The 144,179-nt window shown below is 41.3% G+C and overlaps 3 protein-coding genes and 1 pseudogene across 4 annotated transcripts; 2 read left to right on the top strand and 2 right to left on the bottom strand.

Moving 5' to 3' along the window:
- Positions 1-5,232: 5,232 nt before the first annotated feature.
- LOC147882537 (phenylcoumaran benzylic ether reductase IRL1-like) lies at positions 5,233-8,543 on the bottom strand. 2 transcript variants are annotated; one of them, XM_087400806.1, is made up of 6 exons: positions 7,922-8,543; positions 7,578-7,772; positions 7,368-7,502; positions 7,008-7,251; positions 6,320-6,523; positions 5,233-5,755 (listed from the first exon to the last, which is right to left on the bottom strand). In XM_087400806.1, exons 2-6 carry the CDS (start codon positions 7,755-7,757, stop codon positions 5,592-5,594), a joined length of 927 nt encoding a protein of 308 aa, XP_087256932.1. In that variant the 5' UTR covers positions 7,758-7,772; positions 7,922-8,543; the 3' UTR covers positions 5,233-5,591. The 2 variants fall into 2 exon arrangements, with proteins under 2 accessions (XP_087256932.1, XP_087256933.1); XM_087400807.1 differs by having other exon boundaries at positions 7,959-8,543.
- A 5,853-nt stretch (positions 8,544-14,396) lies between these two features.
- LOC147882536 (phenylcoumaran benzylic ether reductase IRL1-like) lies at positions 14,397-16,749 on the top strand. The gene is made up of 5 exons (XM_087400755.1): positions 14,397-14,747; positions 14,836-14,970; positions 15,199-15,439; positions 15,821-16,024; positions 16,357-16,749. Exons 1-5 carry the CDS (start codon positions 14,568-14,570, stop codon positions 16,518-16,520), a joined length of 924 nt encoding a protein of 307 aa, XP_087256881.1. The 5' UTR covers positions 14,397-14,567; the 3' UTR covers positions 16,521-16,749.
- A 77,657-nt stretch (positions 16,750-94,406) lies between these two features.
- LOC147882535 (BTB/POZ domain-containing protein At1g50280-like) lies at positions 94,407-128,830 on the bottom strand (annotated as a pseudogene).
- Positions 128,831-137,372: 8,542 nt separating this feature from the next.
- On the top strand, positions 137,373-143,355 carry LOC147882534 (Thioredoxin superfamily protein). Its single transcript, XM_087400865.1, has 7 exons — positions 137,373-137,706; positions 138,055-138,101; positions 138,199-138,313; positions 138,853-138,897; positions 139,111-139,170; positions 139,366-139,461; positions 143,037-143,355. Exons 1-7 carry the CDS (start codon positions 137,419-137,421, stop codon positions 143,154-143,156), a joined length of 771 nt encoding a protein of 256 aa, XP_087256991.1. The 5' UTR covers positions 137,373-137,418; the 3' UTR covers positions 143,157-143,355.
- The last annotated feature ends 824 nt before the right edge of the window (positions 143,356-144,179 follow it).

The following is a 144,179-nucleotide window of genomic DNA, read 5'->3' as shown; positions in this document are numbered from 1 at the left end:
CTTCAATGAAAACCATATCCAATGGAAGCGATTCTTTGGACGTGCCTTAATGTATGTGGGATTGATGCGCGTACAAAGTATCATGACTATTGGATATGTGCATGTCCAAATAATAGAACCTGGAGCATCTTTTTTGACCATTGTGCATGAGGCTTGGTGAAAAACATGGTGTAATGTGATTTACACAATGCAAACCATCTGCGATGGCAATAATAATTTGCACTTGCATCAAGATAGGATAGATTAACATGTGTGCAAAGTATCATGGCCATCAGAGATACTCGCGTTTGAATAACACAACTCGGAGGGTGTTTTTTGATCGTTGTGTGATGAGACTTTGTGAAAAACACGGTGTAATGCAAGTTCAACTATGCAAAGCATACCCAATGGCAATGATACTTATCAAATGCCTCAAGATAGGCGGGATTGATGTCAGGGTAAAAAATAAGGAGGGAAAAAGATTATGATAGTGTAGGTCAATGGGTAAATCTTTTTCCATATAGAGTTATAAATATTAGCCCTACTACTACTTCTAGGGCGAATTTATCAAATTTCAAGCTCTAAAATTAGGCCATCTTTATTTTTGGGCTGATTTATCAATTTTAAACCTCTAAATATTAGCCCAGCAACTTGGGAAAGCCTCTAAATTAGCCCTTGGGCTAAAATTTGCCCCTAAATTTTTCCCTAATTGATGTCAATGGAAAGTATCTTGGCCATCATAAGAAAAGAGTGACTATAATCCAAGTCCGTGAATAGATTTATTTAGTGTTTTTTTTGAAAACTATATATTAAAAAAGATGCCCACGGTTGCGGGAAGGTAGGGGGAAAAGGGAATGGATGGAAGGGGAGGGGAAGAAGAGGGGAGGAAAAGAAGGAAAAGAGCGGAAAGGAGGGAAGGGGAAAGGTAAGGGGAGGGGAGGAAGGGAGGGAAGGGGAAAGGTAAGTGGAGGGGAGGAGGAGAGGGGGGGGGGGTTGGCTCGGGGGGGTTACTCATCATATGTAACCCTATCATGTGAGTTCAACAGAAGGATATTATCTATTTCTAAAATTTACAGAAATAAATATACATAAGGGACTATTTAAAATAGTTTTGGAAAAATTTTACAAATTTGTATAGAAAAGGGCTACATTTTATTAATGAAAAAATTTACAGATAACGGATTTTAAATATAGGCCTTCAACGCACGTGATATAGAGGGTTTATATATAGTGACCCCCCCGAGGGGGTTAGAAGGGAAGGGAAGGGAAGTTTGAATTCTAGGAAAGGAAAGGGAGAGGAGGGCGAGGGAAAAGGTTGAATTCTAGGGAGGGAGATGGAGAAAGAGAGGGAAAAGACATGGAAATTTGAATTTTTAAGGGTTTGGTGGCTTATATATCGACTTGCCATGATCCAAAGGAGGCTATTCTCCTTCCCCTCCTTTTGCCCTCCCTTTGCTTTCCCCTTCCTCTCCCCTCTCCCCTCCCTTTCCCTCTCTCTTCCCTGTTCTTTGTCTCCCCTCTCCTTCTCTCTTTCCTCTTCTCCCTCTCCCCTCCCTCTCCTCTCTCTTATGTGCAGATCGATATTGCATTATCTTTCTTGATTTTATAGGATATGTTTGCATTTTATTGCCATACCTTTCAAGCTTGTTGTTTGTGACTCATCTTTACTAATCATTAATTATGGTTTTGAAACAATGTTTGGGGGCTTTTATTACTACAACATTCCTTCTTACTTAGAGTAGAAGATACTTGAGATAGTGGGATGAAGTACATATGATTGTTCAAGGGAGATTATGATCATAGATTATTTTATTATTCAATGGAGCTTATGGTAGATCATTTTATTGTTGTGGTATAATGTCTGTGGGTTGTAAATTTTGATTATTTTTTTATTGTAGCATTCCTTCTTACTTAGAAGATAAAATGGTTAAGAAGTGGGATGAAGAGTATATGCTTGAGCTAGTGGGCTAAAGGAGATATATTCTTGTTCAAGAGAGCTTGATGTATTATTGTATTATTTTGGAATGATGTTGGGGGCTATAAATTTTGTTTCTTTTATTAATGCAGCATTCCACTTACATACATGAGATGTCTCGAAGTGGCTTTGTTTCGCAGAGCCAACAATGTCTACTTTTTTAGAGCCCTTCTTCTTCCATTCTTTGAGCAATCACTTGTCCATCGTCTTGGATTTAATGAACAATGTGTCCTCATGGATACTGACAATCAGATCCCATTCCTTGCTAACTCACTGATAGAATGTACATTCTTGCACAAGTCAGAACATGGAAAACATTAGTCACAATATCTTATGACATACCAAGTTTATCATGGAAAACATCAATGACGGACTATGCCCGCTTACCTAACTGCGCTAGCCTAAATTGATAAAAGCTCCCTAAAAATTGTGATCGCTCACCTAAAATGGTGACCACTCACCTAGGTCTGCTTGCCTAAATTTGTGTTTGCTCACCTAAAATGGTGACTGCTCACCTAGTTTCACTTGCCAAAACAATTTTCCTCCCTTTGGAGCATCATACTTTGCCATGATTTTCTGCAAAAAAAATAAATTTATATTAAATTTCAAAACCTCAAACTAACTACATGGAGATTTGCTTTTACATAATTTTATGTTTTAAAAGATTAAATGTAAACTAAAATTTAATTATAAACTCGACTTTAAATTCCGTACCTAAATAAAAATTTTAGTTCTAAATGTAAGTTTCCAACTTTAAATCTCCCAACCTGTTGCATGTGCAATAGGATGGGGGCTCGAGGGGATCCCCTTCCCCTCCTCCCTTAGCCTCCCCTCCCTCCCTCCCCACCCACTAGGAGAGGAGGAAGGGAGGAGAGGATTGAGAGAAGAGAAGAGAGGGATGGGGAAAGGAGAGGAGGAAGGGAGGGGAGGAGAGGAGAGAGGAAGTAGTTGAAAGGAGGAGGAGGAGGAATAGCCCACATGAGAGAGAATTTAAAAATTAGGGAATTGATAATGAGATAATTTGGAGGGAGTAGGGATTTTATGGGAGGCAAGGATATAATTAGTTTAGTATAATAATTTTTCAAAATTTTTAAAAAAACTTTCCCAGCCTATGGCGTATCAAACAACTTCAAAAAATTTATTCTTTAAATTTGCGTTTTTTGAAATTTTCAATATTTTTCAAACCTATTAAGTGGGTATCAACTTCAAATTGAAATTTTTGAAACTTTTCAAGATTTCTCAAACCTATAGCACTTGAAACAAGTTTGGGGGCTCCCCTAACCTTGCGTACACAATAGGTTGGGACAAATTTCTCTCAAACTCAAGTCTTTTGTAACATTACCAATTACCTCTGCGTGTACATAGTATAACCTGTAAAATCATTTAAATATGATTTAAAAATTTAAGAAAACATTACTCTCATTTATATATTTTAAAGAAATTCAATAATATATAACAATACAATCAATATATTCTCATTAAAAATATTTATTGATAGAATTATTGATATAAAATAAGAACCAAAGTCCATGAGCCTTTATAATATATCCGCAAGTTTTAAAAAAAAACCATAACCTATTAAAGTAGTAAATTATATAAATCATCATAATCATATTTGAATAATATGAAGTAAAAATTTATTAATAAGAATAACTAATATAAATATTTAATAAAATATAAATATACTTTATTTATTTACTTATAAATATAAACATATTATTTTAAAATAAATTTTATTTTTTTAAAGAGAATCGAAAAACATTCTTCAACCAATGAAAAATATGAGAGAATCATAAAATAAGGAAATTTATGTACAAAATAATAAACTAGATTTGTAAGCTCGGTGTTTAAAAATATGCATCGGTGTGCTGTTAGCCTATGTGTTTATTTTTTATGAGTATGATATTTGCAAAAGCCTTAAAATTTCTTATTTTAAGGCTTGTGCAAAGCATGATATCCATCGAACATCATTGTACTTTAGAATGCATATTTTATTATTTCTTACAATGTATCATGCATGCGTGTTGAAAAATATGCATGATCGGTGTAGTTCTATCCTAGATGCTTGACTCAAATGGGTATGATACTTTGTTTAGGCCTTAAACCAGGTAGGTTTTTGGCCTCTGCAAACTATCATACCCATTGGGTATCATTTTCATGGTTTGAAATGAATATGATTGAATCCTTGTATTTGCCATGCATCATCCTTGGGTGTTGAAAAATTTGTTTCGTTTTGTTCTAGCATATATGCTTAAGCTTGTCTCCAATGGGTATGATACTTTGTACAAGATTTAAATTCACTTTGTGTATGGCCTTTGTGAGTATCATCCCCATCAGATATCATTTACATGGTTTGAAACGCACACATGCTTCTTTCTTATCATGCATCACACATGAGTATTAAAAAAATTCATCGGTGTGATTTTCATCCACCTGCTTTTTCATGACTTTACACATCAAAAAGTGTAGGCTTTTAGTGTCTCTCTCTCTAATTTCACTCTTTCTCTCTCTAGATCCTGATTAATTTGCTAGTATGATTGGATCTTTTCTAGAGAGGAACTTGGCTATCTTCATCCTTTTAGATTCATCATACCACCTTTCAAGCTCAAGATATTACAAGCGGAGCTTTGCCGCTACTCTACACACACCATGATCTAAATTGTTACCACAAGGTTAACAATTTCATTCTTCGAAGGGACTCCTATCTCACATCAATTAGCACATGACAATCACCCTTCACCTCCTTTCCCTGAATTTTCATTGGAAATTAACTTGAAAATTATATTCCTTGGTGACAATGACAAAAAAAAAAGTGTAATTGTGTAAGAAAAATGGCAATATGAATGGGCGTTGGAGCTTCAAAAAATTGTAATTCATTTCTATAGTGTCAACCTGAGGAATTCTCTCTCAAATCAAGTATTAGAAGTGAAAGATATTTGAATGGAAAAGAAATAGCAATTACGAGAGAGAGAGAGAGAGAGAGAGAGAGAGAGAGAGAGAGAGAGAGAGAGAGAGTCCTCTTTGCATGTATCCAAGAGGTATGAGTGTGTATCAAAAGTCTCAAGCCACATGGTATTAGTGTGTATGAGGAGTCTCAAACCAAGGAAAAGTCTTAAGCCACATGGTATACACACTCATCATATGTAACCCTATCATGTGAGTTCAACAAAAGGATATTTTTTATTTCTAAAATTTACATAAATAAATACACATAAGGGACTATTTAAAATAGTTTTGGACAAAATTTATAGATTTTTATGTAAAAGGGGCATATTTTATTAATGAAAAATTTACAGATAAGGGATTTTAAAAATAGGCCTTGAACGCAGGTGATATAGAGGGTTTAAACATAGCGACCCCCCCGAGTATGATATATGGTGCACAATGTTTATTCTAAATGCAAGTCTATGCATTATGAGAGTAACACTATGAAACCCTCATATATGCCACATGTGGGGCAAATTTATTCTACATGCAAGTGTATGCATTATTAATGACATACTATGAAGTCCTCATTGGAATAGTCCATAGAACAACCTTTATCCCCCATTCTCTCTAGTAAGGAGTTTCTTTGAATTATTCTTCAAACTTCACCCTTGTCACGAAAAGCTAGATAGCTAAATTTCATAAAACATTTTTATAAAAATTGATGGAGAAACTTCTCCACTGTAATATAAGGCATTTCTCCACCATAGAGATCAATTGCTTCTATGCCTTGAGGTCCTATCTCAAAGTCCTCGATACCCTGTATGTATAATGCATGTCCCATTGCCGGAACCAAATTCTTTGGATATGGAAGCTCTGCAACCATCCCATAAACATGCTTAAAATCAACTTCTGATAAAAAATCGAGGTTTAATGTGTATGAATGTCAAATTTTAAAAATTAACCTTAAATTTGATTAAACCCTCCAAAATTTTAATGAAAACCTTAAAAATTTTATTTGAAAGGCCTTTATATCTCTTAAGCAAAAAGCTTTTTGTGAACATTGGTTTTATGTGAACATTGCTTAAAATCAGTATCACTATCGATTGATGATTCCACCACACGATAAACTTCACAAACGGGTGATAAGAAATTAGGAAAAACTCAGGTTTAATGTCAAGTGAATGGCAAATTTTACAAACCAACCTTTAAGTATGAAGATAGAAGGTTTTAAAACCTTCAAATTAAGGCATTTTAGTTATATTTTTGCTTAATAATGCCTACAAAATTCAATATAAAAATCCTTTAAGACTTTCATCTTTGAAAGAGTATGTTTCTTGTGAACATTGATAAAATGATTATCACTAAAGTCGTTAAACTTCACAAATGGGTGATAATACTAGATAGTATGGGCCTAATGGGGCTATTCTCTCTTGTTACCTTGCATTTCCTTGAGTAAATCCTCCTCGGTTATCACCTTCTTCTCCAGCGTTACCCCTATCATCCTCTCCCACAGCTCAAACAGGTCCTTCTGAGACAACATATTTCCTGGTGGCCTGATGTACATGATCTTGTTCCCAGTCCTGGGATCGTCCACTGCTTTGATGATGTACTTTGCCACATCCTCCTCGGCTACGAAGAAAGCTGCCCATCGCACGACAAAACAGTAGCTCGTAATTAGTTTCGGTAGATTTTCAGATCCCAAAATAATTTGCTCCTCCACGAACGAACTAGTAGCTACTCAAACGCTGAGCAAAAGGGTTTTAATATGAAAATATGGCTCAAATTGATCAAGTAGAACGGCCGCAAAAGTGAACTTAGAATCAGCAGAAGGCTTGATCAGCAATTTGAGATTAGCAATTTCAGAACGAAAATTTCTGCAATTTGGGTAGCGGATTGCTAGTCCGGTTCGTAACAAAAGGATCCGTAAAATAAAATAGAATCAGCAGAAGGTTTGCAACTCTGGCGTTTTGCAATTGCAGAAGGTTTGCAACTCTGGCGTTTTTGCAATTGCAGAAGGTTTGCAACTCCATTTGCAATTTGAGATGGAAAATTCCTGTTTAGGTAGCGGATAATTGCAGGCCAGTCCGACGGAGATGAGAATAAATTCCAACTTCAATGAACTCACATTTTGCAGTACCATCTCCATACATGACGACCTTGTCTCGTGGCGGTGATGTGTAGTGGCCGCGTCCCAATTGAGTAAGATCGACGATGAAATAGTGAAATAAGCTGTTGCAGGAAACGAAAGTGTATGGGATTCCTGATAGCTCCACTGCTCGTCGTATTTCCACTTTGACGCCCAGCTTCAGTCTTACGAGCTCGTTAAGGTTTCTATCGACATCGATGCCGTATTCTGAGGGAATAAATCTCTGTCGCTCATAACTTTTCGTTAGCACTTGTCGGAAATTACGACAAGCTGAGAGATCCATGAATTCGATGACCACTAATTTGGACCGTCAGAGAGATCTGAGACAGAGACCTTTACCTTCACGTTTCCAGCTTCCTGAATCGCCGAAATAAGGTTGTGTTGATCCGCCAGTGCTGATTCGGGTACCGCCGATATGACCACGTCTACCTTCTTGATCGACACCACTAGGGTCTCAAAGTCGTCCAGACTACCCTGCGAGTAGAAAATAATTCTGTCACACAGTCCGTCCACGACGTGCGCCGTAACATTTGGAAAGAGAAAAATTACCTTGAGAATGGTGGCGCCTGCGGTTCTGTATTGTTCAATGAGTTCGCGTCTTTCAGGGGTGGGATCTGTTTGGTCTCTCAGGAGCAAATATGTGGGATGGCCGGCTAAGATGCTAGCATTCGCGATGTGTCTGCCAATGTGGCCGGTTGCTCCGATGATCAATATTTTACTTAAAGCCATTTCCAAGCCTAATTCCTGGAGAGATGGCCGAAAGATTTAGACCTGGAGCCGGACTACAGGCATGCACTCAACTGCGAGCCATGCGTACATTTCATGATGCATCCTCCTGCACAGATCAATTCATTCTTTCCTAGTATTCACAGGCTTAGACGCTTCCAACTTACGCTTTGACATCCTTATCGAGCAGGCGCTAGAAATGACCTTGCCATCTGATTGATTTGTGTGTTCGATCTTCGCTGCTCGAGTAGGTAGGTTGATGGTCGAGGCCGATACACGTTCACTCGATCACTATCCTGCCAGCTCAAAGGTGAGTTTGCTCGATTTGTCAAAAGTGGCTCGCTCAAAAGTCGCCTGCGCTCCTTCTTCCCGTGGTGTCTCTCTCTCTCGCCCTCTTTTTGCCTTCAGGCGCTTCTTCTTCCTCCTCTTCTTCAGTCTATCTCCATCTTCCTCTTCTTCTCTCCTTTTCTCCTTCCTCTGCTGTCGGTTGTACTACATGTTGACTAAAGATATGTGATGCTAGAACATTTAGATACTTTCAATGGCTTTCCACTCCCTAGCCTATTGCTATACTGATTCAAGATCATGTCTAGATAGCATCCCTGTAAACCCTAGCAATGTACTATTCTTATCCTCATAGGAAAGGCGGCCTGAGAGATGAGAGTGAGGTGCTAGATAGCTAACCAATCCTTTGTGACTCTTGACCTACACAAACTACACAACGATGCCCACATGGACTGATCTAGGTCTCTAATAATAAGATGGACATATGGGACATCATTAGCCATAGTGTAGATAGTGGATAGCTCCCTCCAGGGGTCACTCTTCGTATGTAAATATAGCATGTGGGTTCAAGAGAAGGCAAATAGCAAAAAATCATGAATGTGTCTAGGTGGAGGATGAAAAAATGATAGAAGGGACGGGAATCATGAATGTTTCTAGGTGGAGGATAAAAAAATGATAGAAGGGATGGGAATTGGAGAAAAAAAAGAGAGCAAATGGGAGGCAAGGGAGGGAGAAAATTCATGGGAAAAAAGCACGAAACAGAGGAACGGAGGAGGAGAGGGCATAAGGTGGAGAAAGGGTGGGGAAGGGCTATAAAAACGAATGCTAAGTGGAATTAGTGTGACAGGCTAAAAGAAAATGCTAAGAGGGAAGGCCCGGGGGATGGGGAGCGAGAATCAAATGCTAAAAGAAATAAGGAGAGCCTAAAATAAAGTGATGGGATACATGTCTTCACATAGAAAACGTGGAGGCAAAATATAAGAAAATACTTGTACCTTCTTCATGTAACAAAGACAACAATAAGAGAGAGACACACAATATGGAGAATTAAAGTGCATTATTGAGATCTTGCAACCGATGCCCACCCATGTGCTTTAGTGAGGTAGCTTCGATGGCTAAAAATATGAGAGAGATGAGAGAGAGAGAAAGAGAGAGAGAGAGAGAGAGAGAGAGAATATGTTGCACAACAACACAAAGCACCCACAGACATGTTTCCTTAACTAAAAAAAAACTTATGGGTGCATCTGTGTGGTTGAACAAAATGTTGTGTATGTTGTGTATATTGTGTAGTTACAAGAATCCCATTTCCATATTGTGCAATTCAATTCTTACAGCCAATCACATTTTAATTAGCACGATTATAGCCGACGATTACAATTCCGAATAAAACATTACAACTCCAAATTGTTTAGTTCACAAGGCATTCATTGATAGAACGTTGCACAAGGAAATTGAAAGCCAAAAAAAAAAAGGAGTGTATATTAATTCATAGCTCAAAAAGTGCTTGTATGTACATATAGCACGAAGCCAAGCCACGTCCTGTGGCTTCAAGTATAAAAAATAAGAGTGTATGTACAAGAGAGGCATGAAGCCAAGCCAGTGACTTCAAGTACAAAAAAGAGTAGCTAGCACTACTTCTACGACTAATCTAAGTTCTCCGCGTCCTCGCTCCCTTCTTCGCTCCCTTCTTCCTCATCTTCTTCCTCTTGATTAGCCATAAGGCCCTGTAAACAAGGGACAACATGTATCAATGTATGAAAAATCAAATGTTTATTTACAATATTGACATTATTTAAGTACTTTTAAATACCTGGGGGGGCGCTCCAGTAGCTCGGATATACTGCTCCTCAGTAATCAACCCGTCATCATAGAAGTGCCTCCATGTATCTCCTCTGCAATGGTGGCAGTGGTAGGCTGTCTCGACAGGAGTAGGGTACCTACCCACGATATCAAGCTGCAAGATGACACAGTTTACGGAGGGGTTAGTACAAAGAAACAACCTCCTAATAAACTACATAAACAATATTATTTGAGATCGATACTTACAAATTGAGCCTCCCATGATTCAACACCCCCTACTCCAAAATGCACGCTTCCATATTGCTCCATTTGGATCATTCGTGCCTCCACGTGCTATAGACTGGGGTCCGCCTTCATTGCTTTCATTGCTTTCTTCCACTCATGCTTGTGAGCGGTGTGGAGCTGGACCCTTAGTGGTTGACCTCCCTCTCTCCTGGCAATCTCGGCTAGTGCCTACCTCTTAAGCGAAGATCTTTTATTGCCAAGTATCGTAACAATCTTTGACTTGGCCCATTTATCTATGAACTGAACATTGGGGGGATTGGGATACCTAGAGCGAATAGTAGCGAGGGTCTCATTAGCCAACTTTTTTGATGGTCTTTATAGTGAATAAAGCAATCTCTGTAGTTGTTAGCAATTACAGAGTGCATGAAGGCCATGATGTCCTTCCCCCGTGCATCCATCAAGATGCCTCCTATCTGAGTGATGTCATAGAAGATCGTACCATCACCCTCTGGCATGTCTGCATCATCTGAATCATCCCCGTCTACACCACTACCCCCTCCAAAGCACTATGCCATGCATCCCCCACTGCTCACCCTACTACTACACCTGCTGCCCTATTGTGTCGAGCTAGTACACTGGCCACTCATAGCTAGAGAAGCGACTCTCAACTGCACGGGAGTACGCTCGCTAGTTGTAGCTAGAGAAGTGACTCTCGATGGCACAGGAGTATGTCGGTAGTTCTATGAGGCAGAAGGACCTCCTGACCATAGGGGGGGAGATATAACTTCTTATTGGATGTAAATGTACATTGTAATATCTTTTGCTCAATTTTCACTTGATAAATTGTACTTTTGCCATCATTTACATTTACTGCAACAAGGACTAAAATACCACGAAAGGACTATAATTTCCTTGGTTTATGACCAAAATAATGCTAAGATAACTCCAACGACCCCACCGTTGTGGTTGCATGGAGATACATCTAGAAAAATACAATTAAACTTTCAGAAAATGCAATTAACTATAAGGACCTTGAGAGGTCCCCTTAAAGGACAAGGACCATATCGACATGCCATTTCTGTCCAGTGGCATCCTGGATATTGTATAATGCATGTAGATATGGCCCTTGCCCCTAAAGGGGACCCCTAAAGGGCCATATCGTCAATTGCATTTTGCTTAGTTGCACAACGAAATACATTTTCCTTGATACACAACTATATAACTCTAAGAACCAGTGTAGTGGCTTTCATAGATCTCCTCCTGTAATACGTAAAAATAGGTAACGGAGCTATAACTCCAAGAACCAACGTAGTGGTCTCTCCAAGACAACCTTGAATTTTGGGCGTGGTCAGAGACTGCGCTGAGGCAATGCTCAGAATGATAGATTGCGTCTCATTATTATGCCAAAAACCAGCGCGGTGGTCTCTCTAAGCCAACCTATGATTTGCATGGGCTACAGGCAAAGAAGCGGCAAAAGGCTGCATGATGATAGGTGGTCAGGCCACTATGCTGCGGCAATGTTCAAAATGATAGCTTGCATCTAATTATTACGGCAAGAACCAGTGCAGTGGTCTCTCCAAGCCAACCTTCAATTTTAATGATCTGCATGGGTGCATGCCTAGTGACAGGTGGCAAAGCTGCATCAAAAGGTTGCATGATGATAAGTGATCACGCGGCATAGGCTAGAGATTACGTTGTGCGAGGCAGTGCAGAGATGCCATGTGTCGAGCTATGCAGTGTTCTGAACAAATATATTGCGTCTCATTATTACGCCAGTTCGCCTTCATGACGTCGGAAAAATTTTTGACGAGAGTTCGGGTCTGCGCAAAATTCAAATATTCACCTAAAAGCGCATCGTGTCGCGGCTCCAGAATGGCCCCGAAAATAGTTTCGCAATTGGCTACACCCAAGCTAACGTTGACCCATAACCATAAACTCCTTCCAATTACCCTTCATGCATGGGAGAGAGCATCATCATGCCCTTTTATGTATTTGTCAAGGGTGGGGGTTTACTAGTGATAAATATTGACCGTTCAAATAGAGGCCCTGGATTTGTAAAAGGTATATCTTCTACAATGACACATGGATCACATAAAAGTTGTCTATGTTTGACACATCACCTCTTAGAATAATGACCTGTCACCTTTTGATTCGTCCTACTACCTATCCCCAATGTACGTGAATGGCCCTAAGTTGGCCTTTAACACAAATCAAAGTGGAGGTTTGTCACTCGTCACCTTGATGTGTGTCACCTATATAGTTTTTCATTGTCATTATGTATTTGTGTGGTTGTGTGTGCACCTCTCTCTCTCTCTCTCTCTCTCTCTCTCTCTCTCTCTCCCCCTCTCTCTCTCTTTATACATACATACATACATACATATATATGTATATATACATATACATATACGTATACATATATGTATACATATACATATACATATACATATACATATACCTATACATATACATATACATACACACACACACACACACACACACACACACACACACACACACACACACACACACACATCTCAAGGACGGCTATAGAGGGAGAAGGAGGACAAACAAACACATAATAGACTAGTGTAATGTAAGAGTAGGGTAGTCTGTCTCACTCAGATATCTTTAAAGGTGGCTTATTAGAAGGTTTGGTGAATGGCAAGGTTTGGAGGCTTGTACTTTTTTTACTTAAAATGAAAAAAGTAAAAAATCTTTAAATGTGGAATTGGAAGGACCTTAAGGTATTTATATTGTTATTCAAATATTGAAGATTTTATAATAATAGTCCATATGTGTCATTCTAGGGCCTAAGTTATAAGGTGTGAGCGTGTGGCTTTTTATAGGACCAAGTAGAACATAGATAGAGAGTGGGTAGTATGGATTGGGGGTGTAAAAAAATAATTGTTTGAACTTTAAGCTCGAAGTAATAGTGTAAGGAGACAACTCCATTCTCTTACCAATCTTAAGGATTAACAATATTAAGGTAGTGGAGATATTAATGAAATGCATTGGATTCCAAGGGTAGATTGTAGAAGGTAAAATTTATATCATTTTGATTTTGAAGGTTTTTAAAATGAAACCTTTTACAATTTAAGGTTTTTCAAGTAGAAATTAGGTGGACTTTTGTGGATAAATTGCAAATCTAGCATATTAAATATTTTTTTAAAAAAAATTTGTCTTTTAGTATGAAACTTTAAATCAAGTGACTTAGTAGCACTGCCTCCTTGGAGGGAGTGCTATAATGGAGGATTGAAACTCTTTTGTGTATTTCTATGTGCAATTATAAAAACATCAATTAAGTTGTGTTTTGAATCGCCGTTTATGGAAATCATCCTGTAAGAATTACCTTTTAGTAGCCTAGCTCCCTTGTAAAAACAATTTAGACTCTTTTACATCCAAAAGCGCTTGCGTTACTCCTATACTAGGAGAGAGTGCCCATGCGCACTTGTGTACTCTTTTTATTATGACTTCTTGGTAGTACCAAGTAATTTATTAGCATTGCGTCTTTTGAGGTAGTGCTATAGTGGAACGTTGAAACTCTTTTGTGAATTTCCATGTGTAATTTTTATGAAAATGATCTAAGTTATGTGTTTCAAATTGCTATTTATGGAGATCATCCTACAAAATTTTCTTTTTAATAGGCTCCTAACTCTCTTAAAAAAAGTTTTGAGTTCTCTTTTGCATCCAAAAGCCTTTGCTTTGTCACTATACTGGGAGGTAATGTCCACAGCTTGCACTTCTTCACTCTTGCTATTTTAACTTCTATCAAGACTGTAGAAGGAAACTCTTGTTACTTTAACTTCCACCACGTTGGCCTAATGGTCATAGGTTCAAACCTTGGAGGTTGGGGTCCTAGTGTCCTAACTTATGGTCGTGTGTGTGTGTGTGGTGTGCGTGAGCCAGAATAGGATCATGGGTGGGGTACCTTTAAAAAAAAGCTTCCAACAAGATTGTACATTGGTACGAATCTCTCCCTCTACTTTATTTCATCATCAAAATTATGAGTAAGCGTGAGTGCACATTGGACACCCACCCTATTTGACCGTCAAATCTCACTAAACGTAAGTGGATGCCAACCCCTCTCCCATTCATACACATGGGAATAACCTCCTCACCATCCAATCGATGAAAATAATACGTCTCTCAAGAAGCGGTTGATGTTGGTAGCTTGTTCTATTCCGTGGCTAACATCATCGCTCGTATGCACTCCGTTGATTAAAAGGTCTACTTTTGACAACAGGAGATGTAGACAGAGATATCGAAATTGGGGTCCCAGAGTTAAAGCCACTAACAGCTCATCCGAAGTCTATCTACGATCGCACATACTAAAAATAAGGATAAGAGTCGCACGATACCATCCGAAGTCTATCCGACGATCGAACAGCCAGCCTCAAACTTCTTTGAGGATTCAGGAATCATAGGTGTCAGTTACCTGCTTAAAGGAGTTGTCGCACATTAAAACTTGCGGAAGATATCTATAACTGCTGCATCAGTTTGGACATGGGTCTCAGCAAAATATTAATCATCGGAGCAACTGGTCATATTGGGAGACATATAGCAAATGCTAGCATCACTGCCGGTCATCCCACATATTTGCTTCTCAGGAACACAACAGATCCTGATCCTGAGAAGCGTGGACTCGTGGAGAAGTATGCAGCGGCGGGTGCAACGCTTCTTAAGGTACTTTTTCTCTTTCCAGACAATCAAGCACTTATGCATTACTTTCATGAAAAGAGAAAAGGAATTGAGTCGTGCATCACGGACACAGGGTAGCCTGGACGACTTTGATACCTTGGTGGAATCGATCAAGAAGGTGGACGTAGTCATCTCTGCAGTCGGTCATTCGGCACTGGCGGATCAACAGAAGCTTATCTTAGCGATTCAGAAGGCTGGGAATGTGAAGGTTATCCCGTTCAACTTTAAGAACCGTAGAATTGAGCTTTCTTACCATGTATTTGTTGTGGGCAGTCAGTCGACCGGCGATGAACATAAAAAAGTCGATTCTGGCGCTTGTTCTCTCTCCAAATTACCTGTGTAGTCCTGTGGGATGCTCTTTAGCTTCCTCAGTTTGTTGTGGCCCATACATTTACTTAGATTTGTAACACTATAACCCTGACACGAAGCCTTGCAGAGATTTTTCCCTTCAGAATTCGGTGTCGACGTCGATAGGAGCCTCAACAAGCCCCTTAAATCGATGCTGGAAGACAAAGTCCAGGTGAGACGAGCAGTCGAGCGGGCGGGAATCCCATACACTTTTGTTTCGTGCAACAACACATTTCGCCATTTTCTGCTCAATCTTACACAAACAGGATTGGGCTATACTTCGCCTCCACGAGACAAGGTCACGATGTATGGCGATGGCAAAGTAAAAGGTGAGGACTTAATACGATCAAACAATCACGCGAGACTAACGTGTTCAATGTTGAAATTCCGTGTCAAATGTGGTTCGAAGTGTATCGCTTATGAAGTACCATGCTACCAATCCCTTAGGTTTGGCTTAGATCGCAGCGGCTTGCTCAGTTAATCGATTGTCACGGTTGATGAGACGATTGTGATTTGGCTTCAGAGTAGCTCGGGTGGGACCCCTCTCTCCGCTCTCCGAAAAAATGGAGTGCAAAAGGGGGCAAAACTTTATGCACGTGGGGATCGAACCCACAACCTCTTTATAAACCTTTATACGCTCTAACCACTGCACGTCAACAATCCCAACCCAAAAGAGCTCATCAAGTACTGATTCCTTCTGGACTGCGCAGCTGTGTTTGTAGCCGAGGAAGACGTGGGCACCTACACAATCAAAGCCGTGGATGATCCCAGGACTCTAAATAAGATAATGTACATTAGGCCACCCAAGAATATATGCTCTCAGAATGACATTTTTGGAATGTGGGAGCACATGGCAGGCGTCACTCTGGAGAAAACAATCCAGTCCGAAGAGGAGCTCTTCAAGGAGATGGAAGGTGGGTGGAGAGAGAGAGAGAGAGAGAGCTTTTTTTAAAAAAAAAGTGTGTGTGTGAGTCTTGAGAGAGAGAGGGAGGCAGAGAGAGAGAGAAAGTGCACGCATGCACATGTATGACTGGGTGCTTCTAAGGGTGCACGTGAGTGCATATGAAAGGGTGCTTGTGTGTATGTGCATGCATGCACATGTGTCTAGATATGAGTGTGTGTGACATTGTGTGTGTGAAAGCGAGAGAGAGAGAGAGAGAGAGAGAGAGAGAGAGAGAGAGAGTTTCCTCAATAAGTGAGATAATTGTGATGAGAAAGGATCATGATTTTAAATTTGTGCTTACAGAGCTACCCTATCCAAAAAACTTGTACCCTGCATTTAGACAAGCAATGTATGTGCAAGGTGTTGAGATGTCCAAAATAGGACCTAAAGGAGTGGATGCAGCTCAACTCTACCATGGGGAAGTGCCTTATCTTAGTGTGGAGGAATTCCTCCACAATTTTGTTTGAGAGACAAGTCCCTTATTCTATAGTCGACGAGTTCCTCTATAGCTTTGTTGAAAAGACTAAGGTGTTCTCGGATTTTGTGTGATTCAAATAAGCCCTTAAGATTGCAAGGGAACTCATCACATGCCAATCAATAGGGCATCTAAATATTGGCTGATTTATGACATAATTTCTCACAGAATTTGTAAAGAACTGATTTTTTCCTAAATTGTTGGTATACATGTATTAGTATAGAAGTGTCGGCATAAACATTGGTTCTCTAAATTTCCTTAATAGAAAATCTTATTATTACTATGGCTGTTATTAAAGTCAATGATCAATGGTAATACCAATGCTAAGTGATAGGTAATATTGACCACCAAAGCCATGTACACAGAAAAACTATTGTGGGGTAGATTTCAGCCCCATCTGTCCCGCTGTAGAATGGAAAGCAAGATGCATTACAAACACCTTCGGTGGTAGATAAAGATAAATTAGTCATAGACTCTCAATAAAGGAAAAGGCAACAGGTGTTACAAAATTGCAAAAACCTTTGACTAGGGATCCAAAGTGATTGTCTCAACCTAAAAGAGGATATAAAATTGTACAATGTACTACATCATAAGGGGAAACACTAATATAGAGGAGTCCCCATCTACCCTCCTCACTATAAGGCACAGGCCATTTTTCGACAAAAATATCTACGCTTTTAATACTATATTTTTTTTTAAACGAGTGCAAATGTTGGTATTTACATCGCTATTAGCATAAAAAATGAACGGTCGCTTTATAAACATCGCTATATAGCGACTCTGATAAATGTATCTATATAGCGATACTGGTAAGCGTCGCTATATAATGATGCTTAACAGAAACTTAAAAAAAACATTAGTGGGGCTAAATAGGGCCACAGCAAGCCCTATTTTGCCTTACTAATGTTTTTTTTAAGTAATTACAAAAGAATATTATTTGTATAAAATTTTTCTTGTGAAAGAGGTGATACAAAATCGCTCAAAGGAGCCGAGTGACAAAATTAGCATATACATGCAGAAGATATACAACATTGTTTGTTACAAAATTACCCTTTCAAAAAGGGTGATACAAAATCGCTCAAATGAGCCGACATACAAAAGCATATACATGTCGAAGTATATACAAACTACCACTAATACTACTACTACTACTACTACTGCTCAGCTGAATGGTCATCCTCATCCTTGTCGTCGTCATGGTCACGTTGGCCTGATCCCTGGCCCTCGTGAGCATGGATGATTTTTTCAACTTAGTTTCATTAAGAAGCTAAACTTTTATATTGGTCTTGAAAGTTTCTATGCCCTAATAAACATAAACATTTGAAAGATTTGCCAGGATTTGAAACTTTTATGCAAAAAAATTTAAAGTTTCGCTAGGATTTACATTTTTAACTTCAAAATTCAAAAGAAAATATATAAAAGTGTATTGTATCCTATTAATATTGTGAAACTAAAACACTAGACTTGATAAACTTTCGCCAAGATTTTATATTAATATATAAGCATAGCTTCAATAAAAACATCCATGCTTGTGAGCTACGTTGATCCTTGGCCCTTGTCGAAAGCCGTGTAAGCCAAATCCCTCGTCATCACTGCTTACCTCCGCTGATGGGATGTTCGAGCTTGTACCCTAAGAGTGAAACCATATTAATTGGAAATTAGATTGGAACTTAAAGAACAAGAGTGCATGTATGCACAAAAGCACTGGCTTCGGCTCATGAGGCTCTATTAAAATGAAATTTAAGGGCAATTGTTGCATCCATGTAGTTGAAAAATGCAACGTTACTTCAAAGTGGATAGACTCTACTTAACCTTGAGAGACCCGCTTATTGTCACTGATAACTCTCTATATTACAAAGTTCCTCTTTTTTGTCATGGAGGACACAACTACAATCTTAAACTAAAACTTGGATCCTACAGTTTAATGAAAATATCATAAAGAGAGAAAAAAAGAATGAAAAAAAATGTAAACATGAGACAACGACATAGGGTCCATCAAGATCCAATCCTCCCTGCAAATTTGTGCGACGTGGGGAGTTGAGTTGGGGTTTAGGGAGGAAACCTGTGGGTGAGGGCGTGGATGTTCCATTTAGAATCTATTTGAAAAAAAAAAGAACCAAATATGGCTAAGGAGCAAAAGAAAAAAGAACCGAATACGACTAAGGAGAATGAAATAAGCGATTGAAAGAGAATGAAGAAAGAGAGGAAGATTGAAGAGAGGATGAAAGAGTAGAAGAAAAAGAGGGGAAGAGAGAAAGCATGGGCATATGAGCATATGCTCATGCATGGAAAGAGAAGAAAAAAGAGAGGGGAAAAGAAGAAAAGAGAAGGAAAGAGGATGAAAGAGGGGAAAATAAGAAAAGAGAAGGAAAGAGGATGAAAGAGGGGAAAAGAGAGGAAAAAAGAAGAGGGAAAAATAAGAAAAGAGAGGAAAAAAGAGAAAAATCTAGGAAAAAAGAGATGAAGCGAGAAAGCATATGCTTATGCTTATGCATGAGCATATGAGCATATGCTCAAGCATAAGCATAAGCATATGTGCATATGCTCATGCATGAGCATAAGCATAGGCAAATGCATATGCTTATGAAAAGAGGTAAAAGAGGATGAAAGAGAGGAAATAAGAGAGGGGAAAAGAAGAGAAAGAAAGAGGGGAAAAGCTAAGGAAAAAAGAGAGGGGAAAGAAAAGAGAGGAAAAAAGAGATGAAGCAAGAAAGCATATGCTTATGCTTATGCATGAGCATATGAGCATATGCTCATGCATAAGCATAAGCATATGACCATAAGCATAGGCAAATGCATATGCTTATAAAAAGAAGAGAAAAGAGGGTGAAAGACAAGAAATAAGAGAGGGGAAAAGAAGAGAAAGAAGAGAAAGAAAGAGGGAAAAAGAGAAGGAAAAAGGAAAGGGGAAAAGAAGAAAAGAGAGGAAAAAAGAGATGAAGCGAGAAAGCATATGCTTATGCTTATACATGAGCATATGAGCATATGGTCAAGCATAAGCATAAGCATAATCAAATGCATATTCTTATGAAAAGAAGAGAAAAGAGGACGAAAGAGAGGAAATAAGAGAGGGGAAAAGAAGAGAAGAAAGAGGAAGGAAGAGGGGAAAAGAAAAGGGGAAATGAGCATAAGCATAAGAGAAGGAAAAAGAAGAGGGAAAAATAAGAAAAGAGAGGAGAAAAGAAAAAAAGACAGGAAAAAAGAGAAAAAGAGACAAAGCATATGCTTATGCTTATGCATGAGCATATGAGATTGGCTTATGCTCATATGCTTTTCCCCTCTCTTATTTCCTCTCTTTCATCGTCTTTTCTCCTCTTTACCTATGCTTATGCTTATGCTCATATGCTCTCTTTCATCGTCTTTACCTATGCTTATGCTCATATGCTTATAAAAAGAGAGGAAATAAAAGAGGGGAAAAGCATATGAGCATAAGCCAATGCTCATGCATAAGCATATGAGCATAAGCATAGGCAAATGCATATGCTTATGAAAAGAAGAGAAAAGAGGATGAAACAGAGGAAATAAGAGAGGGGAAAAGAAGAGAAAGAAGAGAAAGAAAGCTCAGGGGAAAAGAGATGGAAAAAAGAGAGGGGAAAAGAAAAAAAGAGAGGAAGAAGAGGAAATAAGAGAGGGAGGGAAAGAGGGGGGAGAGAGGGAGGAAAAGAGGAGGAAAAGAGAAAAAGAGGGGAATAAGAGAAGAGAGGGTTGCTACGCCCATCACTACAGCTAGCGCTTAAGGTGCTAGCTACAAGCCAATGCAAATAACGGAAATTAAAAAATGAAAAAAGAGGAAGCACTTTCTTACTTGGAAAATTTACCCACTCGATGTTTCGTGGACTGGCCCTATAAAAGAGAGGAAACAAACAATTTTTCAAATAACTAATTAGAGGAAGGAGGAGGTTGGAGAAGCAACTTTCCAAAGAGATTGGATTGAGGGGACAACCTTAAGCCTACAAACAAGGAGAAAGCATGAAAGGAAGGGAAATAAAAGGAAGAGAAATACCAAAAAGAGAAGAGGTGAGTCTTTCTTCTTTCACCAAATCTCGTTTTTTGTTCTTAATCTCAGAAAATCAAGCATGAAAATTAGCACATAGGCTTAGCAATGCAAGGAGAAACATGCTTCAACACTCACAAAACAAAATTTCACAAAAAATGAACCTACATTGGTTAAAGAGACACACCTTCTTGAAAAACTTCCTTTCACACAAGCAGAGAGGGAGAAGGGAGGAGAGGGAGCACAAGTGTTGGGAGAGGGGCTGGGTAGGGGTGAGGAGTATGGGGAATAGAGAGGAGGAAAGTGAGGTCACTGAATATAAGATGGGAGGAGAGAGTTTTGCTTTTTCTACAATAGAGTTGTGTAAGACGACATCCCGTGGGATTTCGGGTTTTAGCCCCTGGCATCGCTATATAGTGACATTGGTCAGTCGCTATATAGTGACACTTAATATCCTAAAAGCATCGATATATAGTGACAGAACAGGGCAAAGCATCGCTATATAGCGATGGTTCAGGGCACTTATTCTAAGGAGAGAGAAAAGGAGCTCATGGGTGGCTAGTTTTTAGATCTTAATGATTTCCTTGCAGGTCATGTTGTGCTTTTGGAGGTGTGTAGATGGAAGGGACGAGTGAAAGCTCATCAGATGATGAGCCAATGGTCGAGAGTGCAGAGTGGCTAATGGAGAGGTTTATTGTCATTACACTCATTACAAGCGAGAAGTACGGCATCAATGCCGTATTGTCATGCACCACTTGTAGATGTATGGGGGGGAGCCCAAATCAGTACCCACCATTGGTAGTGCACGTGGTGATGGATCATCGGTAAGTTAATGCTATTTGAGTTCGTGATTAATATTGCAAGCATACACGACATGAAACCTTGAGACAAGATCTTATATTTACGTGAAACCTTGAGAGAGGATGAGGAGGTGGCGAGGATGCACGTATACCTTCATACTTTGAGCAGGACTATAGTCTCTCGGATGTGCCAAATGATGACGAGGGTAGGTAGACATAATGAATTCTAATTTTAGGGGCACTACATCACATGTACACGTGATGTCTGAGTCCGAGGTCAATATGCAAGAGTTGCAATCAACAAAGTTGTATAAGGGTGCTAGGATGTCTAAACTACGGGCTTGTCTCTCAATCTTGAATCTGTAAGCAAAGTATGGGTGGTTGGATACAAGTGTCTCGGCCTTAATGAGGTTAGCTCCCGCATTAATTTGTCTCATTATTTGGATATTGTTTGTTATGAGAATCATGTATGTTTGAGAAACATCATTATTCGAAGCCTATGTATGTTGCCTGCACCAAATACCATGCCTGCATCAAGAGATGAAGCGAAGAAGATGCTAACAATGGTGGGTATGGATTATGATACCATGCATGCTTGCCGTAATGATTGTATTCTCTTACGTCGTGAGTATGGAGATTTGGCTAGTTGTCCGAAGTGTGGGGAACAATGATATAGAGATGACTTGTAGGGTGAGAAGATCCCGACAAAGGTCTTGAGACACTTTCCCATCATTGCAAGAATACAACACATGTTCCGATGCAAATCCATAGTGGAGTTGATGACTTGGCATGCATCTCATCAATCCACTGATGACACATTGAGGATTATCGCAAATTGTGTAGCTTGGAAGCACATAGACAATTAGTGGTCGGACTTTGCGAGGGAGCCATGCAACTTACATCTTGGGCTCGCCATGGATGGCGTGAACCCTTTCGGGTTATGCTCGACGTCTTGGTTGACATGGCCCATAGTCTTGGTGAATTACAATATCCCACCATGGCTAACAATAAATAAGGGACACCTCATGCTTGCACTGCTTGTGCCAGGGAAGTACAAGGCCAAAATTATGGACATGTACATGGCATCTTTTATAGAGGAGTTACAGATCTTATGGAGAGGAGTGCGGCTCTCTTTGATATTTCTAGAGCTCCTAGACATACCAATGACATTTTGGTTAGGGGAATCTTGATGTGGGCCATGCATGACTACCCAGGATATGGAGAGTGCATAGGTAAATGGTTGTCTCTTTACATGTATAATATAGGATTATGCTTTTATGACTCTCTTTCGTGCGCATGTCTTATACTAACACATTCATGCACACATGCATGACTTGTTACAAGTGGGTACCATGCTTGTCCTGTTTGTGGACCGAGTTTGAGACCGCTTGCATGATACTCTAAACATATGAGAAAAAGTATTTATGAAGGTCATGCTCGATACCTTCCACTGGACCATCCCACGTGTGGAGGTCAGTTGATCCACCACCACTAGATTTGAAGGCAAGTGACTAGATTCAAGCTTTGAGGGTGAATGTAGAGGAGCCTCCTCGTGGTATGAAGAGGCTATCCATCTTTCACGAGCTTCCAAGTATTCACAACAAGACAAAGCACCCACAGATGAGCACACAGATGCGTTTATTAGAACTAAAAAAAAAACTTACGGGCGCATCTATTTCTGCGTCTAGAGACCCGCATCTAATAGCACGTCTATATAGCAGACAGACGCACGTATAGACGCGCATCTAGATGCGTAAATAGATGCTCTGCTAAAAAATTTAAAAGACAGACAGATGCATCGTTAAACGCGTGTATAGACGCATTTATTAATGGTCTTATAGACGTGTTTATAGACGCGCAAATAGACGTCTCTCGAATAGACAGACGCGTATATAGACGCATGATAGACGCGCTGCATAATTTTTTTAATAAAATTTACAGAATGCTGTGTATGTTATGTATGCTATATAGTTACAAGAATCCCATTTCCACATTGTGTAATTCAATTCTTACAGCCAACCGCATTTTAATTACAATTCCAAATAAAACATTACAACTCCAAAATGTAATAAAATTGAAAGCTCAAAAAGTGCTTGTATGTACATATAGCATGAAGCTAAGCCACGTCATGTGGCTTCAAGTACAAAAAATAAGAGGAGTGTATATACAAGAGGCACGAAGCCAAGCCAGTGGCTTTAAGTACAAAAAAGAGTAGCTAGCACTACTTCTATGACTAAGCTATGTTCTCCACGTCCTCGCTCCCTTCCACGCTCCCTTCTGCGCTCCCTTCTCCGCCTCCTTCCTCATCTTCTTGTGCAGGGACCTGTAAACAAGGGACAACATATATCAATGTATGAAAAATCAAATCTTTACTTATAATATTGACATTATTTAATTACTTTCAAATACCTCAGGGGTTGCTCCAGTACCCCAGATATACTACTCCTCAGTGATCAACCCGTCATGATAGAAGTGCTTCCATGTATCTCCTCTGCGATGGTGGTGGTGGTAAGCTATCTCGACAGGAGTAGGGTATCTGCCCACGATGTCAAGCTGTAAGACGACACAATTTGCGGAGGGGTTAGTACAAAGAAACAACCTCCTAATAAACTACATAAGCAATATAATTTGAGATCGATACTTACAAATTGGGCCTCCCATGATTCAACATCCCTTGCTCCAAAATGCACACTTCCATATTGCTCCATCTGGATCCTTCGTGCCTCCACGTGCTGCAGACTGGGGTCCTCCCTTGCTGACTTCATTGCTTTCTTCCACTCACGCTTGTGAGCGGTGTGGGGTCGAGCCTGGCAAGCTTTGCTAGTGCCTGCCTCTTAAGCGAAGGTCTTTTATTGCCAAGTATTGTAACAATTTTTGACTTGGCCCATTAATTTGTGAACTGACGATTGGGGGGGTTAGGATACCTGGAGCGAACAGCAGCGAGGGTCTCATCAGCTAACCTCTTTGGTTGGTCTTTGTAGTGGATAAAGCAATCTCTATAATTGTTAGAAATTACAGAGGGCATGAAGGCCATGATGTCCTTCCCTCGTGCATCCATCAAGATGCCTCCTGTTTGAGTGATGTCATAGAAGATCGTAGCATCACCCGGAGGCATGTCTAAATCATCTGAATCATCATCGTCCCCACCACCACCCCTCCCAAAGCACTGTGCCATGCATCCCCCACTACTCTCCCTGCTACTACGCCTGCTACCGTGTCGTGTCGAGCTAGTATGCTGGCCACTCTGGGACTATGTGGACCACTCGTAGCTGGAGAACCGAGTCTCAACTGCACAGGAGTACACCGATGGCTCTGCGAGATAGAAGGACCTCCTGACGGCATGGGGGAAGGGGCATAAGATGGCATGGGGGAAGGGGCATAAGACGGCATGGGAGAAGGGCCTCGGCTATGTAGCTAGCTGGGCTCTATTGACTCTGCTGGGGTAATCTCAGCTGGTGTGGGGTGGTTTGGAGTCTGTAGTGCCGACTCCTGGGGGGTGTTTAGAGTACCCGTCATATACTCGTATAACTCCGCAGGACTAGGAGGGTGCCGTAAAAGGTTATATAAGTCCCTAAAAATGTATGGAAGCTTCTTCTCCTTTTTCAAAGTTGCTTCTCTTCCTTGTTCACCCTCTTCTTCTTTAAGCTTGGAAGTAAGTGTGGGTGCCTTCCTCTTAAGCATCGAAACTGTGGATCTACTAATAGCAAAGCAAGCAAGCCGTGCGAAGTATAAGTAATGTGAAGAAAAGCAAAGCGAGCGCGCTAAAAGCAGATTTAAAAACTACGTCTATAAGCGCATCTAATAGCGCATCTATACAGGCATCTAAATATGCATATAATTGCGCATCTAAATACACAGAGCAGACAGTTTTAGAGGCGCTTGTAGATGCACACCACAGAACAAACAGACGCAGTTTTAGATGCACCTTTAGATGTGCCACAGAGTTTAAAATTAAATATTTGAAGAAAAGCAAATTTTTTTGGGTTGTTTGTTTGTAGGATGTCTTCATCTTCAACAAGTAGCTCCAGTGAGGATGAATCCCTCCATATCCACCATCGTGAAATGTGGTTGGAGCAAAAAATCAAATGTATGTGTGATCTATGTCGAGGAAACATGTATCGTGCATGCAGGATTACACTCAATCACATCTCAAAGTATGGAGAATGGGATGCAACCGTAAACATGGTAAGTGTTAAAGAGTTAAGGTTGATTGAGATACCTATGGGTGTTCATATGTTTGAGTTATGATCCCGTTTTAATTTGATACAGGATGCAGTGCCACACCCGCATATGTTGCCCTATGCTCGCCGTGAGGAGGCAAAGCGTCAGCGATATGAGGTGGAATCTTCAGGAGGGACCGTTACGGATGCATGGAGTAATGGTAATAGTAGCCCTCTGCCATTACCTCATGAAGCCATGGAGGAGGAGATGTTTGATGATATGGTGCGGGATTTATATGTCCATCAAGGGAGGGATGATAGCATGGAGTAGGATGATCTTTTTACCACAGCATCGACTCCACTGTTTAAGGGGTGCACATTCTCTATTCTACGTGCCTCCCTTGAATTACTAAACTTGCAAACCATCTATGGATGGAGCAATGCAAGTTTGAATGCATTACTCAAGTAAGCTTTAAAGTCTATTTTGCAAACATGCTGAATTATGCTAGTGGGTCGATTACTCGAATGCTTTTTCTCATTTATGGTCTTCACGTGCAGGCTGTTGTGTAAAATGCTTCCAAGGGAGAATAAATTACCGACCTCAAGAGATATGGCAAGGCAACATGTGACCTCTCTTGGAGGATTAGATTACAAGCGCATCCATGCATGTGTCAATGATTGTGTTTTGTTTTGTGGACTACATAAGGATGCAAGAGAGTGCCCTACTTGTGGAAAGGCAAGATATAGAGCAGATCTCAAAACTTTGGACGTTCCTCGTAAGGTTCTGCGACATTTTTCCATAATCCCTCGCATCCAACATATGTTCAAGTGCAAATCCATTGCAGAGCTCATGTCATGGCATTCCTCCCATCGATCAACCGATGGCAAGTGGAGAACTCCGGCAGACTCTCCTGCATGGAAGCATATTGAAGACACATGGCCAAGCTTGAAGGAAGAACCTAGGAGCTTGAGACTTGGATTGGGTATGGACGGTGTGAACCCATTTGGTCTCAAAAGCACCTCTTATAGTGTATGGCCAGTGATATTGGTGAATTATAATCTTCCACCCTCTATGGCTATTAAGAAAGGACATGTTATGCTGTCCCTTCTAATTCTAGGGAAACATAAAGTCAAAAATCCTGATGTTTATTTGGAGCCTTTGATCGATGAGCTAGAGATACTTTGGAGAGGTATCGAGGTGCATGATGTGAACAGGCCTCCCTCATCACGAGACTTCAACTGCAAAGCAATCTTGATGTGGACGATGCATGAAGTCTTCCCAAGTTATGGCGAGTGTCCAGGTAAGTCCAGGTAAGCATTGCACTTCTAATTATGAATAGGCAAAGGATGTGGCACCCTAAAGCCACTTTCAACTCTTAATTGTGTCTATTGTTCAGGTCTCACTACATCGGGTTACCATGCATGTCCTGTTTGTGGTCCTTCGCTAGTTGCCTCATGGGTAGACCCATTGAATAAGGTCATCTATGAGAATCACCATCGATTTCTCCCACCTGATCATCCTAGATATGTTGCCCCTTGGAATGAAGTCCTCCCACAATCACTCACCATGGGAGATTGGATGAGAATTTGGGACGGTTCCACGACTCCTCCACCACTTGGCATGAGCTGGTAAGGGTTTATAACTATTGTGTGCTATATTGGTTGGAAATAAAGATTGCCCGCTAACACTTTATTTTGTTTAGATACTCCATCTTTTATCGTTTACCATATTGGTCCCACCTCAAGATCAATCACCTGCTTGATCCCATGCATATCTTCAAGAATGTGGCATCTACCATTTGGGAGCATTTGAATGGGACACGAGATTTCGTAGGCATAAGGAAGGATCTACGTACCATAGGGAGGATGTGTGAAGCTTGGCCACAAGAGAGACCAAATGGGCATGTTTTTTTACCTCGTGCACCGTGGAGGTTATCGAGAGGTTATCAAAGCTAGAGATGGCGGCGGTGAAGCGCGCTATTACTACAATTCGTACTCCCACTGGATGCATGAGGTATTTGAAGGGAGCCTTTACAAAGAGCAAGAAAAGAGGTGTAGAGCAATTATATGGCTTGAAATCTCATGATTGGCACAAGATGCTCCAAGTAAGTATTTTATGTACTTAATATCTTTTTCCTTTCAAATTTGTGAGTGAATAATTATAAGCAACTAATCAACCACCTCCTCGTGGGTTCAGTTCATACTACCTACTAGCATTTCACGTAGTGCATCGAAAGACGTGAAAGATTGTATTTACAAGATGGGCGAGCTTGTGAGGTACTTTACATGATATAAAATATGATGCATATCAATGCTCCATGCAAGGTGTTCATATTGCTAATATGGTGTACTTTTTCATTTCTAGGTATGTGAGCTCAAAGGAAATAGATCCCACCACGCTTGAGAATGCTCGAGTTATGTCAGTGGAGGTGGTTTGTTTAGTGGAGGAGACATTTCCACGTTCTATTCTCACAAGCCAACTACATCTTATAGTGCATTTGGTGGATGAGATTGCTATATGCGATACTATACATGCACGATGGTTGTTCTTCCTCGAGCGCTTCATGAAGACCTTAAAGGGCTTCTTGAGACAAAATGCAAGACCCGAAGGTAGCATGGCCGAGGGTTGGTTGGTACAAGAGTCACTTGTATATATTTCTGAGTTTCTTGTTGATGTGGATAGCTCTCTCCCACGACTATGGAGAGATGATGAAGACCTAAGGATGACCTCTATTCTGCCTCAAGGGAAAGGATGCAACAAAGTAATAGACACAAAGTTGCATAATAGTATCAACCTCTATTGCATGCTTAATAGTGATGTGATGAAAAGATGGGTGACAAGATACGAGGATGCAAAGGTAAGAAGACAAGAAGATAGGGCCCTCTTTCGTACACACCATGGATCTCATGTGCCATACCCTCAGTATCTAAGAGCACTTCTAAAGGATATTCATGTGGATTGGCTACTTGATGAAATGGAGAAAGCAGAGAAAGATGATGGGATGCATATCACAATGGAAGAATGGGAGTATGCTAGGGGATGCATGAGCAAGGTCGGTATATAGAATGTTATGCATAAGTTAGGAGCTTTCAATAATTTAGATTGCTTATTTAATTGGTTTTTTCTTGGTGTAGTGCACTATGTTCAATGCTATATGGTGTGAGGGCAAGCATTTTCGAACACAACGGATTGATGATAAGAGAAACACACAAGATTGCAGCATCATTGCTAGCTTTGAGGGAGCCAATGGAGCCATGGATGATTACTGTGGCATAATCCAAGATATTATTAAGCTTGACTTTCGATGCTTCTTTGTGTATCTTTTGGATGTAAAGTGGTTTAAGGACGTGGTGGAAAGAGGCCCTAATGCAACAATCAAATGCCATGCAAGTGGCTTTGTAACTATTGACTCCACAAAGTTTTGGCAAAGTAGGAAGGACACACTAGTACTACCACAACAATGTGAACAGGTACTGTGCACACATATAAAAATACTCGATTTTAAATATTTGATGCAAGGAAAATAACATGATTGTATTTGTGTTTGAATTAGGTTGTCTATCAACCAATGGTGGATAATAATAGATGGTGGCATGTCATACCTATTATGCCACGTTCCAAAGTGATGTATAGTACATTTACTAATATGGAGCGTATGGAGGATGATCATGGCCATGGATGTGATGATGACCATGATACGAGAGAGGAGGATGATCATGAGATAGGAGATACAGACATTGAGGCCATTACCTATGAGGACGAGCTTACCATTGGTGATGCTGATTTCGATGAGCACATGAGTAGCACAAGTAGTAGTGGGTTGAATGTATTTGTAGATCTAAACACTTGTTTGGATTTTGAAGTAGATAGTTTGGCAAGGGTTGATCTCATTGAGGATGAGATTGAACCATAGCCCATCATTGATATTGGCAAAACTATTTTACATATTGCATAAATTCTCTATTCAAGCAATGCCTATAGACACGCCCGCTATTTTGTGCATCTATCAAGCGCATCTATAGTTGCTTTGTGTTGTAAAGATTGAGGTCAGTTACAAATCAATCATCTCTTGGATATCTTCAAGAATGTGGGGGCTACTATTTGGGCACACTTGGTTGGTTCCAGAGACTCGAGAGGACTACAAGAAGACTTACCCGCTATGAATAGGATGCGTCATTTGTGGCCCCAAGGCAGACATTTCCTCTTTTTGAACATCCACAGGGTACATGCATTGCTTGAAAGGAGCATTTTCAATGGACAATAAGCTTAATGAGCTCAAGTCGCATGATTGGCACAAGGTCTTATAGGTATTCAAACCTCTAGGATTAGTGTAATTATGATTATGTTATATTGTTGACATGACTTCTTTGTTGAGTTCATCCTTCCAATTACAGTGAAAGGGTGCTTACAAGAAGATGTTAGAAATGCTATATTCAAGATCAGTGGTATTGTGAGGTATGCTTACTATCAAATAGCATTGATTGCATTTTCTTCAATTTCAATTGAATAATCTGTAGACTGATTATATGAAAATATCTTACATGGGCATGTGAAATAGGTGGATATCTCAAAAAGAGATCTCCATATCGAGCATCGAGAAGGCTAGGGTGGACTCCATCAAAGCCATATGCTTGCTTGACAAGCACTTTCCCTCGAGCATTATGACAACTCAAGTGCACTTGCTTGTGCACATAGTTGATGAGGTGGCCATTGCAGGTACCACTCATAGCCGGTGGATGTTTTTTCTTGAGTAGTTTATGAAAAGTTTAAAGGGATTTGTAGAACAGAGAGCAACACTGCAAGCAAGCATGGCAGAGGGATGGCTTGTGCAAGAGTCATTAGTATACATCATACAGTTTCTTGCATCCATGATCCCAATATGCCGCAAGCTTGGCATAACAAGGATGATGATCGCATCATTGGCGAGGTTCCCCAAGGAAAAGGGATTGAAAGAAAGATGAGTGAAGAGCAAATAGAGAAATTCAATAAGTTCTATATCCTCAATAGCAAGGAGATGCAGAAGTGCATTGAGAGATATGAAATGGCCAAAGCAGAAAGAATAAATGCAAGGACAAGATTCAGAGTAATGTATAAGTGATGGCAACCATATCCACAGGATCTTGCCCTTCTCCCCACTCACATGTCACTTGATTGGCTACAATTGGCTCTACGTAAAGCCGAACACAATGGAGAGACAATAAATGAGCGCGAGCAAGAGTTATCATCTGGATGTATGATGCATGTAAGTTTCTTACCTCTTGACATGATTTAGTAATTATTTGTGGCAATATACGCTATAAAATAGATGCATCCTCATTGTTTTAATGATGCTCTTTTGCAGTACAAAAAGTACAGTGCATTATGGTCATATGGATGACATTTTTGTGTGGAACACATCGATTCAAAGAGAGTCACATATGATTGTGGAGTCATGGCTAACTTCACACAAGATAGCCGAGCAAGTGCTTCGGATACCAATCTTCTCTCCTCGCACTTGGATTATTGTGGCAGCATACGTCAAGTTTATGAAACTGATTTCAGATGATTTAGTATTTTCATTCTTGATGAAAAATGGTTTAGAACTATTTACAATGGTCCCCATGCAATAGTGAGGAAAGATAGTAGTGGTTTCTTTGCAATAGACTCCACCAAACTTTGAACTGATGAAAGTGATACTTTTGTTCTTCCCGAGCATTGTGAGTAGGTGCATACTAATGATTTAATTAATCGAAGCTTTCATTTTTAAAGATCCATTGGTACATGTACTTAAGCATATTTTCATAAATATAATTGATGGCATTTGGCACCCATCTTCAATATAGGTGGTTTTTCATCCGGATCATTATGATCCAAGATGGTGGTATGTGATCCAAGTTGCACCACGAAGTAAGCAAATTTTTGAAGATAGAGATGTGGATATGGAGATGCCACTACCAATGTTAGATCCAATTGATCCAGAAGGATCTAGCAAAGAAGATGAAGATCACAATATGAGCCAAGGGGAAGGTGTACATAATGACATCATACGGGAGGAAGATGGAGATCATGATATTGAGGAAGAAGACGACGATCATCAAGAATCACCAGACTGTATTGAAGAAGATGATCAAGTCTTAGGTGAATGTATGATGCCAGAGTATGATGATGATATAGGAGATCAACTTGGTATAGAGTTGGAGATAGACTTGTTTGGCGCGCTAGACTTGGCTCAAGATGAAGCCATTGATGTAAATGCTCTTCGTTGATTTTTTTCATCTCAAACTTGGAGATGAATATATGAGCTTCAAACTTGATGTACATGCTCTTGTACTTTTATTCTTTCAAAGGATAAAACATGTATGAAAAGGAAAAAAAAATTGTCATTGGAAAAAACAATCTTTAAAGGTCGATATGGGGAGAAACACTCTCTGTAAAATGTCGCTATAGGAAATTGTCTCAGAGTCGCTATATAATGACCTTCGACAAGTCTGGCAAGTGCCGCTATATAGCGACTCTATATAAATGTCACTATATAGTGACACTTGCCTACAATCGCTATATAGTGACACTTTTCTAAACTCGCTTTGCTTCTCGATGATTAGCACCCCACGTGCGTTAAACATCGGTGCTTAAGCATTGGAATAAGGCCTGTGTATAGTCGTGCCTCTATGGTCCTCCTTATAGAGCGCTCATCCTAGTGCATCACTACACATTGATACAGGTATTGTTGTAGGCACCATTATCGGTACTAGTTTGGGTTGAATGCAATTGAGAGAGGATGTTTCTAAAGTAAAGTAAAATCAGTATAATTAAAAGAAACTAGTAACAGATTCAATATAATTACAAGAAACTAGTATAAGATTATGAAGGACTGAGCAATAGATTTCAATTGAATTGCTTCCAAGCCAATCAAGCTATTCTACAACCTTTGATTTGAACTTATCAAATAGCTTATGTTGTTATACTACACTCCATTATGTTGAACTTTTCATTGGTTTTCTTTCAACCAACCAATGCATATGTGAGATAACATAAGAATCATCGAAGGTCATCCCTGATGATCTGTTGCATAATGTGAGATAACATAAGAATCATCTAAGGTCATCCCTGATGATATCTCATGTCATCGATAGAATATGACAAATCCTCAGGCCTAGGTGCCCAAAATGGTGTTTGAGGAGTCATTTTGGGTTACCCTATCCCAGGGTATCCAATGGGGTAGCTATCCCCATATGGAGGGAGGCATTATTTGTGGATCCACAAGCAAGGAGGGGCATGTGTTATCCTTTATGTGAGAGGGGAATGTCTCTTCGCTTAGGAGGCCGTGGGTTATCTATTAGGTTGCTACTTAGATGGACATCCTCTGTGATATCCTTCTCTTCACAATAATAATGGCAATAGTTCGTCTTGTGGGAGTAGATCTCCTAACTAGGAGACCAATCAAGATGGGTTGACTATGGGACAATGGATAAACGTATTGACAAAGCGCAAGATGATGCAGAACAATGCAGCCGAGGCCAATCCATCAACTACACAGATGCCTACTAGTAGGGAAAAAGGTTCTATTAAAACACCAAGTAATGCTAAGAAGGTTCCTGAGAAGGATGCAAGTCTTGTAGCTAACCTGAAAGCAAGTATGCACTGCCCACAGGCCTGCAAGAGATTGTATTTTTAGATTTGGAATATGGGTTTACCCCATGTGATGAAATGCCATCTTCATCAAGTCATTGGTATTGTGATATCTCTTATTGTAGTCTAAATGTCTTCCAATTATTATGCATGGTCTTCATCTGAATAGAGATCATAAACCTTAAAATAATTTGATTATCATACATTAATCTTATAATGTCTTGCATTTGAGGTTTGTGACCATGGATCCTTTTATTGAAGGTATATTTATATATTAATATAAAATTTTAGCGAAACTTTATTGAGCTATTCTTTTAAGTTTCACAATATTGCAGATAGGATCTAGCACAATTTTGTATATTTTCATTTGAATTTTAGAGTAAAATATGCAAATCCTGGTGAAACTTCAAAATTTCTCACATAAAAGTTTCAAATCCTGGCGAATGTTTCAAACACTTATCTTTGTGTGAAAATACAGACTTTCGACACCAATATAAAATTTTTGCTTCTTAATGAAACTAACATGAAAAAATCATCCTTGTTTGTGACTGCTTACCTCATCACTCCCCTCGAAGAACTTAAAAGCTGGGCAGGGAATTGTATCTTATTAAAATTATAGTTCAAAAATTGGGAGTTGTAGATATTTGCACCTGTGCATAAACATGTGTTAACTTAATGAGAGAGTGAGAGATGGAGAGAGGTGCCTTGATGAAGCTTGATCATGTTGTGGTTTATATGAGTGATAAAAAATTAGCCTTTTGTATGGTCATGTATACAAAAGGTCCTTTCAAATTCTAGCCTAAGATGAGTGCAAAGATAGCATGTGGTTCGCATCTAGGTTAGCATAGGAGAGCACTAAAAAGATATGCTACAAATCTAGGGATCATTCACAGTACTAAGCAAGATTGCAATACCCCTCATGAACTCAGAGAGTACGATTTTGTTGTCTCCCCCAAGATCTGACTATTACGTGATCCCAGAGAGCAAGAATGCAGAATGGCGTGCACTTGTGATAGACATGAATGGTGTGCTAATTTATCATCACAACCATGAAAAGCAGCTATTTTGGCCGCGATGGCATCATCACACATGGCAAGTATGAGACTTCTACAAAGGGCCCGATCGCAACTTGACATTTCTAGTACCAGCGAACATAGAGATTTTTCTCTGTTGGGCTACTCAATGGTTTGACATATATATATGGAGCTCCCAATGGAGACACAACTTGTTGTGGTGCTTTAAGTTGTGTTTTCTTGGCCTAGAGAATGTTATCTCAGGATTTTTGGATCAAGAATATTGCGACAGGGCACATTTCACCATTTTTTATGGGAAACCAATATTTTTCAAGCACTTGTGGTATTTTTGGGAGAACACCCTTTCTTTGACGTGTCGAGCACCGTGCTTCTAGATGACAACTTCTACAAGTGTACTAGAAATCTAGAAGGAGGTTTTATAGCTCGGGGGGGTCACTCATCATATGTAACCCTATCACATGTGTTCAACAGAAGGACATTTTTAATATCTAAAATTTACAAAAGTTAATTTACATATGGGAGTATTTAAAACAATTTTGGGAAAAATTTACGGATTTGTATAGAAAAAGGGTACATTTTATTAATGAAAATTTTATAGATAAGGGATGTTAGAAATAGGTCTTGAACACACGTGATATAGAAGGTTTGTACATAGTGACCCCCTCGATTAGAGAAAGAGGTTTCAAAAAGAGAATCAGGACTAGCAATTACAGTGTCTTTGTTAGTTATGCATCATGGATAGGGGACATGGTTTTTATTTTTAATTTTACACTCTTGACCAGTCTCACAATCAGTTTGAAAGATGCTTTTAAGCACTGAAAAAGCGGTGTCCATGGACACTCATTTTTAGTCCACTCAATCGTGTTATTACACATTCCTGCAATCCTTAATCTCTTTGCATGATTTCCTACAATCCATGAGCTCTCTCGAATCTTTCCTATTCAAGCTTGAAAGCAAGATTCTCAACCTTACAATCTTTCTCCACCCTTCAAACCTTTCTTTACTCTTCAACACTTTCAAACCACCATGCCCAAGGCACCTCATGGATCTAAAGAAGACCTTTTGGCACCACTTGAAGGCATACTTTGTAGGCTTGCAACAAATTTTCATTATGTTCATGGGTTGAGTGTTAAAGGAGGGAATCCTTGTCAATTTTGAGGTACTAGTAGGTAAATTTCAAATGAGGATTCAAAGCATGATTTTCCCGAGGGGTGTATATAGGTTATCCATATGTGGAGTATTAAAAAGGCCCCCTACCTATGGATAACCTATATACACCCCATCTATAGAATTTGATAAGATTAAAGTATCCCTAACAGATTATTTCTCTTCTGTGAGAAAATCAAAATTCTTATTAATTCTTGAAAAATGATGTTTTCTTTATTTATATAATCTTTGGGTTTTGATGTGATATGTTGGTTGTAGGATATCTTATGGGTTAATGAATATGCAGGATGCAAGGGTGGAAGTAGAGGGTCTTGTGCTAGGGGGATGGCTTCGATCAGCCACTACATCAACAGAGTGTCTCAACACATTTTGGTCTTCCATCAACAACTATCACCACATGGAAAGATGAATATCATGAAGTTCAGGGTCCTCAATCGGATGGTGGAGATGAAGCCCATCCATCCTAATATAGATCATGTTGTTTTGGTTAGGTGTAGTGTAGCTTTATTTTTGTTCTCGAACACACAATCCAGTCCTCTGCATAGTATCATAGCTATTGTAGGGCCAGTTGGCGTTACAGATCCCTAGGCTATTGAGAATGAAATTTTGCAACTCTCTGCTATAGCAAGCACAAAAGGGATCTGAGCCAAGCAAGAAGAAGTGTAGACTAGAGTAGCTTGTGTGTTAAAGTGGGTGCTCTTTGTAATACTACTCTATGTCAATAAAGAATACCATTTTCAAATTATTTTCTCTTCTCGCTACGGAACAATAAAGTGGGTACTCTTTGTAATCCTACTCTATGTCAATAAAGAATACCATTTTCAAATTATTTCTCTTCCCACTACGAAACATTGTTTCCTTTTCCATGTTAAGTAAAATTGAGTATTATATCCTTTTGCATGTTCTATTGAGATTTGATGTCTGTTTCATTTTGCATGTAAGTAAATTGAGATTGAATGTAAGTAAATTAATAGATTGCAAATACAATGAAAATAAATTTGAGATTGCACATACAAATACAATTTAAAAAAAGACACTTTATTATATTGAAAAGAGGCTGATACAAGACTAATGCCCATAGGCAGAGCACATGAACTCTAACTATCCCCCAAGGTGGAGCATACAACATCCCTAATTGCCCTTGGGCTTCTTAATATGGTAAATAAATTGAATGTCTTTGCCAATCACCGTGACCCTTTTCTTATGGATGGTAGCCAGCTGGATGTCATCCATGAGGTCTACTAGGTAGCCTCAGCTGCATGCTACATGGAAAGCGACGCATCTCTAAAAATACGCCATGGAGCGTCCACAACTCCACACCTATAATACTGACATTGGGCTATTATTGAGGTCCTGCATGACCTCGCATACCACCCTTGTGAATCTCACCATCAGGATGAACAAATCGATGGATTTTTAAAACTTTCTAATATCCCAAAGTGCCACTGTCCTCGGCTTGAATCGTTCCTCTTTGCCCTTGATCTAGAGGGCCTCTTTTTGGATGTAGAGGACCTCTTTGTCCTAGACCTAGAGCTCAGTGTCGTCTCCCCAATGGGCATAGACCTTGATTCTTTGCTCTTGACTTAGTCCTCTATTCTATCCTTTGATGTTTCTCTTCCTCGCACTACTCCTCTATGCTATGTAAGTCATTAGCCTCTGCATGATGATCCTCTTGTGCCATCCTTTGTCCCTCTATCTGTGGGCCTACACCTTGCTCCCTGTTTGGCCTCCAAAATGGTAGTTTCTCCCTTTGATGAGGATCATTGGGGGGAGAGGGGGGGGCTATCATGCTCTACTGTCTTTGAGTATGGAGGTGGTTCTTGCTGTGCCATTCTTTGTGGTGTCTTGATCTTGGGCCTACTAGCTATGGGGGATGGAGAGTGTGTGTGAGAGAAAGGGTGAGGGTGTAAGAGAAAGGGTGGAAATGTTAGGGGCAAGTGGGAGGTGATGTGGGAGGAGTGGAGAGCTCTTTAAACAATGAAATGAAAATGAGGGCCCATTCTTTTATATAGGGCCCAAAACCCTAATTTTTAAAAATACGTATTTTTAATAGAAACTTTAAAAAAAGTAAAATTGCTGCAACCTTGAGCTAAATACTTATAATTAACATCCAATAACTCAAAATTTCTCATTTGTACTGTGACTCATGGCCATTATACGCTAGCTTTACTGCAAATCACATAATTAAAATTACAAAGAAATTCTGAAACTTATGCATGGGCATCCACATTAGAAGAGTCTACACCATTATTTTCATATGTCTTCACCCATATGTGCCCTTGTCTATGATGAGTTGCATGCCACCTTGCATGATTTTTTCTTGCATTTGATGAGTTGTATATTCTTCTTCTACATTCCACATTAACATCTTGCACTGCATGGGACACTAAGGACTCTTTGAATGCTATTGTTGCAACTGCTCTTATTTTGATAAGCTTGTACGACCATTGAACCATTGGGCTTGACTTATTTCTACCAATCCCATCTTGGGTCACTCTATTATATGCACAACATGCTTGCTAATGTGATCTTTCCATGCCCTGAGTGGACCACACTTCGATGCTTCCATAATTCCATGCCATGTATAGTGCATGAGCATATAAAATGTGATGCCAAATAGAAAAACAAATTAGTAAATATAGGACCATTCAGTATGAACATCTCAAGGTCCAAGTTAGAGATTACCATGTATTGTGTGAAATGATTCTTTCCCAAAGCTATCTCCATATTCTGGCTAAAGTCATTCACAACATTGATGAAACACTGTGCATCATCATCTTTGAATCTTTTCTTTTGTGGTAGTAAAGGATTTATCAACATAGAAACATATGCATTTGACATTAATTTGATACATCTTATATACCAAATAAAAATTAACAGTTGTTGCAAGTTTAATTTTGTTTTTGAAGACCACAGTTATATGATGGATGTCAAAGATCTATAACAATCCTATTGCATATATCAATACTGCAATTTAATTTACTCCAATGAATCTTCCTAACGCAACAGCTTGTGTGAAAAGAAGTTTTTCAAGAAGGTGAGTCTCTTTAAGCAATGTAGGTTCGTTTTTTGTGAGATTTCGTTTTGTGAGTGTTGAAGCATGTTTCTCCTTGTATTGCTAAGGCTATGTGCTAGTTTTCATGGTTGATTTTCAAGGGTTAAAGACCAAAAACGAGATTCTTTGAAAGAAATAAGACTCACCTCTTCTCTTTTTGGTATTTCTCTTCCTCAACTTTCTCCTTATTTGTAGGCTTATGCTTGTCTCCTCAATCCAATCGCTTTGAGAAGTTGTTTCTCTAAACTCCTCCTTCCTCTAACTAGTTATTTGAAAAATGGTATGTTTGCTTTCTTTTGTAGGGCCAGTACACAAAACACCGAGCTAGACTATTCCAGGTAAGAATGTCCTTTCTCTTTTTTCCTTTTGTTATTTTTGTTATTTGCATTGGCCTGCAGCTAGCGCCTTAAGCGCTAGCTATAGTGATGGGCATAGGAACCCTCTCTTCCCCTCTCTTCCCCTATTCCCTCTTCTTTCCCTCTCTTCCTCTCTTCCTTCTCTTCTTTTTCCCTCTTGTTTATCCCCTGTTTCAATCTCTTTTTCCCCTCTTCCTCCTTTCCTTCTCTTCTTTTTCCCCTCTCCTTCTCTTATGTTTATGCTCTTTTTCCCTCTTCCTTTTTTCCTCTTTCATCCCCTCTTTCAATCTCTTTTCCTCTCTCTTTCCCCCTCTCTTTCCCCTCTCTCAATCTCTTTTCATAAGCATATATATTTGCCTATGCTTAAGCTTTCTCTCTTTTTCTTTTATGCTCATATCCTCATGCATAAGAATAAGCATATCCTTTCTTTCCTTTTCTCTTACGCTTATGCTCTTTTTCCCTCTTCCTTCTCTTATGCTTATGCTTATGCATGAGCATATGTCTCCTTCTCTTTCTCCTTCTTCTCATTTCCTCTTTTCCTCTCTCTTTCTCCCCCTCTTTGCCCTCTTTTTATCTCTTTTCATAAGCATATGTATTTGCCTATTCTTAAGCTTTCTCTCTTTTTCTTTTATGCTCATATGCTCATGCATAAGAATAAGCATATCCTTTCTTTCCTTTTCTCTTATGCTTATGCTCTTTTTCCCTCTTCCTTCTCTTATGCTTATGCTTATGCATGAGCATATGTCTCCTTCTCCTTTTTTCCTCTCTCTTTCGCCCCCTCTTACCCCTCTTTCAATCTCTTTTCATAAGCATATGTATTTGCCTATGCTTAAGCTTTCTCTCTTTTTCTTTTATGCTCATATGCTCATGCATAAGCATAAGCATATGCTTTTCTTCCTTCTCTTATGCTTATGCTTATGCATGAGCATATGTCTCCTTCTCTTATGCCTATGCATGTCCTTCTCCTTCTCCTTCTCCTTCTCCTTTCCTTCTCTTTTTTTTTCCTCACTTTTTCTCTTCTTTTCATAAGCATATGCCTATGCATATCTTTCTTCTTTCTTTCTCTTCTTTTGTCCTCTCTTTTTCTCTTCTTTTCATAAGCATATGCCTATGTCTATGCCTATGCATATCCTTCTCCTTTCTTTCTCTTCTTTTTTCCTCTCTTTTTCTCTTCTTTTCATAAGAATATGCCTATGCATATGCTTATGCTTATGCATGAGCATATGCTCATAAGCATATGCTTTGTCAATGTATTCTCTTATGCTTTGTCAATGTATTCTCATATGCTTTCTCAATGTATTCTCTTGTTTTTTGTTTTTTGTTTTCATGTTTGGGTCTACGTTAGACATGGGACTTTGAATCCCCTCAAGTGACACCTCAAGAGCCTACCCCTGCAACTACCCCAGACCTACCAACTCCTCTCGAGCATAGCACTACGACTACCCCTCCGGGAACTCCTTTGCTAGTAGTCCATGGCTTTGTCGCGAGTTCCGACAAGTTTGTGGCACAGATGACCGATGAGGAGGCAACAAGATTCTTCTCTCTACTATCTTAGAGGACCTCAGCAATTCCCTCTCCTACACCCACGGCTGGACCTACTGCCCAGCCGTCCCCTTGTTGCCCTTCGACTGAGGGGTCATCACCCAGGCATGCCCATCATAAGGGAAGGAAGAGTAGCAGGGGTTGCTTATGTTGTGCTGACTTGGGAGATGTAGACAAGTTAGCACATACATCCGTACAGGTCTACACTTGGTCCCGAGACCCAGTACCAGTTAGGTCCCTTGCCCTCTCCTACTCTCACTACTACTCCTCGCTCCGAAAGCACTCGCACAAACACCACTCACTCTGAGTTTGCCACTACCATGAGTCTTCCTTACCCAGTCGAGGACCTATCCTATCAAATCATAGCTACTGGAGAGATAATACAAGATAAAAAGGGCAAAGCAGTGATGGCGACCATGAGGCAGTTGATGAGCCACCACTTCAAGAGTAGCATTGCTACTGATTGGCGGTATCAAGATGACCAAAAGAAGTAGGCAATCATCGATGAATTGAAAGAAAAATACCTTAACCCCCCAAGTTGGGAGTTCAATGAGAATTACATGTGAGAGCGTATGGGTTTGGTCTTGAAGCATCATAGATCAACCTTGCATACTTCCATCACAAAAAGGAGGGCTACAACTTGGCAGAGAAAGCTGATTGGAAGTTTTTCAAGAAGCAGAACAGCGACCATCCCAAAATGTTCAAGGCTCAGAGAAGGGCTGCGAGGAGTTGCCGAGTGAAGCACCTCCATTAGAGCTTAAAAACTCAAATTCTACACCGCTGAATAGCAGCCTGAAGAGCTAACCACACCCACTCCTTTTCCAATCTTTTTTGTCCCTTCCCCCTTCATTCACAACATGCATTCTGTAACTTTGTCCATACTAGCATATTTGAGCTTGTCATTCTTCTTCTTTGCGGAAAGGAATTTTAAAGCCTTGACAACCAAATCTTGGCTTACAAGGAACATTGCCAATTTTTTCATATCTTTTCTCATCTTTTGTAATCTTTACTTGCCCAGAGTGTAGTCCCATATCTGAAAGAACCTTTTCAATTGTTGCATATGCTCCCAAACATCTCAAATTCTATTTCAAGCAATATTCTATAGAAAACTATTGAATCTAGTAATCTAGTGTAAAAGACTCATTTTTCATGAAATTTCTTACAAAACAAACAAATCTTTCAACGTTTTCAAACCATGTAATAAAACAAAACAACACAACTACACAAAATGAGCACAAAATGAACTACAAACTAATGGTTTCTTCAAAGTTACATCATTAACAAATAAATCTTATCATAATCACTATGTTGCATTGTTCCAAAGATTATCTCATGTGAACCTCCATACAAGCTATCTGGATGTGGATCCCAAACCTTCACAAATGGTTTGAAATCCTACACCCTTAGAGATTGCAATAGGGAAAGTGACTAGTATTGAGAGATGGGGAAAAAAATTATTGATTCTCATGCATCAGCAACTGAAATGCCTAAAAGTCAATCTTCTTTGTCCCTTTCTCAAAGAATCTCATCCAGTAGCTCCTTGTAAGCTCCAAACGCCCTACATCATTCATGGTTCACTCGGAACATTGATTGCCTTTTCTTCCTGAATGAAATGATTTTAGATCATGGGAGAATCTAAGATGAGAGAGGAAGTGGCAGGATTTTCAAGAGAAGCACCCAAAATAGAGAAATGAGAAGGTAGGTTGAATCTCATTCAAAAAATTTGAAAGTTTTGAAAGAATGAGAGTGAAATGGGAGGAAAATACAGGTAGAGAAGAGAAGTGACGAGATTTTGGTGTGAGATTCCATCCCATGAGAGGGAGAACAAAGAAAGAAGCTTCCTGCTCAGGAGCTAGTAAGAAATTTGAAAGAGGGCTAGAGCAAAGAAAAATTCGAAATGGTGCTAAATGAGGGGGAAGGAAGAAGAATGAGAGAGAATGAAAGGAGTGTGGTAGTTGAGTTGGAGGATTTGGTTTCAGGTCAAATGGTACAAGTTTGGTTAAGAAACTAGGTTTCTCTATTTGCTTACAGTTTAAAAACATGATGGGAGAGTTGAGATAGCAAGTGGGTGCTCCACATCATTGTTTCGGCCATTGAATAAAGAAATAGAGAAGTCAGGCTACTTCCAATATTCAATTTCCCTCCACGAGCCAGTATTCTATTGGGTTTTATTCACCTTATTCTTCCATGTAACCATGACAAGGGCTCCCTTACAGGGCCCTTTTTTAGTCCAATTTTTTGGTAATATATCTATTCTTGAACCAAAGGTGCATATGTTGTCTGACCTTGAACCAAAGGTGCATGTGCTTCCTCTTATGCATGTTTTGCCTCATGTAAATGTTCATGAGCTTGAGTTGATATCATGCATCCTCAAAGATTTCAAGACAACCTTGAATTTTGGACGATGACAAGTCGTGAGGCCAGAGACTACATTGAGGCGATGTTTAGCATGATAGATTGTGTCTCATTATTATGCCAAAAGCCAGTGCGGTGGTCTCTCCAAGCCAACCTATGATCTGCATGGGCGCACTACCAATGATAGCTAGCAAAGCTGTGGTATAAGGCTCCATAATGACATGTGGTTAGGCCAAAGAATTCACTCAGCGATGTTCAGAATGATAGATTGCATCTCATTATTATGCCAAGAACCAGCTCAATGGTCTCTCCAAGACAACCTTGAATTTTAATGATCTGCATGGGTGCACTGCCCAATGACAAGTGTCAAAGTTGTGGCAAAAGTTTGTGCAATGATAGGTGGCCAGGCTAGAGACTACGCTATGGCAAAAGGTTGTGCCATGATAGGTGGTTAGGCCAGAGACTGCACTGCATGAAGTAGTGCAGAGATACATGATATAGTGCAAAGCTACCGTGCATCAAGATCTGCGGTGGTCAGAATAAAAAGATTGTGTCTCACTATTATGCCAGTGCAACATCATGTCGTTGAAAAAATTTTCGGCAAAAGTGCAGCTGGAGCGTAGGTCCACGCAAATTTTAAAATTTTCACCCAAGAGCACGTCACTTTGTGGCCTCAAAATGGCCCAAAAAATAATTTCATGATTGGCTACACCCATTAGCATTAACATAGTGGCCCATAGTATTAACATACTAAACCATAGTACTGGGGATGGGTTCACTGTAAACATTATGTTCATGTCCATAAATCCATCAAACCTTGGTTGGTATAAAGGTTCTCATCATACAAACGCATGATTCGAGTCAATCTCCTTGTAACCATGGCTCTCTGACCTTTTCTTCACACACACACACATATATATATATATATCATGTCTACAGATTTACCGATCATATCTATTAAATAAATGAATCACCAAATGCCAAGAGCCCCCAAGGGAAGTCTAAGATTGGGTGTCAATTTATAGATAGATCCCAAGACTGCAAGGGCCCTTGAGGGGAGGGGGGTGTGTGTGTGTGTGTAGATTTAATAATCCCATCAATAAATGAACCATACAATTAATTCAATCATATGGATAATTATAACAAGCTACATATGAATAATTTTCTATCATATGGATAAATTTGGCATTATAGCATTCCAAATGGATAAATTTATCCATATTAATTCAATCATATGGATAAATTTGGCATTATAGCATTCCAAAATTTTGTAAGGAAAGCAAGAGGATTGGTGATAGAATTTTTCTTTATATTGAGTTTGCAAACTTAAGCAAAGAATTAATACAAAAGTGTTGAATCGGTCAAGTTGTCCAGGTACCGAGGTCAGGGTCCACTTACCACTTACCTGCCACCATCCAAACCAACCATTTGTTCGAACAATAAAATTGAGCTTGGGTAGATAGTCTAGGTAATGCCTGTATTCCTTGGCTTGTTATCGCTTTACCTAAGAACTTGACCTAACCTTTTCAAATCCTATAAGAAAGATGAATCAACTAGATTGATTTAAGAATGATAAAAAAGTTTTTTGTCCATAAAGAGAGGAGAAATGGTTGGAAATAGGTTAGAGTAATAAAATGTACATAAATTGCTTGAATGGGAAATTCTAACTTAGAGCAAAAAATCCAAGAGGGGTAGTCCACACCGTTAACAAAATGCAATAACAAAACGAAATGGAGGGTATTTCAGGCACAAATATTATCAAGATGAAAATAAGACAATAGTAAAAGGGCCAAGCGGGTTAAAAAAAATAAAAAAGAATACGGCCCTTAAGGGTGGAAGAGAATAAAATGAATAAAGTACCTAAAAAATAAGACCAAAATGAGAATAAAATAAAAAGAGGAATTGAATGAATACAATGAATAAAACACTTGGGGGTATGAGTGAAAAGGTTACAAGGGGACAAACGCAAAATAGAAAAGAAGAAATGATTAAGAGATATAAGGGGTTACACACAAGAATTAGAAAAAATGAAAAAAGAAACAATAAGAAACAAGGCCTCTCCCTTGAAGATAAAACTAAAAGAAATAATTAACTAAAAAAAGATAAATAACTAAAAAAATTACTTAACTAAGAGAGAAAAACTGAGAAGATAATTAATAAATTTTTAATAAATAAAAGAATAAATTCCTTTGCATAAAGCGATTAATAACAAAACTTTTTTTAAATTTTTATTAAATAAATGGAAAATTTTGTCTATTTATTAAAATTAACAAGGGAGAAATGAAACACTATTAATAAAAATGTAAATACGTTAAAATAAATCCCTTAGAAACTACAAAGGGTAAGTAAATGCTAGTTGACTAAAGAAAAAAATGCATATTAAGAGAGGCCATTTAAGTAAGGGGGCCAATTATAACAAGGGAGATCACTCTAAATTTTACAACAAATTATTAAAAAACTTTAAAGGTAAGCACCTAAAAATAAGTCATAAAGTAAATGGAAATGTAAACATATATATATATATATATAAGGCTTTAAAAATGAAGTAATCAAGGTTGATTAAGACCAAGTGAGAAAGTGACAAAGATTGGGTAAGCCACCTAAGCGACCTTTATATACGTATATATGTATATATATGGCAATAAATCTATAAACGTAGAGCAACGATCAAGAAAAATAAGCAGTGTGTGGGAGGCAACCAAGACTGGTTTAATCTCTACAAAGGCCAATCAAAGTGGTTATCAAAGTAGAGGAGGTGCTCAAAAATTTTAGCACCGATACAAGTAGCTCATAGCTCTTCGAGAGTTGAGAACAAGGTGGAGATGGTACACGATACTGTGGCAAGTAATAAAGTCGATCGATGAGAAAAAGTAGTTAGTGCTTCTACAAAGGCAGCGGAGATGTGAGTGAGAGCCCAAACTACAACACCAAAGAGAAGAAAGGGATCAAGAAAGCACACACACATCACCTTCATTAGGGAGAAATGGGGTGTCAAAAGGGCCTCCAATTAGTGTTTCCTAATTTCAAGGGATTAGAGATGGATTTGAGGTGTACCAATGAGAGTGCTTCTTTGTGTGGGACACTGGTATGTTGTGTTGTACAAAAGGACATATTGAGCATTTATGGTTGGGGAGACCTCTCACCCATGGTTTGGACCCATGGTCGTCACTCCTAGCCATTGATCTGATCTCCAATCCAAGGGTCACATTCAAATTTATGGTAGAGCACTCCTAGCCATTATATCAATGGGTAGATCCAAGGGAGGGGAAAGTGTGCTTCAATATGGTCCATGGATCCAGGGGTGGATCCAATGGATGAGGTGAGAGTAAAATGCGCTTTAATTTGGGCCATAGATCAAGGTGTGGATCCAAGGGAGGGGATGAGTGCAAAATGATCTCCAATTTGGGCCATAGATCTAGGTTAGATCCAAGGGAGGAGGTGAGAGCAAATAGTGCTTCAATCTGGGCCATCCAAACAGGTGCTTCAATCTAGGCCCTTGATCTCAGATTGGCATCTCCACCATCCAAAATGCACCTTCATCCTAGCCCTCCAAATAGGTGCGTCAATATTGGCCATTGATCTTGGATCTAGATCAAGGGTGCACATCAAAAGCCGCCTTTTCCCTCTTAATGAGGCCTCCAAAATGTCAAACCTTGCCCTCCCCTTGTCAGATCTTGCCAGTTGGAGCCCACTTAAGCCATCTTAGGCCTTTGATCCATCCACCACCCATCTCCATCCAAAGGCCAAGGTTGATCAATTTCAAACCATGTCAGTTGAGTAAATGCTAAGGGGTCCTTAGCCCATGGGTTACCATAGTAGTTCAATTGTAATTAACTTAATCCATTTCTTAACCAATTCCTTATGAGGCCCTTTTGAGACCCCAATTCTCCGCTAATGATAACACACATTTCCTTAGAAGAAGACCACGAGCAAATAGCAAACCCATGATGAAAAGAGACATGCAATGGAGGACACACAGTGTCAATACAGTCCCCACACAAGCATGCAAGGAAAACACAGCACATAAGTCACAGGCATGCAATCAAAGCAAGCGAGGGATCAAGCAAACAAACAAACCGATGCACAATAACATAATAGCAATGTAAGGGAGGAAAACAATCATGCAAAGTGAATAGTAGACTATCACAAGGACAAGCCATTCAAGCTGTGATAACGCGAGAGCAATAAGGCTAGCAAGAAGACCCCCACAAGTAGACGATAGTTGGGTGAACTGCCAGAAAGAGACCCAAGGGGGGGATGGTAAGTAAACGGCAAGAGAAGTACCTTAAGCTAATTTGGAGGAAGAAAATAGACAACCCTATGTAATTTGAAGAGAAGGAAATGAGTTTGAAGAGAAGTTAGAGGAGCTACGGATAACGAGGTGGAGGAAGTACATGAGAGGAGCAAGCTAACGATCACCAAGAGAGCAACCCTCTCGGGGCAAATAAATACAAAGTACGTAATGGAATACCAAGAAAAGAATGAGCAGTGGGATAACGGTTGGTAGTGGTGGAAAAAAACAAACGAGGGGTTAGAAGAGGGTTAAGTATGAGGGAGACTTAGGTAAGAAGGAGACTAATGGGTTGGAACTTGGTAGGTTTGGAAGTTGGCTAAAGTCGGGGTAAGAAGCGGCTAAGGGTTTGGAGAAAGTGTGTGTAAGTGTGAGCGTGTGTGTGTGTGTGTCTGTGTGTCTGTGTGTGACCAAAGGGTTGGGGACAGTAAATTTTTTATGGGGGGTTAAGGGTAGGTGTGTTGAGTAAGCAAGGCAAGGGGGAGCATGTAGCAATAAGAACAAGTGTGTAGGCTAGGCTCATTACTAGAATCAAAGGGAAAAGGGGAAATTTTACTAATACATAAGGGGAAATTAAAGTAACTTAGCTGATTACTAGGATCAAAGGGAAAAGGGGAAATTTTACTAATACATAATAAAAAAGGGGAAATTAAAGTAACTTTAAGGGGGGTTTTAAGTACCTCAAAAGTGTAAAAAAGTGGTTAGTTTAGGTAGCAGGAAAAAAAAGGGGGAGTAGAGGGGAGAAAAGGACTTTCATGAAAACTTATTATACTAGAAAATTAAGGGAAAATAAGGGGCAAAATCTTTTCAAAAAAGAAAAAATATTCAAAAAAAAAAAGAGGTTTTAGGGAGTAAGGTAGGGGGCTACAGATGTTCATATAATTAATAAGAGTATATCGGGGGGAAGGGGAGTTAGTAGCATAATATTTAAACAATAAAGATTAGGGGGAAAGGAGGGGACAATATCTAAAAGAATAAAAAGTATTTAGAAACATGAAGGGGTATAGGGAGTAAGGTAGGGGCCTAGGGAGGGGTTAGGGGTAAGTGCGAGCATGCATGCATGTGTGTGTGTGTGTGTGTGTGTGTGTGTGTGTGTGTGTGTGTGTGTGTGTGTGTGTGTGTGTGTGTGTGTGTGTGTGTGTGTGCGTGTGTGTGTGTAGATTTAATAATCCCATCAATAAATGAACCATATAATTAATTCAATCATTTGGATAATTATAAAAAGTTGCATATGATACATGGATTGAAATTTTTAAAGAAAGCTAAATTGAAGTAACTTATGACAATATTGCAATCCAAACATTCTTTGGTAAGGACTTGAGCCACCGAATTGGCACTTGAATTTATTGAATTTGCAAATTTAAGCAAAGAATTAGTACAAAAGTGTCAAATCCATTAGGTATTTTAGGCTCCGAGGTTAGGGTCCAGCTACCTGCCACCATCCAAACCAACCAATTGTTAGAACAATGAAGTTGAATTTGGGTAGATAGGTAATGCCTGTATCCCTTAGCTTGTTATCGCTTTACCAAAGAATTGAAGGTCAAATTGATGTAATGGGGTGTACCAACTAGGGGTACAAGGGTTGTGTGTTGGTTAGTGTGACCAAGTTTGGTTGTTGAAAGTTCTAGGTGTGATTGAGAGATTGATGGAGATGGTGGCATGATTATAGGATCTTGGTGGCTTCTACTATGACATCATCTATGATGTTCACTGGATGTATCTTGGTGCCTAATAATATTAGGCTCTCCACTCTTCAATAAACACTCTCCATTTGCTTCATTCCATTGTCTCCTTGCTATTGTTCCATCATGTGGTATCAACGTGAGGTTGACTGAGCCTTGACTTTTTGCCATGTGGTCATCCCTACCAAGCTTCTTTCTCTCTTCCATGCAGTTTTCCCCTTTGCCCACGTTTTTGTAAATGTGATTTTTCTTCATCCAACTGATGGATTCAAAAATCCTTTCAGCTGGAGACTCACCATGCTAGGGTAACCCTTTGGACTGGGGATCCTTTGGACTGGAGGGATCCCCCAGATTCGTCGCCACATTGCCGTGCTACGCCTATTTCTTCCCCACAAAGTTTCTGCAATGCTGAACATTGTGGTGCACCATTCCAAAATTTCTTCTAGCATACCTTGGGCAATGCTATGGGCTACTTGCTGATCGATTTTAGTAGCCATATGATCAATATTTGGGCCACATTTGACATTTTTACAATCATATTTTGCCTCATAATGATGCAGATTCTTGAGAACTTGGCGCAATTCCTCTTCCTGGCCACTTGCCCTGGGTATGAGCTTCAATTCAGTACCAAATCCCTTCTTTGATTCGCTCCTAATGGATTGAATTTTGGCCTACAAGTTCACTATTTCATGGTTGACTAATTTTGGGATGTTTGTCTGTGTTTGACTGAGCTGACCAAGTCAAACTGTGAAATTTGTTGAGGGCTTTTGTTCCCAGCATGCTCTTTGCCATTGGAGAGCATTGGTTTGACTTCTTTGACTTAGTTTGTCTTGAATGATTAAGACATTTACATTTGTTGGTCTACAAGGAAAGATAGTCAAAGTTTGACTATGGCATTATACTTTGAAATTGTTTTGGAGAAGTATTCTATACTCATGTTTATAGTGACAAAGGCTTATATGATAAATGAGTATATCATAATATGCATGATGGTTTCCAATGGATATGATGGGAACAAAGGTTTCAACTATAACCATTATTTTACTTATTTGATTGAAGATGCCTTAGTTATGGTTTTAGCATCTTTCATGATGTATGAAATGAACTTGTATTTGATTGACTATAATTTGCCATATAATAATGAGCTCCTATTGAGTACAAGAGTAGACACTACCCTTAAAATACCAAGTGGTAAGACCCTCTTTACCATGAGTGCCTTATGTAAGGATACCTATAAAATTGATCAAGAAATGCATGCATATGTGTCTAAGGCCAACTGACTAGAAGCTACTATTGCTATTGTTTTGGAAGTTTATTTTACAAAGAAAGGAGCAGTGAAGATCAAGGAACAAAGAAGCTACATCAATTATATGACTGTGATCTCAGAAACCATGAAGACAAGGATGACTTCGCCAACATTGAAGAAAGTCAAAGCTGTTGGAAAGACCTCTATCAATGACGAGACTTTCATCCAGGAGGGCATTGGCCCTACCTTCTAGATTTTTAGTTTGTGTGATGTGGTCAATAATGGTTATCTTCCATGGATAGCCCATCCTTAAATGATTGTTAGTCCTTTGTTTGAGGTTTTACCTTGTTGGACCCATGGGGATCTCCATACATAGCCATTGTCCAATCCTCAAGTTGTAAACCAAGAGTTCTAGGAGTGAGTCATAGGTTGGGGCCATGTGTGTTGCCACATGATGGGTCAAGCCATGAAGCATCCCATGTACTACTGAGGGATGAGGTCGTCAATTTGTGGGGGGGAATGAAGGACAAATTGATACATAATGGGGTGTACCTAGGGGTACAAGGGTTGTGTGTTGGTTAGTGTGACCAGGTTTGGTTGTAGAAAGTTCTTGTGATTGAGAGATTCATGGAGATGGTAGCATGATTATAGGATCTTGGTGGCTTCTACTATGACATCATCTATGATGTTCACTGGATCTATCTTGGTGCCTATATATTGGGCTCTCCACTCTTCAATATACACTCTCCATTTGCTTCATTCCATTGTCTCCTTGTTGTTGTTCCATCAAGAATAAGAATAAACCTTTTGGAATTCTAAGATAAAAAGGAGCCCTAAAGGAATCTTTGAACATAGCAGGGGTTTACATTTTAAAGAATTATGATAAAGTGAACAAATCCTAAGGGGGGTAATCTGCACCCTTTAAATGACTAATCATTACCAAAAAAGCTAACCATCAATAATCACAAGCCATAATGACAAGTAAATTTTTTTAAAAAAGGAGATGACCTTGGAAGTTTAAAAGAGCTATGAGCCAATCGAACAAGGAGACTTCAGTAGAGAACCACCGAAACAAGTCAATCCAAAAAGGCAATTAGTCAAGAGTAGCTGCAAACCGAAGGAAGAAAGAGAAGTAGAGGTAGGTGCAAGACGAGTAAACGACTACGTGATCATGCACAACGTGAGCAAATAGAGACAACTTAGGATAAAAGGTATCCCAAGCCGAAGGGAGACGTGCCATGCAAGTCGTCGCAGCAGGAGCGCCAAAAGAAGTAACCAAAGCTAAGGAACCGACTAAGGCACATAGTAGCTCGTGGCATGGAAAAAAGGAGAGAGCAAGTAAAGCCACACCTCAACCAAGAAGGATAGCTTATCGAAACGAAGGTAGTGTTACTAAAGCTAGAAGGGTGGCAGCGTGACGGAAAGGAAGAAACCATAAGTCATGAACAGAGAGTTGCCACCGTGCTGCAGCCATGTACGTACTGAGAGTGGCTATCGTGCATAGCCACAAACTATCAGCAGGGAGGCAGAAAGGTAAGAAGAAAAGGTTGGCGACGCACACAAAAGGGTCTTGGGGTAAGGAGCATGCTGGCGACGAAAGGGAGAGGCGCCACTAACCCAGATGAAGAAGGTGGAAAACCCGATCCGTCGGCGGCTAGCATATGCAATTGTGCACAACAACTCGCACTCAAGGTGAACAATAAGAGGCTGAGAAGAGGCAGCCAAGAACAGTAATATTAGTCGGAGAAATTCTCAATCACCAAATATCATGAAGAGCAGACGTAGAGGTGGCTGAGAGAAGGGACAGAGCCATGAGGTGAGCAAGAAAGAGTGGCAGAGGAGAGATTGCCAAAGGAAAGAGAGCGAGGAGCTTACGGGAAGAGTGCTGAGCTGCTGAAAAGAGCAAGCCATCATAAGTCGAGAGCACGCAAGAAATGCTTAGCCAAGAAACGAGTTCGTAAAAGGCAATGGGCAGCAAGACTCTTGTGGTAGCGCGGTCGTGAAAAGGAGAGGGGGTTTTTTCTAGGATGTGATTAATAACACTTATCTAAGGGGTCGTGAGGCAGTACATGATGTCAATCGTAAGAGTAATAATAGGGGGTTTTCCATCCAAAAATAAAGCTCTTAGGTAATTTTAAAACTTGCCAATGCTCCTCTAAAAAATAAAGTAAAGGTATATGTGACAATGATGTGTAAAAAAATAAAAAAAATTTAAATGAAAGTAGGGTGACCATGGCAAAAAGGGGGGTTAGGGGTAGGGGTACTTTGTTAGTTTTGGTTTAGTTAGGATTGGGAAAAGTAAGGTGGATTTATAGGGGTTTAGTTGACTAAGGGGTAGGAAAGAATGGTTTACATATATATATCACCCAAAGGAGGGGGGGCAGGTACCTGAAGTTAGGGGCAGTATGCTGAGAGGCTAGTGGGAAAAATAATAGAAAACAAAGAAGATTGTGTCATAAGCTTCACGACTTACACCGGTAGTATCACAAGCTGCAAGCATCTCCTTTGCATCCACAATATCCTTGAAGTCCTTGTTGAGAGTTCACGCTCAACATCATGTGATCATGTGTGCATAGCACCATCACGTGATCATATGTGCATAGCACTAACCTTATAGAGTGCTATAAAGGAAAGGGTTAGATCCCCTAACCCTAACCCTAAAACGGTTTGTATATATTCTACTTTTTCAACTAAATCTAGTGTACAGTTAGTCATTTGTGGTGTGCTCTCTAGCTGTGCCCTCTCTCCTCATCTCCACTCTTCTCCTCTCCCCTCTTCATATTTTGTCATGGTATCAGAGTACCCTTGCCTTCCGCTGAGGCATTGCGATTCTTGAGAGTGTGAGAGAGATGGTGAGATTGAGAGTTCTCTTGAGTGTTCTCTATGAGAGTCCACTTCCGGTGAGAGATCTTCATCCGTCCATTTGAGAGAAAATTCTGTCATTGCTTAAGAGATTTCCGTTCATTTCTTGAGATTTCCTTGTAAGGATTTCAATTCATTTCGTGAGACATTCTTATTGTGAGAGGTTTGATTGAGAGAGATTCACTCTGAGAGATTGTGTGAAAGAGAGAGAGGTTTTGAGATATATGTGAGAAAAAGATATCTGTAGAGGTCCTATAGAAAGAGAAGGAGCCTCTTCGACTACAATTCTATTACTCCATTTCTGCAACTCAGTTTAGCATCAAGGCTCAATGACCTCTTGGCTACAATGATGGCTCTTCAAAGCTCCAAAATTGCTCCAATTGCCTTGCATTATCTTCTAAGGCCAACGTTTCCTTAGCTAGTCGCTCTCCAATGCAGGCCATAGCTTCTTCTACGACCAAAAGCTCAAGAAAGCATTCAGCAGACTCTTCTTCATTATGGATCTTCCTAGACAACACAGCGCTACCCAACAAATGTGATGCCAGCTCACAAGGCCTCCTACACCTCCAGATGACCAAGATAACAGTAGCTCAGATGCTGCACCTCCAGTGCTCTGCCCCCATGACCTCTAGTAGAGCTACATAACCAACGACTACTCACCAGCCAGCCCCAACAGGGCCAACGGGCTGCCTCCATTGACAAGCCTCACCACCCAAAGCAATCCTACGAGCTTTGATGCCCCCATCCTTCATGCAACAAAGGTCAGCAGCCATCTGCAGCGCCAACTCGGGTCCTCAAATCCAAGGCTGCTCCAAGGTTCTGTAGTGATAGTAGCTGTACGGGTGATGCAAACAACTCCTGCATCACTACAAGGCATAGGCCCTTTTCCGATGAAAATACCGATGCGTTTTACATTAAAAAAAAAATTTTTCACGGGCACAAACGTCGTTATTAAAGTCATTAAAAGCATCGAAAAAGAACCGTCACTATATAGCGACGTTGTTAAATGTCGCTATATAGCGACACTCATAATCGTCGCTATATAGCAACACCGGTAAACGTCGCTATATAGTGACAATTAACAGAACTTTAAAAAAAGGATTAGTGGGGCTAAACAGGCCGGCTTGCTATGGCCCTGTTTAGCCCCACTAATCCTTTTTTTTTTGTAATTACAAAAAAAAAGTTTTTTATAACAAAATTTCCCTTGCGAAAAGAGTGATACAAAATCGCTCAAATGAAATGATTGAGCAACAAAAGCATATACATGTCGAACATATACAACAGTGTTTGTTACAAAATTACCCTTTCGAAAGGGTGATACAAAATTGCTCAAACGAGCAGATATACAAAATGACATACATGGCGAAGAAAATGCAAACTGCTACTACTACCACTACTACTACTACTACTACTCATCCGAATCATCCTCGTCCTCGTCCTCGTCTTGTTGGCCTGATCCTTGGTCCTCATGAGCTGTGTCTTCTTCCTGATCCTCGTCACGTGCATCTGATCCCTGGCCCTGGTGATCGCTCGCCTCCGATGATGGGACGCTTGAGCTTTGAACCTAAGAGAATCATATAAATTGAAAATTAGATTGGAACTTAAGAGAATAAAACAATTTAAAAAGTGAGATTACAAGTAGGAGTAGACTTATACCCTGCGAGCAGCCACCTCAGTCCAATCGACCATTGCTCCCATTGCCTCTTGCTCAATAAACCACGGCTTTGTTCCTATGCAAAATGCGCATCACGTCTCTGCATCTGTAGGAAGACGACCCATCGCAGCTTGCTGTGGATCCAATTTACGAGAGTTAGAGTTAGCTAAAGTGCATGTAATATGTAGTAAAACAAATAGAACAATACATTAAATGAGAAGAAGTAGACATACCACGGTTGCCTCGAATGCCAAATGTCCGCCTGCACCAAAGTGCGAAGTACCTACGATGTCCAGCTGTCTCTTCGCAGCCCTCCTATGACCCTCAAACATTTTGGGATTGTCCCTATTCTGCTTCTTGAAGAACTTCCAATTAGCTTTGTCTGCCCAGCTGGGTTTAGCCAACCCCTTTGTGATGGAAGTACGCAAGGTTGATCTACGATGCTTCAAGACCAAACCCATGCGCTCTCGCATATAATCCTCATTAATCTCCAAATTTGGCGGGTTAGGATATTTTTGTTTTAATTCATTGATGACCGCCTGCTTCTTTTGGTCATCTTGATACCGCCAATCGGTAGCAATGCCGCTCTTGAAGTGATGGCTCATCAATCGCCTCATGGTGGCCATCACTGCTTTGTTCTTTCTATCTTCTATTATCTCTCCGGTAGCCGTGATTTGATAGGAGAGATCCCCTGATGAGTAAGGAGGACTAATGATAGCAGAGTCAGAAGGAGTGGAAGCTGTGCGAGTGCTTTCGGAGTGAGGAGTAGCAGTGGGAGTAGGAGAGGGCAAGGGACCTGACTAATACTATGTCTCCAAACCAAGTGGAGACCTATAGGAATGTGAGTGTGTTGACTCGTCTACATCTCCCGAGTTAGCACAACATAAGCTGCCCTTCCTACTCTTCCTTCCCTTACAAGAGGCACGCGTAGGTGATGACCCCTCGGTCGAAGGGGCATGAGGGGACGGCTGGGCAGTACGTCCAGCTGTCAGTGTAGGGGAGGGAATTGCTGAGGTCCTCTAAGATAGCAGAGAGAAGAATCTCGCTGCCTCCTCATCGCTCATCTGTGCTACAAACTCGTCAGGACTCCCAACAAAGCCATGCGCAGCTAGCAAAGGAGTTCCCCGAGGGGTAGTCGCAGTGCTACGTCCGAGAGGAGTCAGACCAGGGGTAGTCGCAGTGCTACGTCCGAGAGGAGTCGGACCAGGGGTAGTCCTCGGGGTAGTCGCCTGAGAGCAATCAAAGTCCTCTCGAGCATATAGATTGTGAGCTCTCCTCCTGCGAGGCTACCTGTACTCGTTGGATGTGTGACGTGATCCCATGTCTAACATAGACACAAACACGAAAACAAAAAACAAAAAACAAACATAAGAATAGGCATAGGCATAGGCATAGGCATAGACAAAGGAAAAGAGGAAGAAGAGGGAAACGAAAAGAGGAGACATATGCATGATAAGAATAAGCATAAGAGATGAAGACATATGCTCATGCTTATGCTTATGCATGAGCATAAGAGAAGGGGGAAAGGAAAGAGAGATTGGAAAAGGGGAAAGAGGGAAAGAAAGAGAGAAGAAGAGGGAAAGGAAAGAGGAAAAAAGAGACATATGCTCATGCTTATGCATGAGCATATGTCTACTTCTCTTATGCTCATGCATAATCATGCTTTCCTTTCCCTCTTCTTCTCTCTTTCCCTCTTTCCTTTCCATCTTCTTCTCTCTTTCTTTCCCTCTTGTTCCCTCTTTCCTTTCCCTCTTCTTCTCTCTTTCTTTCCCTCTTTTGAAGATGCAAAGGCAAGAGGGAAAGAGAATAAGAGGGAAAGAAAGAGAGAAGAAGATGTAAAGGAAAGAGGGAAAGAGAGAAGAAGAGGGAAAGGAAAGAGGGAAAAAGAGGAAAAGAGAGAAGAAGAGGGAAAGGAAAGAGAGAAAAAGATTGAAAGAAAGAGAGAAGAAGAGGGAAAGAGAGAAGGTAAAGAGGGAAAAAGAGGCTCATGCTCATGCTTATGCATGAGCATATGTCTACTTCTCTTATGCTCATGCATAAGCATAAGCATCAGCATATGCTCATGCTTATGCTTATGCATGGGCATAAGAGAAGGGGGAAAGAGAGAAGAAGAGGGAAATGAAAGAGGGAAAAAGAGGGAAAGAAAGAGAGAAGAAGAGGGAAAGGAAAGAGGGAAAAAGAGGGAAAGAAAAGAGGGAAGAAGAAGGATTGAAAGAGGGAAAAACAGGGAAAGAAAAGAGAGATTCAAAATGAGAAAGAGGGAAAGAAAGAGAGAAGAAGAGGGAAAGGAAAGAGGAAAAACGAGACATATGCTCATGAGGGAAAGAAAGAGAGAAGAAGAGGGAAAGGAAAGAGGAAAAAAGAGACATATGCTCATGCTTATGCATGAGCATATGGCTACTTCTCTTATGCTCATGCATAAGCATAAGCATGAGCATATGCTCATGCTTATGCTTATGCATGAGCATAAGAGAAGGGAGAAATAGAGAACAAGAGGGAAAGGAAAGAGAGAAAAAGAGACATATGCTCATGCTTATGCATGAGCATATGTCTAATTCTCTTATGCTCATGCATAAGCATAAGCATGAGCATATGCTCATGCTTATGCTTATGCATGAGCATAAGAGAAGGGAGAAAGAGAGAAGAAGAGGGAAAGGAAAGAGGGAAAAAGAGGGAAAGAAAGAGAGAAGAAGAGGTCTTATGCTTATGCATAAGCATAAGCATGAGCATATGCTCATGCTTATGCATATGCATGAGCATAAGAGAAGGGAGAAAGAGAGAAGAAGAGGGAAAGGAAAGACGGAAAAAGAGGGAAAGAAAGAAGAAGAGGGAAAGGAAAGAGGGAAAAAGAGAGAAGAAGAGGGATTAAAAGAGGGAAGAAGAAGGATTGAAAGAGGGAAAAAGAGAGAAAGAAAAGAGAGATTAAAAATGAGAAAGAGGGAAAGAAAAAGAGAAGAAGAGGGAAAGGAAAGAGGGAAAAATATAGAAGAAGAGGGATTGAAAGAGAGAAGAAGAGGGATTGAAAGAGGGAAGAAGAAGGATTGAAAGAGGGAAAAAGAGGGTAAGAAAAGAGAGATTAAAAATGAGAAAGAGGGAAAGAAAGAGAGAAGAAGAGGGAAAGGAAAAGAGGCAAAAAGAGAGGGAAAGAGCGACTGAAAGAGGGAAGAAGAGGGATTGAAAGAGGGGAGAAGAAGGATTGAAAGAGGGAAAAAGAGGGAAATAAAAGAGAGATTGAAAATGAGAAAGAGGGAAAGAAAGAGAGAAGAAGAGGGAAAGGAAAGAGGGAAAAAGAGACATATGCTCATGCTTAAGCATGAGCATATGTCTACTTCTCATATGCTTATGCATGAGCATAAGAGAAGGGAGAAAGAGAGAAGAAGAGGGAAAGGAAAGAGGGAAAAAGAGACATATGCTCATGCTTATGCATGAGCATATGTCTACTTCTCTTATGCTCATGCATAAGCATAAGCATGAGCATATGCTCATGCTTATGCTTATGCATGAGCATAAGAGAAGGGAGAACGAGAGAAGAAGAGGGAAAGGAAAGAGGGAAAAAGAGGGAAAGAAACAGAGAAGAAGAGGTCTTATGCTCATGCATAAGCATAAGCATGAGCATACGCTCATGCTTATTCATACGCATGATCATAAGAGAAGGGAGAAAGAGAGAAGAAGAGGGAAAGGAAAGAGGGAAAAAGAGGGAAAGAAAGAGAGAAGAAGAGAGAAAGGAAAGAGGGAAAAAGAGAGAAGAAGAGGGATTGAAAGAGAGAAGAAGAGGGATTGAAAGAGGGAAGAAGAAGGATTGAAAGAGAGAAAAAGAGGGAAAGAAAAGAGAGATTGAAAATGAGAAAGAGCGAAAGAAAGAGAGAAGAAGAGGGAAAGGCAAGAGGGAAAAAGAGAGGGAAAGAGGGATTGAAAGAGAGAAGAAGAGGGATTGAAAGAGGGAAGAAGAAGGGTTGAAAGAGGGAAAAGAGGGAAAGAAAAGAGAGATTCAAAATGAGAAAGAGGGAAAGAAAGAGAGAAGAAGAGGGAAAGGAAAGAGGAAAAAAGAGACATATGCTCATGCTTAAGCATGAGCATATGTCTACTTCTCTTATGCTCATGCATAAGCATAAGCATGAGCATATGCTCATGCTTATGCTTATGCATGAGCATAAGAGAAGGGAGAAAGAGAGAAGAAGAGAAGGAAAGAGGGAAAAACAGGGAAAGAAAGAGAGAAGAAGAGGGTAAGGAAAGAGGGAAAAAGAGACATATGCTCATGCTTATGCATGAGCATATGTCTACTTCTCTTACGATCATGCATAAGCATAAGCATGAGCATATGCTCATGCTTATGCTTATGCATGAGCATAAGAGAAGGGAGAAAGAGAGAAGAAGAGGGAAAGGAAAGAGGGAAAAAGAGGGAAAGAAAGAGAGAAGAAGAGGTCTTATGCTCATGCGTAAGCATAAGCATGCGCATATGCTCATGCTTATGCATATGCATGAGCATAAGAGAAGGGAGAAAGAGAGAAGAAGAGGGAAAGGAAAGAGGGAAAAAGAGGGAAAGAAAGAGAGAAGAAGAGGGAAAGGAAAGAGGGAAAAAGAGAGAAGAAGAGGGACTGAAAGAGAGAAGAAGAGGGATTAAAAGAGGGAAGAAGAAGGATTGAAAGAGGGAAAGAAAAGAGAGATTGAAAATGAGAAAGAGGGAAAGAAAGAGAGAAGAAGAGGAAAAGGAAAGAGGGAAAAAGAGAGGGAAAGAGGGATTGAAAGAGAGAAGAAGAGGGATTGAAAGAGGGAAGAAGAAGGATTGAAAGAGGGAAAAAGAGGGAAAGAAAAGAGAGATTGAAAATGAGAAAGAGGGAAAGAAAGAGAGAAGAAGAGGGAAAGGAAAGAGGGAAAAAGAGACATATGCTCATGCTTAAGCATGAGCATATGTCTACTTCTCTTATGCATGAGCATAAGAGAAGGGAGAAAGAGAGAAGAAGAGGGAAAAGAAAGAGGGAAAAAGAGGGAAAGAAGAGAGAAGAAGAGGGAAAGGAAAGAGGGAAAAAGAGACACATATGTCTACTTCTCTTATGCTTATGCTTATGCATGAGCATAAGAGAAGGGAGAAAGAGAGAAGAAGAGGGAAAGGAAAGAGGGAAAAGAGGGAAAGAAAGAGAGAAGAAGAGGTCTTATGCTCATGCATAAGCATAAGCATAAGCATATGCTCATGCTTATGCTTATGCATGAGCATAAGAGAAGGGAGAAAGAGAGAAGAAGAGGGAAAGGAAAGAGGGAAAAAGAGGGAAAGAAAGAGAGAAGAAGAGGGAAATGAAAGAGGGAAAGAGAGAAGAAGAGGGAAAGGAAAGAGGGAAAAAGAGGAAAAGAGAGAAGAAGAGGGAAAGAAAGAGAGAAGAGGAAAGGAAAGAGGGGAATAGAGGAGGAAAGAGATTGAAAGATTGAAGGAGAGAGGGTTCCTACGCCCATCACTGCAGCTAGTGCTAGCTGCAGGCCAATGCAAATAACAAAAATAACAAATAGAAAAAAGAGGAAGCACTTACCTGAAATAGTACGTCCCGCTCAGTGTTGTGGATTGGCCCTACAAAAGAGAGAAAACATACCATTTTTCAAATAAGATATTAGAGGAAGGAGGAGATTACAAAAGTAACTTCTTGAAATGAGGAGATTGAGGAGACAAGGAGAAAGAGAAGGAAGAGAAATACAAAAAAGGGAAAGAAGAGGTGAGTCTTCTTTCTTTCTTGAAATCTTGTTTTTTGTTTCAATCCTTTGAAAACAAGCATGAAAACTAGTTTACAGGTTTAGCAATACAAGGAGTTCAGCACTCACAAAACTAAAGCTAACAAACAAATAACCTACATTGTTGAAATAGACTTACCTCTTGAAAAACTTCCTTTCAAGAAACTAAAGAGGGAGAAGGGTGGAGAGGGAGCACAAGAGCTAGGAGAAGGGTGAGGAGTGGAGAATAGAGTGGGAGGTTGTCGAAAATAGGTGGGAGGTCATCAAAAATAGGTGGGAGGAGAGATTGCCTTGCTTACTTGAAAGATTAGAGAGTGCTAAAGAAAGCATTGCGCGTAGCATCGGGTTTCAATTTTAACCCACAGTGTCACTATATAGCGATGCTTTTCTGTTGCTATATAGCGACGTTTTTAATTAAAAGCATTGCTATATAGCGACGCTTTAAGACACTTTTTGTTCTAAGTTGAAGGGAAGCTCATAGATGCTATTTTATAACTGTAAATATATTTTCTTGCAACTTATGTTGTGATTTTATAAGTGTAGATGGAAGGGATGAGTGGAAGCTCATCTGATGATGCACCAATGCCCGGGAGCATAAAGTGGCTTATGGAGAGGTTATACTATCATTGCACTCATTGCAAGTGAGAAATACGACATCAACATCGTATTATCATGCGCCACTTGCGGATGTATGGAAAGGAGCCTGAGCCAGTACCCATCATTGGTGTTGCACGTGTTGATGGACTATCGGTAAGTCAAAGCTATTTAAGTTCGCAGTCTTATTGGATAGCAGGAAATTCAAGATCTTATATTTACATGAAATCTTAAAACAGGATGAGGAGGCTGACGAGGGTACACATATACCTTCACATTTAAAGCAAGACTATAGTCTCCCGGATGATGACGAGGGTATGGTCGACATGATGGATTCTACTTTTAGGGGCACTACATCCCATGTACACGTGATGTCAGAGTCTGAGGTCAAAATGCAAGAGTTGCAATCAACACAATTGTACGAGGGTGCTAGGATGTCTAAACTACGTGCTTGTCTCTCAACCTTGAATCTGCAAGTAAAGTATGGGTGGTCGGATACATTCTAGTCACAGTCATTTTGCAAATGAACGTGGGAATATGTTTCTTGCAAGCGAGGAATTGCATCAGACTGATACAATGCACCTAGACACTTATTTCAATCCCAAAGAGGATTACAGCTATCAAGTCGACCAAGTGGAACAAGATCCTTGGTACATCCATAGCGGTGCATCATCTCATATGACAAATCATCAAGAATGGTTCACAGAGATGAAACCATTAGAAGGATAGAAAAATGTCATCTACACAGCAGACAATACACCGAATCCAGTTCAAGGGATAGGTGTTATCCCTATGAACAATTTCACTGGTACAAAAGGATTAGTTAAAGATGTGCTCTATGTTTCGAAGCTTAGCAAGAACCTTTTGTCAGTAGGTCAAATGACAGAACACAATTACAAAGTCATCTTTGACGGTGATGAATGCACTATCAGAGACAAATCCAAAAGATGTCAGCTAGTAGCAAAAGGTGTCAAGGAAAGATGCTTATATAAAATGCTAGCTATAGTACCAAATAAGCATGCCATGTCAGCTCAACCACAATAGATGCCACTATCTACAAAATGGCACAAAAGATATGGTCATGTCAACTTCAAGTACTTGTTAGATCTCAAGAATCAGAATATAACAATTGGGATTCCGAAGCTATAGTTTCTTGGAAAGGTTTGCGAAGCATGGTACTTCGGCAAACAAAAGCGAACCAACTTTGTCAGAAGTACCTCTCATGCACGAGGTATTCTTGATTTGATACATACAGATGTATGGGGTTATGCCCAAACCCGCAGCATCAATGGTATTACTTGACTTTCATCGACGACTACAGCAGATATTGTTGGGTCTACTTTCTGAAAGAGAAATCTGAAGTGTTTTCCAGATTTCAAGAATTCAAAGCCATGGTAGAAAACCAAACAGGCAGAAAGATCAAAGTCATGATATCAAACAGAGGAGGTGAATACATGTCTTCAGCATTCATGAACTTTTGCAGAAATCACAGCATTTGAAGACAATTCACATGTGTAGATACTCCTCAGCAGAATGCAAGAGCTAAAAGGAAGAATGGGACTTTAGCAGACAGTGCTAGAGCAAAGCTTAGTGAAAAGCATCTTCCGAATTAGTATTGGGAAGAACCAATAGCTATAGCAAACTACTTGCTTAATCAGCTTCCTACCGAACGGATACAAGGTATGACTCCTTATGAAGCATTCACTGGACAAAAGCCACACATTGGGCATCTCCGCATATTTGGTTGCATAGCATATGCTGACATACATGATGATCATCACAGGAAATTCGATGCAAAGTCACGCAAATGCATCATGGTTGGCTATAGTGAAGAAAGCAAAGCATACAAATTGTATGATCCCATCAACCACAAGGTCATTATCTCCAGAGATGTAATCTTTGATGAGGAATCGGAATGGAAAACCTCACCTACACAGGAGATAGAAGCATCGACTTCACAATCATCTACAGAACAAGTTGATGACGAAGAGCAAGAATTGCCAGCAATACCCCAAGCAGAGCCATGGCAGCTCAGATGGTCTACTAGGGAAAGTATACCTCCAGCCAGATTGACATATGCTCAAAAAGGCAAAGCAATTCAGGTGGAAACCACCAACTATGCTCTTATGACTACCATCATGGCTACAGAAGAGCTAGTGTACTTCGAAGATGTAGTAGACAAGCCAGAATGGCAAACTGCTATGAATGAAGAAATGTATGCTTTGTATAAGAATAATACTTGGGAATTATGCGACCTTTCACCAGGAAAGAAGGCCATTGCCAACAAATGGATATACAAAGTGAAGTACAATCCAGATGGAAGTATTTAGAGATACAAAGCCAGATTAGTTGCAAAAGGATTTGCACAACAATATGGTCAAGACTATGATGAGACTTATGCTCCAGTAGCAAAGATGGATTCCATATGGTTCTTGATATCACTAGCGACACTCAGCAAATGGAATGTGTACCAGCTTGATGTCAAGAATGCATTTCTAAATGGTTATCTAGACGAGGAAGTCTACATGCAACAACCAGTAGGTTATGTTGAACCAGGAAAGGAGAATAAGGTTTGCCATCTCAAGAAAAGTCTCTACGGCTGAAAGCAAGCACCCAGAAGTTGGTACAGTAGAATTGACAAGTATTTTGCTGATCTGGGATACATGAAGTCCAATGTAGATCATACTCTCTACTACAAAGTTAAAGAGGAAGACATTACTATTGCACTTTTGTACGTAGATGATCTGATTGTGATAGGAAGCAAGGATAGCTTCATCAGAAAATTGAAACAAGACTTATCTACAAAGTTCGACATGAAAGATCTTGAACTTATGCACTATTGTCTTGGAATTGAGTTCTGGAGAGATTCAGATAGCACATTCATGAGTCAGCTCAAGTATGTTGACAGTCTCTTGAAGAAGTTTCATATGGCAGATTGCAAGATTGCAGCCATTCCCATGGAACAGAGTTTGAAACTTACTAAAGATTCAGAAAAGCCTACAGTCAATGACAGATACTACAGGCAGCTCATTGGATCTCTTATATATCTGACAATCACACGGCCAGATATTTGTTATGCAGTAAGCTCACTGGCACAGTTTATGGCAAATCCAAAACAATCTCACTGGAATGCAGCCAAAAGAGTCTTGAGATACATAAGAGGTAAAAGACAGTTTGGGATAGAATACAGAGGAAGTCATCCACGGTTGCATGGGATACTGTGATATTTATTATGCTGGAGATCAAGAGTGTTACTTGGTGACATCACACTGCAGCATTGTGATAGCAAAGAAAATGTTGCAGACATCTTTACCAAACCACTCGGTAAAGAGCTATTCGAGAAACACTGACTAGCTCTTGGTTTAACGCAGAGGAAGGACATTCCCATTAAAGGGGTGTGATGGAATGTAATGCTCAGTCCTTCTTCGATTCCCTAAAATCATCATCTTGAGGAAAGGCCTACTTCATGATGTTGATCTTGAGGGAAGGTGTTGAGAGTTCACGCTCAACATCATGTGATCATGTGTGCATAGCACCATCACATGATCATATGTGCATAGCACTAACCTTATAGAGTGCTATAAAGGAAAGGGTTAGATCCCCTAACCCTAACCCTAAAAGGGTTTGTATGTATTCTATTTTTTCAACTAAATCTAGTGTATAGTTTGTCATTTGTGGTGTGCTCTCTAGCTATGCCCTCTCTCCTCATCTCCACTCTTCTCCTCTCCCCTCTTCATATTTTGTCAGCCCTTCATCACCTCTTCAGCAACTTGCATATGTAGGCACTTGTGTCTTGGGTCCCTTAGCATCCCAAAGGCATCGCTTGACTTCAATAAACTAGCTAGAGCATATGAACAGTCAATATCATCCCCGTTCGTTCTTCCCATCACATCTTCCATGGAGTTCCTAAAGAAGAACACAAGAAAAACTCAGTCACAAACAGTGTAGCACAAAAGAGTGTAATTTCATTGGAACATTTGATAACCAACCTTTTAGCCTGGACTCTCCTCTTCCTAGCACCACCAATTGGTGCCAATGCATCCATGTTATGTAAGTACTTTCTTTTCCTCTCCTTCAATCCCAAAGGTGTTTCTTTCATCTTTTGCACTCGTTCTTCTACCTTCTCTCGTTCCTTCTCTACGGCTTGTCAAACTTGATTGTATATAGATCTTTCCAAGCCTTTTTTGGACTCAACTAGCTTACGGAGTGACTCTTCTAATTTATGTCACTCCAAGTCCAATGCATTTCTCTCCAAGTCCAATGCTTTGGCTTTATCATGAAGTAACTAGTTCTTCCTTTGAAGATCCTGAATAGAGTTATGCATTGTAACAATGGTGCTATTTCCTAAATGTGCTAGCATCTTTGCTTCGGCTCTACGCATCTCGCTTGCTTGCATAGCCATTGACTGAGCATTGTTTAACCAATTGCAATAACCAAGCAACCCCGCATGTCCATTTCCAACAAACTGAACTAGCTCATGCATTGTATAGAAAGGAGGGCTCTTTTGGTTGGCAGGATCTAAAGGGTACAAGGATCCTTCTACCCAAAGGTCAAGATTCTTCTTTCCTTGCAAATGAAGATTGTGGATTTTGGAAGCTCCCCACAATCCCAGACTACATGAGCTTGCATATTTACCCTCTGACTCTAAGTGAACCTGGTACTTGTAGGAGACATCCTCAATTGGTGCCATGAGTAAAGGAGTGTAGAGAAGGACAAGGTGTGGAGAAGCAAGCTTGAAGGAGCAACATGCAGGAAGAGGGAGGGTGAGGAGGAGGAGGGATGGGGGAGGGAGGACCAGTAATTGAAGAGGAGGGAAGGGGAGCGAACCAGCAGACCTGTGTGGAGGGTGAGGACGAGTAGGCATGGAGGAGAAGGGAGGGAGGAGCAAGAGGGAGGGGGGAGAAGGAGCAGCGGTGGAGGAGGGAGGGGGAGGGGAGGAGGAGCAGGCGTGGAGGGAGGGAGGCAGGCGTGTACGAGGGAGGGAGGGGGAGGGCAAGAGGAGTAGGCGTGGAGGAGAGAGGGAGGGATGGAGGGGGAGGAGGAGAAAGGGGGACGAGGGAGTGAGGAGGGGGAGGGGGAGGGGGAGGGGGAGGAGGGGGGAGGGGGAGGAGGAGGGAGGGGGAGGAGGGAGTGAGGAGGGGGAGGAGGAGGGAGGGGGAGGGAGGAGGGCGAGGGAGGGAGGGAGGAGAGAGAAGGAGGAAGGGAATTCAAATTTTGAATTTTGAATTTTGAATTTGTTGGTTCCCAACTAGGAGTAAGAGTTGTGTAAGAGCTGTAAGAGGTGTAAGAGATGGGATCACTTTTGGGCTTAACCCACCTAGGTGAGGGGGGGTTAGGATTTTTTGGGACCTACCTTGGCCCTTTCATTAAGACTAATCCATTTCTTAATTCATTCCTTATGAGGCTCTTTTGAGACCCCAATTCTCCCCTAATGCCCAAAGAAAAGATCTAAATAAGCTGTTTATTTGTCTAAGGAACTTCTTAGTAGGGAACCTGCAAGAAATGAAGTAGATAATGGAGGGGTAGATGTAATGGTTGAGGAAAAACTTTCTTCTTGTTAGAGTCGGTTCCAACCCTTGTCATCTGTTCACCTTGCTTTTGACCATCCAGTCCCATCTGCTCTACATAGTGTAACCAAAGCCCATATGGATTCCCAGTAGTCTGAAAACCTCCCCTTTTTTAATCTCTTTACAACCCTTATTATAAAGAAAAAGGAGGGAAGGTCTCAAGGTGCCATATATCCTCATTTTATCATGATTGATTTTGGATCTTGAGGCCATACAAAAAGTATTTAAGTAGTCCATCATGACTCGTACTAACTCTTCATCATTGTGTGGTGTTAGATTTGTGTCATCTGCAAATTGTTAGCACATAATCTGCCTGCCTCCTTCCACCTGAATTCCTTTTACTTTACCTTTGTCCAGTTCATCCTTAACGAGCCATCCTAGTGCATCGGCAGCTATAGCAAAGAGTAGAGGAGCTAGTGGGCATCCTTGCCTTATTTATCTTTTAAGCTCAAAAGGTTGTGTCGTTCTACCATTTACTTCGACCTTGCTTCTAGATTGACACAGTCAAATTTCTACATAAGATCTAAAGGGCTAGCCAGGACCAGCTCCCATGTCTTTGAGAAAGGACAAGATAAAACCCCATTCCATTCTATCATAGGCTTTGTCAAAGTCTATTTTGAGGAAGCATATGTCCTGCTCAGTCTCCTCAATGAGTTCAAGTCCTTCCCACAAGGTAAGAATTGCTTCAAGGATATGTCTTCCTTGAATGAGCCCATTTTGATCCTCTCTTATCCAGCATTGCATCTTGGTTTTAAGTCTAATAGCAAGTGTCTTTGCAAAGATCTTATAACTATAGTTCAGCATGGTCAACAGTCTCCAGTTCTTCAGTTCCTCTTTTGGTCCACCCTTAGGGATAAGTTTTATCATACCTGTGTTTATTCTTGGTTCTAAAAACCCTTTCTCTTTGGAATCTTGCTAGAGCAACATGAGATAGGGGACCGTTTCCCAAAAGACTTGATAAAACTCAATAGGGATGCCATCTTCTCCTGGTTTCTTACCCTTCCCCATTTGATCTACTGCACCTTTTAGTTCCTCTAAGATGAGGTCTTTGTCTAGATATATGCTATCGAAAGGGGAAACTTTTTTTTCTCTAACTTTATAGCATTTCCCTCGAGCTATAGCCTTTTCTTTTGTGATGATCTCCTCCTCTCCTAGCAGCTAGTTAAGGTGTTCCGAAATTACCTCAAGAATTTCAATAGGTCTTGAATGCATTTGTCTTCAGCTTGAAGAGCCTCTAGGGATTCTTTAGCGTGTTTTTTCCTCGGGCTTTTGAACATATCCTCACTAGCCTTATTTGCTCTTCTCGCCCACCAATCCCTAGTGTAAATCCTTGCCTGGTTGGCTACTATTTTTGCTTCTATTCTGAGTTTAGCTCTGACTGTCCTCATTTTCCTCTATCCCTGATTAGTGTTGTCACGCTCAAGGAGAGCCAGTTGACCTTCAAGCATTTGTGTTCTAAGAAACCTAGCTTTGTCATCTCTACGCTTGATTGCTTGTAGGAAAATTTTGGTCTGAGCCATGGCTTTGATCCATTTATCCGTTGCATTAGCTGACCAAAGGCATTGTGCCAGATTTTATCAATCTTACTCCTGACGTATGGGAGATGAAAAAAGAAAGGATTGGCCTTGAACCAAGAGCATCCAATGATCCTTTCTTCCTTTTCTAGGACTATGGAAATGGGTTTGTGATTCGAGAAGGGGAGGGTACCCAGCGCTCTGCTCTTAACACAAAGCATCTCCTCAACTATTCTCTTAGAGCAATATGCTCTATCCAAATTACCTTTTCTGTGGAGGTGCCCCACTTGGTTATTTGTCCAAGTAAAGTCAGATTCTTTTGATATGTCCACCAGCTCTGCCCTTTCTTTGAGTTGCAACCACATGGGTTGCATATAGGGATGGTAAGGTGATCATTCGAGAGAGAAGAGACAAGGAGGAGAAGGAAGAGGGGGAATTATGGTGTCGAGCCCATGGGATGAGTGCACACATTGGATTGAAAATATCAGTGTGGAATTGTAATGGCACACTATGGTCTACTCCAAGAGGGTTCTTGGAGACAAACAAGGAATTATGATAGAGATATGATCTTGTACACCGACATGCATGAGAGCCTAGAGAGAGGGCTGCCCACAATGATAGGATACACATGGGAGTCAGCTCATAGGAGGGAGTGGAGGAGAGATAATGGAGTACAAGGTTTTGGAGGGGTAGCTGCCCTTTTAAAATCACACTTGAGGCCACTCATATCTATGGTATGGAGAGAGAAGCATGCACGACACATGTGGATATGAGTTTAGTTTCCGGATGCCCAATTGATCTTTATTGCAATGTGCCACTTCCCTCTAGACACATCATCCTATGCATGAGAGGTCACTATAGAGGGACATAACCCATATGATACAATCCATGATGACATCACGGAGTTCTCGAGATAGGGAGACACCCTCCTTTTGGGGGACTTCAATGCATGGATAGGAGATAGAAAGGTGGGCTTGCTAGACTTTGCATATGATAAAGATCCCCATATAGTCTTGGAGCTAGATGCCAGTGACCTCAGGATGCTGAGGTAGTCTTCAGATGCCCCACATGTGATAGTACATGGGCGACATCTACTTGAGCTAGGGGGCAATCCATGCCTTGATAATCTATAATGGTGATCAGAGAGATGACTCACTTGTTTCCCACATGGCAGTGCAACAAGTACAGTGGAATACCCACAAGGCCCACTAGCCTTTGTCTCGTAGATACACGACTTCATTGTAAACCCCCACAACTCGGAGCTGACCACTCATACATGGCCTTCCATATCTCTACTACTATGCCAGCCCATAGGGAGAGCCCTCCCCATGCCTACACGTGTCTAGATTCACTTTGACCATGCCCTTGACCTAGTGTATGTGAATCACTATGGCAAGGAGATTCTGGTCCTACTTGCGGATGATATAGAGCTTACCCGTGCCTGGGACACCCTTGTCTTAGTGGTGCAGGACACTACCACCAAATCATTTCCCACGACCTGATCCACGTAGGTCTGAGATGGGAATATGCCTCAAAACCCTTGGTTCAATAATGAGTGCAGAGAGGCAAGATCCCACTTCACATGAGAGTGGGCCTTGGGTCATCTGACATCATTAGAGGAATAGAGGATATTTTGATGATTGACACATCATAAGAGGGAGGCCTTTCTCACACACAAGGAGCACACAAGATGAATGAGATTATCATATTTTTTTGAGAAGGAAACTTGACCATTGGGTGGGGTTTCCTATTCGAGGGAAAGCCACCTGTTTCCATCATTGATCCAAGTGTGTGGCACACATATTCATGTTTCCTCTATGATGCCTAGATGCAGACACACTAAACATGTTCTCTATGCCTAGGCTTGCCATCTATCACTTGTTCACCACATAGAATGTATGGGTTGCACTCCATCGATTACACAATTGGAGAGCACATGATCATGAGGGCCTATGGACTAAGCACTTTGCACATGGGCAAAAGGTCCTAGCTCTGGTCCTAACACAGATGTTCAACCAGTTTGTATGCCACGGCTTCCTACTTGCATGGAGCACCACCACTATTGTGTGGCCCACACAAAGCCGGGGACCCTATGGATATTGGGAATTACTGCACCCTCATGATTGGCCATACTCTAGACAAGATTTATGGGTTGGTATTAGAGAGGAAGATCAGTAGTCATATAGAGGCTCATGGGCATCGGGCACTAGCACAAGTAGGATTCTAGAGGTCACACTCTACTCTAGGTCACATCTTCACTCTGGGGTCTATCGTTGAGGAGGCGAGGTCTAGACACTAGAAAGTTTGCACCTTCTTTGTAGACTTTTGGAAGGCCTTTGACAAAGTCCCACAATCCCACATGACCAAGAGGCTACAAAAGAGATGCAGATTCTAGAGATGTTAATATGAGGTGTGATGAGCCTATATGATTCAATCAGAGGCAGAGTTTGTGTCCCAAGTGGTTTATCGGATTGGGTTGAGAGCATGATTGGGGTGAAACAAGGCTTCCCACTCTCACCGAACCTCTTTAAAATTTACATCAATGAGATCACATCCTTCATAGAGGGCAATAGCACACGACTTGGGGCTAAGGGATAGAGGCAAATTACCCCATCTAGAGCCTGAACGGTTGTCTTGGTTGGCCCACAAAATCCTATCAATGGATCTCAAAGTAAGAGGCTATAAGGGTGCATCTTTTTCTAAAAGCACATGAAATAGAAAGAAAGAAACTTGGGAAGAAGTTTTGAAGTGTGAAGGAGTGTAGGTTAATTCAAAAGATGAGGACGGTGTGAAGATGCTTCACTTGGCTATAAGCAAGGGTCACTAGAATGTTACCTTTAGTCTTATCGCACGAAGAAGGCGTGAACAAGGTGAAGAAAATGTCGAACAACTTCCTAAATTATTTCAATCTTTTGAGAAGAAATTCGGTAGAAAGTAAGTCCAGAACAGGCATCAAGTGTGGCAAAGGTGTTCAACAGTGATAAAGAAATTATAATGTGTTGATTGCATGGAAAAAGAGCACAGTTAGGCAGGTGAGTAAGGGATCTTAGCAGGCAGAGCAAGGACAAGGGGAAAGCTACAGAAAGAGAGGGGTGAGCTCTTATTGAAATTCACTTGCAAACAGCCCATGTGTTCAAACAAGTAAAGAAAAAGGTGGAACAAAGATCAACAAACCAAGTACAAGGTCGTTTAGAGGCTAACACATGAAGGTGGGATGAGGTATTTCCAAACACGGAACACCATGTTTTGAATATATCTCAAAATCTATTATCTATTAATCAGGAAATGCATATGACCCTTGCGCAAGCATATATTAGCCAATTGAAAGATTCTCTACTTCTTGCCATATAAGCTGACAATTGTAGGCACCATTTGATTTTTTTGATGTATGAAATAGCAGGTTCGCTCAAGCACTGGAGAGCATGAACCCCTTATTGCAAGGAATACATGAACTCCTGGACGAAGTTGTAATCCCAACTCTTCCTATGTCTATTAGGAGAAAAAGTCCATCTATGCTCCTATGATGTTAGAATATCTTGAGTGTTCTATTCTTAAAAGTTTGCATTATTTCTCACATCACAACAACACAAAGCACCCACAGACGGGCACACAGACATGTTTCCTTAACTAAAAAAGAACTTATGGGCCACGTACATAGACGCTCTACAATTTCTTTTTTTTTATAAAACCAAAATTTTGTGTGGTTGAACAGAATGCTGTGTAAGTTGTGTATGCTATGTGGTTACAAGAATCCCATTTCCACATTGTGCAATTCAATTCTTACAACCAACCACATTTTAATTAGCACGATTCCAAGCACGTCTATAGCCAACAATTACAATTATTCCGAATAAAACATTACAACTCCAAAAAGTTTAGTTCACAAAGCATTCATTGATAGAACGTTGCACAAGGAAATTGAAAGCCAAAAAAATAAAAGGAGTGTATATTAATTCATAGCCCAAAAAGTGCTTGTATGTACATATAGCACAAGCCATGCCCTATGGCTTCAAGTACAAAAAATAAGAGGAGTGTATATACCAGAGAGGCACGGAGCCAAGCCAATGGCTTCAAGTACAAAAAAGAGTAGCTAGCACTAATTCTACGACTAATCTAAGTTCTCCGCATCCTCGCTCCCTTCTTTGCTCCCTTCTTCGCTCCCTTCTCCCTCATCTTCTTCCTCCTGATCAGCCCTAGGGCTCTGTAAACGAGGGACAACATGTATCAATGTATGAAAAATCAAATCTTATTTATAAGATTGACATTATTTAATTACTTTTAAATACCTAGGGGGCGCTCCAGTAGCCCGGATATACTACTCCTCAGTAATCAACCCGTCATCATAGAAGTGCCTCCATGTATCTCCTCTGCGATGGTAGGCTGTCTCGATAGGAGTAGGGTACCTGCCCACGATATCAAGCTGCAAGATGACACGATTTGTGGAGGGGTTAGTACAAAGAAACAACCTCCTAATAAACCACATAAACACAATATAATTTGAGACCGATACTTACAAATTGGGCCTCCCATAATTCAACACCCCTTACTCCAAAATGCATGTTTCCATATTGCTCCATTTGGATCCTTCGTGCCTCCATGTGTTGCAGATTGGGGTCTGCCTTCGCTGCCTTCATTGCTTTCTTCCACTCACGCTTGTGAGTAGTGTGGGGTTGGCCCCTTGGTGGTTGATCTCCCTCTCTCCTAGCAATCTCGGCTAGTGCCTGCCTCTTAAGCAAAGATCTTTTATTGGCAAGTATCTTAACAATCTTTGACTTGGTCCATTTATTTGTGAACTGAACATTGGGGGGATTGGGATACCTAGAGTGAACAGTAGCAAGGGTCTCATCAGCCAACTTTTATGGCTAGTATTTGTAGTGAATAAAGCAACCTCTGTAGTTGTTAGCAATTACAGAGTGCATGAAGGCCATGATGTCCTTCCCCCATGCATCCATCAAAGATGCGTCCTATCTGAGTGATGTCATAGAAGACCGTACCATCACCCTCTGGCAGGTCTGCATCATCTTAATCATCCTCGCCCCACCATTACCCCCCCAAAAGAATATGCCATGCATCCCCCATGCTCTCCCTACTACTACACCTGCTATCCTTTCATGTCGAGCTAGTACTCTGGCCACTCATAGCTGGAGAAGCAACTCTTAACTGCACGAGAGTACGCTGGCCACTCGTAGCTAGAGAAGTGACTCTCAACTGCACGGGAGTACGCTGGCGGCTCTGCGAGGCAGAAGGGCCTCCTGACTGTAGGGGGGAGAAGTGGCTCGACTTTGTAGCCCGCTGGGTTGTCTCGACTCCACTGGGGTAATCTCAACTGGTGTGGGGTTGGGGTGGTTTGGACTCTGTACTGCTGACTCTTGGGGGGTGTTTAGAGTACCCGTCATGTATGTGTATAACTCCCCAAGAGTGGGAGGGTGCCCCAAAATGTTATATAACTCCCGAAAGATGGCATCTCGAAGATCAGGTAAGGCTGAAGAGCTTTTTGGTCACATGATGAACTGAAGAAAATAAAAGAAGAAGATTACCATCGAGCATGCCCTCTTTCCATCATGCATGCCCTCTTTTCATCATGCGAAGGAAAAAATAGAGTGACATCCTGACATTGAGCAAGCATTTACAGACTCCTGCATTCTTTGAATTAGAGTGACAGAAGTCTGTATTTGCTTGCTCAATGTTAGGCTATTGAAGCTTCACGTGGGGAAAAAGAGAGAAGGAAAGAGAGGAGAAAAGAGAGGAAAAGAGAGGAGAAAAAAGACAGAAAAAGAGAGGAGAAAAAGAAGAAAAGAGGGGAGAAAAAAGAGAGAAAAAGAGAGGAGATAAGAGAGAAAAAGAGAGAAAGTGAAAAGAGAAAAAGTGAGGATAAAAGAGAGAAAAAGAGAGAAGGAAAGAGAGGAGAAAAGAGAGGAAAATAGAGGAAAAGAGAGGAGAAAAGAGAGGAAAAGAGACGAAAAGAGAGGAAAAGAGACGAAAAGAGAGGATAAAAGAAAGAAGGAAAAAGACTAGAGAAAAAGTGAGGATAAAAGAGAGAAAAAGAGAGAAGGAAAGAGAGGATAAAAGAGAGAAGGAAAGAGAGAGAAAAAGTGAGGATAAAAGAGAGAAAAAGAGAGAAGGAAAGAGATGAGAAAAGAGAGGAAAAGAGAGGAGAAAAAAGAGAGGAGATAAGAGAGAAAAAGAGAGGAGAAAAGAGAAGGAAAGAGAGGAGAAAAGAGAAGGAAAGAGAGGAGAAAAGAGAGAAAAAGAGAGGAGAAAAGAGAAGGAAAGAGAGGAGAAAAGAGAGAAAAAGAGAGGAGAAAAGAGGAAAGAAATATGCTCCATCATGCATGCCCTCTTTATTTATTCCGCCCTCATGCTTCAGTCCAATTTTCCTCTTTCTTGGACCCGCCCTCATGCAATCACTTATTTCCATCATTCATGCAATCCCTTATTTCCTCACGAATGCAATCCCTTTCTTCATTCATGCAATCCCTTTCCATCATTCATGCAATCCCTTTCCATCATTCATGAAATAACTTATTTCCATCATTCATGCAATCCCTTTCTTGGAAGGGGAAGGGGAAGGGGAAGGGGAAGGAAAAGAGAAGGAAAAGTAAGGGGAAGGGGAAAAGGAAGGGGAAGGGGAAGGGGAAAGGGAAGAACACACAAGAAAAACTATCATAGTAGCGCATCTATAGACATGTCTAGCAGCGCATCTATAGGCACGACTATCTGTTTTTCCCAAAAATTAGGCACACTGTTAGACGTGCTATGACGCATCTATAGACGTGCTCCAACCCCAAACAGAACAACACTAGTACTAAAAACATGCGCCCGACTCCAAAAAGAATAGACACTAGTACCAAAAACATCCCTTCCTTGCATATGACAAACGACGAATCCAAAGAGAGCAACTTCCAAAGAAGACCAACCACTAAGAGACTTACCTTGGATAGAGGTATGGAAGCTTCTTGTCCTTCTTCAAAGCTACTTCCCTCTCTTCTCTTCCTTGTTCACCCTCTTCTCTTGTATGCTTGTGGATGAGTGTGTAAGCCTGGCAATGAGTGTAGGTGCTTGGAGATAAGTGTGGATGCCTGGAGCTATGTCTATTAATAGGAAGGCAAGCCGCGTGACGCTAAAAGTATGTGAAGGAAAGCAAGCGCGCTAAAAGTAGGTTCAAAAATCAGCTCGTAGTCTGCCTGTCTAAAAGCACGTCTAAACACACGTCTAAAAGTGCGTCTAAATGTGCGTCTATCAGTGCATCTACAATGTGTTTTAGATGTGCCTATAGACGCGTTCCACAGTACAGATGCAATGTTAGATGCACTTTTAGACGCTACACAAAGTTTTGACATTTACAACTCATGCAAGAACACATTTTTTGGGTGGTTTATCTATAGGATGTCTTCATCTTCAATAAGTAGCTCCAGTGAGGATGAATCCCCTTATATCCACCATCGCGAAATATGGTTGGAGCAAAGAATCAAATGTATGTGTGATTGATGTCAAGGAAACATGTATCGTGCACACAAAATTACGCTCAATCACGTCTCAAAGTATGGAGAATGGGATGCGACCGTAAACATGGTAAGTTTTAAAGAGTTAAGGTTGATTGAGATACCTATGGGTGTTCATGTGTCATTTATGGTCTTCACATGCAGGCTATTGTGTAAAATGCTTCCAAGGGAGGATAAATTACTGACCTCAAGAGATATGGCAAGGCAACATGTGACCTCTCTTGGAGTATTAGATTACAAGCGCATCCATGCATGCGTCAACGATTGCATTCTGTTTCGTGGACCACATAAGGATGCAAGAGAGTATCCTACTTGTGGAGAGGTAAGATATAGAGCAAATCTCAAAACTTTGGATGTGCCTCGTAAGGTTCTACGACATTTTCCCATAATCCCTCGCATCCAACATATGTTCAAGTGTAAATCCATTGGAGAGCTCATGTCATGGCGTTCCTCCCATCGATCAACCAATGGCAAGTGGAGAACTCCCACAGACACTTCTGCGTGGAAGCATATTGAAGACACATGGCCAAGCTTCAAGGATTAAGAACCTAGGAACTTGAGACTTGGATTGGGTATGGATGGTGTGAACTCATTTGGTCTCAAAAGCACCTCTTACATTGTATGGCTAGTGATATTGGTGAATCATAATCTTCCACCCTCTATGGCGATTAAGAAAGGACATGCAATGTTATCCCTTCTAATTCTAGGGAAACATAAAGTAAAAAATCCTGATGTTTATTTGGAGCCTTTGATTGATGAGCTATAGAGATACTTTGGAGAGGTATCGAGGTGCATGATGTGAGCAGGCCTCCCTCGTCATGAGACTTCAACTGCAAAAAGTAGTCTTAATGTGGATGATGCATGACTTCCCAGGCTATGGCGAGTGTTCAGGTAAGCATTGAACTTTTAATTGTGAGTAGGCAATTGATGTGGTACCCTGAACCCACCTTGAACTCTTAATTATGTCTACTGTTCAGGTTTCACTACATCAGGTTACCATGCATGTCCTGTTTGTGGTCCTTCGCTAGTTGCCTCATGGGCAGACGCATTGAATAAGGACGTCATCTATGAGAATCACCATCGATTTCTTCCACCTAATCATCCTAGATATGTCGCCCCTTGGAATGAAGTCCATAAAGATTGCACGCTAGCACCAGCTTTTGTTTAGATACTCCATCTTTTATGGACTAGCATATTGGTCCCACCTCAAGATCAATCACCTGTGTGATCCCATGCATATCTTCAAGAATGTGGCATCTACCATTTGGGAACATTTGAATGGGACATGCGATTTCCACAGGCATAAGGGAGGATCTACACACCACAGGGACAATGCGTGAAGCTTGGCCACAAGAGAGGCCAAATGGGCGTGTCTTTTTACCTCATGCACCATGGAGGTTATCAAAGCTAGAGATGGTGGCAGTGAAACGAGCTATCACTACAATTCATACTCCCACTGGATGCATGAGGGGCTTGAAGGGGGCCTTCACAAAGAGCAAGAAAAGAGGTGTAGAGCAATTAGATGGCTTAAAATCTCATGATTGGCACAAGATGCTCGAAGTAAGTATTCTATGTGTATAATATCTTTTTCCTTCCAAATTTGTGAGTGAATTAGAAGCAACTAATCAACCATTCCTCATGTGTTCAGTTCATACTACCTACTAGCATTTCTCGTAGTGTGTCGAAGGACGTGAAGGATTGTATTTACAAGATGGGTGAGCTTATGAGGTACTTTACAGGATACAAAATATGAACGTATCAATGCTCCATGCAAGGTTTTCATATTCCTAATATGGTGTACTTTTTCCTTTCTAGGTATGTGAGCTCAAAGGAAATAGATTCCACCACGCTTGAGAATGCTCGAGTTATGTCAGTGGAGGTGGTTTCTTTAGTGGAGGAGCCATTTCCACGTTCTATTCTCACAAGCCAACTACATCTCATAGTGCATTTGGTGGATGAGATTACTATATGCGGTATTGTACATGCACGATGGTTGTTCTTCCTCGAGCGCTTCATGAAGACCTTGAAGGGTTTTGTGAGACAAAATGCAAGGCCCGAAGGTAGCATGGCAGAGGGTTGGTTGGTACAAAAGTCACTTGTATATATTTTTGAGTTTCTTGTTGATGTGGATAGCTCTCTCCCACGACTAAGGAGAGATGATGAAGACCTAAGGATGACCTCTATTGTGCCTCAAGGCAAAGGATGGAGCAAAGTAATAGACACAGAATTTCTTAATAATATCAACCTTTATTGCATGCTTAATAGTGATGTGATGAAAAGATGGGTGACAAGATACGAGGATGCAAAGGCAAGAAGACAAGGAGAAAGGGCCCTCTTTTGTACACACCATGGATCTCATGTGCCATCCCCTCAGCATCTAAGAGCACTTCCAAAGGATATTCATGTGGATTGGCTACTTGACGAAATGGAGAGAGCAGAGAGAGATGAGGGGATGCATATCACAATGGAAGAATGGAAGTATGCTAGGGGATGCATGAGCAAGGTCGGTATATAAAATATTATGCATAACTTAGGAGCTTTCAACAATTTAGATTGCTTATTTAATTGATTTTGTCTTGGTGTAGTTTACTACGTTCAAAGCTATATGGTGTGAGGGCAAGCATTTTCGAACACAACGGATTGATAATAAGAGAAACACACAAAATTGCAGCATCATTGCTAGCTTTGAGGGAGCCAATGGAGCCATGGATGATTATTGTGACATAATTAAAGATATTATTAAGCTTGACTTTCGATGCTTCTTTGTGTATGTTTTGGATGTAAAGTGGTTTAAGGATGTGGTGGAAGGAGGCCCTAATGCAACAATCAAACGCCATGCAAGTGGCTTTGTAACTATTGACTCCACAAAGTTTTGGCAAAGTAAGAAGCACACACTAGTACTACCGCAACAATGTGAATAGGTACTATACACACATATAAAAATACTCACTTTTAAATATTTGATACCTTTGATGCAAGGAAAATAACATGATTGTATTTGTGTTTGAATTAGGTTGTCTATCAACCAATGGTGGTGGCATGTCATACCTATTACACCACGTTCCAAAGTGATGTATAGTACATTTACTAATATGGAGTGTATGGAGGATGATCATGGCCATGGAGGTGATGATGACCGTGATATGAGAGAGGAGGATGATCATGAGATAGGAGATACAGATATTGAGGCCATTACCTATGAGGACGAGCCTACCATTGGTGATGCTGATTTCGATGAGCACATGAGTAGCACAAGTAGTAGTGGGCTAAATGTATTTGTAGATCTCAACACTGGTTTGGATTTTGAAGTAGATAGTTTGGCAAGGGTTGATCTCATTGAGGATGAGATTGAGCCATAGCCCATCATTGATATTGGCAAAAGTATTTTACATATTGTCTCATTCTCCTCGCCTTACTTAATTTTCGTATATGTGGGTTTGCCAGCACTGTGCCATGCGTCCGCCATGGCTCTCCCTGCTACTACGCCTGCTACCCTGTCGTGTCGAGCTCGTACGCTAGCCACTCGTAGCTGGGGACTGCACAGGACTACGCTGACCACTCATAGCTGGAGAACCGAGTCTCGATGGCTGGGGAGTACGTCGACGGCTCGCCGAGACAGAAGGACCTCCTGACGACATGGGGGAAGGGGCATAAGACGGGATGGCAGAAGGGACATAAGACGGCATGGGGGAAGGGGCATAAGACGGTACGTGGGAAGGGGCATAAGACGGTACGGGGGAAGGGGCATAAGACGGCTGTGCAGACTCCGCTGGCGTGATCTCAGGTGGTGTGGGGTGGCTCGGAGTCTGTAGTGCTGACTCCTGGGGAGTGTTAAGGGTACCCGTCATATACCCATATAACTCCGCAGTATAACTCCGCAAGACTAGGAGGGTGCCCTAAAAGATTATATAAGTCCTTCCAAATCGATTCCCGCGGATCAGGTGAGCTAGAAGCACTTCCTCCCCACATGTTGAACTGGAAAAAAGAAAACAAATCTATTACTTTGGGAGCTGAGAAGAAAGGGGAAGAAAAAAGAGGCTCTGTCAGAGCGCATCTATAGACCCGTCTGATTTGCGCATCTATAGACGCATCTAACAGAACGTTTTCCAAGTCGTTTAAAAGCGCGTCTAACAGTCCGTCTAACAGGGCATTTAAAAGTCCGTTTAATAGAGCGTCTGTGTGCGCGTCTATAAACGCGTCTGTGTGTGTTTGCAACAAGCCAGACACGCGGATAGACACGCCTATAGACGCGCTTTTAGACGCGCCCTGAGACGTGCCTATACACGCGCTCCGACAGACGAGAGTACTAAAAAGTCGAAAAGGACGTTGCGTCCGACAAAAGAACGTGTCGCTCATACCTAGATCCTGCATTTCGTGGATGCGAGAAAGTACAAAACTGGAAAGAGCAAGCAAGAACAACTTCAAAAGGACTTACTTGGAAAAAGGTATAGAAGGATCTTTCTTTTCCAAACTTGTTTCTTCTTCTTATTCGTACTCCTCCTCTCCTTTAGGCTTGGAAGCAAGTGTAGGTACGGTCCCTTTCTCTTGAGTGAAAGCTTGGAACTTGTATGGGAGGCTCTCTCTTAAGCTTCGAATCTATGGAACTGCTAATAAAGAAGGAAGGAAGCCGCTCGCGAAGTTTAAGTAAGGTAAAGAAAAGCAAAGCGAGCGGCGCGCCGAAAAGCAGGTTTAAAAGCCGCGTCTATTAGCGCGTCTATAGGCGCATCTAAATACACAGAGTAGATGCGCGTTTAGACGCGCCGATAGACGCGATGTTAGACGCGGCTATAGACGCGGCGATAGACGCAACACAGAGTTTAAATTAAGCATTTGAAGAAGAGCAAATTTGGTGGGTTGTTTGTTTGTAGGATGTCTCCATCTTCAACAAGTAGCTCCAGTGAGGATGAATCCCTCCGTATCCACCATCGCGAAATGTGGTTGGAGTAAAAAATCAAATGTCTGTGTGATCGATGTTGAGGAAACATGTATCGTGCATGCAGGATTACGCTCAATCATATCTCAAAGTATGGAGAATGGGATGTGACCGTAAACAGGGTAAGGGTTTGTAAGTTAAGGTTGATTGAGATACCTATGGGTGTTCATATGTTTGAGTTATGATCCCGTTTTAATTTGATACAGGATGCAATGCCACACCCAAACATGTTACCCTATGCCCGTCGTGAGGAGACGAAGCGTCGGCGATATGAGGTGGGATCTTCAGGAGGGACCGTCACGGATGCATGGAGTGATGGTAATAGAAGCCCTCCGCCATTACCTCATGAAGCCGTGGAGGAGGAGGTGTTTGATGATATGGTGCGGGATTTATATGTCCATCAAGGGAGGGATAATAGCATGGAGCAGGATGATCTTTTTACCGCAGCATCGACTCCACTGTTTGAGGGGTGCACATTCGCTGTTCTACGTGCCTCCCTTGAGTTACTAAACTTGCAAACCATCTATGGATGGAGCAATGCAAGTTTGAATGCATTACTCAAGTAAGCTTTAAAGTCGATTTTGCAAACATGGTGAATTATGCACGTGGGTCAATTACTCGAATGCTTCTCCTCATTTATGGTCTTCACGTGCAGGCTATTGTGTAAAATGCTTCCAAGGGAGAATAAATTACCGACCTCAAGAGATATGGCAAGGCAACATGTGACCTCTCTTGGAGGATTAGATTACAAGCGCATCCATGCATGTGTCAACGATTGCGTTTTGTTTCGTGGACTACATAAGGATGCAAGAGAGTGTCCTACTTCTGGAGAGGCAAGATATAGAGCAGATCTCAAAACCTTGGACGTGCCTCGTAAGGTATTGCGACATTTTCCCATAATCCCTCACATCCAACATATGTTCAAGTGCAAATCTATTGCAGAGCTCATGTCATGGCATTCCTCCCATCGATCAACCGATGGCAAGTGGAGAACTCCCGCGGACTCTCCTGCATGGAAGCATATTGAAGACACATGGCCAAGCTTCAAGGAAGAACCTAGGAGCTTGAGACTTGGATTGGGTATGGACGGTGTGAACCCATTTGGTCTCAAAAGCACGTCTTACAGTGTATGGCCAGTGGTATTGGTGAATTACAATCTTCCACCCTCTGTGGCTATTAAGAAAGGACATGTCATGCTGTCCCTTCTAATTCCAGGGAAACATAAAGTCAAAAACCCTGATGTTTATTTGGAGCCTTTGATTGATGAGCTAGAGATACTTTGGAGAGGTATCGAGGTGCATGATGTGAGCAGGCCTCCCTCGTCATGAGACTTCAACTGCAAAGCAGTCTTGATGTGGACGATGCATGACTTCCCAGGCTATGGCGAGTGTTCAGGTAAGCATTGCATTTTTTAATTATGAATAGGCAAAGGACGTGGCACCCTAAACCCACCTTCCACTCTTAATTGCATCTATTGTTCAGGTCTCACTACATCGGGTTACCATGCATGTCCTGTTTGTGGTCCTTCGCTAGTTGCCTCACGGGCAAATGCATTGAATAAGGTCATCTATGAGAATCACCATCGATTTCTCCCACCTGATCATCCTAGATATGTTGCCCCTTGGAATGAATTCCTCCCACAATCACTCACCGCGGCAGATTGGATGAGAATTTGGGACGGTTCCACGACTCCTCCACCACTTGGCATGAGCCGGTAAGGATTTGTAACTATTGGCTGGAAGTAAAGATTGGCTATATTGGTTGAAAGTAAAGATTGCACGCTAACACTTTATTTTGTTTAGATACTCCATCTTTTATCGTTTACCATATTGGTCCCACCTCAAGATCAATCACCTGCTCGATCCCATGCATATCTTCAAGAATGTGGCATCTACCATTTGGGAGCATTTGAATGGGACACGAGATTCAGCAGGCATAAGGGAGGATCTACGTACCACAGGGAGGATGCATGAAGCTTGGCCTCAAGAGAGACCAAATGGGCATGTTTTTTTACCTCGTGCACCGTGGATGTTATCAAAGCTAGAGATGGCGACGGTGAAGCGCGCTATTACTACAATTCGTACCCCCACTGGATGCATGAGGTGTTTGAAGGGAGCCTTTACAAAGAGCAAGAAAAGAGGTGTAGAGCAATTATATGGCTTGAAATCTCATGATTGGCACAAGATGCTCCAAGTAAGTATTTTATATGCATAATATCTTTTTCCTTTCAAATTTGTGAGTGAATAGCTATAAGCAACTAATCAACCACCTCCTCGCGGGTTCAGTTCATACTACCTACTAGCATTTCACGTAGTGCATCAAAGGACGTGAAAGATTGTATTTACAAGATGGGAGAGCTTGTGAGGTATGTGAGCTCAAAGGAAATAGATCCCACCACGCTTGAGAATGCTCGAGTTATGTTAGCGGAGGCGGTTTGTTTAGTGGAGGAGACATTTCCACGTTCTATTCTCAGAAGCCAACTACATCTCATAGTACATTTGGTGGATGAGATTGCTATATGCGGTACTATACATGCACGATGGTTGTTCTTCCTCGAGCGCTTCATGAAGACGTTGAAGGGCTTCGTGAGACAAAATGCAAGACCCGAAGGTAGCATGGCCGAGGGTTGGTTGGTACAAGAGTCACTTGTATATATTTCTGAGTTTCTTGTTGATGTGGATAGCTCTCTCCCACAACTATGGAGAGATGATGAAGACCTAAGGATGACCTCTATTGTGCCTCAAGGAAAAGGACGCAACAAAGTAATAGACACGGAGTTGCATAATAGTATCAACCTCTTTTGCGTGCTTAATAGTGATGTGATGAAAAGATGGGTGACAAGATACGAGGATGCAAAGGCAAGAAGACAAGAAGAAAGGGCCCTCTTTCGTACACACCACGGATCTCGTGTGCCATACCCTTAGCATCTAAGAGCACTTCCAAAGGATATTCATGTGGATTGGCTACTTGATGAAATGGAGAAAGCAGAGAAAGACGAGGGGATGCATATCACAATGGAAGAATGGGAGTATGCTAGGGGATGCATGAGCAAGGTCGGTATATAGAATGTTATGCATAAGTTAGGAGCTTTTCAATGCTATATGGTGTGAGGGCAAGCATTTTCGAACACAACGGATTGATGATAAGAGAAACACACAAGATTGTGGCGTCATTGCTAGCTTTGAGGGAGCCAATGGAGCCATGGATGATTATTGTGGCATAATCCAAGATATCATTATGCTTGACTTTCGACGCTTCTTTGTGTATGTTTTGGATGTAAAGTGGTTTAAGGACGTGGTGGAAAGAGGCCCTAATGCAACAATCAAATGCCATGCAAGTGGCTTTGTAACTATTGACTCCACAAAGTTTTGGCAAAGTAGGAAGGACACACTAATACTACCGCAACAATGTGAACAGGTACTGTGCACACACATAAAAATACTCGCTTTTAAATATTTGATGCAAGAAAAGTAACATGATTGTATTTGTGTTTGAATTAGGTTGTCTATCAACCAATGGTGGATAATAATAGATGGTGGCATGTCATACCTATTATGCCACGTTCCAAAGGGATGTATAGTACATTTACTAATATGGAGCGTATGGAGGATGATCATGGCCATGGACGTGATGATGACTGTGATACAAGAGAGGAGGATGATCATGAGATAGGAGATATAGATATTGAGGCCGGCATTACCCGTGAGGACGAGCCTACCATTGGAGATGTTGATTTCGATGAGCACATGAGTGGCACAAGTAGTAGTGGGTTGAATGTATTTGTAGATCTAAACACTTGTTTGGATTTTGAAGTAGATAGTTTGGCAAGGGTTGATCTCATTGAGGATGAGATTGAACCGTAGCCCCACAATTGATATTGGCAAAACTATTTTACATATTGTCTCATTCTCCTCATTTCACTTAATTCTTGTATATGTGGGCTTGCAAAAAATTATGTGCTTTGGTAATCATGGGCAATGTTTGGAAAGCAATGATGTACACCAAAATCTCACTTTCTGTATTCTCTGGAGCGCGTTTATTTACGCGTCTAATGTTGAGAGTTCACGCTCAACATCATGTGATCATGTGTGCATAGCACCATCACGTGATCATATGTGCATAGCACTAACCTTATAGAGTGCTATAAAGGAAAGGGTTAGATCCCCTAACCCTAACCCTAAAAGGGTTTGTATATATTCTATTTTTTCAACTAATTCTAGTGTACAGTTAGTCATTTGTGGTGTGCTCTCTAGCTGTGCCCTCTCTCCTCGTCTCCACTCTTCTCCTCTCCCCTCTTCATATTTTGTCATGGTATCAGAGCTCCCTTGTCTTCCGCTGAGACATTGAGATTCTTGAGAGTGTGAGAGAGATTGTGAGATTGAGAGTTCTCTTGAGTGATTGTGAGATTTTTTTTTTTCCCTTCACTTCCGTTGAGAGAATTTCCGTCCATTGAAAGAGATTTCCGTCATTTGTTCTTGAGAGATTTCCGTCATTTGAGAGAGTTTATTGAGTGTTTCTTGAGTTGAGAGAGAGAGAGAGAGAGAGATTCTTCATAGTGTGAGAGATCTCCTTTAGAGTTCACTCCAAGAGATTTGAGAGAGAGAGAGATTTTTTTGTTGCTTGAGAGGCTATCTATAGCTTATCTGCAAGCTCATGGCTTGGGCTTATGGCAGTTGTTCGTGGCTACCCTTCAAATCCAACAACTAAGGCATAGTCTTTCACTGCTGTGCTCTCCAACGAACTCCTCGCCAACCGACACAAAGCTTCTACGCTTGCTGCTAGCCTCTCCAAAGCCCTCCAATAGAAGGCTCCGGCATGCAAGAGCAGAGGCAACTCTCCACCGCCGACTTGCAACAATGAATAGCTCTTTCAACAGCTGCCCTCAATAGCTCTATAGCCTCGACTGTGATGTCTGTTAGTTTCATGGCTCCTTAGTCTCAGCCTATGGAATGCCTGCAGGTCTTCCGCTCTAAGCTCTACGCGTGCCAGTTGAAGTTGGTGTAGAGGGAATACGTCCTGCAACACAGTTCCATCTCCTCGAATGATTGGCCGATTCCCACAGACAGCGACGGACCTCCAAGCTTCTGCCATTTTTTGTAGCAAGGAATGTGAAAGCCGGCCTTACTCATAAACCCGAGGTGCCTTCGCTGTACAGTGCAAATGCCGCCCTGCCCTGGGCGGCTTGTCATCGGGAACTTCACCCTCTGCAAGTTGCAAGTTGCCACTGTTTCCATGGGAGGATCATGGATGGGTTAACGTCTCAGACTCATGTGGGGCAAGGAAGACACGAACACGCTCACGACGAAAGTTACAAAGGAGCCCTCGGGCAGTAATACGACTTGGAAATGAGGATTTTCTGCCAAGATCATCGCTTTGGCTTCCTCACCTGACAATCCTACCAACTTAGGCCAGGTCTTCATCGGAACTGTGTTGACTTGAAAGATCTTTTCAGTATTTCCGCTCGCCTTTAGCTTCTGCAACTAAACGGGAGAGACGACGGACGGAATCCTGAGATTCCATCGGCATCTTGAGAAGATTCCGTCGATCCTAGAAACCAAACACGTGGCAACCTTATCTCCAATCGCCACATCATTAGGCACCCGGATGTGCCACATGTACCTGTCTTATCCTCTACCATGTCACCATTGCCACGTCATCAGCCATGTCACCTGTGCCACATCATCAGCCACATCACTTGTGCCACGTCATCAGTGCCACGTCACCTGTGCCACATCACTTGTGCCATGTCATCAGTGCCACATCACCTGTGCCACGTCATCAGTGCCACATCAGCATTGCCACGTCACCCTACTGACATCATCTGTGCCACCTCAGCACTGCCACCTCAGTAGTCCAGTCAGCACTGACCCTCTGCAGGCACAGTCTCTTGCCAGGCACACTGTGCACACACTGCATGTGCACACTCCTGCCACCTCAGCACAGAGCTTCACTGGCACACCTCTTGCTAAGCACAGTGCCACATCATCACTACATGTGACTCACAGTGACACATCATCATTGAGCACCATTTGCACTCCTTTTGCCCCTCCACCTAGATCAAGTCGTATCTCTTGATCCAGGAAGAATTTGAGGTGCTCCAAAAAGGAAAGTCGCTCGGTTTTTCGTGCTCTACGCGCTCGTTACATCACGCGCACATTTCGGTGCAAGTTACACTCACATTTGAGCCTCGCTGACAAAACCACTTCCTTCACACACATTTGCCTCTACATCGTCGCATCTGACCCAGCACTTAAAAAGAACAAAAGAAAAGGAATTATTTGCTGCTCTTTCATCGATCGACGGTTGGTTTAGATCTAGATCAGAGTAGACTAGATCGCCATAGAGGGGACGCTTTGAATTCCCCAAGTTGCCAATCTAAGCCATGCCCGAAATTCTCGACTAGTACCTACTCGGAGTCAGTCCATATGCTCACATCCGATTTCACATCATTACATTACCTGAAACCTTACGTTCATCAGTTCAGTGAGTAGACTTCAGAGTTCAGAGGCATTGCAGATTGATTCAGTGGGCAGATAGCACTTGATTTCACACACACATGCCACCATTGTAAAGCCTATTTGGCTATCTCACGGCATCGTTCACATCATTTTTCAGCCTTGTAAAGCCTCTTGGCTATTCCCGGCATCATTGCCACAAGCCTTGTAATACAGATCAGATCTTATATACTGCAGTTCTATCTTCACCGACGGTACAGAGATTTCACTTCGCATCTTCAGTGTATTTGCACAGTTGATTCATACAGAGTTTTTTCAGGACACTTTTGAGTACATTGTTTGCACCATGTCGACTAGCAACCTCAATCTGGAGGCATCTGCTAAGTTAGACAACTCCAATTACGCTACATGGAAATACCGAATGGAGACCATTCTTGTGCTTCAGGACAAATGGGAGTATGTCGATGGATCCATACCTAGACCATTGGCCGATCCAGCCACCAGTAGCTCTACTCCATCTATTGTCACAGCACCAGCAACGGGATCTACATCGGGATCTACATCTACACAAACAGTTTCCACACCAGTAGCAGATCCTGCTATTGCCCGAGCTCAAGCAGAATGGGATAAGAAAGACAAGTATGCCTATCACCTGATCAAGCAGAATGTGCAAGATGTCATGCTAGGACAGCTCAACACAGTCAAGACATCAAAAGAAGCATGGGATATGTTCGCAGCTCTCTACGAGTCCAAGAACACATCCAGGATTCTCACCCTGAGAAACCAGATCAACCAGAGTTTCCGCAACAGCAGTGAAACCGGTCATGCTTATGTACTCCGCATTAAAGACTACAACAATCAACTTGCAGCAGCAGGAGAAACTATGAATCCCGCAGAAATGGTTCAAGTAATCCTGAATGGACTAGGAGAAGGATATGAGAATCTAGTTCAGAGTATTGCCATCCAACGGCAAATTCCAACACTGGAAGAACTTCAGTCAGTTCTACTTGGTGAAGAACTCAGGACTCAGGCCATTCAAGCACGTAAAGGTCATTCTAATGATCAGGCATTCACAGCTTCAGACAGAAGCAGAGGCAAAGGCAGAAACAGAGGTAGATCATACCAGAAAAGTGGTCATCATCAACAAAATCAAAGTCAAAATCAGCATCAGCATCAGCATCATCCTCAGCAACATCAGAATCAGCAAAGAGGAAATCATTCCAACCGAGGAAGATTCCAAGGACGAGGGAATGCATCCACCAATGTGTCAAACATTCAATGCAACTACTGTCACAAGTTTGGACACTATGAAAGAGATTGCCGCAAGAAGCAATATGACCAAGGCGGTCAATCCAGCAGTAATCGAGGGAATTCCCGAGGAAGAGGAAATCATCGTGGTGGACATTCTAGTCACAGTCATTTTGCAAATGAACATGGCAATATGTTTCTTGCAAGTGAGGAATTGCATCCGACTGATACAATGAACCTAGACACTGATTTCAATCCCAAAGAGGATTTCAGCTATCAAGTCGACCAAGTTGAATAGGATCCTTGGTACATCGACAGCGGTGCATCATCTCATATGACAAATCATCAGGAATGGTTCACAGAAATGAAGCCATTAGAAGGACAAAAGAATGTCATCTACACAGCAGACAATACACCGAATCCGGTTCAAGGGACAGGTGTTATCCCTATGAACAATTTCACTGGTACAAAAGGATTAGTCAAAGATGTGCTCTATGTTCTGAAGCTCAGCAAGAACCTTTTGTCAGTAGGTCAAATGACGGAACACAACTACAAAGTCATCTTCGACGGTGATGAATGCACTATCAGAGACAAATCCAAAAGAGGTCAACTAGTAGCAAAAGGTGTCAAGGAAGGACGCTTATACAGGATGCTAGCTACAGTACCAGATAAGCATGCCATGTCAGCTCAAATGCAACAGATGCCACTATCTGCAAAATGGCACAAGAGATATGGTCATGTCAACTTCAAGTACTTGTTAGATCTTCGGAATCAGAATATGGCAATTGGGATTCCGAAGCTACAGTTTCTTGGAAAAGTTTGTGAAGCATGCTTGCTTCGGCAAACACAAGTGAACCAACTTTGTCAGAAGTACCTCTCGTGCACGAGGTATTCTTAATTTGATTCATACAGATGTATGGGGTTATGCCCAGACCCGCAGCATCAATGGTTCACTTTATTACTTGACCTTCATCGACAACTACAGCAAATATTGTTGGGTCTACTTTCTGCAAGAGAAATCTGAAGTGTTTGCCAGATTTCAAGAATTCAAAGCCATGGTAGAAAACTAGACAGGCAGAAAGATCAAGGTCATGAGATCCGACAGAGGAGGTGAATACATGTCTTCAGCATTCATGAACTTTTGCAAAAATCACGGCATTCGAAGACAATTCACATGTGCAGATACTCCTCAGCAAAATGCAAGAGCTGAAAGGAAGCATGGGACTTTAGCAGACAGTGCTAGAGCAATGCTTAGTGAAAAGCATCTTCTAAATCAGTATTGGGCAAAAGCAATAGCTACAGCTAACTACTTGCTTAATCGGCTTCCTACCGAACCGATACAGGGTATGACTCCTTGTGAAGCATTCACTGGACACAAGCCACGCATTGGGCATCTCCGCATATTTGGTTGCATAGCATATGCCCACATACATGATGATCATCGCAGGAAATTGGATGCGAAGTCACGCAAATGCATCATGGTTGGCTACAGTGAAGAAAGCAAAGCATACAAATTGTATGATCCCATCAACCGCAAAGTCATTATCTCCAGAGATGTAATCTTCGATGAGGAATCAGAATGGAAAACCTCACCTACACAGGAGATAGAAGCATCGACTTCACAGTCATCTACAGAATACCCAAGCAGTGCCACAGCAGCCCAGACGGTCTACTAGGGAAAGCAGACCACCAGCCAGATTGACATATGCTCAGAAAGGCAAAGCAATTCTTTGCTATCACAATGCTGCTTGGGGTGTTGCTGGCAATTCTTGCTCTTCTTCATCAACCTGTTCTGTAGATGACTGTGAAGTCGATGCTTCTATCTCCTGTGTAGGTGAGGTTTTCCATTCTGATTCCTCATCGAAGATTACATCTCTGGAGATAATGACTTTGTGGTTGACGGGATCATACAATTTGTATGCTTTGCTTTCTTCACTGTAGCCAACCATGATGCATTTGCGTGACTTCGCATCCAATTTCCTGCGATGATCATCATGTATGTGGGCATATGCTATGCAACCAAATATGCGGAGATGCCCAATGCGTGGCTTGTGTCCAGTGAATGCTTCATAAGGAGTCATACCTTGTATCGGTTCGGTAGGAAGCCGATTAAGCAAGTAGTTAGCTGTAGCTATTGCTTCTGCCCAATACTGATTCGGAAGATGCTTTTCACTAAGCATTGCTCTAGAACTGTCTGCTAAAGTCCCATGCTTCCTTTCAGCTCTTGCATTTTGCTGAGGAGTATCTGCACATGTGAATTGTCTTCGAATGCCGTGATTTTTGCAAAAGTTCATGAATGCTAAAGACATGTATTCACCTCCTCTATCGGATCTCATGACCTTGATCTTTCTGCCTGTCTGGTTTTCTACCATGGCTTTGAATTCTTGAAATCTGGCAAACACTTCAGATTTCTCTTGCAGCATTGTGATAGCAAAGAAAATGTTGCAGACATCTTTACCAAACCACTCGGTATCGAGAAACACCGACTAGCTCTTGGTTTGATGCAGAGGAAGGGCATTCCCATTAAAGGGGTGTGATGGAATGTAATGCTCAGTCCTTCTTCTATTCCCCAGAATCATCATCTTGAGGGAAGGCCTACTTCATGATGTTGATCTTGAGGGAAGGTGTTGAGAGTTCACGCTCAACATCATGTGATCATGTGTGCATAGCACCATCACGTGATCATATGTGCATAGCACTAACCTTATAGAGTGCTATAAAGGAAAGGGTTAGATCCCCTAACCCTAACCCTAAAAGGGTTTGTATATATTTTATTTTTTCAACTAATTCTAGTGTACAGTTAGTCATTTGTGGTGTGCTCTCTAGCTGTGCCCTCTCTCCTCATCTCCACTCTTCTCCTCTCCCCTCTTCATATTTTGTCATCTAAATGCGCATCTGATTCTCAGTGTAAACGCGCAAATAAACGCGCGAATACACGCGCAAATAGATGCGCTAATAAACGGGATGTTAAACGGGCCAGTATTTTCTCAGGTCAAATGTGTAAATAGACGTGGTGATTTACGCGCAAATAAACGAGCGTTTAGCCGTGCCTATAGACGCGCCCGTAATTTCGCTACTAAAGCAACGCCTATAGACGCGCCCGCTATTTTACGCATCTACCAAGCGCGTCTATAGTTGCTTTGTGTTGTTGTGCTCTCCGCCCACACTATGTGTGGTTATAATAATTATATTATATATTATCATATAAATATTTTTAATTACTTGTTCATTCAAAATTGCTTGTTTTCAATCTGAATTCTTACAAAATTCCTCTCTTTTGATGCATGTTCTCGATGTGAGGGAGCAAAGAAATCCGAAGCTAGATGCAACATCAAAGGATGACGACAGCTTTATTCATATGGTTTTAGTCCATGTGATAATATTGTAAAGACTACAACAAGGATCGGTTATGAGCTCTTGTGAGCATTGTCTTATTCATGTATTTGTTGGGCTTCTTCTTTCAAAAAATGGACATCACCAACTCTTTCCCACATTTGTAAGGAGGATCAGGTTCTAACATACCATTACATTTGCAAGGAGGATCGGGTCCTAACGGGCCCTGTGTCCTGTCTCGTGTCCATATTTTTACTCATTCATTTTTCTCTTTTAAAACTAGATAAAATGCGAAGATTCAAGTTCAATTTTGAGTTAGTACTTACGTGCTCGATGATGCATCTCATGTGCATATTTTTCTCAATTCATTTTTTTCTTTATATTTTTTATAAAATACTAGGTTTCAAGTTCAATTTCGAGTTAGTTGCTATATGCTCAATGACATAAAGACTGCCTGCCGCCGCAACTCTAGTTTTAAAATATTTTTGGCCAGCCCTTTGAGGTAGGCTTTAGTAGAGTTATCGTTTCCTTCCCAAAGGCAAATTTTTTTAATTTTGAGGTTTATTTTATCTTTTTTATGATTAGTCCAAGTTTGACTTACTATTTTCATCCCTTAAATTTTTACATCTTTTTCTCTGCTTTCTCTCTATCTCTCTCCCCCCCTCACTCTCTCTCTCTCTCATACACACACACTTTTTTGGTGGAAATTGTCTCGCTCTCTCACACACATAGTTTTCCACCCTCTTTTCCATGCTGCACATTCAATTCATCTTCTTTTTCCCTATTTTGGATCTTGGCCAGGCCTTATGAATAGTTTTCATCATTTATATTATTTTTATAAAAAGCATGATCTCTATGCACGTGAGGGCAGCTATTAGAACACTGACACAAGGCTAGTGTAAGAGTCAGCATGGATGAAGGAAGAGATTGTCCACTTGTTTTATTTAGAAGGCTACTGTAAGAGCCAGCATCAATGCAGGAAGAAATTGTCCCCTTGTTTAATTTTGAACCGTTCAAAGTAAAGCAAGGGCGCGGGCCGAGGTAGAATAACGCGAGCTTGTCTTGTGTTTCAGTCATTCGAGCACAAAGCAACGCTGAAGGCTCTACGGAATTCGAAGGATATACTCCGAATGAAACGTTTTATGGAAGAACGAATCATTGATCCGCGTCATCGGCAAACAACCGACTCAGCAACAGAACCCGCTTTCTTATGACTGAGCAAAAACTGATTCCCGTTGTCATGCTGCAAGGTAATATTAAACACGCACCTTCTGTTACAGTACTGGAGAATCTTAGACATTTTTGGGCACAGAATTCTCATAGAAAGAACTTTATTTTGTAGCATCTCATCTCAAGCCTTTCACAAAAGGGAATAGATTCGACAAATAAGTTCTCATTACAATTCTCCCCTTTATGTAAATCATTCATGAATGCCCTGACCACTCCTCAATGCTCATGTTCCGTTGAGAGAGAGAAGACAAGTCCTTTGTAATGGGATAGGAGTGTAAGAGAGAGGATTCTAAACCTCACTAAAGTCCTTTTCGTTGTTTTTGTGCTTCGTACATTTATTATTTAAGACATCATGGTTGCTCGAGCATCTCTACTTCAGACGTCTTGCGATCGAACATAACAGAGTGGCGGTTAAGTTGCAATAATTTATTGTTCTACAAATTAGTAGCTTCTTTGCTCACACACTTTACGTATCTTTCCCATAGTCTCTTTTGCTTACTTAAGTCTTCCACTCAACCCTCGTAAATTGCATTTGGCAATTTTGCATTCTAACGATCATTGCAACCTCTAGTTTCTTAAGTTTTGGTAAATGTGAATATTCTTTGAAATTTTAGCTTTTCCATAAAATAAATTTCAATTTCATCTCACAACCTAGTGAAAATTTTGAACATTTGAAAATTCTGAGATAAAAAATTTTGATGTGCAATGTTTAATTTTTTAATTAGCTATACTCAGCCAATCTACCCAATCATGAGGAGGGGAATAGCCAGAATAAAATTCTTCCTTAGTTGACATGTCACGTTCCTCTAAGATGATTTGAGTGATTAACAAGATTCAATTTACTCTCGAGCCAATATATGAGAGAGAGAGAGAGAGAGAGAGAGGATGAAATATGCATTCCTTACATTTTTATCTCTACACCATTGTTTTAGCTCTCTAAAAGAGAATTTCAAGATTTATTCTCCTTAATTCTCAAGTGAGAACTTAAGAATTAAACATGTCTGAACATATAACTTCTCTCAGTAGGTCTTGTCCATTGTATTACAACGTAGTGAACAATGATTCCTTAAATGATTTGGCTATTTACCATTACTATTGAATGTGCATGAGGATTCTAAAAGTTCATGAAGTTGGAATCCAAGGTCCACAAGAAGAGGTGGACACTTCATGTTACTTCTCAGATGTAGATCCTCATAAGAGCGGCTATAATGTTAGTTTGGCTAATTTGTAAAGAGATTGTCTACTCACCAAAAAAGTACTGAGGCAAAGCAACGAAGTGAGTTTCAAATACATTAATGAAGGTATTCGTTCTTGTTCCCTCTTGGTGGGGGGGAAATTTTGTAAGCACTATGCTTCTTGATCTTACCATGTGCATGAAGACTTAAGTTAAGCTTTAGGTACATGGGTAATGCTTAGTGAAGAGTAATATACTATAATGTATGTATTAAAATGCATATGCTTTGCAAGTACCTCATACCTCAAAATACTTTTACCAAACTTTGGAAGGGAAGACTTGCTACAAAAGTGCCAAAAAGAAGCTATCATAGAATTCTTTATGTAAGTATATGAAAAGAAAATTCTTCGTTTTCAATTTTAAAATCTGAACATATTTGGCTACTAGATAGTATTTTTAGTAACCATGATAGTAAACTCAATTCTCATTTTTGGAAGCCAATTGTAAGAGGTTGGATAGCAACTACTTTAAATATAAGTACTGCATACCATTCAATAGAGTGTTTGTAGTTCAATGAAACCATAGAAAATGGGGGAAGAGTATCTACGTCGCATATTAGAATTTTCAAACAATAGTGGCAATCGTTTTGCAGGGAATGATAGACTCGTGTATACTTTGTATGACTCCTTGTACACCTCTTTAGGACAAAAGACTATTGTGGAGGGCAATGCATTTTCAACATAGAAGATGTTCTCTTGACTGCATCTTGTTTCATACCGACTGAAGAAACAAGCGACTAGAAGTTTTTAGCACATAACATCTTTGGTCTTCATGTATTTCGAGACTCTTGCTCTCATTTGACCGCAGGCCTTCTCGAGCTCCAACACTCTGGATTGCATCTTCTGCAGGTCTGATTTCAGTTCTTCATTCTGGCGCAACACCAAATCATATTCTAGCTCTTCTGGATATAACTCCCCCATTGTTTGATCTGTTGTGGTGGTGGCATGGCTGCTGCAGCTGGTGTTTATAGCTGGAAACCTTGAAGAGCCAAAACGCATGCTCAAGCCTGACCTTGGCGCCGGGCTTTCTTGCACATGAGCAGCTTTCTGATTTTCGTGCTCTGATAGCGGGCCTGCTCTCAGGACCAGGCTTTCGTCCATGGCAGCCTTTATATTTGCCTGCTCTAATCGCAAAACTTGAAGCGTCAGCATTGCCGGAAACCTGAGGCTCTGAGCTGCATGCTTGCTTGCTTCATATGATAGCTTCGAGAAGCTGATCACCTTGCAGAGCTCGATTGCTTCGCTTTCAGAAATTCTGGGGTGTGCCTAAACCCAGTATTCCGTAAATCAGTTAGTCTCAGATAGAATCACGACAAGCTGATAGGCACACAACTGCGTGAATAAAAAGCTTCTTCTCTAGCGGTATAATTCTGCAGAAACGTTTCACTAGGCCTAATCAATGAATGCAAACAACCACACCTCAAGATAAATGTCAAGCGCGCTGTAGAGCTCGTCGTGTGAGTCTCTGGCATCATCGGGTAGAGATTCCGCAACAGCTTTGAACTTGCCTGCGCTTAAGTTGGGGTCTGGAGCTATTTCGGCAAGATACATGTCTAACAGTTTCGCCACTGTTTGCAGAGGGCTAATCTTCGAGCTGCTGCTATTCGGAGGACTAGGAATCTTATCCCGTGCAGCATGAGAGCCGACTTGCTTCTCAAGAAATTTCTTGACCAAACGCAGTATCAAATTCACGTCATAGAGGCACCCACTGCGATGAGGACGAGAGGTGATTAGAATATTGTCCAGCGTAGCCTTATGAAGCTGTGAGCCAGCCATCTCTTCGATTTTTTTCCTGCAACCTTTGCTAGCATGCAAACTTGTTGCCAATCTCTGGAGGCCAAACAATGATCTGCATGACACTGATGACCACTCAAGGCTGTGAAGCAAACTCACCACCGTTTCAACTACATCTGATTGCACAATTTTCTTATTGGTCTCCCTACAAACATTTTGGTTCTCTCGGACTGCAGATTCCAGATAATGCAATAAGCATCTTGCGAGAATCTTATCATCAACACCATTTGCAATCAGCGTCCTCACAACCTTTTCCATCATGCAAGGAGATAGGACAGTCATATCTTCGTACAGGGAAGCGAAGGAGTAACGTTCCGAGCTCCGATTCGCACAAGCATTTGGAGATTCTGGAGAAAGGCAGATTGGAGTGGACTCACTCGACCATGCCAAAATTTTGGCAGATAACAAGTCCACGCAACGCTGCACGATTTTTGTATGCCATACGTCAGGCAACGCCTCACAGCTTCGGAGAAAAGTCACGCACTCCCTCAAGCTCATGGTAGAAAGAAAGGCCTCCGTTTTCTGAATGAGATTACCTTCACAGTACTGCTCCTCCGTCATTTCTAGAAATTCCGCAAAACACCGTAAGAGAGCGCAACCTTGGTCGCTGTGATTCTGAAATCCCCTTCCTTGCAGCAATACCGGGCAACCAACTCGAACGCTTTAGTTTCTCCCGGTATCTCTTCCAAGACCGCAAAGGAAGGACAAGGTGCTTGATCTTCAAGGGGTACTGTGGCAGCGTTAAGAAACCTCACAAGAGGGCCTCAGCGGAGATTCTGAGAAGCACTGTTTGCTGGTCAATGAATACAAATTACAGAACACATGTCAGGTGTAATCTCGAAAAATCACAGGCTATCAATTGCAGTTGTGCTTCGACTTATGGCAAGTGTTATCGTATCAACTACTTTGGCAACGACTCGGGACGGAGATTTGGACAATGGACAGTAGACACACCTTATGTAAATAAATGGTCTCGTTCCCCTGGACCGCGAAGTAACCTGAAGGCAATTTCATGATCTAGATGTGCGTCAGTAGGATAAAGCAGACCTGCAAGGGCCAGATTACCAAAACCATCGAGACAACCATGTCTCTGCCTCTCTAAAAGTGACACGTCCCTTTTGACTCTCGACGTTCTGATCAGTCTCAGACCTTTATTTCAAGCGTCAGGACGTTCTGGCTCTTTCGTGAGCCTCCAGCCTCCGTCTTTTGATGTCACATGTGTGTTCCTCTCTGAGCTCTCTCTCTTTTAAGTGCGACGGATACTGAGCTTTCTGTAGGCTCCAGAGACCAGAGATTTCCGAGATTCACAGCTATGACCTGTTTCAATCCCGTAGCATTGAAATGTTCCACCCCGCATTTGCACAGCTTACCAAACTACGGATAGAGCTCACAAATGAGCAGAAGAGGACGCGATTCGTGATATCGTACTCTCACTGTTAACCTACGATTTAACATTCCAACCTACCGTATACAGTGATGAGAGTGAAAACTCAGTTGTGAGAAGAAAAAGTAGACGAACAGAGATAGAAGGATAGTTAATTTTCTATGGATCGTTCGCTTCGGATTGAAGCGTTCCAAAAGTTCGATAGACAGCTCAAAGAAAGATGTACAGGTTATAACTGCACTAGGAAGAGATATTAAAGAGGTATGAGCTCAGTGCTCACGCCACTGATCTTTACGGAAGAGGCGGTTGACCAGATAGAGGGAGGGATGAGCATGACATATGGCTTACCTTTGAAGCACAAGGACGTGGGAAGGGGTATGAAACTACAAGGAGTCTGGGAGATGGAGAAAGAACGTGAGCTAAGGAAGCTTTGCGAGGGAGAGGATGTGAAAGAGCGGGAGGCAGTTGAGGAGGCGAAGGTTAAAGATGAAGATTAAGATAAGTGAGGACGGAAGGTGTTTGTTGAGGGGAGGTGATGAATGAGAGATAACATGCATTTGCACGTGAAGAGCTCTCAAAATTAGGGTTGTTACGTGAAGCAGTCTCAAAATTAGGGTTATTACGTGAATGCCGCAGTCGCCGCCGCCGCCTCGTCTCCACTTCCGTTTTCATTTAATTCCATCTCCCACTTTCTTTCGCAATTTCTTGCGCTTCATCAATTATATTCAGTGTCCCGCCTACCCTTTTACCATTTGGCAACTTTCTTGGCGCTCCCTCTTTGTGAGACTTTCACAAGCCTTTACGTTTCAAAAGTTCTAACACTATTTCTAGGGTCTCTCTCTCTCTCTCTCTCTCTCTCTCTCTCTCTCGCCTCCTTTGACAAGTTTTCTTTTTTCACACCAAAAAAGGGGGGGACACTGGGGAAATTTAATTAATAAAAGAAAGGAGGTAAATACATCAGATGATTATCCATATTGAAGCAGAATGCTGGATTTCCTTAAATAAGTCAATATATCTAATATTTGCATGTGAGAGCTATCAATTAAATTCGAGGGGAGCTTTCTATGTCAAAATACAATGTCATTTCTCTCTCGCAAAAAAATCTGAATAGTTGTGGCTCAAACAAACTATCAAATGACATATTGGGATTCAGTCAACCTAATGGTCTCCCAACAAAGCATTTTCCACCTTGGTGGGATAAGGATTTGCACCTGTGCAAACCAGCCAATGAGGCTATGCCAAAGCGACCAGGTGACCGAGGAGCTCCAAAAACAAATGGAAATGGTTCTCCAAAGCCGCATAGCAAAACAACAAAACTGGAGATATGTGTTTCCATTTGTTGAGGCGATCCTTGGTAGGAAATTTACACACCAAAGTCCTCCATAGGATAAAGTGTGACTTGTGAGATGAAGTAGCCATCCAAACTTTGTAGAGTCTGCATCTCCACACCACCAACCAATCAAGGGGAGCGAAAGGCTTCTAGGCATGTTGGGTGTAATGAGCAGTGAAGCCCACATCGTGTGGCCTGAGATTTTAGTCATCTTGAGGTGAGTAATTGCCTTTTCTGCAATCTGTTACCCAACCCTTGAAATCCACAGTGTAGAACTTGTAGGCCACTACTCTTTTAGGAGAGACAAAATAGCGCATATAAACTGAGCTTCATGGTGCGAAAGATGATAACAAGCCATCAAAGTGGGAATGGATTCCCAAGTCAATGTGACAAGGTTCCAAAGGTCAATCCATCGAGAGATACCCCTAACATTCAGCTTACATGATAGCTTTGGACTAATCTGCACTGGCTCGACATGTCTAACAAAGGGATCTTGATTGATCCAAATGCATAGCCCCAATGAAGCATCCCCATCAATTCACCTCATGCCTCGCGAAGTAGAGCCCAAGAGGGATTTTTTTCATATGCCAATTAGCTTTGTGGCAAAGCCAAAGCCACACACTTTAATCACGAAGGGACAAAGTAATCATGGCCCACACTTGGTGAGTGTGCAATTTCAATACCCATTTACTACAGAGGTGGTCACATTTGGACTTTAAACACTACACACCCAGCCCGCCAGCAAATTTTGGAGTGGATACATACTCCCATAGGAAGGCATAATATTGCCAGCACCATACAAAGTCTTTCGCTAGCTTATCGATCAAAGACAATCCAGACCGTGTAAAAGGGAGAGCCCTGGAAACATAAACCAATGAAGGTTTCATATTTTGGATTCATAAATACCTATTTTAACAAGATGAAATTTAATGGAGTTGAGTTTGGATAATAAGGAGACTATTTCTTTTGGTGATGATGATGAATCCTCGAGGGGTGCAATACTAAGAAACCCTACATATCACGTGCGTTCAAGGAGTATTTTAAAAACCCCTCAACTAAAAGTTTTTACCCAATAAAACCCTCCCTCTTTACTTATGAACTGAATGGATTTTTCAACAAATTTGAATTGGAAAACCCCCCTTGTTATTGCAATCTTGTTAAAATTTCTCAAAAAGTTGAACTAAGATACCCCTCCTTGTGAATGCACGTGGTACACTAAAATTTTGTCAGGTGAACCCCCTGAGGATGATCACGATTTGGCTAAGGATGATTTAAATGAGGTAGAATCAAAAGAAGAAGAGAAATTAGTCAAGGAGAGGAAAGAAAAGCAAAAGGAAAAAAGTGAGGATGATTCCATTGCTCAAATTCTAGCTCATTTTTAAGTGGAATTGCTAGCTTGAGTATATGTTTAAGTGTTGTGACAAGACCTAGTAAAGAAAGTGGCTTGTCGCACCACTTGTGAAATTTGGCTTAGATTTTTGTTTGAGACCAATCCATCCTTTGCTTGAGCTCCACCTTGAAACCAATCAGACAACTGAGGTATCTAAAAAATTTAGCTGGTGGGATAATGTCAAATCCATGCTCTTGTAGCTAGTCTAATGGAGTTGAGTGGATCTCTTGGAACATGCCTATAGAGAAGCTACTACACAATTTCACCAAGTTCAAGAGTAGCTGATAGAATTAGAGAGCTATTGCAACAGTGAGTGAGGGAGGTAGTGTAGGAGATGAGGCAGGAAGGAATCAAGAAATAGCTTGCTAATGCATAGGGTCAAACTGTGGTATTGATAGCCGTAATATTTATAGTGAATGACTATCCTCTTGAGATGCAATAGCATAAGAAGTGCATGGTCCATCGTATGCACTGTATCGTAGTTGAGTGCATGATCCCATGGCCCTAGGACGACTTGCATGTGTTTTTCCTTGGGGTGTTTGTGGATGCAAAGTCGCTTTGCAGAGATTCTGGTTGTGGCCTCCCACTGCCTATGCTGTGGAAAGATCAATTGTGCCTACCTGTTGCATCTATCCACCTTGAGAAATGAGATGTTGCTGCAGAAATCACCAAGTGGGTCTACCAAGGAAAAAAAAAAGGGCCTTGACCTGATCAAGGGAGCTCAAAGCAAAAAGTAAATGTAGAACCAGCACCCTGAACAAAAGGAGTGAGAAGGAACCATCCTCCAAGTGACTGGATGTACCTAAAAGACCTCCAAGCGATAGGATGTAGCAGAAAGACCTCAATGTATGAGATGTATTTGTTCAATTATTAATGAAACCACTCTTTGGTTACTGCCAGAGCTGTCAAATGTTTACAGCCATTCGGATACAAGTTTACTTTATACAAACTAAGCTGTTTTAGGATCTTCCTTTATACAAAGAAGCTCGTTTAGGATCGTAACCCACACGGTGGTAGTATAGCATAATGGTCTTTCAATTTCGGATTGCAACCAACAAAGTGGTAGTACAAGATAACTGGTCACCACAGCATAGTGGTTGGTTAATGCATACAATATATGGCCCCTTTAGGGGAAAGGGCCATATCAACACATGCCACTGGACATATAGGCCATATTGATATGACCCTTGCTCCTAAAGGGGACCCCTCTAGCACAATATTGACAATTACATTTATACGAGCTAATTTAGGGTCATGGTGGTTTCCTTCAAAATTATTACAAGATGAATGTGTCCGCCAACCTAGTGGTTTTATAAGATAGGTGGCATATATTTTATTTATATATATATACCTTTGTAAGACTAGAATGCATCCAATTGTGTCAATGTTTTTTTGGGTGTAGCCAATCGTGGAACTATTTTCGGTGCCATTTTGGGGCCATGACACGATGCAGTCCTGGGTGAATATTTGAATTTTGCACGGACCCACGCTCTCGCCAAATAATTTCCTGATGCCCAATGTCATGATGCCGCACTAGCATAATAATGACACGAAATCTATCGATTCTGAATACCACATAGAGCTCGACACAGGGCAGCTCTGCACTACATCGTGCATCTCTGCAATGCTTCACACAGCGCAGTCTCTGGCTTGAGCCTCCTGACCACTTATCATCATGCAGCCTTTTGTCGTAGCTTTGCCACCTGTCACTGGGCACCGCACTCATGCATATCAGTAAAATTAAAGGTTGTCAACATGACCATATTCCGATAAAAAGTGAAAAAATGGTGTTTTTGTCATTTTGGCCTGTTTTGGGCGCCCAAAACAAGCCAAAACTGAATTCATGACAAAAACACCATTTTTTCAATTTTTATCGGAATATGGTCATGTTGGTACTCAAAATGACCGGAATTCGACGAGGAATCCAAATATGAGGTCAAACCTGTCAAATTATACACTTTGAACATGAACAAATTTCCCACATGCTCTCCCTTCCCCTTTGCATTTAATAGATGAACATAACTTTCACATTCCTCATCCTCTCTCTCCTCCTTACACTCCTCTTTGCATACCTTATAAGTTCCCCCTCTACGTTCTCCACTATGATAACAAATATATGTTCCAACTCCCCTCCCCTCCCTTCTCCATGCCACCTTACCCATGTGCCCATCCCTCCCCCTTTCCTTTATCTCCCCTCCCCCCCCTCTCTTGTCTTAACTGCAACCACAACCCAAATTTTCAACCCACCCTACTCCATGAACCCCCCCCCCCCCCCCTCTCTCTCTCTCTCTCTCTCTCTCTCAAGTGAATGAAAAGCTCGCAATATTCATGAAAATTGAAAAAAAGCTCATGACAAAAAGCTCACCAAAAAATCACACCCCATGAGGGGAAAAGGCTGATGAGAGCCACCACCATCGAGCAATAATTCCCACAAAGGTAAATCATGAAGCTCTAATTGCCACAAAGGTAAATCATGAAGCTCTAGCCATGATAGACGTGGCTGATGAGAGCCACCACCATCGGGCAATAATTCCCACAAAGGTAAATCATGAAGCTTTAATCACTCATTACCATGTCTAATCACTCATTACCATGCACTCTAATTCTCTATTGAGCATGCGAGCCCGGTGACTGGTGATTTTTATTGCACTCGTAGTGATCATGCATGCTAAAGCACAGTGGTGGGTGAGTGGTGGCATGATGGAATCGTAGCCACGACAGACATGGCTGATGATAGCCACCACCATAGGATAATAATTCCAACAAAAGTAAATCATGAAGCCTAATCACCTCTAATCCCTCATTACCATGCACTCTAGTACTCTCTTGAGCATGCAAGACCAGTGACTGGTAATTTACTGCACTCGTAGTAATCATGCATGCAAGCCCGATGGTGGTAACTGGAAGCTGAGTAATTACGGGCCACTGCAGTGGCTAGTAATTAACTGCCAGCTCGGTGGGTCTTAGCCACCACCACAGATGTGGCTAGGAATCTTAGATGCCACCACCTCTAATCATTCAGTTGTATGACATGCTCGGCATCGGTGCAACCTACTCTCCTGATCCGAGGCCACGTAAAATTTAAATGATAAGGAGAGGAAGAATTTTGTATACAAACATATTTATAATATAAAACTATTTTTGGACATGTATTATCTATTTGCAATAATTTTTTTGAAGGTTTGTTACAAAGGTGTATTGAATTAATATTCCTGTTATTTTTAATTATGGAGGAATTTGTTTACGATGATAATGGAAATGGATCGTTTTCTCATAAAGTGTAATATTTTGTTTTAGTAATCGATCATTGTCATGGCGATTCTCCTTGCTGTCCTCATGATCATCGCAAGCACCTTGCTCGAGGTAACCATTGTTTGTGCCTGCTTCATGGTACTATATCGCTACGGGCTACACAGTTTACTAGGGGCCTAGGGCACCCACCTTGACCACCTATTGTTGCATGAGCCAGCTAGAAAACAGTTCAACTTAATTTATTTTGATACTCATCTTATATGTGTGGAGCTCCTTCTTGGCTTTTTTTTTTCCTGAGGCCATTTTGTAAGGGCCATTTTTTGCTGAGGCCATTTTGTATCGGGCAATATATATGTTCCCATGTTGTAACTAATTTTTTTGATGGCCTCATTTTGTATGAATAGTGCCAATAATAATATTTCTGAACTATGGACACGCAATCTCCATGTCAAATTATTATTTTGAAAAGGCTGAAGTGCTTCATGTTGAATTGTCATACCTTTGAAGTAAAATTGTTAAAAATGCAATGTTGTTGAAAATTGTTGAAGTAATTAACGTGGATGCATTGATTGTTGAAAATTATTGAAGTAATTGATGTGGATGTATTATTATTATCATACTTTGAAGTGGAATTGTAAATAAATAATGTAACATCTACTCCACTTAAACAGAGTCTACTTGAGGAACTTTAATAAGAGATCACAGTTTGCAAATGATAATTTTGTAACATCCTTCAGTCAACTTGCACAACAAGGAATAAGTACAATTGTTGAAGTAATTATTATTGTCATAATTTGAAGTGAAATAAAAATTCAATGTTAGTTTCACCATACGCACCCTTTGCAAAATCAGTTTCACCATATGTCAATTCAAAATTAAAAAGGTGATTTGCATGCCTCAAAACAAGAATGTTGGACAACATGTCCCTTAATGGTAGCGACAAGAGTTTGCAGGGCCCTAATCTCTTAGTCCCTTGCATTTTGAATTTCCTCTACACACGTCACCCAAGAAATGCAATCTCCTTCTTAAGCGAGAGCCAATGTATGTCTAATGGCAGACATTACATTTCCACCGTCCGTCGTCTAGCATCGTAACATTATTCTCAACGTTTGCGACAACTTCAACCACATTTGTATAGTGCATTGTTATGTCAACATCAATACTAGTAGGTGGCTACAAAATGGCGGCCACTCTTTGTGCACCATCGCCTTTGCACTGTGGCATTGTCCTATTAACATCTCCCACGAAGTGCCATAACATCCTCGCCGACGAGCCTCGAAATTCTTGATGTGGCAAATATCGCATCTCCAACAATTTCCTTCTATCATTGTAACATTGTTGCGTGCCACTGTTGAGCCTCCATTCCTCTCTGGAGCCATTGAGTGCTGTCAAATTAAGGAGTGTAGTTAATTCAATTGCTTTCATAATCATTAAAAAATTTTGATCCCTTTGAAATGCATTTTTATCCTAACTTCCAACATGTGAGTACTCCATGAAAGCTTGCTAGATCTCAAGAGAGAGAAATCATTAAACTGTCTTGCCCTCTCTTGACATGGTTTGACGATTATAAACGTGGTAATCTACCTATTAAAATAGGCATGGGATGGCAAATTGCCTTTTCCCACGTCCTTCTCTCTCCGGAGTAAGCATCTAATTGCACTATGATCATTCGCAACATCATGCTCTATTGACGGATGTCGGTATTTTACACACACTAGTGCAGCAGTTAGCATCACTTACACAAGTACATTAAGGTTGCAAGCAATTGGATAATATGTTCCAAGTTTGAACATTGAAGTAAAACAATTGTAATACCATTTAAATGCTCTAGGATTACTTCTAATTGGTATAATATCCATCAACAAAATTGATGACGTCAATGAACAAAATTTTAAATAGCACAATATTTATTATAGAACATAAGCATGATTGTAATACCATCTAAATGCTTTAGCATAATTTCCAATTGATATGACATCAATTAACAAAATTGGTATGATATCAATCAACAAAATGCTTTACCATAATTTCCAATAGGTATGACGTCAATTAACAAAATTGGTATGATATCAATCAATAAAATTTTAATTAGCACAATATTTAATAAATCAAAATGTAAGTGCGATCGACAGTGTATATAGTATTTCAAGCTTGGGAATGATTGCTCATGAGTCATCACAAAGTTTCCTCATCCTCATTCTCCTCATTGCTAGAGCTTGCTTCAGCTACGACTTGCAATTGTCTGACAATGGGAGGATCATGCAACGGACCTGGGAGATCACAATGTACCCACTTGGCTAAATCTCTATCATTGCTCTTTGCCTTAAGATCATCCAAAACTCTACCATTTGCATAAACATATACCAATTTCTCTGCTCTTCCTATCTTCAAGTGATTTCTTGTGACTGAATGAACAAACTTGTAAGTACTCCAATTTCGTTCACTCAACAAATTGCTACAAGGCTGGGATCACACTTTCAATGACAACGTTTGCAAATGAGGTGTCAAGGCTCCACACTCTTCCCACCATCTCCATGCAGGGATCTCCTTTGTGAGGTCTCGTATTCTTATATATGCAACAAAATCTTGCTCTACTTCCTCATTCCCTTGAACAAAGGCTAAGGCTTTATTCATAATACAGATGCTCACTCTCTCTAACTTGTGTTCTTTCACCAATTGAGCTTCATCCATTTTGATGACAAGTATGAGCTTTCCATTGAAATTTGTACAACAAAAGAGAGAAATAAACATGATATAGGAAATGAACTAAAGTAAAGTGCAATGCTATAATGGATTTCCTCTTACCATCTTCTCTCATGCCATAGAATTTGACCATTGCTTGTTGCAGTTTCTCAACATCCAAGTAGACATTGTTAAAAGCATCCATCTCAAAGGCAATGGAAAGAGCACGGCGATGCCCAAATGGTAGGATATTTCCAATTTATAAAATTTTCAGCTTTCCTACAGTTCTTCGCATTGTCAGTGATTATTTGAACAACGTTATGCTCCCCAACATCCAGGATTATAGCCTCCAATTGTTTAGCAATGGATTCACCTGTCTTGGAATTACCACTTGTGTTGATGGATTCACAAAAAGCCTCTCCCTTAAATATCATGACCATGATATTGATAAGAGGCTTCTTGGTGACATTTTTCCATCCATCACTAACAATGGTACATCCCGTTCTCTCGAAACCATTCATTGTATACTACTTGGTCCATCTCTAGTTTCATCCTCTCATAGTATGCATCCAAGTAGTTGTTGCAGATAGCATTGTAATTGGGCAATGTAAAGCCTAGACCCACCCTTGCTATAGATGCCATGGCTATTTTCCAATGCAGGTTCTGAACCATGCTTAGTGGGTAATCAGTGCAACAAATGGCCTCAAAAACATCTTGTTGCACTTTCTCTATATGTTTTTGTCTAAATGACTCTTCCAAAAATCTTTGTTGCCGATGCGCACACAATTGCGAATGAGAAATGTCACTACATTGCCCACTATCCATATACTTCATAGAGTAGCCTGCCATCTGTGTGAACAAGGCCACACCACTACTTTGAGGTGTATATCTTCCATAATTTTTTGCCTCCTACTGCCACTCATATTCGCCCCCCCTTGTGCATAGTATACACTCTTCCACCCCTCCCACATGCTATGAAAATGAACATATCCTATATCCTCTCCCCCTCTTTCTAACCTCCCCATCTTTCTTATAACAAAAACACGTATGGATTTCTAAGAAAAGCTTGCAAAAACAAAGGAAATGGTAGAAAAGCTCACATTAAAAAGCTCACCAAAAGATTTTCCCCTCATGGCTAAGATTCCACCAGGGTGGCAGTTAATTATCAACCACCGGAGTGGCACCATATGGCATCTTCATCATGATTACCAGCCTATCTGGGGGATTCCACCACAGTGGCTTGCAATTAATATGGATGGAACCTTGAGCTCCAGCCACCACCGTGGCTCAAACTTTATAATATATATAAGATCCATGGCATTTGGCATTTTACTACATTACTCTGATCCGCCCATGCTCTACTACTTTGCTCCACACACTCTGCTACTTTGCTCCACACCCCTCCTCTAGCTCTTTTCCACCCCTACTCTACTTTTCTCCATGCTCCCTCCTCTAACTCTCGTCACTCATCTGCTCCCCTGCTCATCTGCTGCTCACCCACTCATCTTCAGCATGCCTACTACCACCCCCCCTCGATGCTCTATGATCCCAATGTTATCTTCCTTCTCATATAAGGTGATTGACTTGCACTCACATGGAGTAGAAATGCTAGCACTAGTGGAGATCCTTCGTTCCCACTGTCGATTCCCCACACATCTGAATGTCATCACCTTAGATGACATGCTCACAGAGGGCCTCTTTATGGCTCTATTGTATGGGTTCCCCCTAGATGTTGATGAAGGCCTCAGTATTTTCAGAGCGGAGTACTCTCAACTTGCTAGGGGGGCCATAATGTGAGCCTTAGTAATGTGCATGGTCTTTGGCCTCTCCATCCTATCTTCCTTTGGCTCCCTAAAAAATTATAATGCAACAAGCTAGACTGGCAGAAAATTGAGTTGTACAAATTCCCTCTTGCTCAGATGAGGCTCTCAGTAATGGCTGGATGTAATCTTTTGCACTAAAATACCAGGAAACAAGGACTATAATTTCCTTGGTTTATGACCAAAATAGCGCTAAAATAATTCCAACAACCCCATCGTTGTGGTTCGATGGAGATACATCTAGAAATTAAAACTACAATTAAACTTTCAAAAAATGCAATTGATGATATGGCCCTTGAGGGGTCCCCTCTAGGGGCAAGGGCCATATCGACATCCATTATATAATATCCAGGATGCCACTGGATAGAAATGGCATGTCGATATGGTCCTTGCCCCTAAAGGGGACCCCAGCCATATCATCAATTGCATTTTGCTTGGTTGGACAATGGAATACATTTTTCTTAGTATACAAATATATAACTCAAAGAACCAGCGTGGTGGCTTTCATAGATCTCCTTCTATTTGCTAGCACACTGGTCATCCTAGACCTCCTCTTGTAATAGGTAGAAATAGGTAACAGAGCTATAACTCCAAGAACTAGTGCAATAGTCTCTCCAAGACAACCTTGAATTCTAGGTGATGACAGGTCATCAGGCCAGAGACTGCGCTGCGATGCTCAAAATGATAGATTGTGTCTCGTTATTATGCCAAAAACCAGTGCGGTGGTCTCTCCAAGCCAACCTATGATTTGCATGGACTGCAAGTAAAGATGCAGCAAAGGGTGCAAGATGACAGGTGGTCAAGTCAGAGACTGCGCTGTGGCCATGTTCAAAATGATAGATTGCATCTAATAATTATGCTAAGATCTAGCACGATGGTCTCTCCAAGGCAACGTTCAATTTTAATGATCTACATGGGTGCGTGCCCAATGACAAGTGGCAAAGCTATAGCAAAAGGCTGCACGATGATAATTGATCAAGCGGCATAGGCCAGAGATTGCGTTGTGTGAAGCAGTGCAAAGATGCCATGTGTCAAGTTATGCGGTGTTCTGAACTAATAGATTGTGTCTCATTATTATGCCAGTGTGCCTTCATGATGTCCAAAAAATTTTCGACAAGAGCACATGCATGTGCAAAATTCAAATATTCATCCATGAGCGCATCGCATCGTGGCTCCAAAATGGCCTCGAAAAAAGTTCCGCGATTGGCTACACCTAAGAAAACGTTGACCCAGGAGATCTATGACAACCACCACGCTGGTTCTTGGAGTTAAATATTTGTGTACCAAGGAAAATGCATTTTATTGTGCAACCAAGCAAAATGCAATGACGATATGGGCCTTGAGGGGTCCCCTCTAGGGGCAAGGGCCATATTGACATGTCATATCTGTCCAGTGGTATCCTGGATATTGTATAATGCATGTCGATATGGCCCTTGTCCCTAGAGGGGACCCCTCAAGGGCCATATCGTTAATTGCATTATAAAAACTCAGCAAATGCTAAGAGCCTTAAAGACCAAAACATTACATCCAGTGAGCCAAAAGATCGTTGAGAGCCTTAGAGGCCAAAAAATTACATCTAGCCATTGCTGAGTGGTTATGAGCCTCATCTGAGCAAGAGGGAATTTGTATAACTCAAGTATTTCTTCCATTCTAGCTTGTTGTATTAAATTTTTTTAGGGAGCCAAAGGCATAGATGATGGAGAGGCCGAAATCCATGCACATTGCCCGATGGAGAGACCGAAGACCATGCACATTGCCAAGACTCATATTAGAGCCCCTCCAACAAGTCAAGAGTACTTTGCTGTGAAAATATTGAGGCCTTCGTTGACGTCTAGGGGAAACCCATACAACATAGCCATAAAGAGGCCAAAGGTAAGCATGTCATCTAAGGTGCTGACATGCAAATATGGGGGGAATTGACTGTGAGAACAAAGGTTCTCCGCTAGTGCCAGCATTTCTACTCTAGGTGAGTGCAACACAATCATCTTATATGAGAAGGCAAATAGAATTGGGATCACAGTGCATCGAGGGGGGCAGTAGTAGGCATGGTGAAGATGAGAGGGTGAGCAACAAATGAGCAGGGGAGCAAATGAGTGAGGAGAGTTCGAATGGCATACCCAAAGGCCTTTGGAATGCTTTTGTTTTATCCAAAAAATGATGTTGGATGACTTCTTGCAGAAATAGACTAGGAGAAGAAGGAGGAAAATAGCTACAAGGAGGACATGCTTTGGTGGTGGGTGTATTACTTGGAGTTGGTAAAGACGGTGAATATTAATTTCCCTAGCTATTCACTACTACACATGGATCCTATTACAACATTTACATACCGACGTTTAGCGTGCATAGGGTGCTAATCGTCGGTATGAAAAGCGTGTCCTATAAAGTGTCGCTATATAGCAACATTAGATAAATGTCACTATGTAGCGACTATTAGAAAGGTCCCTATATAGCGACTTATGAGTGTCGCTATATAGCGACACTGAGATACTATTTTATAGCGACGTTTTCCAGAGAGGTTTTTTATTCATATAGGCCTTAAAAGTTAGTTTTTTCCAATGACAAATTTTTTTTAATTTTCATACATGTTTGATCTCATAGAGAATAAAAATATGAGAGCATGTACATCAAGCCTTTGAAGCTCATATATTCATGTCCAAGTTTGAGATGAAAAAAATCAATTAAGAGCATTTACATCAACTGTTTCATCTTGAGCCAAGTCTAAGGTGCCAAACAAGTCTATCTCCAACTCTATACCGAGTTGATCTCCTATATCATCATTGTACTCTAGCATCGTACATTCACCTAAAAGTACTTGATCATCTTCTTCAATAAAGTGTGGTGATTCTTAATGACCGTTGTCTTCTTCCTCAATATTCTTATCTCCATCTTCCTCCCATGCGATGTCATTATGCATATCTTCCTCTTGGCTCATATTGTGATCTTCATCTTCTTCGCTAGATTCATCGGGATCAATTGGATTCGGCATTGGTAGTGGCATCTCCATATCCACGTCTCTATCTTCAAAAATTTGCTTACTTCGTGGTGCAACTTGGATCACGTACCACCATCTTGGATTAGAACGATCCGGATGAAAAATCACCTATATTGAAGATGGGTGCCAAATGTTGTCAATTATATATATGAAATTATGCTCAAGTACATGTATCAATGGATCTTTAAAAACGAAAGCTTTGATTAATTAAATCGTTAGTATGCACCTGCTCACAGTGCTCGGGAAGAACAAAAGTATCACTTTCATCGATCCAATGTTTAGTGGAATCTATTGCAAAGAGACCGCTACTATCTTTTCTCACTATTGCATGGGGACCGTTGTAAATAGTTCTAAACCATTTTACATCAAGAATGAAAATACTAAATCGTCTGAAATCAACTTCATAGATGTCGCGTATGGTTCCACAATAATCCAACTGTGAGGAGAGAAGATTGGTATCCGAAGCACTTGCTCGGCTATCTTGTGTGAAGTTAGCCATGACTCCACAATCATATGTGACTCTCTTTGAATCGATGGGTTCCACGTGAAAATGTCGTCCATATGACCATAATGCACTGTACTTTTTGTACTGTAAAAGAGCATCATTATAACAATGAAGATGGCCACAAATAATTATTTAATTACGTCAAATTTTGTAACAAACAATGTTGTATCTGTTCGACATGTATATGCTTTTGTTGCTCGATCATTTCATTTGAGCGATTTTGTATCACCCTTTTCGCAAGGAAAATTTTGTTATAAAAAGCTTTTTTTTGTAATTACAAAAAAAAGAGGATTAGTGGGACTAAACAGGGCCATAGCAAGCCCTGTTTAGCCCCACTAATCCTTTTTTTTAGTTCTATTAATCGTCGCTATATAGCGACGTTTACCAGTGTCACTATATAGCGACGATTATCAGTGTCGCTATATAGCAACATTTAATAGCATCACTATATAGCGACGGTTCTTTTCTGACGCTTTTAACGACTTTAATAATGACATTTGCACCCGTGAAAAAAAAAATTTAATGTAAAAAGCATCGGTATTTTTGTCGAAAAAGGGCCTATACCTTGTAGTGATTGTTTTTCCTACTCTTTTAAGCTCCCTTTAAGGTACTTGTCAAACTCATGATGTAGGTTTCTTTTGGCAGGACATGATGGAGGCGCAACGTTGTGTAGAGCGCAAATACTAGGATGAAGAGGACCCCAAGCAAAAGGAGGAGTTACTATGGGTGTACAAGTCGACAAAGGCAAGCAAGCATTGTGTGATCCGAGTGTGTAAAGAGGTCTACCATAGTGCATCACACTGGCCTAAAGAGTTAGGAGATGCTTGCTATAGAGAGGTTGATAACATAGTTGGGAGTTTGGAATTTCCTTGAGCCACAAAATGTCGTTGTATTTTGAAATTTTAAAAATCTTGTAGACATTTCTTGGACTTATGGACTTTCTCAGCTTACAATCATCCATGATCTATGGTGCTCGTAATACTTGATTTTGTATCGACCTGCTTCCATGTTAGTACTTAAATGTTTTAAGTAGCCTACTGGTTGAAATCTGACGGTTAAAGATAATCAATCTAAAGGGGATTGTTTTAGTATAGCACTATGCAACAAATTTTAGGATAGCATAGCAGTAGTGCATGGTAGTAGTGTAGGATAAGTGATCGCCAGCACGGTGGTTGGTTGCACTAGTATATTAACAGCCACCAGTATGGTAGTAGTGTAGGATAAGTGATCGCCAGCATAGTGGTTGGTTGCACTAGGATATTAATAGCCACCAGCACGGTGGTTTTCTTCTATTATTACAAGATGAATGGATTTGTGGATGTTCGAATTCGTCATGGAATTTAAAAAGCCCATCACAGTGGTTGTTGGGATATACTAAAAACAAGCATGGGATTTACTATTTGGGATTTACAAAAATAATTTAATAAAACCAGTACGGTGGTTGTTTGGGATATACTAAAATGCATGGGATTTATTGTTTGGGATTTACAAAAACAAGTTCCATGGTTGGTTTGGGATTTACTAAAAGAAGCATAGTCTCAAATACATTTTCCATTTTCTACGATAAGTGGAATATTGTTTCCTTGCAATGAGACTAGTACAATTTCGTAGTACTATCTTAGTCGTCCTCGTCCACCTCCCCAAGACACCCCAAGATGTGCTCATGTGTGTCTAAATTCAATTTGAAGACACTCTTGCCCTTCTTTTGTTGTGGCACAAGTTGCATCTGGAACTTAATATCTCTTACTAGATGAGAGTACAAAAATGTTTGTGGACTCTTATGTAGTAGTTCGTAATTGTGGCCTCTCTTCGATGTCTTTTTGTACCAAAAAACTCCGACTACTACATCCCACTTCTCATAGGTTGTTTCCCAATTATCGTTAAATTCTTCCTCAACCTTGTGCTTAGGCTTTGTGCAATGTAACAAAATGTATGGGTCATCGTCCTCGTTGTCCCTAGATGCAGTGACAACTACAAAGTTATCCCCCTCTTGTAGATAGTCAGTTATGCCATCGAAAGTCCCCCCAAACGGTGGCAAGTCGTTGTTTGTCTCTCCATTGTTTGTCACTCCGTCAAAACATAGAGGGTAAACTTAAACTCGCTCACATGTCTTCACAATTGCAATGTTCTCACAATCGTCATGATCCCCTATGATGCACGCACTGCAAAAATAAGAACATTTTCTTGTTTTAATCAACTGGTTGTTTGAAAAGCTCCATATTCTATGCAAACCATGAACTTGTTTAATTTTCTCACAATCATGCTAGCTTCTCCTTTGCACTTCATCCAGTTTCACTTCATGGAACACTCTACATACTATACTATTTTTAAGGCTTTGTTTACTGTATGTTGAATGCGTGCTCATGGAGATCATTGAGTTTTTCTTGAGGGCATGTTAATTAGCATTTAAACAGAGCTTGCTTAATAACACCACCGCATCCATCATGTTCACCCTTACCACCATGGCTAGACCCAAAGAAATTCCACATCATGTCTAGACCGATCAAGGACTTGAACCTTGAGACAAAGCAGAATCCACGGGCTGATTTAAATCGAGAGGCAGCACCATCTGACCACACCCAACGCGTTGTTTTATATTTTCTGCATGGGGATTTTCATTTTTCAGCCATTCCCAATGTAGTAGAAAAGCATGCTGCACAAATAGGGTGTCCTGTTCCCTATCATCTAAAATGTAGAAATGGTAAATGTGTTGCACTGACTTGGACTACTATGAGTCAGCAAGCAGATTGGCATCAAGAGTGGAAGAATCAAGCAAATGACTATACGTGATATGCACAAGAATTGTCATCTACTTGTTGTACTAATGAGCACTTTGTATCTCATTTTGTTCTTGAAAATAATAACTTTCTACAAAATCTATGATACGTACAATAGTGTCCGAGGAAAATTGGCAAGGCACATCTTGAACTGCTTATCTTGCTAGCTGGCCGTGAAATTGTGAAGCACATATTTTGGGATGGATTGAACCACGTGGACTACAAGCTCCCTTGGCTGAGTGCTCTTATATGACAGTAGCCATCTCTTTTTATCGGATCCTTCAACATTGACATTTTCAAATCTCCTCCATTTAAGAGCAACATGGTTGTCTTCCCTTAATTCATTTGGACAAACATGAAATGTTTTCTTCTTCAGCTTCAAATTGCAATGCTTGCATGTGCCATGAATGCATCTAGTGTGGTGCCACTCACGATCTCCCTTTGGACAAACCATTGGCTCCCATAAAGGCCTTAGGCTACAAAACCTGCTCTCCCTTGCAACACATGATGAGGATCCAAGTGGCCTACAGACTGCACATGTATCAAGGAGGCATGGGCATCAATCCCTATGGAGCAATGCTCCAACATAACCAGATCTCATAGCTTGCCGGTCCGGGTCAAATTCTATGTGTGTTTTGCAACAACAAACATTCCTGTCTTTCAGTTTCTTGATGTACCAGGGCTTTCAATGCTCAAAGCTCCTCTGCTCAATTGAAATGTCCAGATTTTGATCCATAAACTTGAGATACAAGTCCGTCTGCTGACCCAACATGCAAGAACAACAGAATCGTGAGCCCCCTTTTTGCACTACTAAAACAAAACAAAACATAGTCTAATTAAAGTATATAATAAAGCAAAACAATTTTCAACCACCGTGCCGGTTTCACAATTTCAACTACCAGGCTGGTTTAGGACTGTCACAATTTCAATCACTGGGTTGGTTTAGGACACATTTAGGACTATTAACCACTGGGCTAGTTTAGGACATGTCTAGGACCGTCAACACCAGGCTGGTTTAGGATATGTTTAGGACACTCAACCACTGGGCTAGTTTAGGATACATTTAGGACAATCACAATTTCAACCACCGAGATGGTTTAGGACACTGTCACAATTTCAACCATCGGGCTGGTTTAGCCTGACGATCTCAACTTCACATATTAAACAACAAGTATATTTCTTTTCATTTCTGAATATCACAATTAGAAAATAACAATATATTGCTTTTCATTTCTGAATTTCACAATTTATGTCAGTAAACTGCTTGCTGTTTGTCATGAACCATTTGTCTTGAACCAACACCAGGCTAGTTTAGGACAATCACATTAAGTCCAAGCCATCCTGGGCTAGAAAGAGTGGTATATGACCCAAATAGCAAGAAATTAAATTTAACAAATTTAAGTACTAAGAAACACAATAATTTCAACCATTGGTCTGGTCAATAACTAATGTTTGTTTAACCATACTGGTTCAGGACAATCACATAACTGGTGACTGAGCTGAAGCAACCAAGGTTGCATGATGTTCCAACCACTAGGCTGGTTTAGGAAAATAACAATATATTGCTATTCTATTGTGAAATATATTGCTGCTATTTTTTGCTCAACCACACCACCGGGCTGAACAACAACTGTTGTTTGTTCAACCACGCTAGTTCAGGACAATCACATAATTGGTGATTGAGCTGAACCAGCCTACAGCTGCATGATGTTCCAACCACCGGGATGGTTTAGGACAATTACATTTAATCCAAGCCTGGTTTAAGAAATGAAACAAGTAATCTATTCCAAAGCTCAATCACAAACAACCACAAGGCTGATTTAGGCATCACTGACTTGCGTTGTATCTAGCATGTGCATGATGTGCTCCTCAAACACGTTGCGTCCCGTCCGCTTTTTACAGATGTCCTTTCTATTTGGAAAAACTCTCATATTTTCATGCCAAAACATCGTCACTGTAGCACTGACTTCTGTACTTAGGCTTTCTCTCCTTTTCTTGCGTTCTGTTGAAGCCTACAAACTTCTCAAATCGAGATGATCGTGCATTGCTTCTACTCTACATTCAACCACTGGAGCCACGTTGGTCCTTCTGAATAAAAACATCTTCGACATTGTGCGCCCAAGCTATTTCTCCTTTGTTTCAGGGGACACCAACATAGCTAATGTTGCCCTCTTTGTAGCTATTTGATCTAAGCTATGCACCCCTTTCAATTTATGTAGGCCTTTTGTAAGGTTAGAGAGCATCGCCTCTGGGGCGAACATTTCCCGAGGTGTTGGTAGGGTTGTTACTCTACAAACTTTAGGGTGCAGGCTAAAGCTTGTGAAGACTCAAGAGTTGTAGTCACCTGAATGTCCTAATGTTGCCACCTAGAATTCTCCCACCAATTGTGACACCACAGCTCATGTTCTTTGCTCCGATAGCAAAGATCAAATGTTGCATGCATCTGCAACCACTTCTTGCTGCTGCTCTACAAGGAGTCTTCTTTCTTCTTGTTGTTTCTTCCTTTGCAGATGTTGCAAAAGTGTCTTCCATTGCCGTTTTGATACTGCGCTAGTGCTTTCCTCAACCGGCAATCTGTTCCTTGTGCCTTGACCTAGCATCTCAACTTTCCTGTCTCGTAGCCTCTGTCTGCTTTTCTTACAATCCATGGCAAGCTGCATGTTGCCATTGATGCCATGGCCACAATCAATCTAGAATAGACCCAGAGAACCTAGTTGGTGAGGCAAGCAAAGAATAGAAGACAACTTACCCGAAAGAAGACAATGTCAAACCAAAGTCTACGCAAGGTCGTGTGGGTTATAGGGCATTTGCAGGGCAGGGGAAGGTTGCAAGTACTTAATCTTCCATGATTTGATGGCGAGAGGTGTGAAAATTCAAAATTCGTGGGAGTAGCAAGATTTTCAACCACCGGTTTTCCCAAATAAGTGCAACGTGGCCTAAAATGCTTCAAAACACAAATAGCAAAGGGAAGGCTATCGAATTTGATGATGTGTATTATGAAATGCAATGACTTTTGGCATGCTTATGAGCCATATAGCAAGCAACTGCATGGAAAAAGAAACAATTCAAAATTGTAAATAGTGTTGGATTTATTAAAAGATCTTTGCACATGCACAGATTGCACTTTACAACTTCCTCCATTTTATGGTGAATCTAGATACTAACACAAAAAACTATCAATGTTTTAAGACCACCATGTAGTAGTCCCACTAGTTTGGATTCCAAATTTTCAATCCGTTTTGGTTTTCAACAACTCAAAAAAAAAGATATGGAGCATGCCCTCAAATGGGTATTTGTCACTTTAGCACAACATTGGAGGCCCATTAACCCATGCCTAATGTTCTCATTTAGGTGTGTCCTTGGGTTGAGTAGAAGCTCACATAGTTTACTGTTGAATTATTACTTTATTGCATGTATGTATCGAATAAAATTTTGATGTTTTTGAATAAACTATTATATCCTATAGTCTTCAGGATGCATGCTTCACATGCAACATAGCACTTGTAATGCTTTAACGGTCTCGTTCCAAATCCTTATTCCATAAAATTTTGCTCTCATGTTAAAGTTGGAATGTGTGCTATAACTTAAAGATAAGTTTGCCAAATTCCATTGAGCAATGCATAAGTTATATGGGTCATGCAAGGTACCTATATATAAAGTCCTTGAACCTCGTCAAAAATGGCTACACCCAAGCAAACAATGACCCAATTGTTTGGGATTACTAAAAAAGCATTGGGGGTCAATGGTTGTAAAACAAGCTGAGTGGGGATTTACTATTTGGCATTTACATTTAACAAGCACAATGGTTGTAAAACAAGCATGGTGGGGATTTACTATCTGGGATTTACATAAAACAAGCGTAGTGGTTGTAAAACCAGTGTGGTGGGTTTGGGATTTACCCATCTTTTCTAGGATAAGTGAAATACATTTTCCTAGATTGCATTTTCTTATACTTACTATTCCAAGACACCCCATGATGTGCTCATGTGTGTCTAAATTCATTTGAAGATGCTCTTGCCCTTCTTTGGTCAAGGCACAGCTTGTAATTGGAACTTATTAGCACTTACTAGATGAGAGTACACAAATGTTTGTAAACTCTTATGTAACAGTTCGTAATTGTGGCCTCCCTCAGATGGTTTTTTGTACAGGACAACTCCAACTACTACATTCCACTTCTTGTAGCTTGTTCCCTAATGATCCTGAGATGCTTCCTCAACCTTGTGCTTGGACTTGGTACACTGCAGCACAAACTATGAGTCGTCTTCCTTGTTATCTCCAGAGTCAGTGACGACAACTGCAAAGTTATCCCCCTCTTTCACACAATCAATGAGGTAATCAAAAGACTCCCCAAATTGTGGTGATTTATCATTTATCTCTCCATTATTTGTCCAACTACTACATTCCACTTCTCGTAGCTTGTTCCCTAATGATCCTTAAATGCTTCCTCAACCTTGTGCTTGGGCTTGGTACATTGCAACACAAACTATGAGTCGTCTTCCTCATTATCCCAGAGTCAGTGACAACTGCAAAGTTATCCCCCTCTTCCAGATAGTCAGTGAGGTAATAAAAATACTCCCCAAACTGCGGTGATTCATCATTTGTCTCTCCATTGTTTGTCATGGCATCTTCACATAGAGAGAAAGATGCGATTGTCTCCCATCTCTTCACATTTGCAATGTCCTCAAAATTGTCATGATCCCATGTGGTGCATTCATTGCAGAACAAGAAAGGTTTCTTGTTTTGAGCACGTGGTTGTTTGAAAAGCCCCATATGCTATGCAAACTACGAGTTCCTTTGATGGCTCACAATTGTGTCGATTTCTCCTTTGCACCTCATTCACTTTTGTTTCATGGAACACTATGCACATGACACTATTCCTAAGACTTTGTTTATTGTATGCCCCTGTGGACAGGTTAGCCGTGAGCCATATTGCAGCATCATGGAAATCATTAAGCTTTTCTTGATGGCATATTAGTTGGTGTTTGAATACAGCCCATCATGTTCCCCCTTGCCATGGCTAGACCCAAAGAAATTCCATGTCATATTTAGACTAGTTAGGGACTTAAACCTTCAGACAAAGTAGAATCCACAGGCTGATTTAAACTCAGAGAAAGCACCATCTAACCCAAAGAAATTCCACATTGTGTTTAGACTAGTCAGAGATTTAAGCCTTGAGACAAAGTAGAATCCACGGGCTAATTTAAACTAAGGGAAAGCACCATTTGACCACACCCAATGTTGTTTTATATTTTCTTATACATGGGGATCATCATTTTTTAGCCATTCCCAATGCAATAACAAAGCATGCTACATAAATAAGGTGTCATGTTTCCTATCATCCAAAATATGGAAATAGAATGTGTGTTGCACTAACTTGGACTCCAAGTAAGTGCCAAGAAGATTGGCATCGATCATACAATGAACAAGCAAATGATTGCACATGATATGCACTAGAATTGATATCTGCTTGTTGTACCAATGAGCACTTTGTATCTCGTCTTATTCCTGAAGTGAGTAATTTTTGACAAATTCTATGAGAGAGACAATAGTGTCACGGGAAAATTTGGCAAGGCACTTCTAGAATTGCTTAGGCTTGCTAGCTGGCCATGAAATTGCACATATTTTGGGATGGATTGAACCAATTGCTCTACAAGATCTCTCGGCCTTTTGCTCTTATACCATAGTATCCATCTCTTTTTCTCCAATCTTTCAACATTAACATGTTCAAATCTCATCCATTTTAGAGCAGCAGAGTTGTCTTCCCTCATTTCATTTGGGTAGATATCATATTGCCTCTTCTTCATATTATAATACATGCATGTTCCACGAATGCATTTAATGCAATGCCACTCATAGTCTCCCTTTAGACAGATACTGGCTCCCACATAGACCTTATGCTACAAAACTTGGTCTCCTTTGCAACACGTGATGAGGATCCTGGTGGCCTACAGATTGCACATTCATCTGCGACACATGGGCATCTATTTTCATGGAACAATGCTCCAATACAACCAAATCTCAAGTCATTCAAAGATTTTTAGGCTACTTCAAAGTCTATGTGTGTTTTACAATAACACACATTCTTTTCTTTGAGTTTCCTAATGTACCATGGCTTACAATGCTTGAAACACCTTTTCCCAATCGAAAGGTCAGGGTTCTAAGCCATAAACTTCAGATACAATTCCATTTGCTCACCCAACCACCCAACATGTGCATAATAAAATCTTGTTGAAACCCAAAAACTGTCTAATCAAGATCATTAAATTAATCAAGCTAGTTGAAAGCAAAACAATTTCACTACTACAAAACAAAACAATTTCAACCACCAGGCTAGTTTAGGAGATAGACAAATAAATGCACTAACTTAGTGTTCCAAACACCAAGCTTGTTTAGGACAATCACACTACTAATTAAACTAGTCAAGATATTAGAAACAAAACAATTAAATAGCTAAATAACAATCACATTAACTAGCTAAATTAAATATTATTGTTTCAACTAGCGGGCTGGTTTCTCGAGGGGGGGCACTCATCAGATGTCACTACAAGACATGGGCAGCTTTTTGACACCAATACCGATGCTAAATACAAAGAAAAATTTTAACAAGTGAAAAGTGTCAGAATGTATGTCGGTGTATACGTTGCAAAGAAACTACCAATATGGGCATCGATAAGTTATAGTAGTCAGTGTTGATATGGGCATCGGTATCACCGTCCGTATATACCAACACTACAGTGTTGGTATATACCAATGTTTTAATAGAAGTTTTTAACAAAAAATTGTGGGGAAGGGTGGGGCTTGTTTCAATCCCATCCTACCCCACAATTATTATTTTTCATAAGAATCATGATTAAATGTTACAAAAGAGGGGTACAAAACCATGTTGCAATTTTATAAAAAAGGTCTACAAAGTGGCAAAAGTACAATGCCAAAGTTGAGAATGGGAAATCTGCTAAAGTAATGCACTACAAAATGGCAAATATTCCAAAATCCAAAATGGCAAATTTGCTGAAGTAATGCGCTACAAAAGGGCAAAAGTGCCAAAACACAAAAAGAGCAAAGAAATTAAGAGAGGAGAGAAAAGAGAGGAAAATAAAATAAGACATGAAAGAAAAGAGAGGAGGGAAAGAGGAGAGAAAGAATGGGAGAGAAAGAGAGAAAGAGAGAAAGAAGAGGAGGGAAATAAGAAACACCTATTTCATAAATTTTGGACTGGTGCACTGTCCAAATTCATTTTGTGAGATAATTTTGGATAAAACATGAAAAAAAAGAGGCTCTTCTAAAACAAAACATTGAGACAAAAAGAAAGATTTCAAAAATTCAAATTAGAAATCTGGTGTGACATGTTATTAAAACTAGAGTACTTAAAAAAAAAGATGTCATCACATTTCTGAAAGAAGTTTATCATATAACTCAAAGCCATATGGTGTTAAAAAACACCTTATAGTCATGCCATCAAATTGGCTATCTCTATCTCACTGATTACACCATTCTCTGTGTCACTTTTTTCATCTGAATCGATGTAATTATAATATGCAAAGATACACAAAGATTCAAAGAGTCTTTCTTTCAATTCTTCTTGTTTATTCGTAATACTTTCTACAGTGCCCCTGCTATAGATCCCCCACCATGAGTGCCTCTATAAGACATTTGTTCAAACAGACATGCAAGCTCTTCTCTTGCTGAAGAGTACTTTCATAGATCTTCTCTTCAATGTCTTATCTTCTCCTTCTCTTCCCTTTCTTGTTGCTTCTGCAATGCAAACCCATCTTTGTCATCTTGAGTCAATGGTTCTTGCCTCTTCCACTCATCTCGATTTCTTTTGTTGTCTACAATCCATAATAAGTTGGTGTTGATTGAAACCTCAATAGAATGGATAATTGCAAGAAATTGTTCCATTTGAAACAGGAGAGGAGAAACGAGGAGATAGGAGAGGAGGGGAGAATTGAGTATGCAAGGAGATAGATAGGAGATGAGAATTGAACTGATATCAAGGAGATAGTAGAGGAGATGAGCAAACATAGAATAGATAGTGAGGAGATAGAACAAATACGAGAATAAGAGAAGGCAAGGTTGACAACGATTTGGAGAGAAGTCAAGATGAAAGAAGGCAAGATGGTAGAAGAAACGAGAGTGTAAAAGTAAGGAGGGTGCGAGTATGGCATATTGGATAGTGAGAAGTGGAATAAAGTGAGTGGGGCAGCTTTAAAGTGAGTGGGAGACATTATATACAATAACTTATAAATTGGACTGAAAGATTTGATGCAAAGTGATGAAAGTTGAGATATATGGAAGGGATAGGGTTAATATTCAATTATTGTATTCCCATCATCACACATTTAATACAATTAAGAAAGTTATAAAATTGCAATCGTTTTTTATGCTCCAATACCGTATATGAAACATCATGAGAACATGCTCCTAATTTATTTGGACATTTAATAAGATTAAAAAATAATATGTACCATATATGAAACATCATTAGAACATGCAAGTAATTTATTTAGACATTTAATAAGATTAAACAATAATATGATGAATATTTCATAACATCATGGGAACCTGTTCTATTACATTGTATGAAACATCATGAAAACATGCTCGTAATTTACTTAAACATTTAATAAGATTAAGAAATAATATCATGACACATTTCATAACATCATGGGACCCCATTCTATTGCATTGAAAGTGTTTTTTCATTGCCACCTACATACTATCATGCTTCTCCTATAGATTGTGATGATGTGGGTGTAGATGGCAGAATCTCTTCCTTTACATTGAAGGTTGTAATGCAATTTGTGTAGACTGCATCTCCTCTTCACCTATTGGTGGCTATGATGCTATTGTTGTAGACTATATCTCCTCTTCTTTCATTGGAGGTTGTGATGCCATTGGTGTAGACAGGATCTCCTCTTCCTCCGTATGAGGTTGTAATGCAGTTGGTGTAGACATCTCCTCTTCTTCCACTAGTTGCTGTGATGTAGTTAGCGTCGATTGGATCTTCTTTGTTGCAATTGCAATATGCACTCCACAATGGTAGCATTATGCATGCAAGTCCATCTCCGTATATGTTGACATTGAGGGATGAGGACTCAACTCAAATAATAAAGAGAGGAGCAACATGCAGTTGTAGCACACTCTCCAGCCACAACTGTGAGCATCCTTTTGCTCCATTACTCTGCATTGGATGTAATCCATTTTATCTAGCAAATCATCTTCTAATGCAAATAGCAAGTTTCTTGCTGACCTACGCATCACGACATGATATACAAATGAATATGTGCATTGCATAATATACATAACAAGGAAGTAATAACATATTAAGTGTACACTTATGCTATAACTATGCCATGATAGCGTGCAAGTGAATTGACACTAAACTCCAATGTGACCTGCATGCCCATTTACAAAAACAATTATTGTTTGACATAATGTTGCACATGCAAGAGAGTAAAAATAAGCTTGCAATATTACTTACGCCTCGTTAGTAATAAAAATAACTCATAAGTCATTTAGGTTTACTGGTTTTAACCATTCACAAACATCCTCCGTGGTCTTTTCCTTGTTGCTAAGTATATGAGATATGAGGGAATCAACCATGTATACACAGCTTTGGACTACTTCAGGAAATTTTGATATAACCACACTGAACCCAAAAATAAATGAACATTAGAAATTCACAAGAGATGAAGATACTGAAGTCATGAAGTCAGACACATATAGCAAGAGGAATTTTGTATCGAACTTGAGTATGGCCATGATCACTTTATCATTAACCTCTCTCATGGGGTTAGAGAGGATCTGCATCTCATTTGTACCAAGTGAGAAGTACGCATGGTGCTGCGTAATGAGAAAAAAAACATCAAATGATGCTCCAAACTTCTCTAATGCAATTGAGTTGTCTAATTGATCTGATTGATAGCCGAACTTCTATCATTTTCTTTCCTTCTCTCTTCCTCTTCATGACTCCATAGCTCTTCTGTCATGACATGATTATTTGTATTAGATCCTAGTGGATCATTCTAGGGAATCTTGCGATTACCCTATGGTTGTAACATTGTAAATTGGACAATTGAATATAATAAAATATGCACGTATGCATTAGGTCCTAGGATGGTTAGGAAAGGGTAGCATTGTGCATGGGTATTGCATTAATCAATGGTAGGCATAAAGAGTCATAGGCTAAGGTTATAATAATGGGGTATGCCCAAGGGATGTGATCCCAAGAGGCATGAGGGTTTCACATGTCATTCATGGTGTGTGAGTATGGGCATTTGCATGCATATGGATTGTGGTTTGTGTGGAGCATGTAGAGAAGAGCCTAGCAAAAATACACTCATGTGGGCACTCCTTCCACCCCAAAATACAAGAAAAGGGACGGGCCTTGCGCTGCAAATCGCGAGTCTTAAGGACCTCGGGCCTTGGCTACAGTAGTCGCCACGCATGGCAGCGTAGCGAACACCGCCCTCATTAACCTCCCCATCATCGCGCAATCCCAAAATCTTTGACTGGGGTGCCCCTCATGGCTTGTGCTAGTAGCACAGTCATGCAATCCACCAGGCCGCCCCTTGTTGCTTGTGCTGGCAGCGCAGCCGTGTGATCCATGCCACAAATTATGGCTACCCTGCAGTCACTGCCTTAACTAAGGCTATAGCCACAGCATGCACTATGGCTCAGGCTCTACCCCACCAACTGGCTCGGTGGCCGCCTCCTCTGCCCTCTGTACCCCGCATCCCCATCATCCCTTCTATCGTGCTAGCAGCCTTTGCCACGTGTTGGCCCTACCAACCCTGCGCCCTACACCCTGCACCTCTATCACTGCTAGTAGCCACCTCTGCCCCTTGCCACCGTCAACCTTAAAGCCCCCCCCTTTGCATTTCGAAAACCCTCCCCCCCCTAGTATTCCTAAAATTGCCCCCCCCATTATTTTTATGAGCTCATCCCACCCTTTGTCTCCTTTTTCCCCCCTTACATTGTCATTTTAAATTTTATTTATTAAAAAAAAAGAGAGAGATAAAGAGAAAGAGAAGGGACCCTTGTACATTTCGAGGGTCGTGGAAGCACCGTAGAGTCACGGCAAGATCGTGGAGTGGGCACTTCATCGGATGGGCGAGGGGAAGTACCACTATTCTTTTTTTGCTCACATTTAAACCCATTTTTTCTATCTCATTTAAGTTCATTCACACACTCGTAGCTCATCACGAGTTTAAATTGAAAACTTGATTAGTTCCATTTGTGTTTCCAAAACATGTACGATAATCAAGAATTCACACCTGAAAATGTTTCACAACTCACATTAAACCTCATGGGAACAACACCTTGCCACCCTATCTACTACCACAATGTATTTGATCCCATCATCTGATAACCCTCAGCCACCTACTGAACCTCCACCAAGGACACAATCACTGCCACACTACCCAGACAATGCAATCCAAGAATTTCTTCAAGGATTGTCGATAGTCATAAGTGACACAATTCAAAGGGAAATGCCCTTAAAAAGGAAATTATTTGAGGATCAGGTAGACCCTTTAGAAAAGACTAAGAAAAGAAGGTTTGATCCTAATGAGCGGCTTGAGTTTCTGAAGTATGATAGGGCTAGGCATCCAGAGAAACTCCTCGATTGTGGACTAGACATTTCTAATTGTACATTGTACAATTTGACCGTACAGAAGATGAGAAGTTAGCACTAGCTACTCTACATTTGGAGAAGGATGCATTACTTTGGTGGTCCATACGCTAATCGAAAAGTAGTCCAATCAAGGAGTGGTCTAAATTCTTAGAAGAATTAAAGACGATGTTTCTTCTGCTTAAGTATAAGGAGGACCAAATGTTTAAATGGGAGAAACTATGGCAATTTGATAGGGAGACGGTGAGTGAATACACTACAAAGACGGAAGAGGAGAAATTATATAAGTATCTCTCGGGTCTTAGACCCAACATCCGACATGAGCTAGAACTCCTAAGCCCAACTAAATTAAAGGATGCCATTAGATTGGCCAAGGCAGTGGAAAGGAAAGTCAATCCTAGAAGGAGAGAAGTAACATATGAGCCATCAACTTCACAAAGTAGACCCTTTGTTCAATCAACTAACTCTAACCGAAATCGATGACGCTTTCCTAGGCGAGTGGGAGTATGAACAATTAATAGCAAACCAACAGGGAAACCTACTCTAGAAGGATGTGTGAAACCTCCATTCATGCCTCCTCAAGAAAGGGATAGATTGTTTAAGGAAATAAAATGTTTTGGATGCAAAAAGGCGATAGATCATACATTCTATGATTGTCCAGAGTTAAAGAAGAAGATGGGTAAGACCAATGTAACTATGGCTTCTCACCCTAAGCAAGAGGGTGAACCTTCTTGTAAAAGTATTAAAAATAATAAAAAGAGCAATAAGGCTAGTTTGCATTACATCTTTGGTTGACACGACTTATTTAAGTTACATGGATATGTTGGGGGTCAACTTATCATCATGATGGTAGTAACTATGATATTATCTCAAATAGGTTGGCTAATATAGTCAAAGCTAAGAAATGGCCATTGAGGCATATGAGTATTAGTGGTGTGTTTAGAGGTAATGAAGGGCAATGTACTTCTAAAGTCAAGAACTTGCCCTTCAAGATCCAAAGTATGAAAATCATAGAGACTTTCTTGTTGCTCCTCTACAAGAAGTCGATATGATCCTAGGCAAGTCTTGGAGGTATGATTTCCAACCATCTATGGATGTAAGGAAACATACTTGTACCTTTGAGCACCAATGTATGAGGATCACCTTAAAAGGTGAGCAAGATATTTCCCATATTCTGCTCATATCTCATGCTAGAGCTAAAAGAGAGTTACATAAGGGAGTGAGTTGTAGTGTGATATATGTTAAGGAAGTGAAGCCCGAACATAGTGATTGGAAACATCAACATTTAGAGTTCCTTAAGCAATTCAATGATCAATTTGCTAGTGATGATTGGCATGAATTGCCTATCTCTAGACCTGAAGATCATACTATTGAGTTGATTCCAGGGTCCTCTCCTCCATGTAGAGCTCCCTATCGAATGAATAAGGTAGAGCTAGAGGAGGTGGAAAAGCAAGTTGCGGACTTGCTAGAGAAAGGTCTAATCAGGCCAAGTAGTTTGCCTTTTGTCGCTCCAATCCTTTTGGTAAAGAAGAAGGATGGAGCCTTTAGGATGTGTATTGATTATAAAGCCCTTAACAAGTTGACAATTAAGAATAGATTTCCTATCCCTAGAGTTAATGACTTGTTAGACTCCTTGAAAGGTGCCAGGGTATCTAGCAAATTGGATTTAAAGTCGGGATATCATCAAGTTAGGATGAGGGAAGAAGACGTGCATAAGACTACCTTTAGGTAACACAAACAGGACATTTTGAATTCATAGTTATGTCCTTTGGGTTGACTAATGCACCTGCTACCTTTTGTAGGCTAATGAGAAGAGTTCTTTGACCATACATAGGCAAGTTTGTAGTTGTGTTCTTTGATGATATTTTAATTTTTAGCCAAAATGAAGAAGAACATAAGCAACATCTTGCACAAGTGATGGAATTGCTTCGAGAGAACCAACTCTTCCTGAATATTAAAAAGAGTGAGTTCTTTAAGAAGGAAATAGAATATTTAGGCCATGTCACCAATGAACATGGGATCCAGGTTGATCCAACCAAGGTGAAACCTATAAAGGAATGGCCTATCCCTATGAATGTACATGAGCTAAGATCTTTTCTTGGTTTATGTAGCTATTATAGGAGATTCATCTTGAATTTCTCTAAGATTGCATCACCACTTACTGATCTACTGAAGAAGCAATCAATGTATCACTGGAGTGATAGACATTTGAGTGCCTTTGAAAATTTGCTTTAATGACTAACCCTGTGTTAGTTTTATCGGATTTTGATAAGCCTTTCTTTGTTATATGACCAGATGCTAGTGGTACATCCATTGGAGCCATACTAATGCAAGAGGGACATCCCCTAGCCTTTGAAAGTCAAAAACTTCAAAGTGCTGAATTAAAGTATAGCACGTATGAGAAGGAACTATTAGCCATAGCTCATGCTTTGAAGTTATGGAGACATTATCTTTATGGATCCGACTTCAAGGTTAAGATAGATCATCAGAGTATTAAACATTTGTTTTCTCAACCAATAGTTTCCCCTCGGCAAATCAAGTGGGCAGAATATCTTCAAGGGTTTGGACAGCCTAAGTTCGAATATCAACCTGGTAAGGAGAACATAGTTACAGATGCACTAAGTCATAGATTGAGTGTAAACTATGTCTCCATAGTGAGAGAAGAATCTCTTAGTGCGATGAAGGATGCCTACAAAGATTAGAGGGCCAATGCTTCTCAATTTATGCATCATCTAGACACATGTGCATCTCTGCATTGAAGAACGTGACATCCTCATCATGCCACATCTCCCTAGCATCTGCATCTCTCCTCTCCTGTGATCAATGACAAGTTCCTCTTCTAGAGTCTTTTGAAGAAGTGTAAAATTTTTTTGCAATTGTTCATCCTTCTTCCTCCTTGTCCACCTACAAACAGACAGAAAGTTTTATGAAATTAACAATTGCATATTAATTATCTGGAAATATAATTCAGAGATAGCAAAATCATAACATAAGGTTAAGGTCTCATACTCGTACATACTTTTGTGGTCTTTTTTTAGAACCCTGTGATGCGTCACCTTCCTCTTCACCTTTGTCATCATCTATATTTCCCTCATCATCAGTAACACCCATAGCAAGTCCCTGTAACTCCTCCTCAGTAGCCTCGCCTTCCTCATCAGTAGCCTCACCTTCCTCTTCACCTTTGTCCTCATCCTCTATGCCATCTGTAAGAAAATAATATGTCGTCTGTGCTCAACAGATAATAGGATCTCGTACGCAAGAGAGAAAACAAGATAGTATAGAGAATCAAAATTTTGATTACTGTAGAACTGATACAATAGATGGCACTGCCTCCCAACTGTGCGCTCCTGTGAAAGAAGCTTCGATGGCATGCTAGAAACAGTAGAAGACGGAGGCTGGATGCTAAGGAATCAGGGTTGCTGTAGCCAGTGATGAAATGGGCTTCACGGGCTTGCTCTTATATAGCCACCAGTCGTAGTTGGTTAGGCTCAATTGGGTGGCCGACCTAGCCCACCCAAAATGGTCGACTGGGGGTCGGGCCACCAACCATACAATAGAACCGGTGCGCAAAACAGAGCAACTAACCTATGGTGTCCATTCGACCCAAAGCCATCCAGGATCATCTGAGGCTCCAAACGGGCCCCACAACCCGAGAGTGGGCTGCCCCGAGAAATGCTCCATCCACCCTCAATGCAGTCAGTCAAGGGAAGCCTTCCCACACTTGCATGTAGCCTAGTTGGCGGTGTGCCAACTCTATCTAAAGCCATCCAACCATCAGGCCACACATGGCCCCCATCTGGTGTCCAAACCAGGACCTACTGGATAACCGAGCTACTCAAATGCCTTCTCCTCATATGGGGGGCTTACAAGTAGAGTTAGCTGGTTCCCGCATAGTTACATGAGAGTGGAGCATTGATATCTAACATCCCCCCTCAATGTCCACCCGCAAGTGAACTTACTTTTTTGGCCCAATGCCAAGTCGATGAAGATGCCTCTCCAGCAAGTCTCTTCCAAGAGCCTTCATGAAGATGTCCGCAGCATTCTCTGTAGTCGGACAGTACACCAAGTCGACCTCTCCATCCATGATTAGCTCACTACAAAGTGATATTGAATCTCAATGTGTTTTGTGCGAGCGTGGAACACCGGGTTCTTTGCAATCGCCATGCAACTCTGATTGTCACATGATAACTATGTAGGCTTGTTCTGCATTGCACCCATGTCCCCCAAAATCCTCCTCAACCACACTGCTTCGCAAGAAGCAAAGCATGCAAGTTTGTACTTGGCCTCGGTAGAAGAAAGAGCAACTGTCATTAATCTCCTACTATCCACGTCTCCTGCCCAAATCCGAGTCACAGAATCCAATCAAGATGTTTCCCTTGGTATAGGTGATGCCATAATCAAGTGTGCCTTTGATGTATTTCAGCACCCGCATCCCTACCCTCCAATGGTTCTCCCGAGGCTTATTGGAAAACCTGCTTAGTACACCAGTCGCAAAACTAATGCCCAGCCATGTGTTGCATAGGTAAATCAAGCTGCCCACAAGCCTTCTATACTTCGCTTCGTCCACCAGTGGTGATGAACCTTCGCGTTTGAGAGCTTCGCGTCAACCTCCATACCAACTGTTTTGCACTCAGCCATGCCAAATGCCTTCAGTATCTCTCCAGCATACTTCAGCTGTGAAATAAAGATCTATTTCGGCTCCTGCCAAACTTCAATCCCCAAACAAAAATGCATTAGTCCGAGGTCTGTCATTTCAAACTCTCTTCCTAGCAAATGCTTCGTCTGCGAGATCTTCTCTTCATTGTTCCCTGTTATGACAAGGTCGTCCACATAAAGGACCATGATCATACACCTGCCTCCTTCTCTGAAGATATACAAATTTGCATCAGATGGGCTCCTCCTGAACCCGTTTTGCAGAAAGTAGGCATCAATTCACTGGTACCATGCTCGTGGGCCTTGTTTCAGCCCATAAAGTGCCTTCTTCAGTTTGTAGACTTTACCTTCTGAACCGGGGATCTCAAAACCTGGTGCTTGTTCCACGTATACCTCCTCCTTGAGATCTCCATTCAGAAAGGCGGATTTCACATCCATTTGAAACACGGGCCAACTTCCCTGGGTAGCTAAAGCCAAAACACTGCGAATTGTGGTTAGTCGAGCTGTGGGAGCAAAAGTATCTTGATAATCAAAACCATGTACCTGTGCAAATCCTTTTGCCATGAGCCAAGCCTTGTACTTGTCCAACGTGCCATCGAACTTGTACTTGATCTTGTACACCCACTTGGTTCCGATTACCTTGCACTTTGGTGGTCGATCCATAAGGTCCCAAGTATTGTTCTTCATTATGGAGCCATACTCCGACTGCATAGCCTCCATCCACCTATCATCGCCCTATGCCTCTTCAAGACACTTGGGTTCATCAGCATGGATCACTTCTGTCATCAAAGCATAGTTGACCAAGTGTTCCTGCGCCCTTCTTTGCTTCTCTAATCTCTTGGACCGGCGGTGTTCGGATGGTTCCTCCTCAATGGCTAGAGGTTCTCTGCCATCCAAAAGCTGCTTTACCCACTTCGGGAATGGGCGTTGCCGTTGTGGTTCTGCAGGCTCTTCTTCATCTTCTTTGTCTTGAATCCTCCCAAGCACCATTGGGGAGTTCGGTTTGGTATTGGTGGCGGTACTGGATGGATATCCTGGTCCTGATTGTCTGGGAAGGAAGCATCCTCCTCCAATTGATGCGGCTGTTCTGAGAAGACCACATCGCGACTTACAATTACCTTCTTGGTAACAGGGTTATAGAGACGGTAACCCTTCACCTCTTCGCTGTAGCCCAAGAAAATACACTTCTGGCTCTTCGGTTCCCATTTGGTCCTGGTAGCATTAGGGACATGCACAAAACAGTCACATCCAAAAACTCTGAAATGTGCAGCTGAAGATTTCTTACCAGAAAAGGCTTGCAGTGGAGTCATCCCATTCACAGCCTTCGTGTAGCTATGATTGAGGATGTAAACTGCAGTGTTACATGCTTCAGCCCAGAAAGACTTTGGCAAATCTTTCCCTTTCATCATACTCCGGCCCATTTCGCAGATGACGCGCATCTTGCGTTCTGCTACTCCATTTTACTGTGATGTATGTGGCGGGGGTTTCTGCCTCTTGATTTCATGACTTTTGCGGTAACTTTCGAATTCAGTCGATGTGAACTCTCCACCTCTGTCTGATCTCAGCTTCTTCACCTTCCTCCCCGATTCTTTCTCGACCAATACATGCCATTCCTTGAACCTACTGAAAGCCTCGTCTTTCCTCTTCATGAAGTATATCCATATCCTTCTACTGTAGTCGTCGATCAGCGTCATGAAGTAGAAGGAACCACCCAAAGCTTCCGTCTCCATCTTTCCGCAGAGGTCCGTGTGAACGAGCTCTAGAGGAGCCTTTGCTCTGCTGGCCTCTTTAGGAAAGGGCTGCCGATGCTACTTGCCCATCATGCAAGCTTCACATACATCGGGAAGATCTGAAATTTCTGGTAGGTCTGCAATCATTCCACTTTTATGCATCTCCTTCAAAGAACTAAGGTTTAGATGACCAAACCTCTCATGCCACAGCTTAGTGTTCTTCACATCTGCTCGAGCACTGAAAGCTGAGAGTTCGCAAATGTTGTTGCGCCGTGTACCTTTACCAATGACCTTTCCGTGAAGATCCAGGATCTGCTGTGCACCATTCTTATCGAATTGAACTTTGAGGTCCCGATCTGTGATCGCAGAAACGGACAACAAGTTCCTCTTGATATCTAGCACATAAAGAACATCGGATAATTGTTTTACAACTCCATCTAACTTGAGAGCAATCGTACCTTTTCCTTTTGCTGGACATTTTGCATCATTGCCAACTGCTACCATGATGTCATTCCCTACCAGTTGTAGAGAGGTATACCAATCCTTCCGACTGGTCATGTGGCGCGATGCACCACTGTCAATGATCCAAGGTTCATCCACAGGTACATGAACTGCCTCCGTGCAAATCTCCTCAATTGCTACGAATAGCTCTATTGGTACTGCCTGCGCGCTGTTGCTGGACTCTTTCTTTACTCCGTTCTTCTCATCTGCAATCTTCTTTCGGCACTCATTCTGCTTGTGCCGTACGTTGTTGCAATAGAATCACTTGATCTTCTTCTTTCTCTTTTTATCATCAGAAGAAGATGGGTTACCAGAGTCCTTACCCTTACCTTTCTTTTATCTGGTCCAAAAAGCCGAATCTTCTCCAATCCTCGTCTTTTGATGCATCTCCTCCTCCAGAAGCATCATGCAGAAATCCTCAAAGATGAGGGGCGGATTTCTGTTCTGCGTATTCAGTGCCGTAACAAGACCGTCGTACTTTGGTGGGAGAATCTATATGCACCTTCGTGCTAGATTCTCGCTGGTGATGGTGATGCCAATTGCAGTCATCTAATCGTGCAGATTCTTCACCCTGGTGATGAACTTCTCTGCCGCTTCAAACTCAGACAACTTCTTGTTCGCGAGTTGAGTCTCCAGATTCTGAATCCGCGTCTGATTCGTGGTCTCAAACTGATTTTTCAAGACCGTCCATGCCTCCTCCGCTGTGGTGACGTGTTGAATTAACGCCATGATGGAATCACTAACACTATAGACAATAGAACACAGCACATCTGCATTTCTTCTTGTCCCCATCGATAGGGCAACAAAGGAGAAAATGCATGACATGAAAGAAACATTGGGATCCCCCACATTATGGAAACGGTTTGAGGATGCTGCTAATGTTATGAAACCTATTTTATATGCACTTAGGGCTTTGGACTCAAAGGCTCCAACAATCAGAAAAGCATGGATGCACTTTTGGAGTATTGAGCAAGCTCTTATTGGGAGGGATTGCCCTGCTCACCCGAACCAAGAGAATGAGAGAAGACCATTTGCTAAAAAATGCAAGGAATTGTGGCAATTGTTTAGGCCTCAATGGGAGCAAGCTCACAATCCATTGCATAGTGTTGTGGGTACTTTTTAGACCCCGAGTGGTGGAATATGAAGCCCGAAGAGATCCCAATTGTTATAAATGACTTTCATAAGGTGGTGTGAAGGTATTATCCCCAAAACCATGAGTTTGCAAAGTGTTGTAACAAGTTAGCCAAGTATCGATGCAAGGAGGGATTGTTTGCATCGAGTGATGTTCAAGCATTGGCAGAAACTACATCTGCTTGGAAATGGTGGATGGTGAATGGTGGCACATGTGAGCCTCTAAGCCCGATTGCAATGAGGGTTATTTCTCATACATGCTCAAACTCGGGCTCAGAAAGAAACTGGAGTCATTACAAGTACATTCATAGTACTTTACGAAATAGACTTCTAGAGGATCGGGCTGAGAAGTTAGTGTACATCTATGCCAATCATAAAATCCTGGAAACATTAGGAGATGTGGGATATGAGGAGAAAGTTCCAAAATAGACCTACGATATCCCGCCTGATGCTTTCCAACCTGAAGCAATCCCATCGTTGTAGATTCCAGAACCCCAAGAAGAGGATGACACTGGGACTGATGGTGCAACATTCGAGGAGGATGAATCTGATGAAGATGAAGGAAATAATATTCACCTTCCACATGGGTCTGAAGATGAGGACATTGATGACGGACATGATGAGGATAGTGACTCATGAATTGTGGAAATGATGGCAATGATGTTGATGGTGGGTTTTGAATGTATCATTGTATTCTGAATGTGTTCTTGTTTTTTGATTGCAGGTTGTGGTTTAGGGTGGGATAAGAATTTTGCATTGTATAGTATTGTCTCGTCGCATGCTGTTGATGGGTGGCAATATGATATTGTCTCATCGTGCATTGTAAATGTCTTGTGCTCAGGGTTCTGACTTTGAAGACTTGATTCTTCCATGTCGCCATTGCATAGGCCTCTTGGTGGTAATGACAGTTGTAGTGCTCATGACCAGGTTCATTTTCTCAAGAGCACGGCAACTGGCATACCACTCACCATCATATGCAATAGAAGCCTATGTGATGACGTATGGAAGAAGCATACGCAAAGTGATATTTCTTGTCTTTGGTAACATTCTTTTTGAATGACTTTAGAGATAAGTTTTAATTGAGAGAGAGAGAGAGAGAGAGAGCTTGTGATGAAAGTGCATATAATTATATTTCAATGGCAAATAGAAAATGCTTAAAGTTTACTTTATATAGTTTGTCATGATTGAATCACTAGTATTTCTCTTGCACTCATGCACATACCATGTTCCAACACTAGGTCAACATTGAGCGTTATCAACTATTTGTCATTTCTCTCAATATCTACCTTCTACACTTAGATCTTTTAGCTACCTTCTCTCAACACCTACCTTCTACACTTGGACCTTTTAGCTAAATCCTACACTCATAAGAATTAACAATATGCTAGTTATCTCTTTTCTTTTATATTTTAGAATGGATCATACATACAATTAATTTCATATTTCATTTGGGATTTATTTAAAATGGAAGGATTTATTTAATATATTGAAAACCTACTTATTGTTTTATGATTGCTAGTTTGCAAATTCGGATGGAATGCACATGTGAGTTCAATAAATATAATTGCAACCTACCTTATTCTATAAATTTCAATTACTTATTACTTTATTCATTCATAATTGCAACCATATAAACTTGAAAGAATATACAACTTAAAACAAAGTCATTTATTTCCATCATAGAGAATGTATACATATATTTCCATCATAAACAAAATGTATAACTCAAAACAATGTCATAGTCCTGGGTACAGCTGTCCTAAGCCCAACACCATGTACTATGCCATTAATAGTTGGGCTTTACAAAGTGGACAAATAGATCTAGTCGGCAAGTAATCTACTAGACAATAAAGATGAAATTTGTGGCCGCAAGGCAAAGAATAATAGCCAATTGAGTTATCAAACAAACACTGGCATATTGGGCACAAAAAATTGTATGGGCTATCGAAGGGAAGGGGTTGCATGGCATATGGTTGAGAAGATGGATGTCGACAAATAGCTAACAATGCCTCCACGCTCGTATCTCCGATTAGTGCTGCATGTGCATCATGGGACTCTTGTTGCTGCAATCATGTGTTGAGGTCCTCTAAGCTCTTCAATTGGGCATGTAGAGCTATAATCTCATTCTATAGCTCCAACTTGATTTGCGGGCTTTCGGTTTTTAGACATTGGACTTGCTCGAACCAGGCTACATTCTCTTCACATAGTTGTGCCACTTGTTGCTTCAGTGGTCCACGTGCACCCTCCAATGCCCTAGACAATTGTGAAGGACACGATGATGGACACGACAGACCCGACCTCATAGCAAAGAGAACACCAAAGAAGCTTTGTCATTTCAATGGGGCAAATGCCTTAAATCGGCCAGGACCAGCCTACAACAAGAATGTCCGTGAACGTGGTTCGTTAACCGAAATGGGCTTCCGGCTGTCGATCTGGTATCCCAGCTAATGTGGAGGGAGGGTCGTCGTTATGATATTTCACTCAAGTTTTGAAGTCTTCCATTTTGAGCAACAATCCTTAGAGCCAATGAGTCTCGGGCATATGGCACTGATTATGGGTTGGAGTGTTTTCAATGCTCTCAGAGTCTGTGTACACGCACAAGAAATGCGCACCTAGTGCGATAGACTTCTTTTGTTCACACGCCTAAATGCTCAATTAGAGTGAAGCATTTAATAGAGGACTGACTTGTAGTCTGAGCATTTGCAAGGAGCTCTCCCGGTGAGAGCTGGGCATCTTTTGATTGGCTTGCCCATCAAGATCTGTACCAACTTTGAAGAATTGAAGGCAGTTCAACCCAAAGGCCAGCACCAAATGGCAGCATTCTATTGGCCAGCAGCATGCTATTGGCTGAGGAAAGGATGGCCTTTGGTGTTGGAAATGGCTCCCTCAAAATTTGAGATGCAAAACTGAGAATCAATGGCGCTTCAAATTTCTGTCAAGCTGTTTCCAAACAAGGGCAAATGGCCCATTTGAGTGGCAGAAGGTGCATTTGAACAGTTCCCACCATGTGAGAGGAGCAGGAGATGAAACGGCTGATGGAGCAAACCGGTGGCAGGATGAAACAAACAAAATTCCATGGATCCTTTAGGCCTCCGGAGTGCCCCTTTCCTTGGATTGGGAGCCTCAGCCTTGGGCAGAGCATCCACCCCATCCTGCGTGGAAACTGAAGATGAGTGGAGGTTTGGAAACTTCAGAGCTCCTCAAATGCCACATCTTGCCTTGCGCCGAAACAGCTTGTGTGCAAACCTTCAAAAACCACCACCAGCGTCGCAAAGATGGCGAGCTCTCACTTGCAGAGCTCTCTGAGAGGTTTGCAAGCTTGCATTGTTGCAAGAGGAGCACAGTTGCGCATTTTTTGGAAGCTTGCGTGGGAACGAGATGAACAAGAGCACAGTCGAGCACTAACTCTTACACACGACAGGATTGAGGACAATGCCCATGGACCGAGCTGCTGCATTGACTCTGGTTCTTTGGTTTCTGTTGCAGGAGATGGACTCTGGTTCTTTGGTTGCCAAGGGTGGATGGCGACTCACTCCATGGTGAGCGGCTGACTTCTATTTCAAGTGTCCGTGTACGTGTATGTGCGCAGGTGCTGCGGGAAAACAAAAGTTGAAGGGAGGGCACAGAGCGACAGAGAGAGCGAGAGCGAGAGAGATTGAGGGGACGAAACTTGCTTGTGTGTGTGGAAGGAGAAGATTCAATGGAAGCTGGCAGGGAGCTGCGGACGCGGGCGCCGTGGCTATGGGACGAAGGAGCAGTGTGTGAGAAAGGCGCCGAAGCAACGGCGAAGGGGAGGAGAGAGCGTGCATGCAAAAACGAAAGGCGACGTGGGAGGAGCGAAGCAAGATGTTGGAAATGGGAGGTTGGAGGAGGGGGAGGGAAGCGATGGAGGAAGGATATGGGTCCGTGCAGCAGGGAGGCTATGGATATGGAGGCAGTAGGAGGCGATGAGGCTGGAGCTGTGGATATGGCTGCATGCAAAGGAAGATTGTTGGCTATGGCGACGGAGCTTTCATGGATTGTGGCTATGGCGACGAGCTCTGGTCAACAAGCAAGGTAAACCGAGAAAGCATTTACTTTACGAATTCAAATTCCTGCGTCGCTACTTTTTCACGATCTCATCATCATCTTCATCTTTCCTTCTTCTGCATCGATACTGTTTGTTTGTTTCATCCAAAGGAAAGCCATGGCGTTCGCCATAGCTTTCTCCTCCTCCTTCTCCACCTTCGCCCTCCCGCTTTGCCCCCCCCTCTCCCCCCATTCCCTCCCCCCCCGCCCCCTCTGCCTCCCTCCCCCCCGTCCCACAGCTTCCCGCCTCCTCTCCCCCTCCTCTCCCCTTCATGCCTTGGCCCCTTCTTCTTCGCCCCCCCCCTCCTCCTGCTCCTCCGACGAGGCGTCTCTCCTTTCTCCTATCACCATCTTCACTGCTGATGGCGTGCCTGTTCAATTTGAGCGGCTCTGGGACCAGACCAATGTACTGCCTTTTTTGGGTCGTGTCGCTTTTCGAACGTTGGCTGCGGTATTTATGCGAAGATGGGCTGCGGAATGAATCGTAGTGCGACTGTTCTGTTCAGCGTGTTCCCAAAAAGAGTCTGTTCGATTGATATGTCGGCTCAAGGAATTGGCCACAAAATAAATCGTGTTGGGACCGTTCTGTATGAACTGGATGCAGGGGCTGTTGGGCTCTGACTGCTACTTGTGCTAGGGAATGAATCTTGTTGGGGTTGGAGATAATAGGAATGAACATAAGGCACTCATTTTCCGAAGTTTTGTACGCGAAAGGGCTCATATTTGGGATAATTACATCTTGCTACTACTGCAGGGAACGGCGGTCGTCGCCTTTTTGAGACACTTAGGATGCCCTTTCTGGTAAGTTTCTCCTGGTCACCGTGTTTTTCACGCAGCAGTCGGCTTTATGCATGGTATACATGCATCGCTTGCACGTTTTTGACATGTCTTCGTTCAGCTGGGAATTTGCAGCGTCATTGAGGGATGCAAAGCCTAAATTTGATGCCGCTGGTGTGAAACTTATAGCCATTGGTGTCGGTACGCCGGATAAAGCTCGAATTCTTGCAGAAAGGGTAGGTTTTTGCTGTGCTATTGCCCACCTACTCTTGACTTACTGTTTGTTATTACTTCTCCAACTGTCTAGCATTTTGTCTCGGGATGGGCCATAATGGCATTGGAACTGAAATGGATGGCGCTCCCAAGACGGGAACAGCAACTAAAGCTGGAATGGGAACGCAATATCACATACCACGCTCATGAAATGCCTATAAAAACCATCGGTTCAAATTGTTATCATCAGCATTTTTCTTCGGATAGGCCATACGTTCATTGGAACTGGAACTGGAATGAGGCTCCTAAAACGGGGAGATGCCACACTCGTGGAAAAAGACCATCGATTCAAATTGCAATAGTCAGTTTGTTTGTTGAACTATCACGTGTCAGGAGCCGGGGAAGGTCCCCTACTCCTGAGTTCCCATCTTGTGTGGAATTCTCAAAGCCATGGGAGCACCTTCCTACATAACTACGGGAGGTTTCCAAACAGATACTTGATTCCTTATTTATTTTCTATCCTTCACTGTGTACTGACGGTCTCTTATATGGTTGTTCGCAGCTGCCATTTCCCAAGAGTTGTCTTTATGCAGACCCTGACCGCAAGGTACGAAGATGTTCCAGAGTTTGTGACTATCTGACCAAGCTATCATGATTTTTAAATAATTAGTGCTATGAATGAGAGTTATGTGAACTTACAACGCCACTGCATAGCTGACTCAAATTCAGAGAGATTAATTTAGGAGTATGTACATGCTAGTGCAGTTTGAATTATAAATCTTTAAGTTTCATCTTGTATCTGGCTTGATGATAATTGCAGGCATATGATGCCCTTGGTTTGTACTATGGATTAGGGCGTACCTTTTTCAATCCTGCAAGTGTAAGTAGGAAAGATGTCCTGTGCTTTCTTTGGTTCTTTTGCTTAGTGCCTGCACTTATGGAATGCACACCAATAAATATTGTAATCACATGCTCCATACATCATTGAGCTTCTGCAATTACCCACATATTCTGCTTCAAAGATTTCAATAAAGTCATGGATTCGTTCACTGAAAAGGACCATCGTGACCTGCAGGCAAAATTTATTGGTCGGGTCGATACAATTTGGAAAGCCGTGAAAGGCTACACACTTGATGCTACGCCAAATGATCGAAGCTCTGTGCTGCAACAGGTGAATGGTAATTGCGGTGTGGACAATGTTGGTTTTATTTTAAGGATGGAATCCTTCAATTCAGGTCTACATTGGAGGTGATGGTCCCATTGTTGCATCTTGTATACCCTTGGAAATATTTAGTACTCTATCCAACGTAGAAGTCCAAACGTGCAACTTCTTTTTAAAACAGATGTTACATGAACTGTAGTCTTCAAAAGACTGATGGGCCTATGAGACTGGATTCTCGCTGGGTGCCTACCAGGTCTTGGATATGTAGCTGTAGGAGATTCTCTTGAATGACCTGGTTGACCTCGTGATACGTGAGCGGGTAATCAATCCATGTGGAGTCCCAAACTCTAAAACCACTTGCATGTGTGTGCATACGAGCATCTCTGATGTCATGGAGGAAGATAGCGCCAGCCACAATAGTCTATGCCGTCTTGAGGTGTAAGAGCCATACTCCCTAGCTCTATAAAGGTATGTGATGACCTGAAACGCTGCATCAAGCTGCAGTGGAGATGCACCAAACTCAGCTAGGACAATTGGATGTGAGATTGATGGCTTGCTATGGATCATCCGTGACCATAATAGAACTTGAGCTCCATTTGCCTCTGATAAATCAGGCCCCCAACAATGCCTGCCATACATAGCCATTGGGTGGACCACATAATAAAAAAGAAGAGACTTGGTCTAAGGATCCTCGAAGTTGGAGTGGAAGCATTGCTGCTCTTGTTGAGCAAGTGTGGCATATCCCCTACTCATTTGGCCTGCATTGCAGGTCGCAGAGTGAAAATCGGACCAAAGAAGAGAACGCCCAAGTATGTGTATGATCCATTGATAACCCATCTAGCGTGAACTGCTCTCTGTGGATGGTTGCTCGGGAGGGGTTAAAGAGAATAACCTTGGTCTTCCCAAGGTTGACCTTCAAGTCATTGACTCAAAAAGGTGTGCAACGTATCCAAATGTCTCTGGAGGCCCTCCATTGAGGATGAGAGCAGGACCACATCATGTGCATATAAGAGGAAATCAAAGTGCCAGGGCGAGAAAGAAAGAAAGAAAGAAAGAAAGTTTATTAAAGTCTTCGAAAGATTGATGGGTCTATGAGACTGTGAAGAATCCTGATACAAACAAGCTGTGTGGGTGAAGCTACCAAATGAGCATCCACTCCAATGTAGAATGCAGAATGATAAGTGCTGAGTGCAGAATGATGATCGTCTACACAACACTAACATCCTCATCATCAGAGCATCAAAGGGATGAGGTAGTAAGGGCATAAAATCAAAGCTAGAGTGCTGGCGGCTGCCCATGGATGTGGTCCTGTGTCGTCTTCTGGTCGTAGCTTGGCGTCTGACAAGGGCTACTGTAACCCCTATCGGTGGAGCCCCAATTCTGAACAAGGAAGGAATATCCCCAAGTGTAATCTGTGCATCCACCCTTTGTCTGAGCTGTTGCGTTGCTGGCTCTGTGCCACGATCATGACGGGGCCTCGTGGTATGGGAGCCTGCATGGTCTGGCTGGAAGAAATCAGTGATCGAGCTCTGAGAAGAGTCTATCAAGGAGGTCTGCTCCTGTGCCCGTGATCGAAGTAGACATTCTTGGTGTTTGACTTCCTCGTGAACGAAGGCTGCTAGGCATCTCTGGTCTGGAAAGGAGAGAAAGCGGGACAGAGGCAATAGAAGCGTCCTTGAATCTCATAGTATATTGGGTATCTGAAAATGAAATGCTCCTCTGACTCAATCTCTTGTGTGTCACATTATGTGCATAAGCGCCTCTCCTTGGGCAAACACTCAGCCCTGCCACTCTCAATGCGAAATATATGTGAAGAGATGCCCAATAGAGATTCTTAGTGAGTGGGGTAGGTGGATCTGCGTATATCCTGGTGGGTCGATAAAAGCCTCCGATGTGATATGTAAACAATGATCCCTGTAGAAGCTGAGCTTCACTGGAAGCTCGCTCGGTCCCAACCAGGTCTTGAAAGTGTGTAGCTGCAAAAGATCTTCACGAATGACCTGGTTGACCTCACGAGACAGGAGAGGGGGAAAAGGTGCGTCAACGCTATACTGGAAAGAGGGGAGTCTATCTATGTGGAGTCCCAGTTGTTCAAACCATCTCTCTGTGCGTGCAAACCGGCATCTCTGATCACCTGCTGGTGATAGTGCCATAGAGGAGGACAATGCTAGCCACGGTACTCTGCTGCGTCCATAAGTACAATCTCTGTATCCCCTAACCTGATATAGGTAGGTGATAACCTGAATTGCAGCATCAACCTATAGTGGAGATGATCCAAACTCAGCTTGAATGATTTGGTGAGGAATTGATCCCTGTGGAAGTTGAGCTTCACTGGAAGCTCGCTTGGTCCCAACTAGGTTCTAAAAGTGTGTAACTGCAAAAGATCCTCACGAATGACCTGGTTGACCTCACGAGACAGGAGGGGGAAAAGGAGCGTCAATGCTATACTGGAAAGGGGGGAGTCTATCCATGTGGAGTCCCAGTTGCTCAAACCATCTCTCTATGCGTGCAAACCAGCATCTTTGATCACCTGCTGCTGATAGTGCCAAAGACGAGGACAATGCTAGCCACGGTAATCTGCTACATCCAGAAGTACAATCTGTGTACCCCCAAACCTGGCAGAGTGCCAACGAGAGAGCGTTCCTCCCCCCCAGTGTCTGCATAAGTGTCTCAAGCTCATTAATGTCGAGACCAAACAGGGTTGGTGATAAAGGACACCCTTGTTTGACCCCAATAGTACTTTTAATCTCATCTATCTACCTAGACCTACCCGAACTCTGCTTGAAACCCTCTCGTAAAGTGCCATGACAGCCCAAATGATCTCTTGGTCATAACCCAAGTCCTGCAGACGCTTGATGAGGCCGATTCTTGGAACCGTATCAAAGGCTTTGCGGAACTCCATAAAGCAGCAATAAACCCTCTGTTTCCGTGCCCTCGCCTCCTCAATGATACATCTAAGTGTGAGGATGTGATCCATGGTCCCATGGTCACGTCGGAATCTAGCCTGTCCATCTGCTCTCTGTCCTTGCATCTCTTCGAATTGACTGACCTCAGAATCCTTGCATCTCTGTGAATTGACTGACCTCAGAATCAAGCACTGATGCATAAATCTTGGACATGACATGTCCGATCATAATGGTCCTGTAGTTCTTTGGGCTCATGGGATCCCCTGCCTTGTGGATGGGTGAAATAGTGTTAACAATCCAGGTGCGTGGGAACCCAGACAAACAGCTTCATTGAAAAGCTTTGCTAAGATCGGGGCTAGGAGATTAATCCCATATGCAATGAATTAATTGCATAGGCCCTCATGATCTTTTGCTCATCCATTATGAAGTTTCATCATGGCATCCTTCACACCCCCCCTAGTGAAGACTGTGCAGGATCTGGGGCAGGGTATGTGTGAGGTCAGGAGCTAGCTGATTTGGGATATCATAAAGTGTGCGTGCATAATTATTCCATACTTAGTGTCAGTGAGATAGGTAGATAGATAGATAGATAGATAAATAGAGAGAGAAAGAGAGAGAGAGAGAGAGAGAGAGAGAGAGAGATTACTCCAACTTCTTATCTATGACTTTGGATTTCAGGGTGGTCTGTACATTTTTAGAGGCACAGAGCTTTTGTATTCCAGAAAAGATGAAGGAACAGGAGATCATGCCTCCTTGGATGATATACTAGGCATCTGCTGCTCAGCTCCGGTAGCATGAATAAGCCTGACAAACAGCGGCATTTTTCCTCCATCTGATATGCTTGTAAAGATCACATTTAACAATGTTTTCTTGCAGTTTCTAGCCATGGAATAACATAGGGTTCTCGAACATAGGCAAAACGGCCATCATTAGTTGTATAGAATCTATTTTTGCTAGCTTAGTAACTGCAATTTATAATTTCTCTTTCTTTTTTTCTTTTGTACGGCACGTGTTTTTTTGTGGCTAAAGTTATTCGTCTTAATCTCAACAGAATGTATGTATTAATTATGCATGTCATTTGTATTTTAAGTCTTAGTCACAGCAGAGGTTTTGGGGTCTTTAAATTTGCCTCTGATTTAGAATGTGTGGTTAGACTAGTAATCTGAAAGCCAAAAACAAGAGAATTCATGGTAGGGGTTATGTAGAAATCAAAGTTGAAGTTCAATGAAGTCGTGAAGTCGTGATCTATTGAAGAACAGGGTGGGTTTTCCATATCGGGGTGGAATTTTGAAGGGGACGCACATTGTGATACTGCAAGTAGTCCTGGACCCCTGAAAGATTACGCCTGAGATTGAAGGCACTTGGCACATTTCAAACATAAAGCTGCCTGCTTTCCTTTGATAAAAGAGAGCCTGGCACTAAGGTCTACAAATACTCTACAGTGCTGGATTAAACTAATTCAGTGACCTATCAGGGTCAAGAAATGGATCCATTTGAATTACCTACTATTTGAGGTACCATATCTAATTCAGAAGATAAATTGTGGAAGTTGTTGCAAATAAGGGAACTAACTGTTGCAATGCCAATCCTGGAATTGCAGTATCTCTTGTGGAGGAGCTTCAAGATGCAGCTGTGTATATTGTGCTGATATGATATTCCTACTAAAAAACGTCAAGCAGGCAATACAGCCTTATGTTCTTACCATTTTCATTTTGATAAGGTGATCGGTTATTCCACTGTTTTCTGTAGTGTCAAGCCTCCTTTCTGAACTGCAAACGGCTCAGCATCTGCAGCTGGTGTATTTTGCTAAGCTTAACTTTT

Source organism: Dipteris shenzhenensis, chromosome 29 (genome assembly GCF_047967505.1).
Source record: "Dipteris shenzhenensis isolate YYH24624 ecotype China chromosome 29, Dip_SZ_1.0, whole genome shotgun sequence".
Taxonomy (NCBI): domain Eukaryota; kingdom Viridiplantae; phylum Streptophyta; class Polypodiopsida; order Gleicheniales; family Dipteridaceae; genus Dipteris; species Dipteris shenzhenensis.
The sequence above is the reverse complement of the archived record's forward strand: the minus strand, read 5'-3'. Positions and strand labels throughout refer to the sequence as shown.

Bases quoted from the DNA above. Each gene is read 5' to 3' on its own strand.
- LOC147882536 (XM_087400755.1), top strand. From the start codon at position 14,568: ATGGGTCTCAGCAAAATATTAATCATCGGAGCAACTGGTCATATTGGG. The intron at 14,971-15,198 runs GTTATCCCGTTC...GAAGCCTTGCAG, and splicing joins AGAAGGCTGGGAATGTGAAG to AGATTTTTCCCTTCAGAATT. The intron at 16,025-16,356 runs GTGGGTGGAGAG...TTGTGCTTACAG, and splicing joins GCTCTTCAAGGAGATGGAAG to AGCTACCCTATCCAAAAAAC.
- LOC147882537 (XM_087400806.1), bottom strand. From the start codon at position 7,757: ATGGCTTTAAGTAAAATATTGATCATCGGAGCAACCGGCCACATTGGC. The intron at 7,503-7,577 runs GTAATTTTTCTC...TTCTACTCGCAG, and splicing joins CAGGCGCCACCATTCTCAAG to GGTAGTCTGGACGACTTTGA. The intron at 5,756-6,319 runs GTAACAAGAGAG...GGATGGTTGCAG, and splicing joins TTTACTCAAGGAAATGCAAG to AGCTTCCATATCCAAAGAAT.
- LOC147882534 (XM_087400865.1), top strand. From the start codon at position 137,419: ATGGCGTTCGCCATAGCTTTCTCCTCCTCCTTCTCCACCTTCGCCCTC. The intron at 138,102-138,198 runs GTAAGTTTCTCC...GTCTTCGTTCAG, and splicing joins CACTTAGGATGCCCTTTCTG to CTGGGAATTTGCAGCGTCAT. The intron at 139,462-143,036 runs GTGAATGGTAAT...TTTGGATTTCAG, and splicing joins GAAGCTCTGTGCTGCAACAG to GGTGGTCTGTACATTTTTAG.